Genomic DNA, 123,791 nt, shown 5'->3' with positions numbered 1-123,791 from the left:
TGTTTCTGATGTCCAAAAAAAGGCCCACAGCACTGGGAGAAAGGACTGAAGAAAGCCAGAGGGTATTGTGGTCTCAGTGAAAGTCAGTGCTGCTTTCAAAGTTAATGAGAAGGTTGCATATATGACACATTGGGGTCTCTCCTTTATTACCCACTTTATTTTTAAGGCCTTTCTTTGCACACATTTCATTTTTCTTCTTTAAATATAAAGGTGGCATTGATGCCAAAATGGCAAATTGTGTAAGTGACATATTTGATTTTCTATTTTCTGGATGCAGCCGAGAGGTTCCAGTTTCTGTTCTCCTTGTACTGTGCTTCGCACTTATTCTTCAGGAGGGAGGTGATGAATCTGGATGTGTTCTTGCCAAAGTATTCTTACGGGCATCCTGTATTGAGTCAATATCCAAACACTATTGCAGGCAAAGCTAAATGTAACTTATTTTCTCTGCCAGTTTTATCTTTTATACTGAAATTTTAATGTTCACACTTCATAAATCGTTTAACTAAAGGATCAGGTCAGCCTCCCAAGTTACAAAACCTCCACTAAATGCAAGAAACAAGACCAGGTTTCAGGTGATTGTGTGGCTATGGAATTTGTTTTATTATTTTGTATTTGATGTGTTCTCATATAAAATCTTTAAATGCAGCAAGTTTATAGGCCCATGACTTGCTGATTTCTGTAGCTCATTAGTGAACAAGGAAAGAGATGCAACCAGTGTTGTTCCAGAAGAAAAATCAAGAAGAAAGTGTACACTTTTCAATAATTAGAACTGCTGAAAAATGAAATGGAGTGCCCTGCAAAGGACTGAGTATCCATCCATAAAGGAATCCTTGCCAATATTCCTCCTACTCAACTTGAAGGCATTTCTGATTATATTTCGCAGAGAACTTAATTTTCCATATTCATAGACATCTAAGCACTTGGAAATTTAAAGAAATCACTTCAAGTAGTAAGAAATTGACAGAGATAATTTGATGAAGCATGTAAACTTCTTTTTCTGAAAACTCTGCAGAGGTTTGCATCATCTCTCTTTAGGGCTGGGGCTCAGAATCAGGGCTGGGCAAGTCAATGAGGGCTGTGGCCCCTGGAGGCCAGTGGACTAGACACAAGTGGAGAGGAAAGAATGAAAAGAAGGAAACGAGGAAGAATAAGGTGAGTGGAGGTGATAGTGATACTAACATAATCATCACAATGGTTGCATCAATCAACTGCAGTTGTTCTCATTTTTCACACAAAGGAATTGAACCTTAGGGTTGTGAGTCCCAGGATCACACAGTAAGTGACAGAGGCAGGACATGGTAGATTTCAGGGTTGGAATTCCTGATTCCACGTTTTCCCATAATAGCAGGACAATGGCTTGTTCATCTTAGCCTAGATTCTATTTTTTTATTTTATTTATTTATTTATTTTTTGAGATAGGATTTCACTCTGTCATCCAGGCTGGAGTGCGGTGACACAGTCATGGCTCACTGTATCCTCAACCTCCTAGTCAAGTGATCCTCCCACTTAGGCTTCCTGAGTTCCTGGAACTACAGGTGTGCACCACCATGACCAGCTAACTTATTGTAATTTTAGTAGAGAAGGGGTTCTGCCATGTTGCCCAGGCTGGTCTTGAATTCCTTGGCTCAAACCATCTGCCCACCTGGGACTCCAAAAGTGCTAGGATTACAGACGTGAGCCACACTGCTCAGCCTGGACAGTTCTATGTTAAAGACAGGTCTAAGAAGGGGAGCTCACTTCTGGATCCTGCTGTAAGCCTCATGAATTTAAAATATCATTACTGTGGATAGTCATAAGGACGTTGCTTAGTCTCCCGAGAGTCATCTTCCTTTATATGAAATGGAAGTAATATCAATGAATCTTGGATGTCTATTAATATTATAAACTCCGAATTCCAATTTTGAAAGACTAGGAGAAAATGGAAATGATTGATTTTGTATTTTTTTTAAAAAAAGTGCAGGTCTCTGATTTTGGCTTTGCATTTTGACCTGAGCTTCATTTAACTTATGTTTGTCTATGTTTGAAACAACTTATATTTTCTTCATGTTTATATTTTTTATTCCAGGAAGCATGAAAGAAACTCCCCACCCCCGCCACAAACTTTTCTCTCGTTATTCACCATATTCAAGAGAGCTACAGACCTACTGTCTATGGGTCTATCAGCTATGAGCCTAACACTTTCATTTACCTCCTAAAAAGAGAGTAGGAAACAGCTGAGGCCAGTATAAGGGGTGTTACTCTAGGGCAGTGATGGTTAAGAATAGCAGGGGATGAGTTTGGGCTATCACCCTCTACCCCCAACCACCAGGGACATTTGGCACTTTCTGAAGACATTGTTAATGGTTACAACTGGGGGTGCTACTGGGTCCTAAGGGGCAAAAGAAGCCAGAAATGTTGCTAAACAGCTTACAATACACAGTACAGTTCCACACAAAGACTCGTGGAGCTCCAAGGGTCTATATTGCTAATATGGGTACACCCAGATCTTTATAAAACCAGGTAAAATGCATGGCGTTTGACAAACCTGGGTACTTCCTTTGGCAAAATATTCTAAGCTCCCAAACCTAGAGAATGACAACATGACAGAGCTGTCCACAGCTTTTAACAATGGATAAAGAAGCCTTTCCTGGACTCTCTATTAATCTTCAAAAGTTCCTAGAGTGTGCTATGTGAAATAGGCAATGTTTCTTAGATCATTATTTCCACCGTTTTTATTTTTCTCTAGGAAAAAGCAAACTGCTTTTTGGGAATTTCTGGTTGCCTGACGTTTTACATCATTTTTCAGGATTTGCTTTTAATATCAGGATTTTTCTTTTTATTTGTCTTTTACAAGAAGAACAAGAAAATGTGGAAGGAGATTTCGAAAAAACTTTTAAAACCTGTGTAGTGTCTCTAAGAATAAGAAAAATCATCAGAGCTGTACGTTCCAGGTTTTCCAAACCAACTGAAAGAGGTTTCTGAATAATAACAACCTCAATAACCATTCTTCATGTTTGCCATTTTCAAAAGTCTGCTATTTTAAAAATCAACCCAGTTGATTAGATAATTGGACTGAACCTGAGAACTATGCCTAAAGCAAGAGCTCAGAAACACAGACTAGTTTTAAGACTTAGAAAATAAATGTTGAAAAAGAATACAGAAAAGTCACAGGTAACACTGCACACACAAAAACAGAATATAAAAGGTAATATGACTTGACTAACAAGGTGAAAGTAATGAGTACGGAGTCCAGGTATGACTTTTACAATTGCTAAGGCATTCTGCCTATATCGCTGAAGCTTTGGCAAAATCCCCAGACCCACAGAAAAGTCTGAGTCACCCATCTCTCATCTCTTTATTCTCTGGAAAAGGTGACCTAGGTGTCAGCTGTACTCTGTGGCTGATTGTAATGAACATGCTGAGAAATCTGAGAATGGAAAGCCAGTGACATCAATCTTGGAGTTAGAACAAAATTATTATTTCTGGGTTCAGCATCTGGCCTTACCGTGCAAACTAGATTTTTCTAGTCTCCTATTCTTTGAATTGCCTTCATTTAAAGTATGTTGAAAAGTACTCACCTGTGTGTGTGACTTTTGGGGTTATTTGCTTTGTGGGTTTTGTATGAACTGAAGAGAATCTGAAAGTTCTTTCTCAAGCCAAGAGACAAATTGAGAAAATGACAATGTTGTCCTGAGCTTTAGGTTCAGAAGGATCATGATCATTTTGCTGAGCTAAGACGCAGAGGAGAATCTAAGGTAAAGTGAGTTCTAAGCAAAGAAAACCGCTGACCACAGTAACAGAACAGCATATAAAATGGCTATGGAAAGCGAAAACTGCTTCAACCCAAATACCAAATTCAATGCTCACTTCTGCATTGAGGGACAATCTTTCAATATGTATGTTACATTTCTTCTAATAATTTTTACAGACACTTAGAAAAATGTTTAAATGATTTTAAAAATTTCATCCATTTACATTTGTTCCTTAGAAATAAACTATAAATATTGAGATTTAGTGATGTAGTTATGTTTGCTGTAGAGCTTATTTTAAGTATATTCATAGATTTTGAAGTTAATGTGTATTGCTGTCCTTTATATTCCAAACATTAAGAGCATCAAATCAGACTAATATTTTCTTCCTAATGTAAGATAAAAATAATAAAGCAATAATTTAAAAAATAGGGCTCTTAATTGAGAATCTATCCCTATTTATACTAACTAAACAGAGATTTTCTTGCAATTTACTTTTGTTTTACATGCTCACATATAAATATATAATACAACATGTATAGAATGAGTTGATAACACAAGACATAAATATAATTTCATGGGAGAATGTTAGCTCATCTACATGATGAAGCTTTTACAGATTGTAGGTTTTTTTAAACTGCTAACTGACCTGTTTATCATTAATAACACAGAACTTCTAACTGACCAGGAATTCCACCACAATAACTCTATTGTAATATTGGGTAAAATGTTTTGAGCACTCCTTACGTACTCAGCACTCTGAATACATTATTTTCCTTAATCCTCACAGTAACCCTAAGAAGCTGGAACTGGCATGATCTCCATTGAACAGACAGGAAAATAAGGCAAAGAAATTAAGAAACTTGCCCACGGTCAAAATCAAGTGGCAGGTAGTGGAATCTGGTTTTTTTTTTTTTTTTTTATTATACTTTAAGTTCTAGGGTACATGTGCATAACGTTTATATCATGTATAACTCCCCAATGCAATCACTCCCTCCTCCCCCCTCCCCATGATAGGCCCCAGTGTGTGATGTTCCCCTTCCCGAGTCCAAGTGATCTGGTTTTAAAGCTGAGGCTGCCTGAGTTGGAGCCAAAACCCTGAAACACAGCAGCATAAACTTTTCATTAGTCTAGGTATTACTTTATGGACTACAATGATAAAACCACATTGTTTTAAAATAGTGTATAGTAAAGAATGAAGCACAAATTCAAACTGACTTTTCTTATTAGTTCCAATTACTACGCTTTTAACATATATTAGCTAGTATTCTTTTCCCTTGAACCTCAAAGTGTTTTCACAGTAAAATTTAATTCACTTTCAGTGAAAAATCTTATAAGATTTACTGTATTCTTCCGTTGAACAAAAAAGACACTAATAATTTAAGCGAAATTTAGCAATACATAAATCAAGAGCCTTAAAATACTTATACTCTCTAACTTAGAAATTCCATTTCTGGAGAGTTTATCCTCTAGAAATAGTTAAAATGCATATAAATGTTTTATTACAAACACATTTATTTATATATTTATAAAATCAAAATTTGGAAGTAATATATTTATACTGGGGAACGGTTAAATAAGTGATGGCAGTGCTATTTCAAATGATGTTTATATGGGGTTTATTATACTATGGAAAAACACTTGTGTTTTATGTTTATTTTACTTAGAATGTAAAGCAGAGAGGAAGGGAACAGAACTACAGCCTGCACACTTAGTCAGAACTAGGTAAGATAAACTTCCCAGAATCACAAAACTGGAAGACGGCACCAAAATATGTTTAACATGCTTTTATATTTTACTTATGTTTTTCTGTATTTTCCAGTTTATAACAATTTGTGCATGCTAATTTAAAATGGAAAAATATATCTGAACTTTCTTTTAAAAAGTTATAAACAGAACGGCTGAAACATAGCAGATTGGACCCTCTATGAGTCAGGTTCAACTTGCCATGGATCCTACAGTTCCAACTGAGGAAGTAAGTGTAGTTAAGAGATGCCTAGTTAGAAAACATAAGGAACGGCAAGGTGTCGTGGCTCGTGTCTATAATCCCAGCACTTTGGGAGGCCAAGGCGGGAGGATGACTTGAGCCCAGGAGTTTGAAACCAGCCTGGGCAACAGAGTGAGACCCTGTCGCTTTAAAAAAAAAAAAAAAAAAAGGCTGGATGCGGTGCCTCATGCCTGTAATCCTTTGGGAGGATTAGGCACGGCGAAGGAGCGCTTTGGGAGGCCAAGGCAGGCGGATCACTTGAAGTCAGGAGTTCATGACCAGCCTGGCCAATATGGTGAAACCCTGTGTCTACTAAAAATACAAAAATTAGTAGGGTGTCATGGAGCATGCCTGTAATCCCAGCTTCTCCGGCGACTGAGGCAGGAGAATCGCTTGAACCCAGCAGGCGGAGGTTGCAGTGAGCTGAGACTGTAGCCTGAGCAACAGAGCGAGACTCTGGCTCCAAAAATAAAAATAAAAAATAATAATAACAATAAAATAAATAAAACACGAGGAACCTAGTTCCTTCAAGTGCAACCCATAGGACTATTAATGTGAGAACTGCAGTAGATTTCCACTGGGAGAGTTCCTTGAAAGGAACCATGAGCCCAGTATGCCCATACCTTTGTATGACTTTTAATACCACATCCCAGCTCTGCTTCTTGGTTCACTGGGATATTCCACTTGTTGGCAATGTCTAAAAACAAACAATTAGCTTTGCAAGCTACCACATGGTCACTGAAAGAGACAAAAGGGAATTGCCACAATGAGATGACTTTCATCTCTCTTGCTGTTCAGAAGGCTGATTTTGTTAACACATGAGGGAGAGAAAAATGGCAAAAATGGTAATGGGGGTGGGGGATGGAGGTGGAGGTAGGGAGGTGGAAATAAGTTCCTCATCTTCTAGGAGAATACCAAGTTGCACACCAACCTAAAGGATAACCCAAATTGCAAATCCAGGATATTTCACAAGATGAGAAAGACCTTAGCCATTTTCATTTCAATTGCTGTTATATATTTTTACAAAGAAAAAATATCTATGCACAGTTTGAAAACAGTATTATATATAAAATATTTAGTCCTTTTAGTGTATCTTTAAGAATATATAAAACCTCTTACGTGGAGATAACATTAAAAGCATAAATGTAAGCATTTCATAATACTACAATATTTTTAAAACCTTTATAAAACACCTTCCAGAAAGGTTTGCATAGACAGAAAAAAAAAAAAGAAAAGCTTGGGAAACATTGCATTTTGCAACAGTTTTCTTGAATATTGGTAGTGCATATTGGCCTATTAAATACTCCTAGAAGACCTACAACATAGACGTTGGCTTAAGTTTGCTGATTTCATTGTTTCTCAAACCTAATGAATGAAAATGCCATCTTCATCAAACATAAAGTGGATCAAACACACAATTAGGGAAGTGTTGCTCTACGTAGATCAGTGTTCAATTTCTTTTACTTTCTCCATCTCTCCCACTCTCAAGCCACATCTCTCAACCTCTTTCCCAAGCTCCTCTCACCTTAACTCTAAGACACAACCCATAACCTGGCAATAACTGGATCATGTCTTGGGATATTGCCAGTAGTTGTTATACATCAGCTCTGATCTGAAGAGAATCCATGTACAGCTAAGAGAATAAACAGCTCCATTCCCATTCTAGTTGGTCGTCTCCCCAGGACACCAGCCAAAGTTGCTGCTGACTAAGGAGGCCCCCTTGATTTTTTGTTTTTGTTTTTGTTTTTGAAGTGAACATCTTTCCCTTAGAAATTCAGCATGGGCTGAGGCACCAATTAATTTTGCATAAGCTGCCATGCACCAACAGATGCTAATCCGTTCGTTCATAACCACAGAATATTGTTTTAGGGTCATGTACGTAACTTCTGCCTCCAGCCCTGTGGATTTATTTACTGCTTAGTCCCTAGTTCCTGCAGCTGTGTCCTTTCAGTGACTGCTTTATGGTGGCCAAGAGAGTTGAGGTCGACCGCCAGGACTCTGAGATCTGGAGGAACACATGGACACATTATTCTTTTGCTCTGAAGCTATCCAATTCCTGTTCCGGTCCGATGGGGAGATAGTGGGAGGATATCTCTGAAATTGCCCAGCACTTACTGCTGATATTCCTCATGTCTGACATTATTGCAGGAGAACAGACTTAGATCTACCCTCTGTGTGTTCTTCAGTGGAAGGTGAATTACTAACGAAAGTGTGATAATACAAAACACAATTGAGTGTAGCCTTGGCTTTATTTGTAAGACCTACTCTGGAGACATTATTTTTTTTACTCCAAGACTACACATTGGATCCAGTCTGCTTCAAACAAGAGACCGGGAAAGACGGGTTACTATGCTAATTGAATACTAATGAGGCCTTTGCTTAAGTTGGGTTTTGTTGCAAATATTTGCCACTACATTTCTTTTGTATTTATGTAGAGGGAAAAATAAAGTACTTCAAAGGTAGTAAGAGTCTTACTTAGCCTGAGCACTTGCAGAAAAAATGTCTTGCTACTCTTTCTTTTGTGCTTGTAACATTTGTAAAGAGTTTTGTTCAGCACTATGGAAAAGCAAAATATCATCATCATTATTACTGGCCTTTGTCCACAGTGGATTTCATCCAGATTCTAACCAGTGACTCTGTGACTAACAATCTGAGTCACTAAGTTTCAGATGTTTATGGATTTCAACACAATTCCCAGACTGAAAGTTTTTTTAAAATTTATTTTCATGTTTCAAGACTCAGAAAGGATTAAATGCCTTTCTGTATTTCCAGTCTAGTGCAGAAAGAAATAAATGCCTTTCCGTATTTCCAATCTAGTGTCACTGAGTGACAGGGTTGGAACAATTCAGTGAATAGATTGAACTGTTCCTTCAATTACAGATTTGTATTGACAAAAGTTAATTACCAAAATGTCAAAAAAAATTAGTATATACTTCCAGGACAAAAGTCTCCAGGCTGGCAGAGAATTCAGTGAATTATAAATATTTGTGTTTTCACCATGGTAGTAGCACAGGATAATTACAGAATTTAAAATGCAGAGAATCACGGTGCTGGGAAAACTGAATATCTACACGTGGAAGACTGAAACTAGACCCCTCTTTCTCACCATATACAAAAAGCAACTCAAGGCTGGATGCATTGGCTCATGCCTGTAATCCCAGAACTTTGGCAGGACGAGGCAGGCAGATCACTTGAGGTCAGGAGTTCAAGACCAGCCTGTCCGATGTGGTGAAACCCGGTCTCTACTAAAAGCACAAAAATTAGCTGGGTGTGGTCATAGGCGCCTGTCATCCCACCTACTCGGGAGGCTGAGGCAGGAGAATCACCTGAATCTGAGATTCAGAGGTTGCAACAAGCCGAGATCAAACCACTACACTCCAGCTTGGGCAACAGAGCAAGACTCCGTCTCAAAAAAAAAAAAAAAAATCAACTCAAAATAAAGACTGAAATGTAAAGCCTGAGGTGATGAAACTACTAGAAAGAAAACAAAGCAGAAACACTTCATGACATTGGTCCAGGCAAGGATTTTTTGGATAAGACCTCAATAAAAAGAATGAAATCCTGTCATTTGCAGCAACATGGATGAACCTGGAGGACATTATGTTAAGCAAGAAAAGCCAGACACAAAAGGCAAATACTACATGATCTCATTTATATGCGGACTTTTAAAAAGTTGATCACATAGAAGTAGAGAGTAGAATACTGGTTAGCAAAGTCAGGTGAAAGGTAGGGAGGAGTGGTGGGAGTAGGAGAGGTTGGTTAGTAGGTACTAGGTTATAGTTAGATGAGAGGAGTAAGTTCTGGTAGAATACCGGTTATCAGAGTCAGGTGATAAGTGGGGAGGAGTGGCGAGAGTAGGAGAGGTTGGCTAGTAGGCACTAGGTTACAGTCAGATGAGAAGAATAAGTTCTGGTACCCTACTGCAGAGGTCTCAACCTTTTTGGCACCAAGGACCGGTTTTGTGCAAGAAAATTTTTCCACAGATTTTTGAGGGGGATGATTTCAGGATGACACTGTTCCATCTCAGATCGTCCAGCATTAGTTAGGCTCTCAGAAGGAGCACGCATCCTAGAGCCCTCTCGTGTGCAGTTCACCATAGGGTTTGTGCTCCTATGAGAATCTAATGCAGCTGCTGATCTGACAGGAGGCAGAGCTCATGTGGGAATGCTTTGCCCAACACTCACCTCCTACTGTGCAACCCAATTCCTAACAGGCCACAGGCTGGTGCCAGTTTGCAGCCCGGTAGTTGGGGACGCCTGCTCTATGGCACAGTAGAGTGATATATTTAACAATAATGTGTTGCATATTTCAAATCAGCTTGAAGAGACGATTTTGAATATTCTCACCACAAAGAAATGAAAAATGCTTGAGATAATGGGTGTGCTAATTAGCCTGAGTTGATCATTATGCAATGTACACATGTAGTGGAATATCACACTGTATCCCATAGATAATATGTACAACTCTGATGTGCCAGTTAAAACTAAAACTAAAAAAAAAAAAAAAAAGAAATGTAAGTAAACATAATATAAACACTAAAAAATAAAATAAAATAAAATGCAGGGGACCTACTGCTAAAAGGTAATAAAGAGAATGATAGAAAAATGCAAGTATATTGGCTGGTTATTAACTTTGCAAAGATGTGCATCTTTATTCTTAGAGCTCCTTCAAAGGCATATTAGAAAATGGACAGTCTGACTAGGGCCTACTTGAGGGTGGAGGGTGGGAGAAGGGTGAGGATTAAAAAACTGTGTATCGGGCACTATGCTTATTACCTGGGTGACAAAATAATCTGTACATCTAACCCCTGCGACATGCAATTTTCCCAAACAAACCTGCGTGTGTAACCCCGAACCTAAAATAAAAGTTGGAAAGCAAAAAAAAAGAAAAGGAAATGGATAGTCTGAGCTAAAATATCCCTTTTTATGGAAAACCTCATTGTTTTAATAATGTTATCATTTTTCTGTGTTTATTCTCATACCTGCTCTAGATTATTCCTAGACTATAACTATCCCTGATTGTTCACCTTACATCAATCTTTTATTTTTATTATTATTATGACTTATTTGTAGGGACAGGGTCTTGCTCTGTCACCCAGGCTGGAGTGCAGTGGTGCAATTATGACTCAATGTAGCCTCAAACTTCTGGCCTCAAGCAATCTTTCCAGCTCAGCCTCCCCAGTAGCTAGGAATAATTTCACAAACATTTGGTCATACATTTTTTACAGCATCTCGGGTTAATAATATATTACAGTTTCATAGCATTTTGCAAAGAATTCTCTTGCATGTTATCTCACATTCATCTCATCATCATATGCAGTAGAGAATAAATGTGTTGCTCCATTTTACAGATGAGAAAATTGCTGTATATTACACTGATATAATTGGCTTAGACTCATTGGCTAAAGTAACATGGATTGTTACAGAAAAATAGAGGTCCTAGTCCAAAGCTATTCTACTAGACCTGTTATATGGTTTGGCTCTGTGTCCCCACCCAAATCTCATGTTGAATTGTAATTACCAATGTTGGCGGAGGGACCTGGTGGGAGGCGACTGGCTCATGGGGGTGGATTTCTCCCATACTGTTCTCATTATAGTGAGTGAGTTCTCACGAGATCTGATGGTTTAAAAGTGTGTGGCACTACATCGTTGCTCTCTCTCTCTCTCCCCTGCTCTGCCATGGTAAGACATGCTTGCTTCCCCTTTGCCTTCTGCCGTGATTGTAAATTTCCTGAGGCTCCCAGCCTTGCTTTCTGTACAGCCTGCAGAACTGTGAGTCAATTAAACCTCTTTCTTCATAAATTATCCAGGTCTCAGGTAGTTCTTTAGAGCAATATGAGAACAGACTAATACAACACATAACAGAAATTTGAGGTTTAAAAAGAATTTTTGCCTCTAAATCCTCATAATGCAAGATTAAGAATAAAGCCTGGACAGATGAGCTGTTATTTCTGGATACCGGTCTTTGCAAATACTGTTTGGGTTATCAAGTATTAGCTTGTATTATGTTAATGCTCTCCAAAGGATCCAAGTGTAATCAGACCGCACAAAATACTATCAAAATATACAAAGATAATAAAGAAAATGAATTAGATTTTAAAAAACTATTTACTCATCATTCTGTGCCCTTTACAGGATGACCTGTATAAGTCTATGTAGAATGTTCTTGAGCACACATTAATAATTGTTGCCTTTCAAGCAAGTTTCATTTTTCACTGTGAACTTGTTGGATTTTACGTTTAAACTAATAGCCTTTCTAAGGGAAGAAGATTTATCTACGATTTCCCTTACATCTTCCACAGTGTCTAGGCTGGAACCAAAGTTGTTGCTTTTTGACTTCTGTATGGCAACTACTCCTGTGACATATTTTGAAGTTCCTTGTACCCCCTAATCTGGCCCTGCGCCCACACTGAGCCTCACGGCTAAGTTTGATATCCAAGCAGTAAGATGGTCTAGTAGAATCCCCTAAAGCACAGGTCATGAGCCATCCACATCACACCCATCTGGTGTCTCTCAGCAGGTGCAGGATTCTAGGTGCTTCCACAGATTTTCCCTACCCAGTGAAGCTGCATTAAACAGCTCCCCAAGAGAGTCTTGTGAACTCTCAAGTTTGATCACCACCCTAATGATAGCACTTTTCAGCTCCCGGAAATTTTAAAGAAGTTGCTTGTGAATATGGTTCCTGGGCCTGGTCTTTGAAAATGAAAACGGAAGATGGTGCTTGACTTTGGGGAAAAGAAGTGAGAGGCAGACTACAAAAATGGCTCAAAACAACACCCTCTGACAATTACTAAGAGAAAATGTTTACCTGTGCGCTGGGAAACAACACCCCCCATTTCTGTAAGGCAGTTCCCAAGCAGACACCTGATTTCAGGGATCTCTGGAGCTGCACCCTCCATGGCACTGGCGCAGGACCAGGGCGCCAAGTCTGAATGACTAATATTTTTCCAATCTAGAACGTCAATAACCGATTGATAACTATTTCCCCTTTAAACTAGGCAAAATCAGCATTCCTCTCCCCTGTGTGCCAGAATCCCAAGATGAACAAAAGAGGCCTGCATCAGGAAAACTGTGTTCAGTTCTCTTGGATTCAGGGCTTCAACCCGAATTGGGCTGAGCGAATGAAGACGCTGGTGAGATGTCAGGGACTTGGGGAATGAAGACACACCCAGAAAAAGCAGGACCCTGCAGGAGTGGACAAAGAACTGGAGCACAGGGATATGAGAGGGCTTGAAATGAACAACAGACTCATACCAGAAGGATTTCTAATCAGAAGAGAATGATTGCTTTAATAAAGCTGCAACCTGGAACAATTACAATCTGACCAGATGTTATTGCAAAACTGGTAAAGCAGAGAATGTGTAAAAATCTCTCCCCCTCCTCCCCTGAATGCAGCTGACCAAAGGCCGAAAGGCCGAAAGGCCGGATCCTCAAAGCCCAGATCTGATCACTGCAGATCTGGGCCACCCTAAAAGCAATCCCGTGTAATCTTTCCAGCTCCAGGCCCCGGGATGAGGGAGGTGGGGGGAAGGTGGAGAAAGGTGGAGGAAGGTGGAGGGAGGTGAGGGGAGATGGAGGGAAGTGAGGGGAGGTGGAGAGAGGTGAGGGGAGGTGGAGGGAGGTGAGGGGAGGTGGAGGGAGGGGAGGGGAGGTGGAGAGAGAGGTGGGTGGCGGCTCCAAGGTTTGAAAACACATCCAGGACACTTGCCCATCCTCCAAGAGCACGCCAGCTCGAAGGCTCTTTCACGCTTCTGCTTGGGACAATCGCGTGCATGAAATCTGGCAGGGAGGAGTCAAGGAGATTGTTAGCCGGAGGGCTAGGACGGTGGATCTGGGAAGCGGGGGCCTGGGGGACACGTTCTCTTCCTGCCGCGGGCTGCCTCGTGCTCCCGAGTCCCCGCGGGGCCTGGCGGCGAGGCCGGGGGCTGCAGGCGACCATCCGGCAGGCGGCGGCGGCGGCGGCGACAGTGGTGGCCGCGAGGGACGCGCTCGGGGCCCGGGCTCAGGGGGAGCGGTCGCGGCTTGGCAGCTGCTCCCCGCGCCCCCGCGGCCTCACCAGGGGAGGGGGCGCTGCGCCGGGGCCCTGGATCCGCGCCAGGCCGCTGCTTCCAGCCGGTGGGGCCGGGGCGGGGCGGGGCGGCCCGGTCCCCATCCCCAAGTCCCTTCCCCCACGCAGCCTTCGCCCTCCCAGCTCCTTCCCGCGCCGTCTTCCCTTCCCGCGTTCCCCGGGAGAAACATGGCCGGGAGCAGCGAGGAGGCGCCAGACTACGGGCGAGGCGTCGTGGTAAATGCAAACTCCCGATTTTGGGGCTCGCCCCGCTCCCCTCCCTCCCTGGCACCCTGCTTGTAGATTAAATGCCTGCCGTGCGCAGGCTACCGCTTTGTTCTCCCTCCGGGCGGGGATCGCTTCCATCCTCAGACCCTGGCCTCCTCTCCCCGCCCCCAATCTGACGAAACGCCGAGTCCCGTTCCTTCACCCCGAGTTCCCAGCGTCCCCCCGCGTCCTCCGGCCGGTAGCCCGCTCCTGCAGCGTCCCGCCGGCGCCCAGCCGTCCCCATCCCCGCGAGCCACGGGGAGCCGCTTCTGCGAGCTGGGCGGGGCCCCAGAGACACCCGCGTGCTGCTCTGTAGGCCTCCTTCTTCCTGGGCCTCCTCTTCCAGAGCAGGCTTCAAGTTTTGTTTTTAAAAAGGACACTGAGGGGTTTTGAAGGCATCTAGGAAATAAAGTAGCTCAAGTTGACAGAGCTTGAGCTCTGAAGCCTTTGGTACCCAGGGTGGGGGGCTCTCTGGCAGTGGAGGCCTCTGCAGGAGCTCTGGGACACGCTGACGGCTCCTACGGGACCTATGGTTTGTCTGTAAAAGGGAGCAACAGCAGGCTGGGCTCTGGAGCAAATTGGGAGGATGCATGTAAAATATCTAGCAGTGTGTCCGGATGGGAGAGTGTGGGATGCTGGTTTCCCAGAACTGAGCCTCCTGGCGGTGTCAGCCAGAGGGTACCCATCTCTCGGTGTGCTAGGATCTAATCCGTTCTTGACCTTGTGGCCACGTCCTCCCTGCTCCCTGAGAAGTGGTTTTCCTAGAAGGTGGTGGTTATAACTTGTGTCAAGTGCGGTGTGAAACTCAATGGTGGTGAGGATGGTGGGTGGAGCTAACTTGCCATCTCTTTCCAGGGATCAGCTTGTCATTCACAGATAATCTGTTTATGAATATGAATGGCCTGAACTAAAGTAAGTGGGCTGGGGAGGGAAACGTGACACACTCAGACAGAACTGGTCAGGTTGAAATGTGGGACTCAGTGCTTAATTTAACAGCAGGCCCTTTCCTTCTTAAAGGATGAGGAGTTGATTTATTTATTCCTTCCATAAGTTTATTGTCCTGCTGGGTTGCAGAAAGTGTTGTAGGCTCTGGGGTGCAAAAGACAAAGGCCTCGTCTTCATGAGCTTGCGTTCTAGAGAAGACACAGGCAAGCAGTGTGTAAACAAATAGAGAAAATTTCCAATAGAGATGTGCAATAGGAGGAGGGTAACAGGATAGAGGGTAATTGGAGGAGAGGCGGGGAGTGATGCTTTTGCTGAGGTGGTCAGGGCAGCCTCTCTGCAGTGACCTTTGAGCTAAGATCTGAAGGGTACACAGGAGTAGCCATGTGGACTGCAGGCAGAGACCTGCATATCAAATGCAAAAGAATCATTGTATCCGATTTATGCTTTTACAAAAAGCATTCCAGTTGCCCCAAGAGGAGGGGCAAGCCTAGCGGTGTGATGAATGGGAGGGAGACTAAAACGCAAAAAGGGCAATCATTAAGTTCATTCTGGACAAATTGAGTCTGCAGTGCCTGTAAGGCCCACAGATCAGGCTACACTGTAGGCAATTTGAAATTCACATTTGGAATTCAGGAGAGCGATTGGAGAGATCTGGAAATCAGCAGAAAGAATAATATTTAATGTTCAGGAATGCTCAGTGAATGTGGAAAAAACAATTAAAGCAACTGTTAAGGGTGGAAGCCTGGAAAGTCCCAAATGTAAGAGGCTGCCTGTGGGGGAGAAGCCGGTTGAAGGAACCGAGAAAGAACGCTGAAGGGTGGGAGGGCAGGCAGGGTGGTGGGTGCCTTGGGAACAGAGCATTGTTGAGCGGGAGGGGTGGTGTCAAGAGGTCATCAGAAGTGTCAGATGCTACAGGGACAGCAAGTTGGATACCAAGATGGAAAACAGCCACTGTATTTAACAATTACAAAGTCATTAGTAGGGAGAATCTTTTAAACAACCACTCCATTGGTAGAACAGGTAAAATATAGTACAAGTTGAGCATCCCTAATCCAAAAATCCAACATCCAAAATGCCCCCAAATCTGAAACTTTCTGTGCGCCAACATAATGCTGAAAGGAAATACTCGCTGGAGCATTTTGGATTTCGGATTTTCAGATGAGGGATGCTCAACCAGGAAGTATAATGCAAATATTCCAAAATCCAAAGGAAAAAAAAAAAAACATCAGAAATTGGAAACACATCTGGTCCCAAGCATTTTGGATGAGGGGTACTCAACTTGTACTACCATAACATACTAGATACATTTAGAAAAGAATAAGGTGAATCTAGATGCACAGATAGAGTAGGTAAATTGTTGAAGTCTAAGAAACAAGTGAGAGAACATTGCAAATAGCCCAGTCTATTGGTGTCAACAGAGGTCCTCCTGGAAGCAAGGTAATTTTTTGAAAGATGCAAAGAGGTAGTAAGAGGGGTATAAAGAGAATGGGGGCCAGATGAGGTGGCTCATACCAGTAATCCCAGCACTTTGGAAGGCCAAGGTGGGTGGATCACCTGAGGTCAGGAGTTCAATAAAATCCTGACCAAGATTGTGAAACCTTGCTGCTACTAAAAATACAGAATTAGCTGGACATGGTAGTGCATGCCTGTAATCACAGCTACTTAGGAGGCTGAAGCAGGAGAATTGCTTGAACTCGGGAGGTGGAAGTTGCAGCAAGCCGAGATTGTACCATTGCACTTCAGCCTGGGCAGCAAGAGTGAAACTCCTTCTCAAAAAAATAAAAATAAATAAAATAAAAATAAAAACAAAAAAATGACTATAAACTGGAGCAGCTGCCGTGGGGCTTGGTGCTTGTATGAGAGCCTACCAAGGTGGGAAATAGTCCATGTATAATAGAGATAGTCCTTGCATTTACATCCTTTTCTCCAGTAGAACTTGGAACAATTAGATTAACCTCAAGTTGGATATAAGCAGGCAATTTCAGAGTCAATCGAAGCTGCTGGTAGAAGGCAACTCATGGCGGGTAAGGCAGGAGGGAAGGGAAAGCTGGAGAGGGTGAGTTTACTGGGAGAATAGAAAGCTCTCAAGGATGGGATACAAAATATCAAATTAGTACCAGTTTTCAAAAGGGGCAGGTGGCTGGGAGTGGTGGCTCACACATGTAATCCCAGCACTTTGGGAGACCGAGGTGGGTGAATCACTTTAGCCCAGAAGTCTGAGACCAGCCTGGGCAGCCAACCCTCTCTCTACAAAAAATACAAACATTAGCTGGGCGTGGTGGTGCATGCCTGTAGTCCCAGCTACTGGGGAGGCTGAGGTGGGAGAAGCACCTGAGCCCAGGAAGTCAAGGCTGCAATAAGCCATGATCGTGCCACTGCATTCCAGCCTGGGCATCAGAGTGAGACCCTGTCTCAAAAAGGGGGCAGAGGGCAGGTAATAATAGCAAGCATTTCTTGAGCACAAATCTGTAAGGGAGGTCTAGTGTACTCCCCATTTTACAGAGGAGGAAACTGAGGCACTGAGAGATTAAGTAAATCACCCAGGTCATATAAGTAGCAAATGGCAGTAGCAGGATTTGAACCAGCTTTCAATCACTATGCTACATAGGAATCTGTGATTCTAGGATGGAATTTCAGGGTTGGGGCCGTCTGTAGGACTGGTGTGGCTATGTGAATATATTGCTAAATGAGGAATAAAGATGTGGTTTGAGCTAGGTATGTAGTTTCAGCTGGTGAAGGAGCTGCAAGATGAAGTTGTTGGAAGGATTGTCCAGGTAGGTATTGAAGTAAATTACCCAAGGAATTGTCCAGGAATGAGGTAGAGAAGAAAATTCTGAGTTGGTAGAAATTTGTTGATAAAGATGGCAAGGGATGTAGAGTCAGATGTTATAAGCATAAAACGAGAAGTAAACTTTGTGCAAGAGAAGGGAATATTAAGAGATTTAAGATGGCTCTTGCCTATAAATGGCTTTCAGTTGAACTGAGGAGGTGGGACATTTATACCATTAACAATAAATGGTAGCAAATGCTAATTGCCACATAAGAGAGGTAGATCCTAAGGTGAGAAATTTTGCTCGGAGTTGGCTTGCCATTTGATCTGGAGCTAATAAAGTCACCAGATTCCTGGTTGATACCTCTTTGTTACTTCTCAGGGAGAGAGAAAGATCTTCTCTATCCACCTGGCTTTTGGGGATTGGGTTATTAGACATGTTTTTGTTTGTTTGTTTGTTTTTGTCTGGTTTGGTTTTTGCCGAAGGATTATCAAGGGAGCCACCATTAGTACTTACCTAAGTGAGTTTGGTAGGAATCAGGAGAAGAGAAAAATCTGAAATGATTGTTGTGTTTCTGTTATGGCTGGCTTCCCATGACCCCCAGTGAAAATATGGCAGTATCAGAGATAAGTAATCAGGTATAGCTCCATCAAAAGCACAGCTCTACTACGTGGTAATGAGTTTTCCTTCTGAGGGGCAAACCCACCACAGAAGAGGAAGGCATGTGGATACGAGGTGGTTGGCCTGTCGAACCTCCTTTGTTCCTCTGTGAACAGAACCTGGGAATCTGTTAGCAAATCACTTGTCCCCACTTTTCAAGATGTGTGGTTTTGGGGTGGGGCCCTTCCCAGGGTACCTCCCTCCCTGGCTCTGGGGTTGGGACAGGAATCCCAGAACTCCTGTCTGGGATTCTTTGAATTAGAATGAAGGGATAAGACCCCCTTTCTCTTGCTGGTGGAGGACAGATGAGAGCTATGGCCTGAAGGAGAGAGCGGGGCCAATCTGTGGAGCTCAGCAGGGGAGAGGAGTAGAGATTAGCTTCTTATATGCAGAAAATAGTCTAAGCACAAAAAAAATTCTTAATGACTTACAAAGTTTTCAGTGCATCTTCAGTGTGAAAAAGAGAATCAGAATTAGTTCTGGGATTTGGATGTTGCATAAAATGACTCAGTTAATGGGTTTGTCACTTCCCCCAGCTTGGCTATGTTTTGCTGTTTTGAACAGAGAAAGCATTGTGCTGAATACACTTAGAGCATATTATCTGTGATACTGAAACTGTCTACAGACTCTGGTTTTGATTTTTTAAAAAGCAAGTGAATAACAATTATCTACAGTTCATAGCAACCTCCATTCCTGCAGGTTTCAATTTATTTACAACAGGATTTGCATGCACCATTGAAATTAACAAAGCACAAACCAGTATTTCCATCATCTTGAATTGACTTTCATCTCAACAATGAAAACTCACTATTTCAGATTATTTGAAAATAATGGCCAATTTGGATTATATAACAATTTTAGAGAAATATATTTTTTACTTTTATACTTTTTGTTTTGTTTTCTTGAGACAGTCTCACTTTGCTGCCCAGGCTGGAGTGCAGTGACGCGATCATGGTTCACTACAGCGTTGACCTCCTAGGCTCAAGCAATCCTCCCGCCTCAGCTTCCCAAGTAACTGAAACTACAGGCACATGCCATCACGCCAGACCAATTTCTTTTTCTTTTTTGTAAAGATGGGGTATATTGCCCAGGCTGGTCTCGCACTCCTGGGCTCAAGTGATCCTCCCACTTCAGCCTCCCAAAGTGTTGGGATTACAGGCATGAGCCAGTGTGCCAGGCCTCAAATGTATCGTTTTAACTAAGATAATAAGACCGGTATATAGGTTTGAGGCATTTCTTTAGATGAATTAACACATATAATTTGTTGTTAAATGTTTGATGTTTCAGTTCATCTAAATGATCAGCATTTATTGCATAAGTACTGTAGACCAGATGCTGATATGAGTCTTACATTCATCATCTTATTTAATGCTCACCGTAGCCAGATGAGGCAGGCACTAACTCCATTTCATAATGAATACACTAAGACTTAGAGAATTTAATACGCCCAAGGCCTCATAGCTGGCAGACTTGTCCCAGGTGTATGAGACTTCCACGTCCATGCTCTTAACACAGTACTCTGTGCTGCCTCTGGACTATGGATCCATGTTACAGTTTTAATCTATAGGTTTGTTTCATTTGTCATTTTCTTATCATCTTTTCCGATTTTTGGCATTCATTTTTGGCACTTTTAGCCTCTTTCCTTTTTTTGGCATCACATGTCAAACATCATGTGTTATACATCATGCAGTGCTCCAGGTATTCTAAGTATATTATCCTTACAATAACCCTATCCATAGGTTTTATTGTGTCTTATTTAAAGCAAGAGGAAACTGGATTGCAGAGAGGGTAAGTCATCTCCCTAACATCACAGTAATAAGTGTCAGAACCAAACTCTTGAAAGTGGAGTGGAGAGTATTCTCCGAGATTCAACCAGAACAGGGGGCAGTAAAGGATTGATGTGGTTGGAGTAATGGATTCAGAAGACCACCTGTTAATAGTGCCACTGTTGGAGGAGCTCCAGAAAGTGGGGTAGATAGTATATGTGGTCTGGAAGGGGATCCAGAAAGTGCTGTACACCTGGGTGATCCCCCTGGGATCGGGGGCCAGTCAGGGTTCTCCTGGTCTGGTCTTTACTGTGGCCTGCCAGAGGCTCTCCTGGAGTCTCCTCATGTACAACTGGTAGTCTAGACTCTGGCCAGCTGCTGTGGTGTTAGAGGTTATAGCAGGTACAACGAGTTCTCACGGTGGCAGTCAGAGGAGCTTGGTGCAAATCCAGCAGTCTCACCAGCCAGTTTGATGGTAGAGGAAGAGCAAATGAGACACTTCTCAAATATGCAGATTGACCGGGCATGGTGGCTCACACTTATAATCCTAGTGTTTTGGGATGCCAAGGTGGGAGTTTGAGACCAGCCTGAGCAACATAGCAAGACCTCATCTCTGCAAAAAAATCAAAGAAAATAAGCTGAGTGTCATTGTGCACTCCTTATCTCCAGCTACTTAGGAGGCTGAGGTGGGAGGATCGCTTGAGCCTAAAAGTTCGAGGCTGCAGTGAGCTATGATTGTGGCCCTCCACTCCAGTGTAGGCAACAGAGGAAGATTCTGTCTCTTAAAAAACAACACAGGTGATATACATCATTTGGCCACCAGTCAGCCAATGGATATGATACACTGGAATCTCTAGAACCTTGAACAGTGGTGCTCTTTATCACAAGGAGACAAACTGAGAGCTCAGGCTGGAGTTCAGGTTTTCAGGTAGCCGAAGGATGGAGACTGTGTCATCCATTCATTCATTCAACATTTTTGAGCACTTACCGTATTCCAGATCAGCATTCTGGGCGCTGAGGGATTGAACAATGAATCAGAAAAAGTCTCTGCCAGAAGGAGCTCATATTCCGACAGAACACATCCATGCACACACACGTCATCCAGTGGTAAAACAGGCTATGAAGGTCAGGGAAGGCCTCTCTGCAGAGGTGACGTTGAATGGAGACTTGAAAGAAGTAAAGGACAGCCATGTGGAAATCTGGAGGAAGAGTGTTGCAGGCAAGAGGAGGTGCCAGTGCAAAACTCCGGAGGCAGGGGCGTGATTGGCAGATCAGAGGACTTGCAAGAGAACAGCGTCTGAAGCAGAGGGAAGAGGAAGAGTGCCAGGAATGAGTCAGACAGGTAATCCCTGGTGAGCCACAGTGAGGACTCTGGTCTTTACTCAGAGTAAAATGATAAGCCCTTGAAAAAAATCTAAGCAGAAGGCTGCCATGATAGGATGTCCTTTGTTTGTCTATTTTTATTTTTTGAGAGACAAGGTCCTGCTCTGTCACCCAGGCTGGAGTGCAGTGGCACTCATAGCTCACTGCAGCCTCTAATTCCTGGGCTCAAGTGATCTTCCTACCTTCGCCTCCTGAGTAGCTCGGACTACAGGCACACGCCACCTTGCCAGGGTAATTTTTTAACTGTTTGCAGAGACAGGATCTTGCTGTGTTGCCCATGCTGATTTCTAACTCCTGGCCTCAAGGGGTCTTCCCGCCTCGGCCTCTCAAGTGCTGGGATTATGGTCATGAGTCACTGTACCTGGCTATGATGTGCATTTTTAAAGGAGCATGTCTGCTTCCATGTGGAGGGGCTGCAAAGTGGAAGCAGGGAGACAATTGTAGTGGCTCCTAGGACAGTCCTGGGAGAAATGATGGTGGCAATTGACTGGCCTGGGGGAGGGGGAACAGCAGTGGAGGTGCTGAGAGGTGGTCCTGGATAAATTTCGAGGGAATTGAAATACAGTTTTCTACTGTGTTGCCTGAGGGGATGAAAGAAAGGAGTCAGTGACAGTTCCAATGGACAGGAGCCTTCTCAAGGATCCTGCATGGGAGCCTTGGGTAGGACAGAGAGCTACAAGGGGCACCAGGAATTTGGGAAAGCAGATCAGAGGCTGGGGGCAGTCAGCAAGACCTCCATGAAGAAGTGGGGTGTGACCTGGGCTTCTGAGTTCGGAATACAGAGGTAGAGGAGGAAAGGGGGAGAGAGAATGAAGGAGTGCATGGTAAATGAATGAATGAAACCCAGAGCTGGGAAGGATCCTGACTTGACTGCAAACAATTCTGAAGGCAGGAAGCAAAGATGTAGGGAGTTGGGCTGGGAAATTAGGGTGGGTCTGCATTGTGAAAGGCCTCAGAAGCTCAAAGCTGGACAGAGGAGTCAAAGTGTATAGGAGTGAGTAAAGAATGGGAAACTGAGGCCAGGTGCGCTGGACAACACCTGTAATCCCAGCACTTTGGGAGGCTAAGGCAGGCAGATGGCTTGAGTCCAGGAGCTCAAGACCAGCCTGGGCAACTTGGCAAAACCCCATCTCTACAAAAAACATGTAAAAATTAGCTGGGCATGGTGGCACACACCAGTTACTCAGGGGACTGAGGCTGGAGGATCAGTTGAACCTGGGAGGCAGGGTTGCAGTGAGCAGAAATCACACCACTGCACTCCAGCCTGGGTGACAGTGCAGGACCCTGTCTCAGAAAGAAAAAAAAAAAAAAAAGAATGGGAAACTGGTACACAGCTAGAGTATGATTTAAGTGGGTAACACTTCATTGTTACATCTTTTCTTGATGTTCCAAGAGTAAAAGTAACTCCACCTTCCCCTTCCCTTTCTCCCACACCTCTTTACTATTCTGACCGTAAAACTAGTACATCAAGTCCTAAGCGAGAGGGAGACTTACAATCAGTCCATCCACTATGTGAATAGGCCAATTTTCTGGACCATCAGTTTCTAATAGGACAGTTTAAGTGTCCAACATAGTACATTGTTTTAAAGTCTTTACTATAATGACTAGACACTCAAAAATTTGGGTCTACTCTGATCCCAGGAGATACATACTTTTAATAAGAAATCTTTTCCAGGCAGATGAGGCGCTTACAATAAATAGAAATGTAGTAGTATGTATAATAATATAATAATGATACTGTATTTTAGAATTATAAATATGTTATTATATTTATGATAATTATATAATTTGGAGACAAATTATGTATTACACATATGCACTCATAAATAATACATCGGGTTAGCTATAAAACACTGACTTCATGTTTTTATTGTATGATAGGCCAGGTGTGGTGGCTCATGCCTGTAAACTAGCACTTTAGGAAGCCAAGACAGGCAGATCACTTGAGTTCAGGAGTTCAAGACCATTGGTCTTTTGCCAATATGGCAAAGCCCCATCTCCACTGAAAATACAAAAATTAGCTGGGCATAATGGCACATGTCTGTAGTCCGAGCTCCTCAGGAGGCTGAGGCAGGAGAATTGCTTGAACCTGGGAGACAGGTTGCAGTGAGCTGAGATCACCCCACTGCACTCCAGTCTGGGTGACAGAGAAAGACTCTTGTTTCAAAGTCTCAAACAAAACAAAACAAAACGAATATTTTATGATGCCAATAGTTGGGGATGGAGTGCTCCATTCTCTTAAGTACTAAGCCTCGTATCAAGTTGTGGAAACAACCTTGTTCCACTCAACTTTTCGTAAGTTGAGGGAATTCTGCTTTCAAATGATATTCTTTTGTTACGTTTTAAACAGAAATTTCTGATGAAAAAATACCATAACCAAAATAATTTGATTTGCAGATTATGGACGATTGGCCAGGGTATGACTTGAATTTATTCACGTACCCACAGCACTATTATGGAGACTTGGAATATGTCCTCATCCCTCATGGCATCATTGTGGACAGGTGAGTGTGATTTCCTGTGTCAGTCTTGGTCCTGCATTGGGCTGGCCCACACTTGTGTGAATCCCACAATATACTTTAGGACCCTACTCCTGAGCTCCTTTTTATAATGGTAGAGAAAACTTTTATATAGGGCTGTGAATTTGAAATAAAATGAATGTATGCTTAAATTGAACAGTTTTCCTGGACATTTGTTCAGGCAGTATGGTAATATGGTAAGAAGGATATACATACATGAGCTCTTATAAGTAACAGCCTCAAAATAACAATGTCCTAAGATGGCTTTTCCATGGCATAGAAGTCCCACCCTCACAAAGTGGGGACAGTTCCGTGATCAAATAAACTTTGGAAATTTTGTATCTCCCATATTTTTGTCTCTCAGTTGACAAATCAAAACAAACATTAGCATATTAAAAATATGGACATTCCAGCCAAAAGTAAAGAAGAAGAAAGAAAAGAAACCCGCTTGACTTTAACAATTAAACCAACCATTTTTGTGCAAAGGGAGACTGTACTCAGTTTACCTATTTATAACGCTCAGAAGAGATTTCCCTTAACACCAGTTTGGGAAGCTCCTAATATAAACAAATTCTTGCATTTCTTACCTGAATTTTCTAATTTTAAATTAATTTAAAATCAGTTAGAACATGATTGGGTAGGGTTACCCCAAGTTTTTTCTTTGTGTAAGGGAATCCTCCAGTGAACTTGTGAAAATGCATATTCTTTTTTTTTTTTTTTTTTTTTTTTTTTTGAGACGGTGTCTCGCTCTGTCGCCCGGACTGGAGTGCAGTGGCCAGATCTCAGCTCACTGCAAGCTCTGCCTCCTGGGTTTACACCATTCTCCTGCCTCAGCCTCCCGAGTAGCTGGGACTACAGGCGCCAGCCACCTCGCCCGGCTAGTTTTTGTATTTTTTTTAGTAGAGACGGGGTTTCAGCGTATTAGCCAGGATGGTCTCGATCTCCTGACCTCGTGATCCGCCCGTCTCGGCCTCCCAAAGTGCTGGGATTACAGGCTTGAGCCACCGCGCCCGGCCAAAAATGCATATTCTTAAGCTTTATGTCTAGAAATTTCAAATCGATATTCTAGAGTGGGGCCCAAGAATGTCCGTCTTCACCTTTAAAATAAATTTATTAAAAAAAATAAATAAAATAAAATAAATTTATAAGCCAGGGGCTATGGCATGCACCTGTAATCCAGGCTACTCCGGAGGCTGAAATGGGGGGATCACTTGAGCCCAAAAATTTGAGACTAACCTGGGGTAGTCTCAAATAGTGAGATCTTGTCTCAAAAAAAAAATTAAGATGTAATTTATAGGGCTGGGTGCAGTGGCTTGTTCCTGTAATCCCAGCACTTTGGGAGGCTGAGGCAAGAGGATGGTTTGAGCCAGGAGTTTGAGACCAGTCTGGGCAACATAGTGAGAACCCATCTCTACAAAAAAATAAAAAACATTAGTGAGGCATAGTAGCACAGGCCTGTAGTTGCAGCTACTTGGGAGGCTGAGGCAGGAGAATGGCGTGAACCTGGGAGGCGGAGCTTCCATTGAACCGTGATGGCACCACTGCTCTCCAGCCTGGGTGACAGAGCCAGACTCCATCTCAAAAAAAAAAAAAAAAAAATTCACATATAAGTTTTGTGTGGACATATCTTTTCATTTCTCTTGGATGGACTTCTCAACATGGAATTCTGGGTTTTCTGGTAAGTGTAAGAAACTGCCAGTTATTTTCCAAAGTGGCTGCATTGCATTGTTACTTTGCCACCAGCAGCGTATGAAGGTTTCAGTTTTTCCACATACTTGCCAACATTTAATATTGTCTGTCTTTTTGATTACAGCCATTCTTGTGGCTGTCTAATGGTATTTCACCACGGTTTTAATTTGTGTTTTCTTAATCATTAGTATACTTGTTAGCTATTCATATGTCTTCTTTGGAGAGAGGTCTTTTCGAGTCTTTTGCCAATTTTTAAATGTAACTGTCTTCTTATTGAACTGTAAGAGTTCTTTATATATTTTGGATAATAGTCCTTTATCAGATATATGATTTGCAAATATTTACTCCCAGCCTATGGCTTGTCTTATTATTTTCTTACTGGTATCTTTTAAGAAGGATGTATATCCCGCTGTTGTGGGGTGAAGTATTGTATATGTGTTAGATTAATTAGATCCAGTCAGTTGATGGCGCTTCTCAGTTCAGCTATATGCTTACTGATTCTCTGACTATTGGATCTGTCAATTACTGATAGAAGGGATGTTAAAGTCTCCAAATAGTGGATTTGCCTGTTTCTCCTTGCAGTTCTATTAGGTTTTTGACACTTTGGTGTTAGGAGCATACATATTGAGAATTATGATGTCTCTTTTCAGAATTGACCTCCTTATTATTGTGTAATGATGCTCTTTATCCCTGCATATTCCTTACTCAGAAGTCTGCTCTGTCTGAAATTAAAATAGCTATTCCAACTTTCTTTCTTTTGATTAATGTTAGCATAACATGTCTTTCTCCATCCTCCATCCCTTTACTTTTAATCCATCTGTGTTTTTATATTTATATTTAAAGTGAGTTTCTTCTTTTTTTTTTTTTTTTTTTTTTTTTTTTTTGAGATAGAGTCTCACTCTGTCACCTAGGCTGGAGTGCAGTGGCGCAATCTTGGCTCACTGCAACCTCCAACTCCTGGGTTCAAGTGATCCTCCTGCCTCAGTCTCCCAAGTAGCTGGAATTACAAGCATGCTCCACCACACCTGGTTAATGTTTTGTATTTTTAGTAGAGATGCGGTTTCATGATGTTGGTCAAGATGGTCTTGATCTCCTGACCTGAAGGGATCTGCCTGCCCCGGCCTCCCAAAGTGCTGATATTACAAGTGTAAGCCATAAAGTGAGTTTTTTAAAGGCAATATAGAGTTAGATCTTTTTTTGAATCCACCCTGACAGTCTGTCTTTTAATTGCTATATTTAGACCATTCATATTTAAAATGAGTATTGATATAATCAGTTTAGTACCCTATTTTCTATTCATTGCTATTATTGTTTCCTTTTTTTGTCTTCCACTCTGTGAAATTCTACTTTTTTTTTCTTTTTTTTTTTTTTTTTTGAGACAGAGTTTCACTCTTGTCACCCAGACTGGAGTGCAATAGCACAGTCTTGCTCACTGCAACCTCCGCCTCCTGGTTTCAAGTGATTCTCCTGCCTCAGCCTCCCGAGTAGCTGGGATGACAGGTGCACACCACCACACCCAGCTAATTTTTGTATTTTTAGTAGAGATGGGGTTTCACCATGTTGGCCAGGCTGATCTCGAACTCCTGACCTCAAGAGATCCGCCCACCTCACTGTGTGACTTCTGATGTCTGTGAGGTTTATTTTTCTCCTGTTTTTAAGCCTCACTTACTAGGGATCGCCCTGTGTCTGAATAGTAGTGTTTGGCCTTCAATTGCTTAGAAGTTGTGCTCAAATACGTCAAGCCAGTAAGTCTGCCACTCTCTGCTGATGGGGGTGCATGGGGGCTTGAAAGTAGATTCAAATTTCCAACCATTTTCAAATCTTTCTGACTTTTACTTTCCCCAGAGCTTTCTTGTGCCTTCTCTGCACATGTACACAGCCTCTATTGTCCAGGGATGTGTGGGTGGCTTGAACTCGCTCTGCTGTGCTTATGTACAGCCTCTGGTCAATCGAGATGCATGAAGAACTTATTGTGTGCCCCTGTTCTATAACTGTCTAACCTCCTCCCTGGAACTTCCTATCAAATCCCCAGTTAGCCTGCCAGTGCACTGCTCAGTGGGGACTGCACCTCACGATAATGCAGCCCTGCCACCAAGGTGACCATTTTAGCTTACAGTGTTCCCAATCAGGTGAGCTCCCTCTGGCCGTGCAACACCTGGATGGAACTACCTGTTTGAACAACAGAGCTGGGATGGGGGCGGGGCGGGTGATAAAAGCATCCCCACACAAGAATGCTCCAGACTCATGCTGTTTCCACCCAGTGTTCAGTGTTTTCAAAATCAAATGCTTCTCAGTTTGTTGTATGCCTTTGGTTGATTTGCAACATGATGAGACGGTTGTTTTTGGCAGTTTTGCCCAGTTTTCTAGTTGCTTTTCTGGAGAGGATGTGTTCACCTCCTTACTTCATCATGTTGGAAACAAATGTTCCTTTTTTTTCTTTTTTTTTGAGATGGAGCCTTGCTCCATCGTGCAGGCTGGAGTGCAGTGGTGCAATTTCAGCTCACTGCAACCTCTGCCTCCTCGGTTCAAGTGATTCCCCTGCCTCAGCTTCCTGAGTAGCTGGGATTACAGGTACTCGCCACCATGTCCAGCTAATTTTTGTATTTTTAGTAGAGATGGGATTTCACCATGCTGGCCAGGCTGGTCTCAAACTCCTGTGCTTAAGTGATCCACCCTTCTTGGCTTCCCAAAGTGCTAGGATTACAGGTGTGAGCCACCACTCTTGGCCCAAATATTCCTTTTTAAGGAGCATGCCAGATATTCTGATGTACATTTTTTATGATCATATGTCTTCTTTAGAATTCAGTAAATACTGCCAGGTGCAGTGGCTCATGCTTGTAATCCCAGCACTTTGGGAAGCCGAGGTGGCCAGGTCACCTGAGGTCAGGAGTTAGAGACCAGCCTGGCCAACATGGCAAAACCCCGTCTCTACTAAAAATACAAAAATTAGCTGGGTATGGTGGTGGGCACCTGTAATCCCAGCCACTTGGGAGGGTGAGGCAGGAGAATCGCTTGAACCCAGTAGGTGGAGGTTGCAGTGAGTCAAGATCGTGCCACTGCACTACAGCCTGGGCAACACAGTGAGACTCCGTCTTAAAAAAAAAAAAAAAAGAAGTATGTTTTGAACACCTTATATTTAACCTTAACAAAGCTTTTCTATCTGCTGGTTTCTGTGTCCCAAGCTTTTCTCCACATCCCCCTGAGTAATCGAATATGTACAATAATACATCATACATTTTTATTAATGCAACATAAATACTCAGAAGTAGTTGTACCTTAATATCTGTTTTATTCTTCTTTCAGAATTGAGCGGCTGGCCAAGGATATTATGAAAGACATAGGATATAGTGACATCATGGTCCTGTGTGTGCTTAAAGGAGGTTACAAATTCTGTGCTGATCTCGTAGAACACCTTAAGAACATCAGCCGAAATTCAGATCGATTTGTCTCTATGAAGGTTGATTTCATCAGACTAAAAAGTTACAGGGTAAGTTATTGCAAGTTCCGTTTTATGATATTCCGATTTAACAATGCTTTAGGATAAAAGAATCAATAATTTTATAAAAATGAAGAGTGCAGTTTTAAAAAATGGAGATAAAAATGAAGGGTAGTTTTTTTTTTGTTTTTTTTTTTTTTGAGACAGAGTCTCGCTCTGTCACCCAGGCTGGAGTACAGTGGCACGATCTCAACTCACTGCAAGCTCCGCCTCCTGGGTTCACGCCATTCTCCTGCCTCAGCCTCCTGAGTAGCTGGGACTACAGGCATCCGCCACTGTGCCCGGCTAATTTTTTGTATTTTTAGTAGAGACAGGGGTTTCACCATGTTAGCCAGGATGGTCTGAATCTCCTGACCTCGTGATCCACCAGCCTCAGCCTCCCAAAGTTCTGGGATTACAGGTGTGAGCCACTGCGCCCAGCCAGGGTAATTTTTTTTAATTTGCAAGAATACTGCAACCTAACATAAGAATTCGAATGATATTATTCAGGGTGTGGGGTGGGGACCTTCTCTGTATTTTCACATATATGGGAGGACTCTGCAGTAATGATTTGTGCTTTCTTTCTGTTTTGTTTTGTTTTGTTTTGTTTTTATTATACTTTAAGTTCTAGGGTACATGTGCATAACGTGCAGGTTTGTTACATATGTATACTTGTGCCATGTTGGTGTGCTGCACCCATCAACTCGTCAGCACCCATCAATTCATCATTTATATCAGGTATAACTCCCAATGCAATCCCTCCCCCCTCCCCCCTCCCCATGATAGGCCCGGATGTGTGATGTTTTTATGGTGATAAAGTGAGTGGTTATATCCTGGTGCCCAGCCTCACAACTGAGTGTGGTCAGAGTGTGAACACTGATTTGTTGTTTCTACTCTGGATGTCACTGTGGGTCCTGGGGACCTGTGGGAGGGTGTCCAACCCAGAGAGGAGTCTTAGTACCTGGGTGGCTGCAGTTGTGGCCTGGAACTAAAGAAGAAAAGGCTGTAGGGATAGCACATTGCCAAGTATGAGGAAACAAGGCCAGGGAACTCCAGCAGAAGGCCTCTCCACCAGTTTACTCCATTAATCCTGGCTTTCTGTGGCCACCACTGGGCAGAATTAATGAAATTATTCTCCAAAGATGTTTCCTAACCAGATGCAGTGGCTCATGTGTATAATCCCAACACTTTGGGAGGCCAAGGGCAGAAGGGTCCCCTGAGGCCAGGAGTTCGAGACCAGCCTGGGCAACATAGTGAGACCCTGTCTATATAAAAAGAAAATTTTTAAAATTAGCTGAGTGTGGTGGCATGTGCCTATGGTCCCAAGTACTCAAGAGGCTGAAGTGGGAGGATCACTTGAGCCTAGGAGACAGAGGCTGCCGTGAGCTATGATGGCACCATTGCACTCCAGCCTGGATGACAATGAAACCCTTGCCAAAAAAAAAAAAAAAAAAGCTGTTGTTTCCTTAGTCTCCCTCCTCCTCCCTCTATGATGTTAACTTCTTTGGTGCTTTTTGATTTAATGCATAGTAAAACATTAAAGATAACTTACTATTGGGTGAGGAGCCCTTGGAGTCAAACCATGAAAATATTTTCATTGACTAAACTAACTTGACACATTTTAATTCATGAATCACTCTTTGAATTGGCCTTCTATTGCTGTGTGGCAAACTCACCACAAACGCAGTGGCTTAAACCAACACACACATGCATTATCTTAAAATTTCTGTAGGTCAGAAATCTGGGCATGGTGTAGCTAGGTTTTCAGCTCAGAACCTTACAGGGATGAAATCAATGTGTTAGTTGGGATTTTGACATCATCTGAGGCTTTCAAGATCAGTGACTGTTGGCAAGCTCAGTTCCCATTTCCTTGTTGACTGTAGGCTGGAGTTGGTAGACTCTCCACTCCTAGGGGTTGTCCCCAGGTGTTTGCTTCAGTTACCACACAGATCGTTCACAACACCGTTAGCTGTTTGCTTCTTCAAGTCTGATGGAATAATCTTAGCCCTTCTTTTAAAGCTCACCTGATTAGATCATGTTCGCCCAGGCAACCTGCCTTTTGATGAACTCAAAATCTCCTGACTAGTCACCTAATCTTTGATGCGAATTCCCGCCACCTTTACAAGTCTTACCCACACCCAAGTGGAGAGGATTATGCAGGGTGTGTACACCAGGGGACCGCAGTCTTCAGGGCCACCAATCTGTCTTCCACATTCCTCATGTGACTCTCAGTTGGCTCAGTTCTAGAGCAGCTGGAAATTCGTTCTGATTTCTTAAGATACTCTGTGTTTTCCTGATGACCTCTCAGGCCAGAGTGAAGCTGGTTTTTGAAGACATCTTAGCTCTAATTTCTTGGTTTTATCTTCTGAGAATTTTTTCTCTCTTTAGATTCTCTTCATTCTGGGTTAAATCCCTGTGCTTCCTTCTTACCAGATTTTTCTCATTCACTTGGCCCTGACCCTTATTATATTTGTCCCTGGTTAACAGCATTTTAAAAACCTGTTAACATTTTCTTAAAAATTAAAGTTAGGTTTATTGAGCCATCATTTACATGCAGTAACATCCATCCTTTTTAGAGTTCAGTGAAGTTCAACAAATGTATATAATCATGTAAATCACCACAGTCAAGATATAGAACAGTTTCCTTAACAACACAAAGAATGCCCTTGTCTCCTTCATAGTCAACCTCCTGAACTCCCAAGCCCTGGAAACCACAGATACATTTTCTTTACCTAAAGTTTTGCCCTTTCCAGAATGTCTTACAAATGTAATCATATATCATGTAGCTTTAGTAAATCCATAAATCATAACATAGTGCATTCATCCATATTGTGTGTAATTGTCAATGAAAAGAGTCAAACTCTGTAAAATATTTCAACAGGTTTATTCTGAGCCAAATATGAGTGACAAGTAGCCTGTGACACAGCCCTCAGGAGATCCTGAGAACATGCGTCCAAGGTGATCAGTGCACAACTTGGTTTTACACATTTTAGGGAGACAGAAGTTACCAATGAATACATGTACGGTGTACATTGGTTTGGTCTGGATATCTGGGACAACTGGAAGTGGCGGCTTCCAGATCATGGGTAGATTAAAAGATTTTCTGATTGGCAATTCGTTGCAAGGGTCATCATCAATAGAAAGGAATGTCTGGATTATGATAAGGGGTTGTGGAGGAGGCCAAGGTTTAATCATGCAGATGAAGCCTTCAGGTAGCAGGCTTCAGAGGAATAGATTGTAAATGTTTTTTATCAGACCTAAGGGGTCTATTCTATCAGCAATTCCTAAAGGGACGAGGGCATCATGAGGCATGTCTGGCTGCTTCTTCCCATCATGGCCTGAATGAGTTTTTCAGGTTAACTTTGGAATGCCCTTGCTGAGAGGAGGGGTTCATTCCTCATGGTTGGGGGACTTAGAATTTTATTTTTGGTTTACAGTATCAGTAGTTCTCCTCCTCCTCCTCCTCCTTCTCCTCCTCCTCCTCCCTCTCCTCCTCCTCCTCCTTCTTCTTCTTTTCTTCTTCTTTTTTCTTTTGTGTGTGTGTGTGTCCAGTAGAATTTGATTATATAGATAGAGTGCAGTTTGTTAGTCCATTCATCAACTGAAAGATATTTGGGTTGTTTCTACTTTGGAGCAATTAGAAGTAAAGCTGCTATAGATATTCACGTGCAGGTATTTGTGTACTTATGACTTCACTTCCCTTAAGTAAATATTTAGAGGCAAGATGGGAGGTCATATGATGAATGTATATAAGAAATTACCTGGCCAGGTGCAGTGCCTTATGCCTGTGATCCTAGCCCTTTGGCAGGCCGAGGTGGGTGGATCACCGGAGGTCAGGAGTTCAAGACTAGCTTGGTCAACATGGTGAAACCCCATCTCTACTGAAAATACAAAAATTAGCCAGGCGTGGTGGCGCACACCTGTAATCCCAGCTACTCAAGAGGCTGAGGCAGGAGAATCACCTGAACCTGGGAGGCAGAGGTTGCAGTGAGCTGAGATCGTGCCACTGCACTCCAATCTGGGCAACAGAATGAGACTCCACTTCAAAAAAAAAAAAAATTGCGAAACTTTTCCCAAAGGATTGAATCATTTTGAATTCCTGCCAGCAATATGTGACAGTTCCTGTTACTCCATATTTTCAATAGCACTTAGTATTATCAGTTTTTCCTTATTTTTTTCTTGATTTTACCTGTTCTAATAAGTGATGATATCACATTGTGGTTTTAATTTGCATTTCCCTAATAAATAATGATTTGAACATAGTTACATTTGCTGGTTTGCTATTCATATAGCTTTTTTGATGAAGTGTTTGTTCAACTATCTTACCCATTTAAAACATTGCATTGATTTCTTATTATTGTGTTTGAGAGTTTTATATTGGCCATGAATTTTTTATTAGATATGTGTTTTGATATATTTTCCAGTCAGTGAGATTTTTTCATTTTGTTTTTCAAAAAGCATAATTAAATTTTTTTTTAAGTCCAGTTAATCTAGTGTTTCCTTTTGTGGATCATGCTTTTGGTGTACCTAAGAAAACTGCCTAACTCAAGATCACAAAGATTTTCTCCTTTTTTTAAAAAAAAGTTTCACAGTTTTAGATTTAAATTTAGGTGTATGAGACATGTCATGTTAATTTTTTACTGTGATATAAGGTATGGATTGCAATTCCTTTTCTTTTCATTTTTGCATGAAGTGTTTGATTATTCCAGGATTATTTGCCAAAAAGACGATCCTTTTCCATGGAATTACTTTTGATCTTTTCATGAAAATCAGCCTGCTTTATATGTGTATGTGGGTCTATTTCTGGACACTATCAGGTCTGTTCATCTATGTTGTCACTGCTTTGATTACTGTAACTCTATAATAACTCTGTAAATTAAGTAGTATGTGTCCTCCAACTTTGTTCTTGGCTATTCTTGTTCTTTGTCTTTCCTTATAAATTTTAAGATCATGTAGCTGATTTCTACAAAATAACACGTTTGAATTTCATCAAGATTGCTTTGAATCTATAGATCAGTTTGGGGGAATTGATATTGTAAGACTATTTAGTCTTCCATTCCATGAACACAGTATATCTCCTAATTTATTTAGATCTTATTTCAGTATTTTCTAGTTTTCAAGTGTCAGATCTTAGACATATTTGGTTAGATATATGCTTACATATTTAATGATTTTGATCCTATTATATTCAGTAAGTTTTTCTTTGAATTTCAAGTTCCAATTATTTATGGATAGTATTTAGAAATACTATTAATTTTGCATATTGAATCCTGTGACTTATGAAACTCACTTATGAGTTCTAATAGCTTTTTCATAGATTCTTTTGGGTTTTCTATGAAGATAATTTCTTCTTTAAATAGAGATGATTTTGCTTATTCCTTTATACTTACAGACCTTTTATTTCTTTTTATTGCGTGATCATGCCAGTTGGGACCTCCTATACACTCCTGAATAGGAATGGTGGAAGAAAACATCCTTGCCTTGTTTTCAATCAGTATAACACTGACTGTTGGTTTTTAGAAGATGTTCTGCATCAGGTTAAGGAAGTTCCTTCTATTCCTAGTTTTCCAAGTGGTTTTTTGGTATTTTCTTAAAAAATTATGAATGAATATCATCAGTGTTTTTTCTAGATATGTTGATATGGTAAAATACATTGATTGGTTTTCTTATGTTGGACTATCTTTCCATTAATATAGTATAATGACATATTATCCTTTTCGTATATTGCTGGATTCAACTTGCTAATTTATTTGAGGAATTTTGCATTTAAGTGCTTGGAGGATATTAAACCATGGCTTTTTGTTTTTGTTTGTTTTTTTCTTGTAATGCCTTTTTCTGGTTCTGGTATCAGGCTTATATTTGTCTCATAAAATAAATTGGGAAGTATTTTCTCCTCATCTTTTTTTCAGAAGAGTTTGTGTAGAATTAGTACTAATTCATCTGTGGTATTTGGTAGAATTCACCAGTAAAACCATCTTGACATGAAGTTTTCTTTGTCAGAAGATTTTTTTAATTGGAATTAAATTGATTTAGTAGATTCAGGAGTATTCAGGCTAATAGTTTTCTTGAGTGAACTTCAATAGTTTGTGTCTTTCAAGGCATTTGCCATTTTATCTAAGTTTTTACATTTCTGGATGTAAAGTTGTTTATAATATTCCCTTATTACCTTTAATGCCTCTCTTTTATTCCTGATATTATTAAATTGTATCTTCTGTCTCTTTCCTTTTCTTCACCAGTATGACTAAAGGTTTTTCAATTTTTTTATTCTTTCAAAGAACCAATTTGTTGCTCCCTTGATTGTCTCTTTTGTGTTTATGTTTTTAGTTTCATTGATTTATGCTTTTATGTCATTTCCTTCCTTCTGTTTGTTTTGGGGTTAATTTTCTTTTATTTTCCTAGTTTCATAAAACGAAAGTTGAGTCATAGGTTTGAGATTTTCTTATTTTCTAATACAAACATATAATGCTGTTAAGTTTTCCTTTAAGTACTTCTTTAGCTACCTCTATACATTTTGATATATTGTGTTCATTTTCATTCAATTCAAACTATTTTCTAATTTTCTCTTTCACTCATTGGTTGTCTCATGTGGTTTGATTTTCAAGTATTTGGGGGATTTTCCATAGATAATTCCTGTATTGTTTCCAGTTGAATTCTGTTGCACAAACTATATTTTGTGTGATTCCAATTCTTTTAAATTTTTTGAGGCTTGTTCTATGGCCCAGAATATATTTGATATTGCTGCAACTATCACCATTGTAATCCATGTCAAATTAAATACCACTATTTCTTTCTAATTTCTCATGCCTTTTCCTTGTGTATTTCTCTGAACAGCACCTCTTAAGGGTGACCACTGAAAAAATAGGAATGTTATTTATAACTTTTCAGCCAGTAAAGAGGACGAAAAGGAATAAAGGAAACTCCAAACTTGATTAATTCAATAGTAGACACAAAATAAGAAACAGGTAGCCTTATTATATTTGTATGACAGATAATGAAACGGAGACCTGAGATGTTCAGTAACATGCCCAAGGTCAAGCAGCATGTAAGTGGTAGATCTAGTATTTAAATCTCAGTTCGACTCCAGAGCCCAAGATTGTGACCACTGGAGCATACAGTCTCCCTAGAGATGTGTTGAGATAAATTAGGCTAAAAGGAAGAACATTTGACCAAATGAATCAGCATTATTTTTTCTTGAGCTTTATTTTGACATTACCTAACCCGGCTAAGCCAGCTTTTATAATTGCTGGAAGAATGACAATATCCATAAATAGACAATTGCCTGCTTTTTTTTCTGAAATGTTTTATATGTTGAATTAGTAAGCTATGAAGAAGTACCTTCTAAGAAAATGAATATTAACACTGGGTTTTTCTGTAAATTATGGAAAACTGTGCTTTTCTTTTCCTCTTTCTGCCCTGCACCATGGAGATATTCCACAAGACATGAATTTTCACTCTACCTGCTTGTTCTCTGGATTCACTTAAAGCTTGCTTGCTGCTTTTGGGAGGCCAAATCCAGAAAAATTCAGAAAGAACCTTGAGCTTCAGGCTCCATACTAACTCCTGAGCTTATAGAGACTCGAATTGAAGAGAAACAGGCATAATTCAGCAGCCTCTTGAGATACCCGATTGTGTGTGTGTGTGTGTGTGTGTGTGTGTGTTTAGACGCAGGGTCTCGCTCCATCACTCAGGCTGTGTGATCATAGCTCACTACAACTTCAGCCTCCCTGGGATCAAATGATCCTCCTGCCTCAACTTCCCAAATAGCCAGGACTGCAATCAGATTTAGTGTGTTTTGAGAAAGCTCTATCAGGGTAGAAGTGGGAGGCCTTTTGGGATATCTATTCTAAGGGACTTTGAGTGAAGAAACAGGAGGATTTGAGGGAAGTATTGTTAGGTGCCAGCAAGTGACTTTTTAGACAGCTTTTTTGTATGTGGATGCATTATTTGCCAAGTTTCTCCCCTTTATTCCCTCTCAAATGTTGCCCTGGTTTAAAAGCTCATTAATTTATATGCAATCCAATGTGAGGATAAAGTGTAATTCAGAGGTGCAACATTCTGATTTCATTGTTTTCCACCAATTTGGTTAGCTAACCTCTACACAAAGTACAGTCTTCAAACTACAACTTCAAGGCTTTAAAAGTTGAGGATGAATTTTATTTTAGGCAGGCCACAGTTGCCCTGGATTCTGCCCCATGTTGTTTGAATGTGCCCTGCTTTGTATGAATAATCCCTGCATGTTGGCAACGCCGAGAGATTTTTTGGAGCTCAAATACAACTCACAGTGTAACCACAGTAGGGCTGAGAGATTTGCCACGCAGGGGATGTGGGCCCCTGGGGAAGCTGGCGTTCGTATTAAAGAAGCTCATTAGAGCTAAGGGTTAGCCACAAACCTGCTCCCTTGAGGGAAGAGAAACGCTAAATACATTTTTTCTCTCTCATTCCCACAGTTCAGAACAAAGGGTTTAAATCAGTCAGCTCTTGTTATCTGTGCTAGTGAGGAATGGGAACAGAATGGATAAGCCAGGTCCAGTGTCTTCAGTTTTAGTGAGTAGTCTTCACCCTATATCAAGGTGAACTTTTGCTGAACTGTTTCCAAGTAGCAAGGGTGCCTGGAATTGAAAGCCTCCTTTTCTTCTTCTTCTTCTTCTTTTTTTTTTTTTTTTTTTTTGAAACAGAGTCTCGCTGTGTCACCCAGGCTGGAGTGCAGGGGCGCGATCTCGGCTCACTGCAAGCTCCACCTCCTGGGTTCACACCATTCTCCTGCCTCAGCCTCCTGAGTAGCTGGAACTACAGACGCCCGCCACCACGCCTGGCTAATTTTTTGTATTTTTAGTAGAGACAGCGTTTCACCGTGTTAGCCAGGATAGTCTCGATCTCCTGACCTCGTGATCTGCCTGTCTTGGCCTCCCAAAGTGCTGGGATTACAGGTGTGAGGCACCACGCTCAGCCGAAAGCCTCCTTTTCTTGGCTGGGTACAGTGACTCACACCTGTAATCCCAGCACTTTGGGAGGCCGAGGTGGGCTGATTATCTGAGGTCAGGAGTTCAAGGCCAGCCTGGCCAACATGGTGAAACCCCATCTCTACTAAAAATACAAAAATTAGCTGGGTGTGGTAGCGGGCACGTGTAATCCCAGCTATTCGGGAGGCTGAGGCAATAAAATCACTTGAACCCGGGAGGTGGAGGTTGCAGTGAGCTGAGTTCACGCCACTGCACTCCAGCCTGGGTGACAGAGCAAGACACTATCTTAAGAGAAAAGAGAAAAAGAAAGCCTGCTTTTCTTTTTGAGACAGGAAATCTGTTTTTAGCAGAGTCTCACCTTGGGCTTTGAGTGAGGAAAAAAGACTCCACTTCTTTGAAGATAGGAGAAGAGCTCCTCAGTTTTTGGGGGTGCCAGATGGGTCCAAAGCAGGTTTATAGGTAAACACATGTACACACACATATATTTTTTTAAGTGAAAATGGAGAAGAAAAATAAAGAAATAGGAAAGTAGAAGAAAATAAAGGAATAGAAGAGGGAAGATGAGAGACCAAAAAAATTCTAAAACTTACCATATTTCTTTAAATCTAAAGACACCATAGATTGTTACTTTATGTACCACTATGAAATAAAAAATGCTCTAAATTAAGCCATGACTTGACATGGATTGTATGTAAGATGCATCTTGATTTGGGAGATATTATAATATAACAAAAAATGTGTAACTTGGAGTTAGTGAAAATTGGTAGCTCCTCCTCTTTTCAGTAATCTTATTTGCAAGTGTTCGAATAGCTGAAATATAACAGAAAACATTGTCTTTACTCTTTGGTCATTTAAAAATCTTGAGTCCTGTGCCTGGCGCAGTGGCTCATGCCTGTAATCCCAGCACTTTGGGAGGCCAAAGCAGGCAGATCACAGAGTCAAGAGATCGAGACCATCCTGGACAACATGGTGAAACCTCACCTCTACTAAAAATACAAAAATTAGCCGGGCGTGGTGGCGTGCGCCTGTAGTCCCAGCTACTTGGGAGGCTGAGGCAGGAGAATCCCTTGAACCCAGGAGGTGGAGGTTGCAGTGAGCCAAGATGGCGCCCACTATAGTCTGGTGACAGAGCGAGACTCTGTCTCAAAAAAAAAAAAAAACAATCTTGGGTCCTGCAATGTCACTTCAATACTCTTTTGCAAACAGTTGGGTATTTCCTTTGAAGCTACAGATTTTTTCCATGTTAGTGTCTAAAATATTTTTTAACATTCTCAAAATACTTTTGCAAACTTCAAAGGGGGAGTTATTAACTAAAGAGTAAGTCAGGAATAGGCCTGGGTAGTTTGAATCAGTTCACATAAATCATTAAAAATTAATCAGAAGTATTTATGAAAACCAGAATATAATTTCTATGTGCCCTCTGGATAGAAACGCTGAAACATCTGTCTTGTTCCTGTGTGTACTGAAGCAAAGAGTGTTGATGGATCTGTTTTCTCTTTGACTTTTGGGTTTTAAGAGATATTTACTATGGGCTTTCAGCAGGGCATGGATGAAGAAACTTAGCATGAAACAAATATCTAGTTTGGCCTAAAAAAGAGATCATCTAGCATTGCTCTAAGCAAGTTTACTCTGAGATAGTTAATTCTATGAAGTGAAATTTTTTTTTAAAGTGAAACCAAAGCCCATTTGTGTAATAAGGTTAATCTCAATATTTTTTGTTATCACTCCTTACAGCCTTTTTATTTTATAAATAGCCATGCATATTCTTAATATACATTCTTGATATTCAAATTTAGTTCTCTATAGAGATTCTTGTTAGAGTTTTTTTCCCTATGAAAAGCAAACACTGATAGGGAAAATAAGAGAATGATTCAGAAATAATTATTAGATTATAGCGTCAATCTAGTGTTGAGAGATCACTCTGGGGACAGAGCTGTGCCTAACTCAGCTGACTGCGACAGGCTGGGGTTGAATCCAGGACCAGGAACATGACCCAGCCCTGGAGCGGACATCTCAGGGAATGGACTCACTCTGCTACAGATGAGCGTTGAAGTCCAGTGCAGCAGGGGTCATAAGTAGTTGAAAGATGGATGAAATGGCCAGGCGCAGTGGCTCATGCCTGTAATCCCAGCACTTTAGGAGGCGGAGACAGGCAGATCACTTCAGCTCCAGACTTCAAGACTAGCCTGGGCAACATGGTGAAATGCCAGCTCTACTAAAAATACAAAAATTAGCCAGTTGTGGTGGCAGGCGCCTGTAGTCCCAGCTACTCAGGAGACTGGGAAGGTTGCAGTGAGCTGAAATTATGCCACTGCACTCCAACCTGGTTGACAGAACGAGACTCCATCTCAAAAAAAGATGGATGAAAGATCACAGCCTTCAGAACTCCAAGCCAGTATCAGGTATTAGGTAGCCAGTATCAGCCCACCTATGTATGTTGGTACCACTCCTAATAAAAAATAATATTCACTGACTACTTAGGGCCAACTATTGTTTTAAGTGCTTTATATCTATTAGCTCACTAAGCCCTTGCAAGATCCTTATAAAGTTTCACAGGTGAGGACATAGAGGCCAGAGGGGTTAGCTAAGTTCCCAAGGACACACGGCTAGGAAGTGGCAGTCTGTATGACGTCCAAACCAGATCCTTTAACACGACGTCTGTCTCCTGGATCTATGGAAGAGGAAAAGGACTCCAGTCCCTAGGAGACTGGCAAGAGAAGAAAGCCCCCCACTTCTGCAGGAATGCTAGGCAAGCTCCCAAGAAGGGACGTGGGCACAGGACAAGGGACAAATCCAGAGCATACAGTGGATACTGCAACTTGGGAACAGAGCAGAAAGACTAAAACCATGGTGAGAGGCATAACATTCAGTGGCTGGGCCTCAGACTCCTGTTGGCTGCCTAGCAGTTCCAGAGAGTTCCAGCCCCAGCTAAGGTCGAATTTCTTCCTAGTGATTTGATGAGGTCGAGCCAGTAGGTGAGGTGGGGATAGGATAGTGAGAAGTGACTTAACAGTTAGGAGGGAAGAAGCTGGAAACTAGGAAGGGTCAGACCCACAAGAAAGTGTACGTGTTATTAGCATTAATCACAACAGATGCCTGAAGATTTCAGTTGTATTTCATGTTCTCTGCATTTCCTCCGTTTATCATTTGAGAGCTTGCTGGTCCCATGAAACTTAAGCATGCTATGTATATATACAAAAAGTATGCTTGTATTAATCTGTTCTCATGCTGCTAATAAGTACATAACCGAAACTGAGTAATTTACAAAAGAAATAAGTTTATTTATTTATTTTTATTATACTTTAAGTTCTAGGGTTCCTGTGCACAATGTATAGGTTTGTTACATAGGTATACATGTGCCATGTTGGTTTGCTGCACCCATCAACTCGACATTTATATTAGTTATTTCTCCTGATGCTATCCTTCCCACAGTCCCCGACTCCCCCATAGGCCTCGGTGTGTGATGTTCCCCGCCCTGTGTCCATGTGTTCTCATTGTTCAGCTCCCACCTATGAGTGAGAACATGCAATGTTTGGTTTTCTGTCCTTGTGATAGTTTGCTGAGAATGATGATTTCCAGCTTCATCCATGTCCCTGCAAAGGACATGAACTCATCTGTTTTTATGCTGCAATAGTATTCCATAGTGTATATGTGCCACATTTTCTTAATCTAGTCTATCATTGATGGACATTTGGATTGGTTCCAACTCTTTGCTATTGTGAATAGTGCCACAATAAACATACGTGTGCATGTGTCTTTATAGCAGCATGACTTATAATCCTTTGGGTATATACCCGGTAATGGGATGGCTGGGTCAAATGGTATTTCTAGTTCTAGATCCTTAAGGAATCGCCACACTGTCTTCCACAATAGTTGAACTAATTTACACTCCCACCAACAGTGTAAAAGTGTTCCTATTTCTCCATATCCTCTCCAGCATCTATTGTTTCCTGACTTTTTAATGATAGCCATTCTAACTGGAGTGAAATGGTATCTCATTGTGGTTTTGATTTGCATTTCTTTGATGACCAGTGATGATGAACATTTTTTCATGTGTCTCTTGGCTGCATAAATGTCTTCTTTTGAGAAGTGTCTGTTCATGTCTTTTGCCCACTTTTTGATGGGGCTGTTTGTTTTTTCCTGTAAATTTGTTTAACTTCTTTGTAGATTCTGGATATTAGCCTTTTGTCAGATGGGTAAATTGCAAAAATTTTCTCCCACTCTTTAGGTTGCCTGTTCACTCTGATGATAGTTTCTTTTGCTGCACAGAAGCTCTTTAGTTTAATTAGATCCCATTTGTCTATTTTGGCTTTTGTTGCCATTGCTTTGGTGTTTTAGTCACAAAATCTTTGCCCATGCCTATGTCCTGAATGGTATTGCCTAGGTTTTCTTCTAGGGTTTTTGCAGTTTTAGATCTTACATTTAAGTCTTTAATCCATCTTGAGTTAATTTTTGTATAAGGTGTAAGGAAGGGACCCAGTTTCAGCTTTCTACATATGGCTAGCTAATTTTCCCAGCACCATTTATTAAAAAGGGAATCCTTTCCCCATTGCTTGTTTTTGTCAGGTTTGTCAAAGATCAGATGGTTGTAGATGTGTGGTCTTATTTCTGAGGCTTCTGTTCTGTTCCATTGGTCTATATATCTGTTTGGTACCAGTACCATGCTGTTTTGGTTACTGTAGCCTTATAGTATAGTTTGAAGTCAGGTAGCATGATTCCTCCAGCTTTGATCTTTTTGCTTGGGATTGTCTTGGCTATGCAGGCTCTTTTTTGGTTCCATATGAACTTTAAAGTAGTTTTTTCCAATTGTGTGAAGAAAGTCATTGGTAGCTTGATGGGGATGGCATTGAATCTATAAATTACCTTGGGCAGTATGGCCATTTTTACGATATTGAGTCTTCCTATCCGTGAGCATGGAATGTTCTTCCATTTGTTTGTGTCCTCTTTTATTTCATTGAACAGTGGTTTGTAGTTCTCCTTGAAGAGGGCCTTCACATCCCTTGTAAGTTGGATTCCTAGGTATTTTATTCTCTTTGTAGCAATTGTGAATGGGATTTCACTCATGATTTGGCTCTCTGTTTGTCTGTTATTGGCGTATAGGAATGCTTGTGATTTTTGCACATTGATTTTGTATCCTGAGACTTTGCTGAGATTGCTTATCAGCTTAAGGAGATTTGGGGCTGAGACAATGGGGTTTTCTAAATATACAATCATGTCATCTGCAAACAGGGACAATTGACTTCCTCTTTTCCTAATTGAATACCCTTTATTTCTTTCTCTTGCCTGATTGCCCTAGCCAGAACTTCCAACACTATGTTGAATAGGAGTGGTGAGAGAGGGCATCCTTGTCTTGTGCCAGTTTTCAAAGGGAATGCTTCCAGTTTTTGCCCATTCAGTATGATAATGGCTGTGGGTTTGTCATAAATAGCTCATATTATTTTGAGATACATTCCACCAATACCGAATTTATTGAGAGTTTTTAGCATGAAGGCTGTTGAATTTTGTTGAAGGCCTTTTCTGCATCTATTGAGATAATCATGTGGTTTTTGTCGTTGGTTCTATTTATGTGATGGATTACGGTTATTGATTTATGTATGTTGAACCAGCCTTGTATCCCAGGGATAAACCCAACTTAATCGTGGTGGATAAGCTTTTTGATGTGCTGCTGGATTCAGTTTGCCAGTATTTTTTTAAGGATTTTCACATTGATGTTCATCAGGGATATTGGTCTAAAATTTTCTTTTTTTGTTGAGTCTTTGCCAGACTTTGGTATCAGGATGATGCTGGCCTCATAAAATGATTTAGGAAGGATTCCCTGTTTTCCTATTAATTGGAATAGTTTCAGAAGGAATGGTACCAGCTCCTCCTTGTACCTCTGGTGGAATTTGGCTGTGAATCCGTCTGGTTCTAGACTTTTTTTGGTTGGTAGGCTATTAATTATTGCCTCAATTTCAGAACCTGTTATTGGTCTATTCAGAGATTCAACTTCTAACTGGTTTAGTCTTGGAGGGTGTATGTGTCCAGAATTTATCCATTTCTTCTAGATTTTCTAGTTTACTTGCATAGAGGTGTTTATAGTATTCTCTGATGGTAGTTTGTATTTCTGTGGTATCACTGGTGATATCCGCTTTATCTTTTTTTATTGCATCTATTTGATTCTTCTCTCTTTTCTTCTTTATTAGTCTTGCTAGTGGTCTCTCTATGTTGTTGATCTTTTCAAAAAACCAGCTCCTGGATTCATTGATTTTTTGAAGGCTTTTTTATGTTTCTGTCTCCTTCAGTTTTGCTCTGATGTTAAGTTCAAAAGCTTGCTTTCTGCTAGCTTTTGAATGTGTTTATTCTTGCTTCTCTAGCTCTTTTAATTGTGCTGTTAGGGTGTTGATTTTTTATCTTTTCTGCTTTCTCTTGTGGGCATTTAGTGCTATAAATTTCCCTCTACACACTACTTTAAATGTGTCCCAGAGATTCTGGTATGTTGTGTCTTTGTTCTCATTGGTTTCAAAGAACATCTTTATTTCTGTCTTCATTTCGTTATGTACCCAGTAGTCATTCAGGAGCAGGTTGTTCAGTTTGCATGTAGTTGTGCAGTTTTGAGGGAGTTTCTTAATCCTGAGTTCTAATTTGATTGCACTGTGGTCTGAGATACAGTTTGTTGTGATTTCTATTCTTTTACATTTGCTGAGGAGTGTTTTACTTTCAATTATGTGGTCAGTTTTAGAATAACTGTGATGTGGTGCTGAGAAGAATGTATATTCTGTTGATTTGGGGTGGAGAGTTCTGTAGATGTCTATTAGGTCTGCTTGGTGCAAAGCTGAGCTCAAGTCCTGGATATTCTTGTTAACCTTCTGTCTCGTCGGTCTGTCTAATTTTGACAGTAGGTTGTTAAAGTCTCCCATTATTATTGTGTGGGAGTCTAAGTCTCTTTGTAGGTCTCTAAGGACTTGCTTTATGAATTTGGGTGCTCCTGTATTGGGTGCGTATATATTTAGGATAGTTAGCTCTGCTTGTTGAATTTATCCCTTTACCATTCGTAATGGCCTTCTTTGTCTCTTTTGGTCTTTGTTGGTTAAAAGTCTGTTTTATCAGAGACCAGGATTGCAACCCCTGCTTTTTTTGTTTTCCCTTTGCTTGGTAGATCTTCCTCCATCCCTTTATTTTGAGTCTAGTGTGTCTCTGCATGTGAGATGGGTCTCCTGAATACAGCACACCGATGGGTCTTGACTCTTTACCCAATTCACCAGTCTGTGTCTTTTAACTGGGGCATTTAGCCCATTTATGTTTAAGGTTAATATTGTTATGTGTTAATTTGATCCTGTCATTATGATGTTAGCTGGTTATTTTGCCTGTTTATTGATGCAGTTTCTTCCTAGCATTGATGGTCTTTACAATTTGGCATGTTTTTGCAGTTATTGGTACTGGTTGTTCTTTTCCATGTTTAGTGGTTACTTCATGAGCTCTTGTAAGGCAGGCCTGGTGGTGACAAAATCTCTCAGCATTTGCTTGTCTGTAAAGCATTTTATTTCTCCTTCACTTATGAAGCTTAATTTGGCTGGATGTGAAATTCTGGATTGAAAATTCTTTACTTTAAGAATGTTGAATATTGGCCCCCACTCTCTTCTGAATTGTAGGGTTTCTGCTGAGAGATCTGCTGTTAGTCTGATGGGCTTCCCTTTGTGGGTAACCCAACCTTTCTCTCTGGCTGCCCTTAACATTTTTTCCTTCATTTCAAACTTGGTGAATCTGACAATTATGTGTCTTGGGGTTGCTCTTCTCAGGGAATATCTTTGTGGTTTTCTCTGTATTTCCTGAATTTGAATGTTGGCCTGCCTTGCTACATTGGGGAAGTTCTCCTGGGTAATATCCCGAAGAGTGTTTTCTAACTTGGTTCGATTCTCCCCATCACTTTTAGACACCAGTCAAATGTAGATTTGGTCTTTTCACATAGTCCTATATTTCTTGGAGATATTGTTCATTTCTTTTTACTTTTTTTTCTCTAATCTTGTCTTCTCACTTTATTTCATTAATTTGATCTTCAATCACTGATATCCTTTCTTCTACTTGATTGAATCAGCTATTGAAGCTTGTGCATGCATCACGAAGTTCTCATACTGTGGTTTTCAGCTCCATCAGGTCATTTAAGTTCTTCTCTACACTGTTGATTCTAGTTAGCCATCTGTCTAACCTTTTTTCAAGGTTTTTAGCTTCCTTGTGATGAGTTAGAACATGCTTCTTTAGCTTGGAGAAGTTTGTTTTTACTGACCTTCTGAGGCCTACTTCTGTCAACTCCTCAAACTCATTCTCTGTCCAGTCTCGTTCCAATGCTGGTAAGGAGTTGCAATCCTTTGGAGGAGAAGAAGCGCTCTGGTTTTTGGAATTTTCAGCTTTTCTGCTCTGGTTTCTCCCCATCTTTGTGGTTTTATCTACCTTTGGTCTTTGATGTTGGTGACCTACAGATGGGGTTTTGGTGTGGGTATCCTTTTTGTTGATGTTGATGCTATTCCTTTCTGTTTGTTAGTTTTGCTTCTAACAGGCTCCTCAGCTGCAGGTCTGTTGGAGTTTGCTGAAGGTCCACTCCAGACCCTGTTTGCCTGGGAGCGGAGGCTGCAGAATGGCAGAGATTGCAGAACAGTAAATATTGCTGCCTGATCCTTCCTCTGGAAGTTTCATCCCAGAAGGGCACCCACCTGTATGAGGTGTCTGTCAACCCCTACTGGGAGGTGTCTCCCAGTCAGTCTGTCCATTCTCAGAGTTCAAACGCTGTGCTGGGAGAACCACTGCTCTCTTCAACACTGTCATATGGGGATGTTTAAGTCTGCAGAAGTTGACTGCTGCCTTTTGTTCAGCTATACCCTGCCCACAGAGGTGGAGTCTAGAGAGGCAGTAGGCCTTGCTGAGCTGTGGTGGGCTCTGCCCAGTTTGAGCTTCCCAGCCACTTTGTTTACCTACTGAAGCCTCAGCAATGGTGGATGCCCCTCCCACTGCCCAGCTGCAGTGTCACAGGTCGATCTCAGACTGCTGTGCTAGCAGTGAGCAAGGTTCCGTGGGTGTGGGACTGCTAAGTCAGGCATGGGAGGGAATCTTCTTTTCTGCCAGTTGCTAAAACTGTGAGAACAGTGCAGTATTTGGACGAAAGTATACAGTTCCTCCAGGTACAGTCCGTCACAGCTTCCCTTGGCTAGGAAAGGGAAATCCCCTGACTCCTTGTGCTTCTGGGTGAGGCAATGTCCCTCCCTGCTTTGACTTGCCCCCATGGGCTGCACCCACTGTCCAACCAGTCCCAATGAGATGAACCTGGTACCTCAGTTGGAAATACATAAATCACCCGTCTTCTGCGTCAGTCACACTGGGAGCTGCAGACTGGAGCTGTTCCTATTCAGCCATCTTGGAAGCGACCCAGGAAAGAGGTTTAATGGACTCACAGTTCTATATGGCTGGGGAGGCCTCACAATCATGGCGGAAGGCAAATTAGGGGCAAAATCCTGTCTTACATGGCGGCAGGCAAGAGGGCATGTGTAGGGGAACTCTCCTTTATAAAACCATCAGATCTCATGAGACTTATTCAGTATCATGAGAACAACATGGGAAAACCCCACCCCTGTGATTCCATTACTTCCCACAGAGTCCCTCCCATGACACCTGGAGATTATTATAATTCAAGGTGAGATTTGGGTGAGCACAGAGAGCCAAACCGTATCAATGCTGTAATCAGTTTAACTGATATATACCTGATCTTTTCCAAAAAGAATCTAATGATGTATTTTATTAATTATGCCCAGATAATTTCTCATTTTCTGCAGGAAAATAATTGCAGGCAGCAAAATATTAATAAGTATCCTTATTTTATGTTAGGTTATTTTAATCAACATTTTGTAACTGATGTAGAATGTAAAATTTAGCATCAAGACCATGAAAATCTTTTCGATATTACATGTTCTGTATGTATTTTATAAAACACATGCACTTTAAAGGCTAGAAAAGTTACCAGGAAATAATTTGGATTTGGAGGGGAAAAGAAACACAGTTGGATATATAATAAAATGGATTGGGGAAAATATTTATGGAAAAATAATACCTTTGACAATTGTTTATGATGCTCATTGTACTATAATAAAGTTTGAGTTTAACGGTTTTATTGTCGTTTTAGCTCATAGTGTATATTCCTTTCTTGCATGAGTTTGCCATTATTAAACACAGTATTATTGTTAACCACTTAGGTAATTCAACATGCTTACAATCTGTAGCTTTCAAGGACAAGAATTATTTAATTTTCTACTTATTAATTTGGGATTCATTTGAAGGAGGATAGCTTCTAAATTTTTTTTTGTTTTGTTTGCCTAGCCTTTTTTTTTTTTCCTAGAGAACAGAAATGAATTCAAACAGACGTTGACAAATAGGAGAATAGTGTCATTAAAAACAGGATGACTCTTGGTGAGGAAAAGGGCACAACAGTACGTCAAGAGCCCCCGCAGCCCACGCCACAGAGAGGAATGACTAGGCAGGAGTGGAAAGGAAAAGGCCAGCAGTTGGTGATGAGTCAGCAGTACTTTTGCTAAAAATGCTAATCTAATACAGCAGTGGGAAGTGTTGGTGAGCATGTGATCATTGAGGCCGGGAATGACTCCTTCCTCTCTGCAGCTCTCAGGATTACGTGCTGAAGGACCAGGATGGGTTTGGTGCCCTATAGACCTCTGTGTGTTGTTTTGGGGTGTGGATCCTCCTCTAATTAGGAAAGATAGCTGGAAGGCAGGCTCAGAAGGCTGCCCCAACTCGCACTTCCAAAATTCACATTGGTCTATGTCTAAGAGATCTAAGAAATGAAAATGTGTAATATTCTCCCTCATCTTCATATTAAGATAATTTCTTAGGACAAAAATAGTTTTTTAAACACATCTCTTATTCCATCAATATCTGAGCTCTGATCACTCAGGAAGTGATAATCACACTTTTGGTTTTTTTTTTTTGTTTTTTTGTTTTTTTTTAAATCACTTGTAACTGCTGTGTTGAAGGCAGGGAAATACTTAACTGTGAAAGTGACATATTCTTGTTTTATTCCTATACTTAAAGCAAAAACTACTTACTTTCAGTGTAGGTCAATTTAGATCTGCAAATAGAATACCGTTTTAGATACTTTGAGGTAGTGTTCCTGTAACAGTTAGAATGGTTAGTAATTTTAGAAGATTAGCGAAATATTTTATTTTGAAAACCATTATGGAATTCCATGTTTGTTTCTTTTAATGGATAAATTTAAACATGTATCAAATGGATAGATTATTGTAGACTTTTTCAGGGATAGTTATTTTTCCATCAGCAATTTTGTTAACTACTCTATGCAGAATACATCTACTAGAATGACTTATTTCCTTTTTTGAAAAAAAAAAATTGAATTTTATTTTACTTTAAGTTCCAGGATACATAGGCAGGACGTGCAAGTTTGTTACATAGGTAAACATGTCCCATGGTGGTTTGTAGCATCTATCAACCCATCACCTAGGTATTAAGCCCCACATGTGTTAGCTATTTATCCTTTTGCTGTCCCTCCCTGCAACCTCCATCCCAACAGGCCGTAGTGTGTGTTGTTCCCCTCCTTGTGTCCATGTGTTCTCATTGTTCACCTCCTACTTGTAAGTGAGAACATGTGGTGTTTGGTTTTCTGTTCCTGCATTAGTTTGCTGACAAGAATGGCTTCAAGCTCCACCTATGTTCCTGAAAAAGACATGATCTCCTTCTTTTTTATGGCTGTATAGTATTCTATGGTGTATATATATTTTATTTATCCAGTCTATCATTGATAGGCATTTGGATTGATTCCATGTCTTTGCTATTGTGGATAGTGCTGCAATGAACATAAGTATGCATGTATCTTTATAATAGAATGATTTATTATATTCCTTTGAGTATATACCCAGCAATGGGATTACTGGGTCAAATGGTATTTCTGGTTCTAAGTCTCTGAGGAATTGCTGTGCTGTCTTCCATAATGGTTGAACTAATTTACATTCCCACCAACAGTGTAAAAGCGTTCCTATTTCTCCATAGCCTTACCAGCATCTGTTGTTTCTTGACTTTTTGATAATCACCATTCTGTCTGGCATGAGATGGTATCTCATTGTGGTCTTGATTTGCATTTCTCTAATGATTTGTGATGTTGAGCTTTTTTTCATGTTTGTTGGCCACTTAAATGTCTTCTTTTGAGAAGTGTCTGTTCATGTCCTTTGCCCACTTTTTAATGGGGTTTTTTTTTACGTAAATTTGTTTAAGGTCCTTGTAGATTCTGGATATTAGCCATTCGTCAGATGGATAGATTGCAAAAATTTTCTCCCATCTGTAAGTTGTCTCTTCACTCTGATGATAGTTTCTTTTGCTGTGTGGAAGCTCTTTAGTTTAATTAGATCCCATTTGTCAGTTTGAGCTTTTGTTGCAATTGCTTCTGACATTTTTGTCATGAAATCTTAGCCCATGCCTATGTCGTGACTGGTATTGCCTAGATTTTCTCCTAGGTTTTTATAGTTTTGGGTTTTCCATTAAATCTTTAATACATCTTGAGTTAATTTTTGTATAAGATATAAGGAAGGGGTGCAGTTTGAATTTTCTGCATGTGGCTAGCCAATTCTCCCAGCACTATTTATTAAACAGGGAGTCCTTTCCCCATTTCTTGCTTTTCTCTGGTTTGTCAAAGATCAGATGGTTGTAGATGTGTGGTCTTATTTCTGAGATCTCTGTTCTGTTCCATTGGTCTATGTGTCTGTTTTTGTACTTGTACCATGCTATTTTGGCTACTATAGCCTTATAGTATATTTTTAGGAGAATGACTTATTTCTCATACATCATAAGATATCTTTCTAGTTTAATAGTACAAGGTATAGGATTTTAAAAGTTGAATTTGATTTACTTAAACTAATAATAATATATTGATTAATTACTATTGAAAGTACTATTTGAAGTGCCTTATAAATATTATTTCATTAGTGCCCACCACAACCTGATAAGTTAAGTAACTTATTATCCCCCTTTTACATGTAAGGAAAGTGATTCACAGACAGTTTAAGACAGAGCTGGCTGAGAATGGGGCTCAGATGCAAAACTAGACAGGCTGATTCAAGAGCATGGAGGTCACAGTCTTTCCACACTGCTTCCCAAAAGGAGGGCCCCATCACCACCATTCACTTTGGCAAGGAACGCATTTTTCTGGGTTTTCCTTTGTTCATTTGTAAAATGATGAGGTTGGATTTCAAGATCTGTAAGATCACTGACAGATTTGAAGTTATTTAATCTTTAATGTCTTGGAATGTCTATTTTAAAAGGACAGATTGGACCAGGCATAGTAGCTCACACCTGTAATCCTAGAGCTTTGGGAGGCTGAATGGGGAGGATTGCTTGGGCCCAGGAGTTCAAGACCAGCCTGGGCAACATAGTGAGACCCTGTCTCTACAAAAATCTAAAAATTAGCCAGGCATGGTGGTATGCATCTACAGTCACAGCCCTTGGGAGGCTGAGGCAGGAGGATCCCATGAGCCCAGGAGTTCAAGACTGCAGTGAGCTATAATCCCTACTACACTGTAGCCTGGGGCAACAATGTGAAACCCCATTTCTTAAAATAAAAATTTAAAAAATATATTGACCACACATGTTTGATTTGCATTCTCTACTAAAATAACATGGATATATGATATGATATGATATGATATGTATGATATGATATGATATGGTATGGTATATGATATAATTAAAAGTGACCTCAAATGACAAACTGGACAAGAGAGAAGAAAACAGATCCAGAGATAATGAACCTAATGGCATGGAGGTAAGTTGGACCCAAGTGCCTGCAGTGAATGACACCAAAGAAGAACCCAGTTAAATGAAGCCTTGAGAGACTCAGTGCTCCAGCAATGTCAGGGATAGCAGGCAATGAGATGATGTCATTGTAAAGATCACTGGGACTCCCTGGTCCTCCACCCCACTTCCATCGTTGGAAGTCAGGTGACAGCTCTCCTCCCTTCCCACCCAGCCTCATCCCTTTCTACCACTATTGCAGGAAACTGAAGATTAATTTTTCAGAAAAAGATGTGCCAAAAAAGTACCAAAAACATGGACACCAGGTAAAACAGAGGCCTGGGGAGATCCAGTTAAACTTTTTATATGAGATTCTGAGATCATCAGCTCTCTTCCTTAGCAGCCAGGCATGTGACCACTCATAGCCCCCACCAATGAGGCACTGAGGTTTGACAGTGAATGTTCTTTGAGGAAACTGAATGGTTGTAAAGAAAAGACCTCCATCTATTGCATTTGGGACTCCCCCACTGAAAAGGACATCTGTCTCCATGGGAATCCACTAGTAAATCCATCTGTCATCAATCTCTGCCCCCTGATGGACACAACTCTTTCCCATCAGCTCTTTTGGTGCCTCACTTAGAAACAAGGAGGACACTGTCTAGCATGAAACACCAGACGAAACAGAACAAAATAAAACTAAAAAACCCTAAAAAAGGATCCCCAAGAAAATAGAGCAAAACCAGAGAACAGAAGAAAACATCAAAATATTTGTTTAACATTCCCATGGAGACAGAATAAAATCTTGGTATCTCTAAAGTAAGAACAAGAGTCTGTAACACAATAAGAGAAGACAAATAGGAGGAGAAGAAAAATTTCTCGGGAGTTAAAAATATGTGTATTGCAACAGACACACTTGCTTTTTCTATCCAACAACCATCCCTACCCCCACCACACTTTCTGCATCCCACTGCAGAGGCTGCTCACACCAGCAGCTTGCTTTCCCAGCCTCCCTTGCACTTAAAAAATGGGGCATTTGACACAGTAAAGGGAAGCCTGCTGAGAGTCCTCCCAGAGGGAATGGTTTACTTCCCTGATGAAAAGTAGATTATTGGAGGAAATATTGCTCTTTTTAGCAAAATGTTATTTTGTCTTTAAGTGACTCCTGGAACTATGGCAATCTCCTTGGGTCAATGAGAAGACAAGTATATGAATGCAGCTAATTACTAAGGATGGCAAAGGGGAAAGGGACAGAGCCTGGGTCCTCGAGTACACCATTAAGCTGAGGATCTACATACAGGGCAATGAGAAGATATACATATATGGTAATTGGACTGTAAGGGAAAATCTAAAGTTTAGGTGGAAAAGACAGCCTTGTCGGGAAAGAGATGATGCTATTGAGGGTTCCAACAAGCCCTAAATTGCATAGTCCATTCACTCACTAAATAGTTAGTTATACTCATATGTCAGGAGTTTACATTCTAGGTAAAACAGACAGGAAATTGAAAATAAAACAAAACATGAAAACATGAAATATACCAAAAAGTGGAAAATGCTATGGAGAAAAAGAGACAGAGTGGGCTGGAAGGGTTGTGGGGAGTGGTCAGAGAAGGTCTAAGTAGCGCCACTGAAGCAGAGACTTGAAAGAAACAAAGGCTCCCCATATAGATGGGGGAAGTCAGTTCCAGGAAGAGGAAGCAGCAAGTGCAATGCCCTTAGGTGGAAATGTGCTTGACACATTTGAAGAAAAGCAAAGGAAGCCAGAGAAGAGTGAGAAGAAATTAGTCAGAGGTGACTTAGAGAAATAATGAGAGGTGAAATCTTGTATATTCTGTCAGGCCATTGTATGGAGTTAGCCTTTTGCTCTAAGTGGGAAGATTTCACTGGGTTTTGAGCAGAATGTCGTGATCTGACTTATATTTTAAAGAGTAAGTCTATGTGTGGTGCTGAGAATAGAATGAAAGGGGTAAAGGTGGACCAGGGAGATGGCTGAAAATATATTGCAGTAATTGCAGTGACAGATAATGATTGCTTGAACCTGGATGGTCACAGAGGAGCTGGTGAGCAGTAGTTGGATTCTGTATATGTCTTATAGGTAAAGACAAAGCCATCATCCATATATGCTGATGAATTTTACATTGGTGGACATTGACATGGCTGTAAGGTTTCTGGACTGAGCAAGAGTATAAACTGAGTTGCCATTTACTAAAATGGGGAAGATTGTGAAAACAAGAGCTTTGGAAAGGAAACTAAGGATATAGTTTTGGAATATTTTTCCTCCTAAACATCCAAGATAAGCAGGCAGTTGGATATACCAGTCTGGAGTTCAAGGAAGAGAGGCAGAGGATGAAGATATTTGTTTAAAGGTGGTCAATGTGTAGAAGGGATTTAAAGCCGTGCTAAAGAATGGGTCATCCAGGGAGTGAAGGTGGATAGAGAAGAGCTCTAAGGACTGATACCTGGAGCTTCCCACTATTTAGAAGCTGGGAGGACAAGAAGAAACTAGTAAAGGAGTCTGGGAAGGAGTAACCAGGGAATCATGTCCTGGAAGCCGAGTGAAGCAAGGGCTGATCAGCCATCGAATGCAGTTAATAGAACAAGTAAGAAGACTGAATATTGACCACCATAGTTAGCAAGATGGATACTGTTGGTAACTTTGATAAGGCACAAGTGTCTTTAAGAACAAAGAACCAATGAGGTTCAGCCAAGGATGATGTGTCAGCAGTAGCAGCCTATCTGTACACCAGTTATGGGAAGTCTAGTGAAACGGTGAAATGACCCCTTGCCTAGGGAGTGGGCACAATACAACATTGCCTCTAGGGATATGGAAGCCAAATGTGAGAAATGGTCATGAAAAGGAGAATAAGAAGCTCTGATTGTACCATTTAAGTCGAGCAGTTACGCCTTTTGAAGCTGTTATTTATTTGGAAGCACGTTCAAGGAAGCTAGAGGACCCATTTCCCTGTCCAAAAGTCAGGAATCTTTGAAAAGGCAAGTATAATGAAGAGAATATGGAAACCATAAGCACAAACTTTAGAATAAAGACACATCTGGTGCAAATTCCAATATCACATGCTAATTTCTGAAACCAAGTTACTGGACTTTTCTGAGTCTTAGTGTTCTCTTCTATAAAATAAGGCTAGCCATGTGTATCTCATGAGATTTTTTTTTCAGCTTTCATATTAAATGCAAGGGGTACATGTGTAGGTTTGTTACATGGATATATTGTATGATGCTGAGGTTTAGGGTTCAATTGCACCCATCACCCAGGTAGTGAGCATAGTATCCAGTAGGTAGTTTTTCAACCCTTGACCCCTATGAGAAGATTTTTTTATGAGTAATAATTGGATGGCATATGGAAGGCCCCTAGTACTGTATCAAACAAACAGGTGATCAGCAAGTAACAGCTTTGATTATTCTTACATCTTAGCTAGGCCTGAGGTAGAAGCTACTTGTTTTAATGTGAGAAAGATGAAGCATTTGTTGACATGAACCTAGTCAGAGAAGGAGTTGGCTAGAGCTGTAGTTTTAATAAAGTTCTTTAAAAGGCATTTATTGTGGCCTAGACCTTGGAAGAAACAGAGCAGAGGTCTCAAGGCCGTATTTTCTTGATATATTCCAAAATAAATCTCACTGACTTCTCTTAAACTCTGCTCTTCAAACCAGATCATAGCATGTATAAGGTTAAGATAATATCACACCCATGGGATGCTGAGGGCAAAAAAGTTCACCTTGCTGCATGAGAGTGTTGCCAGATGCCAAGAAGTACATCTTTGTGAGGCACAAAATGGCCTAAAGCTCACCTTTCTTCTGTGTTTTTCTTCTCACCCTTATGTATTTTTACTTTAGAGCTCTCAGTACACATGGGTGTTGGCTGTATTCTCCCTAGTTCACAAAATAGAAAGCAGATAGCAAATGCCTAAGAAATAATTTTTTGAGAGTACACTATGACTCTCTTTTTGTTTTCATAGTAACTCAGACCAAATTGGAATACTTCTAGTAGAAATAGTTACATTCCTCACTCTTCAATAAAATATTTAGAAATTTAGCAAATGAATTCTGTGTCCTAAAACAATGTTTACTTGTGGCTATGATTAACTACATTTTCTTATTTAAATATATGATTTTGAGTCTTGGTTCTATGATTTATTATTATTTTTCTATCTGATTTGACTATGAAACTTGATGGCGTGAAAGCACTTTGGCCAAGAAATTCACAGGGCAGTGTTAGTTTTGGATTTCAGCTTTCCTATTAGAGTTCATGGTCATTCAGTTTATCAACGTACAAAAATTTAGACAAAGTGGATATTTCCCAGAAGTCAAGCAATTTCCCCAGAGGGAAAATAAAATTTCATCAGTCCTTGAATTTAAAAATCTCCTAACTCCATCTAAAAATAACCATAGAAATCCTGTTTCTTCACATCAGACTCAAAGATTCCTTCGTGCATCTTGAATCTACAACTGCTTTGTGTGTTTCTTGACCTTTACTTATGTAAGTTCTAGTCCCCATTAGAGGTAAATAGATTCTAAAATTTGCTTTAAAATCATTGCCAAAGTGGCCTTATCTTTATCAGTTTCTGACTATATAATCTGGGTGAGAATACATTCTAATAGGGGCATTGAAAATCATTGAGATTAACTTGAAAGGATTATTTCTGGCAGAGATGACAATTTCTAAATACTCAGATAAGAGATATTAAGCTTAACTTGATTCTCACCTCTTTGTTGTCGTGATCATGGTGGAAATTTACTTAACCAATTCTCTGGGACAAAGAATTGTCACTTTGGGCCTGAAATAGGTTACAATGTTAGGAATTACAGTAAGAAGCATGTCACTAATACCCAATAGAGAACTTTATTACAATTTAAAACTGCGCAATGAATCATCTTATAAAGCTAATAAACACACATGCAGTTATCCAAAGGGTCAGCTAAAAGAACAGTAAGAACCTCAAGACTTCCTGACATTATTCCTGGACAATATTATACCTTCCAAAATGATAGCTAACCTAAGTGAACCACCATGGGGAAGCTAATTACAAGGTTATCTCAGCTTCGACATTGAATTATTCTACTCAGTGACTTTGCTGTGAAAGCTGAGCAGCCCTAGGGAAGTTCACGCTTTCTCCATAAAGTGGCTGACATTTCAATGGCCAACGGGCTTAAAACTTTTAGTTGCCATACTTGACATCCATTGTATTTTATTTAGTGAAAAGATTTTATTAAACTGGATTGTCAAATGTGATTTCAAAAAATTCTAAGTGGAATTTTCTCTATTTCTATAAGTGTCTGTAGTTTTTGACTTAGTAAAGGGACGGCTTTGGAAGTTTTTGAGTGGAAAAGTGACATGATCTGATTTACAGGTTAAAAGGCTCACTTAGGATGCCACGTTTAGGATAGGAGGGAGAAGCAAGGCCAGTTCAGAGGTGACCACAGTAATCCAGGTGAGAACCGATGGATCAGGGTGGGTGAGTGGAGATGGTGAGAAATGTCAGATTCTGGATACATTTTAAGCTACAGTCAGGAGGATTGGATATGAGGTAAAAGAGAATGAGAGGTGTTAAGGGCGACTTCAAAGTTTGGGAGACTGGGAGAAAATATTTGTAAAACTTAAGTCTGATAAAGATCTTATATCCAGATATATAGAGTTCTTACAGTACACCTATAAGAACACAACCCAATATTTTTAAAACAGGCAAAGGATTTGAATGACACTCTACCAAAAATGACATATGAATGGCCTATGAGAACATGGAAGATTTTCAGTATCATTCATCATCAGAGAAATACAAATCAAACCACAAAGAGATACCGCCTCACACCCAGAGGATGCCTATAACCAGGAAGTCAGATAGGAACAGTTGTTGGTTGAGGAAGTAAAGTTGGAACTCTCCTACACTGCTGATGGGAATGGAAGACGCTGCAGCCACTCTGAAAAACTCTTCAGCAATTTCTTCTTTTTTCTTTTTTTTTTTTTTTTTTTTTTTTGAGATGAAGTCTTGCTCTGTTGCCCAGGCTGGAGTACAGTGCTCTGATCTCTGCTCACTACAACCTCCACCTCCTGGGTTCAAATGATTCTCCTGCCTCAGCCTCCTCAGTAGCTGGGATTACAAGCATGCACCACCATATCTGGCCAATTTTTGTATTTTTAGTAGAGACAGGGTTTCGCTTTGTTGGCCAAGCCAGTCTTGAACTCCTGACCTCAAGTGATCCACCTGCCTCGGCCTCCCAAAGTGCTGGGATTACAAGCATGAGCCACAGCACCTAGCAGGCAATTTATTATAAAGTAAACCCACACTTATCAATGTGATCTACAATCATACTCTCCTACATATTTATCCAAATGAAATGAAAAAAAATTTTTTTTTTTTTTGAGACAGAGTCTTGCTCTGTCTCCCAGGCTGGAGTGCAGTGACGTGATCTTGGCTAACTGCAACTTCCGCCTCCTGGGTTAAAGTGATTCTCCTGCCTCAGCCTCCCGAATAGCTGGGACTACAGGCATGTGCCACCACATCCAGCTAATTTTTTGTATTTTTAGTAGAGATGGGGTTTCACCGTATTAGCCAGGATGGTCTTGATCTCCTGACCTCGTGATCCACTCACCTGGGCCTCCCAAAGTGCTGGGATTACAGATGTGAGCCACCACGCCTGGCCCATGAAAACACTTTTTACACAAAGGCCAATATGCAAATATTCATAGCAACTTTATTTGTAATAACTCAAACTAAAAACAGTTCAAATGTCCACAAACTGATGACAGAATGAAAAACTGTGGTACATCCATGAATGGTGTACTACTCAGCAAGACAAAACAATGCACTGCATGCAAGGAATGCCAGCAGCAACACAGGAGAATCTCAAGTGCACTGTGCTCAGTAAAAGAGCCAGACTTGAAAGGCTACATGCTGTATGATTCCTTTTTTTTTCCTTTTTTTCTTTTCTTTTTTTTTTTTTTTTTTTGAGATGGAGTCTTGCTCTGTCGCCAGGCTGGAGTGCAGTGACACCATCTCGGCTCACTGCAATCTCTGCCTCCCTGGTTCACGCCAGTCTCCTGCCTCAACCTCCCGAGTAGCTGGGATTACAGGTGTGCGCCACCACCCTCAGCTAATTTTTTGGTTTTTTGGTTTTTTGAGATGGAGTCTCACTCTGTCACCAAGGCTGGAGTGCAATGGCGCAATCTCGGCTCACTGCAACCTCTACCTCCCAGGTTCAAGCGATTCTTCTGCCTCAGCCTCCCGAATAGCTGGGATTACAGGCACCCACCACCACACCTGGCTAATTTTTTGTATTTTTAGTAGAGATGGGGTTTCACTGTGTTGGTGAGTCTCGAACTCCTGACCTCATTATCCACCCCCACTCGGCCTCCCAAAGTGCTGGGATTATAGGCGTGAGCCACAGCGCCCGGCTGTGATTCCATTTAAATGAACTTCATAACAGTTCAAAAACTTTCATAACAGAAAGCAGAACAGTGTTTGCCAGAGGCTACAAATGGAGAGGAAGGAAGCAATTAAAAAGGGGGCTCAGGGGAGCTTTTAGGGGTGATGGAATTATTCTACATCATGATTTGTAATGATAGATAGGTGACTGTGCATTCATCATAACTCATTGAATTATATACTCAAAAGTGGCATATATAAATTATACCTCAAAAGAGCTGATTTTTTTAAACAAGTAACTCTAAATATCACTATGTTTTTATTTTTGAGGTCAGCACATTTTAATTGGGATTCGATAAAGAAATAGATGTACAGTGCTTAAGTGGTCTTGAAAAAAATTACTTAGCTGCTGGGGATGCTAAGGTAGGAAGATCACTTGAGCCTGGGAAGTGGAGGTTGCCAAAAAAAAAAAAAAATTACCTAACTCTCTAGGCATCTGTCTCCTTAGCAGGAAGATAAAGATCAGGGTGCCTGATTCCGTGATTTTTTTTAAATTTCCTTTTTGATTTGTTTTAATCTGAAAAGCCATGTGTAGTAACTATTTTTGTAAATTGTATTGAATTTTAATTGCCTCAAGTTCAGCTTTTAATGAAATCCAATGGTGGTTCATTTTATTAAGTATCTTTTATAGTGTAATAAGTGGACTTGCATTATTTTGTAGGCTTGTATTATTGTATACTTGGTTTTATTAAAGCTAGATGGATCTATAATTACATATTCCTGAAGGGAGACGAATGCTTGCTCTTATACTGACAGCCTAAAATTCTAGGTTTTTAGTGATTCACTCACACTCAACATTGATTGTGATTTTTACTAAGATCATACGCTGTATTTTCATGTTCATTATCTTAATTGACCAGCAGCAATTTGAAGTAAGTCTCCTTACCTCCATTATACATGAAATGAGACAAAAATCTATCAGTTGTTAGATGACTTACTTGTGGTCAGCCAGCTTTTAAAACGAGAATTCAATCTTAGGTTTTCTGGTTTTCAATGCAATGTTCTTTCCTCAACCAAAACTGCCTTCTTCCCCCTAGTTCTTAAAACATGTGTGAGCTGTCAAGATTCTGATTGTCCTTCATTTGCTGAATCTTCAGCTTCCACCATTGTTCAGATTATTGGAAAAATTTATTTATTTTTATTTATTTTTTATTTTTGAGACGAAGTCTCACTCTGTCGCCCAGACTGGAGTGCAGTGGCACGATCACGACTCACTGCAACTTCTGCCTCCTGGGTTCAAGCAGTTCTCCTGCCTCAGCCTCCTGAGAAGCTGGGATTACAGGCATGCACCACCACGGCTGGCTATTTTTGTGTGTGTGTATTTTTAATAGAGACAAGATTTCCTCATGTTGGCCAGGCTTGTCTAGAACTCCCAACCTCAAGCGATCCACCCGCCTTGGCCTCCAAAAGTGCTGGGATTACAGGCATGAGCCAACGTGCCTGGCCCAAAATTTATGTATTTTGTTGGAATGTGTCAGTAAGGTCAGGTTATGGGCATTGAGAAAGACCCTATGCTGCTAGATTAGACCCCCACCTAATTATTGAGATGCTAAGGGCATCATGAAATTTCAGTCAGAGGTGGGATAAAGCTAAATGGCATTTCTCAATGTGGAGGATAAAATCTGGAATGAGAACATTTGAAATCTAAACTTATTGCCAGGTATAGCATATTCGCCTTAACCTATTGGAACAAGGGGATTTATTTTTCTATACAAAGCTATACAAATTAAAAATAGATATGCAATATTTTAAAATTCATCCATTCAGCTAGCATTTGCTGATATTCTCTGCATCAGTGATTCTGCTAGATCCTGTGAATTAGGGGGACAAAAAAGCTATATACAATTCTCATCCTTAAAAGGATCCGTAGCCTAGTAAAGGAAGCTGACTTGCAAACAACTAAATGAAAGCTGGACCATGAGATAAGGGGTAATGGATATTTTAAAAATAGAAAGATAGCTTATAGCCACATATGTATTAAAAGTTCTGCTATATCTCTTTCTTATCTTTGAGATAGATAGTCCCCTTTTTTTTGAGATGAAAGTCTGACTGTGTCACTCAGGCTGGAGTGCAACGACACAATCATGACTCACTGCATCCTCGAATTGCTGTACTCAGGCAATACTCCTACCTCAGCCTCCCAAGTAACTGGGACTATATGCACACACCACCATGCCTGGGTGTTTTTTGGCTTTTTGTTGAGATGGGAGCCTTACTGTGTTGCCCAGCAAGGTTTTGAGCTCCTGGCCTCCATCAATCTCCCAAAGGGCTAGGATTGCTGGCGTGAGCCACTGCACCTGGCCTGAGGTAGTTATTCTTATCTCTACCTAACATAGAAGGTAACAGAGGCTCAGAAAGGTTGGATGCCATGTTTAGAGCTGATCTTCCTAAGGATGAGACTTTACATTTAGAACGACTGACCTCCATCCTGCATTCTCACCCCAGCCAGAGGTCTTCTGGTTTTCTTGAGGTGGCTGGAATCAAAGGGGCTATTTGGAAAAGGGGGATGTGAGGGCAATCTGGCTGTGACATCAGTCACCTCACTGATCGCTAGGGTTGATCTGGTTGATCTGGCTGGATAGGTGGGTATCTCCTTCCTCCCTCACTGCTCCATGTGTGTCCCTCCCAAAGCTGTGTGCTCAGTTGAAGAGGACAACCATCCATGATAAATGACAACTGGCCTTCGGTCAAGGGTATACAAGTAGCTATGCTGCCCTGCAAGAATCTCCAAATACGCTCTCAAGCAAAAGGGGTTACCTTCAAGTGCTCATTCCCTGTTTCCACACCCAGTTTCAGTTACCAGGATCAGAGCAAAATTGGGTCTGAGATCCAGTGAGATGTATAGTAGCACCTGGACCATTCTAGGGCTGTCTTCAGGCCCTGGCTGTGCCCACAGTCTTCAGGAAGAAACTGGACACTTTGTCTGCTGGATGATATATTTCTTCTTGCTAGAGGTTGTGAAAAATGTCAAAATATATAAAGAAACATTGCTGGATAAAAATATTGCCTTGAAATACAATATGGTAGTCTTCCAGTTCTTTATTCCATTAAAGACAGAGGGTACATCATGCTGAATTCAACACAACACAACAAAAATGTATCCGCTGCAATGGTGGGGATATGAGAGTATGATGTAGCCCCAGGCCCTGGGGGACTTTGGTGTGGATCTCGCAGTACTCAGTAAAACTTACTATAAAAGGCCCTATTCAACATTCATTTTAAATGTCTTGGACCATATCCTAGAAAGCAGTGTTGCCCTCAAGTAAAATTTTCCCACATTTTAATGTTCCAAACACTTGGTTGCTAGAAAACTCTATAAAGAAATTTTACTGAAAATCAAACTCTTAGAACAAAGGTCATGCCATTTTGTTGCCTAGCCCTAGAATGAAATAGTCTTTTATTCTGTGTTCTCTATTTATATGAGTTAGAATACTTCACTTTGAAATGAACTTGATTGTAGTTTTAAAATAAAAAGGGACAGAAAGTAAAAGAAAGAAAACAATTATTCCAGTTTTTTTATTCTAACAATAAATGTCTAACACATTACATTTGAAAGAATATAACTTCAATAGTGTTAGTGAAGCTACCCAGGGTATTCAGAACTCAAATGAAGTGTAAAAACGCCAAAAACGATTATTTATTTTTTTGAGACAGAATCTCGCTCTGTCGCCCAGGTTGGAATGCAGTGATATGATCTCAGCTTACTGCAACCTCCATCTCCCGGGTTCAAGCGATTCTCCCACCTCAGCCTCCCAAGTAACGGGTACTAGAGGCGTGCACCACCACACCCAGCTAATTTTTATATTTTTTAGTAGAGACAGGGTTTCACCATGTTTACCATACTGGTCTCAAACTCCTGACCTCAAGTAATCCACTCGCCTCAGCCTCCCAAAGTGCTGGGATTACAGGCATGAGCCACCACGCCCAGCCTAAGGTGAATATTTTTATTCTACAGAAATTCTAACTCATGCAAGTCACTATTAGTCCTCATTTCCTGAGTAATTTTCCATTTTTATTTCTTTTTTTTTTTTTTTTGAGAGACAGGGTCTAGCTCTGTTGCCCAGGTTAGAGTGCAGTGATGTGATCGTAGCTCAGTGCAGTGTCTGACTCCTGGGCTCAAGCGAATCTCTAGCCACAGCTTCCTAAAGTGCTACAATTACAGACGTGAGCCACCGCACCTGGCCCCATTTTTATACTTATCTATGCTATTCCATTTTTCTGTAACATGTTCATATGACTTTTATATTCAGGAAAGTAAAACATAAGTTGCTTTATATGCTAAATGTGTATAATGATATGCCTATATTCCAAACATATAAGGAAAGATGAACTAATAGTAAAACCAAGAACAGTGCCAGAGCCTCCTGACAGCTTGTCTATTTCTCTCCTCTTTGGCCCTGTGCCTTTATAGAACCAAAGATTGTGATGCTCAAAGGGGAGCAGGTAGCTCAGAGCCCTCAAGCCAGCTCTCAAGAGCAGCTGAGGAAAACCTACACATGGACTTGGTGGCCACAGTTGTTCCCATGAAATGAGGTCTCATAGCAATCTCCTTTTTATTTCCTTGATAAGTAAAAACGTTCTAGTTAACTGGCCCCTTAGCAGAAATGCCATAGATATCAAACAAAGAGAGTTTTTTCTGTGATCTACATTCTGTCCATTTTTCAAGGGAGAGCTCTTTGTTCCACATGGTAAGACACATCCATTCATTCATTCATACAAATCATTTGTTCATGTACCAGCATACTCCCTCTGTGTCTGGGACTGTGTGTGTGTATGCATGTGTGTGTGATGTAAGCATTCAAGTGACACCATGTTTTTGTAATTCTTACTATTTATTCATATTCAATGTATCAGAGTCCTCATAAGCTGGGTGGTCCAGGTGTGTCTTTACCTCAGGGAGTAGCTGGCACTTGCAGTATGATTAGAACCGTAGTGAAGCACAAGCACAAAGCATGGGGGAACGTGGAGTGGGGCTTTCTACGCAGCCAAGAGGAGATGGGGAGTCAGAGAAAGCAATGAGAAAGCATTGAGAAAGCAATGTCTATAGTTGCCTGAGATTACAGGAAGAAGCCTGATCTGGGATGGATGGAGCACGCCATGCATGGGAGGCGACAGGAGCAGATCTACAAAGATGAGCCTGGACATCCTATCATTTACAACATGGATGGCACTGGAGGACACTCTGTGAAGTGAAACAGGCCAGGCACAGAAAGACAAACTGTGCATGTTCTCACTTATTGGTGGGAGCTAAAAACTAAAACAATTGAACTAGTGGAGATAGAGAGTAGAAGGATGGATACCAAAGGCTGGAAAAGGGAGGAGTGAGAGGAGGGAGTGGGGATTGCAAATGGGTACAAAAAATAATTAGAAAGAATGAATGAGGCCTCAGAATATTATTAAATAAGTAATCAATAACTACTAATTCCTCTAGGTGATTAAATAGATAACTGATGGAATACAGTTGATAAAAGGAAGAAGAGACTTGTGGTTTCCAGCTTGGGCATATGATGGATAATGTGCCATCACGGAGATAAGGAACAGAAGACAAAGAAACCATCCAGCAGGAAAGATAAAGATGACAGACAAGACACTTTTAAAAATATTTCTTGACCGGGCACGTTGGCTCACCCCTGTAATCCCAACACTTTGGGAGGCCGAGGCAGGTGGATCACAGGATCAGGAGATTGAGACCATCCTGGCCAACATGGCAAAAGCCTGTCTCTCCTAAAAATACAAAAATTAGCTGGGTGTGGTGGCACATGCCTATAATCCCAGCTACTTGGGAGGCTGAGGCAGGAGAATTGCTTGAACCAGGGAGTCAGAGATTGCAGTGAGCCAAGATCACATCACTGCACTCCAGCCTGGCAACAGAGTAAGACTCTGTCTAAAAAAAAAAAAAAATTCTTGAGAAAGGGTTTCACTATGTTGCCCAGGCTGGAGGGCAGTGGCATGGTCAATCCTCCCACCTCTGACTCCTGAGTAGCTGGGACTACAGGTACACGCCACTGTGCCTGGCTAATTTTTTTTTTGCTTGTAGACACAAAGGGTCTTCACGTTGTCCAGGCTGGTTTAAAACTCCTGCACTCAAGTGATCCGCCCGCCTCAGCCTCCCAAAGTGCTGGGATTACAGGCATGTGACACCACACCTGGCTAGCATAGACTTTTGTACATAACGACTTCGAAGGACCCATGGCACACCCGTGTGAGACTTCCAGTAGGCCATTAGGAAGATGAACCTTGGTACTGTAGAGATGTCTTGATAAGAGATAAAAGTAAAACAAGGAGTCATTGGCATAAGGTGGAAATTGACACTATGGAAGGGATTGACTAGGGAATATGAAATGGGGTTGAAGGTGGAGGATAGGATTTGGGATGAAATCCACAGAAGGTAGCAGGCTGATGAAGAGGGGCACATGGACAGGATCAGTAGCATAGGTAAAAGAACACATAAGAGTGGTCTTTCTAAACCGTGGCTTAGTCTTTTCTCCAGGATTGTTAGAGATCCCTAGAAGTTCAGATGTATTCTTAAGGTATTTCTAGAAGAGAAGGCTCTGGAACCTTAAGTCAGGGAATGGGGGGATCCAAGAGGTGGCATAGAAGGTGACAAGTTCACAGGGCTGTGTCCCCAGCCTTCCATGTAGCTGACTTGCCTGCCTCCCTGACATACTGTCCCAAAGACCAGCACACCTACCTCGAAGACTTGCAGGAGCCCTTTGGAACTTTGTTCCTGATGGAAATGCATGATTGCCCAGAATGTCTTTGAGGGGAGACAGCTCAATAAAGATATATGTTAATGTGACCTGTTCCTCACAAGTGGGTCATTCCCACAGACTAGCTTTTGATAGCTTCATAATGATAAGAATATTTGCAAGTCTGAGATTCTGTGTGTGTGTGTATAACATTTTAGATGAAAGAGAATCTTAGTGGTATAAATGTGCAGCCCACTCAGGGTAGGTGCTGAAACAAGTCCTTTTGTTCCCATCAGATAAACTTCATCCACACGTGCTACCTCTGTTAAATTTTAGTGCTTTACCATTTAGTTAGGCCAAAGAAAGACTAAAATTTTCAGTTTAAAATGTAGAAAGAATAGAATAAGACCAAGAAGGAATAAAGTGATACTTTTTTTCCTCAGTGACCCTCTTCAAATATAGTTCTTAGAATTCCAGCTAGATGCAGTGGCTCACAGCTGTAATCACAGCCCTTTGCGAGGCTGAGGCAGAAGAATCACTTGAGCCCAGGAGTTTGAGACCAGCCTGGAGAGGTCAGCAAGACCCAGCCCTATAAGTAATAATAACAATAATAATAATAAACATAATAAATTAGCTAGGTGTATGGTTGTGTTCACTTGTAGTCCCAGCTACTTGAGAGGCTGAAGAGAAGTTCGCTGGAGCCCAGGAGGTCAAGGCAGCAGTGAGCTGAGATCGCACCACTGCACGCCAGCCTAGATGACAGAGCAAGACCCTGTCTCAAAAAACAACAACAACAAAAAATACAACTTCATCCTGAGAAGGAGTGGAAGCACAGAATGAAGAGACTAGCAAACCAGGAAGACCAGCTCCTACTCCTGGCTCTGCCCAAGGCAGCTGTGAGACCTCTCTAGACTTCAGTACTCTCCTAGGACTTCTTTTTCCATAAATAGTGTAGGATGATTATATTAAAATAGAAGCTTCTTAGGAACTAGGGCTGTGCCTACTAATTTCTTCCTATACTTGGCACCTTTTAGAAACTTTGAATTGAAGTGCAACACACATTCAGAAAAATGCCCACATCATGAGTATTCAGCTTAATGAATTTTCCACCAAGTGAACCACCTTGTGTATAATCATTACCAGTTAACAACAAATAGAACATTACCAATCGTTGGCTTTATTTGTCTTCACTTTATAGGAGATGCCCAATAAATAATTTACTTAATAAATGCACCTTAGTAAAAGGTGCAAACATGTTTTCTCACAACAATCCCTATATTTTTTTCTTTACTTTTTTTTTTTTTTTTTGAGATGCAGTTTCACTCTTGTCACTCAGGCTGGAGTGCAATGCCACAATCTCAGCTCACTGCAACCTCCGCCTCCCAGGTTCAAGTGATTCTCCTGAGTAGCCTCTTGAGTAGCTGGAATTACAGGTACCTGCCACCACATCCAGCTCCTTTTTTGTATCTTTAGTAGAGATGGGGTTTCACTAGGTTGGCCAAGCTAGTCTCGAACTCCTGACCTCAGGTGATCCACCTGCCTTGGCTTCCCAAAGTGCTGGGATTACAGGCATGAGCCACCGCACCTGGCCCCTATATTTTCTTATTAAATTCACAGGAGAAAACGTGAGCCAAATAATCTAACTCAGTCTTTCATGACCTTCTTAAAATCAGCAGATGTTTCACAAAAGAATAAATGAATAAATATCCAAACCAATAATTATGTCAGAGTACCAAGGCAATGAGGAAGAAGGAAATCTAACTGTAATCTTGTTAGACTCCATTTTGTTTACTTTCCTTCTTGTTACCTTGTCACTGGGTGGCAAGAAAAGACAGTTCTCTGAATTTGTCATTCTCTTTGCTCTAAGTTTGAAGAAAAATAGAAAAGTCAATTTTCTCTGGAGCACCTAGAAAATTCGCCTTTCCTAAGATAGTTTGCACTGCAATGGAATTTATGAGGAGGAGAGTCAAGTCTTGGGTCTGATGTGACCCACCAAACCACCAGGTCTTGGACAGAAGTTGACTGGGTCTTTCCTTTGTAAAAGGCCTGAACTAGACATTTCCTAGAATTCATTTCTGCTCAAGGTTCCAATGACATGCACTTTTTCAAGATGACCGGCTGTACTAAAGGGTGCAGTCTGTGACCCTGGAGCAGATAAAAATAAACTAGGGCCCTGTAATAGTGAGTCATTGGCATCCGTCCACAGCTCTATGAGTTGGCCAGTCAAACTAAGCAGGCAGAGATTAATGCCTAACTAGAATGTGGATTGCTGCTTTGCAAAAGAACAGTTTAAAGATTAAGGAGGAGAAAAAAAAAAATTCCTGGGCAATCACGTCCTTCCTCCATCCAGCTATGATGGCAGCTTTGATGAGTAATCCATTGATTGCTATGAGCCATCAGCTTCCCTCTTTCCCTCCCTTTGCTGCCGCAGTTTTCACTGCCAGTAACCACTACAGCTGTGCAGGGATTGCCACCAGGACACACCCCTCCACTCTGCTCCCCGCCACCTCGTAACAACCAACCACACCTTAGATAAAGGGTGCAGGAATTGCGGCAAGGGGCTTTGGTCCTTGTGGGTGGATACCTGCGTCAGTCACCGTGCCTTTAGACCATCTGTGTTTTTGGAGTCGGCTGTATTGTGCATGTTCTGGAAGAAAAATTCACCACAAATGCAGAGTGAGCCAATGCAACGATAAGAGATTCTCTGTGTGACTAATATAAAAACATGTGAAAGATAAGAAATGAAGTTGCCTTGTTTCAGCCTCTATTTATTTCTTTACTTACCTACTTATTTGAGACTGGGTCTCTTTGTCACCCAGGATGGAGTGCAGTAACGAAATCACAGCTCACTGCAGCCTCCTTCTCCCAAGCTCAAGAGATCCTCTCACCTCAGCCTCCTGAGTAGCTGGGACTACAGGCATGTACCACTATGCCTGGCCAGTTTTCTTTTTTTTTCACTTTCTGTAGTGACAGAGTCTGGCTATGTTGCCCAGGCTGGTCTCACACTGCTGGACTCGCAGTTCTCTCGCCTTGGCCTCCCAAAGTGCTGGGATTAGAGTCCTGTTTCAGCCTTTAAAATAAAAAAATATTTTAGGGTGTGTTAGTAAGTGAGGCAGTGGTGGTCATTTCTCTTTAAATGAGACTTTCCATCTATAACTTCTATTTTTATTATACTCTCTCAGGCCTGCTGGGTTCCTTCACCCTTAATTGCTGACATTGCCAACAAAGAAACATCCACTTAGTTTCTTTCTTACATAGTTGCAGGTTCCTTTTTTCTTACTGACTTGATGTTACCCTGCTCAGCCATTCAAAAAACGAGAAATAAGAGCATGATCTGGCCACGTGAGAAACAGAGGAATTATAATTGTGACCTTGTGATACACATACATATAGGAACCAAGACACAATTTTCTGTTAGATTTGTAATGATGTCTGAAGCATATGATTCTGGAAAATTCGAGAACACTAGGCGCATTTCCAGTGCTAGAATATGACTTCTGGGTTGTACTTACTTTGTACTTTGATAGTTTCAGGTTCCATATTCAGACCACAAATTTCAAAATCTAACTGCAAACACCTGTTCGTGACAAGTTACCACAAAACAATCTCCTTTCTTAGGGACACGCCTGGGAAACAGAACTCTTCCTTTTTAAGTACAAGCTTTATGCATAGATTTTTATTTATATAAAATGTTTGGCCCGAGTCTTTGTAAACAGTACTTACTCGGGTTATTTATTTTTTAATTCTAAATATAAACATGTACAAAATTTAGGAACTAAAATTTCCAAACCAACTGGCTTGCAAACAATATTATATAGATTTATTGATTTGGTTTGTAGAATGTTTTTTATTCAATGAATTTTTTCATTCAGTGAATCACTTTGATGAGAATATTTAAAAGAATAAAGAATTGTGTATCAAAAAAATCACATTTTTCAGCAAGTTTTCTTTCACAAAATTATTCCACATATTTCTTCTCCCTCTGTTTCCACTCAAGATTCTAGAAGGATCTGAGGTGTTATCTTCCTGTTAATAAGTCAGAGTAAGAGGATAACTCTATGAAGCTGCAAAAGTTGACGGGAAAAATTCAGATGCAAAAGTTCTAAGTTACATAAGGCTAAAATATCAGCCACAGAGCTTCCGAGTTGCTGGCTTCTTAGTTTCTCTGCCTCTTTGAGCCTAGACATGGAACAGTGTGTAAACTACACACCCAGAGCTAAGCCACTGGGAATCAAGACCAGGGCAATGCTCTGTTTCTCACATCTGCTCAGTATTGGCTTAGCTTTTCTCAAGAATTTATATTCGGGAAGACATTCTGTAGGGGCGAAGTTACTTAAGTTCTTCTAATCCAACAGTGTGGGAAATGGTATCAAATAAATAAGTAGGCCACTTTTCAAAAGGGAGAGGTTACATCAATAAATTAGGAGAACTGTGGAATTCTGCCCATTGATGCAATCACTTTTTTTTAATTGATTTTTAAACTGTCACCAGCTAGCAGTCTCCATATATCTACCACTTTCTTCATAAATAAAATTTGTGAGTTCTATAAAATTTGTGAGTTCTTTTCCAATCCATTTTCCACCCATACCCTAAATCCCCCAATACCAGTAGATGAGAGTCCACAGATACCCATGTCTGTGAAATAAAGAAATCCACAAAAGCAGCATTATTGTTCAACTCGGAATACTTCCCGTAACATTGTTGGCTGTTCTCTAACTGAATTAGAGCATTTCATTGTTGTGGGAACATGTTTAAAATGACCATCATTCATTATCGTCATCTGTCTCTATTATCCTGAAAACTTGGATTTTTAAAGAAATGTTGTATTTTTTCTTTGTCTCTAAAGTATATGGTTCAGATGTCAGATGTGGCATTTCTGATGATAGCATGGTAGAGTCCATTTTCTGGTTAGTTAAAAATCAGTACATTCTAGAAATGCTCTGCTTGATTTCCATATAATGGGTAAATTGTTGTTTCCCCAAATCAGTTCCTACCCCCTAAGTTTTGTGGAGGATGCGGTTGTTGGTCAGTGGTGGCAGATCGTTCTGCTTGGTCCCACTCAAACAGTATAGCCGAGAATAGTCATACACAGCTCCAAGCATATAACCCCAAGCCAGTTGATCTCAGAGCATTTCCCAACCACACAATCACAAAGGAATGCCTTCACATGCAATAAAATAAGACAAAGTTGTGCTTTAACTTCACAAGAAGAAGAGGTCCAACTATTGTGGAAAGAAAGCATTAACCAATAATATTATCAACTAAAGTTGTGGGAGACACAAACTGGGGGGTGGCTCCCTGGTTCCAGCAATTTCCTCAGTCGCCCCAACTGCGGTATTCCATTCACTCCACTGCTCTCACAGGGGATCCACATGGTCCCTTGGTCACAGCACTTGATGGAAGGGTAGGTATTTTAGTCTGTTTGGGCTGCTGTAACAAAGTGCCATAGACTGGTTGACTTATAAACAATAAAAATTTATTTCTCACAGTTCTGGAGGCTGGAAGTCCAGGGTTAAGGTGCTGGCGTGGCTGGGTTCTGGTGAGGGCTTCCGGTTTGCATGTGGCCGGCATCTTGTATCCAGAAAGATGAACATTCTGGGGACTCTTTTATAAGGAAATGAATCCCATGATTTAATTACCTCCCCGAGGCCCCCCCTCCTTATAGCATCACATTGGGGGTTAGGATTTTAACATGTGAATTTGGGGGAGACATAAACATTCAGTTCTTAGCAATATCTCATACACAGTAGGCTGATCCTTATGGTTCACGTATATATACTTCACCACAATGACTGGTCCAGGGGTAGATGTGTCATCCAAGCCAGACCAGTCAAGTCTTTCTTGGAATTTTTCACACTGGAGTTTGGAGGGGAATATCCTTTCCTCTTGGGTGATGAGGCAAGAATGTGAGCCTAAAGATGGAGGAGAAGCAGAGACAAGAAGGAGAAAAAGAGAGGGAGACCCAAAGCCATCTGTGTTCATGGTACTATTATAGATTGCCACTGTCACTTGAACTGCCTTCCTAAGCCTGCTGGTCCAACTCTTCATTCCTTTCTTTTTTCTTTTCTTTTCTTTTTTTTTTTTTTTTTTTTTTTGAGACAGAGTCTCATTCTGTAACCCAGGCTGGAGTGCTGTGGCACAATCATGGCTCACTGCAGCCTCAACCGCCCAGGCTCAATTGATTCTCCCATCTCAGCCTCCCGAGTAGCTGACACTCCAGGTGCATGCCACCAGACCCAGCTAATTTTTGTTTTCGTAGAGACGGGATTTCCCCATGTTGCCCAGGCTGGTCTCAAACTCTGGTTTTAAAAGAACTGCCTACCTCAGCCTCCCAGAGTGCTGAGATTACAGGTGTGAACCACTGCGCACAGCCTCAGCTCTTCTTTTCAATCACCTTTCTGTTTAAATTAGTTCAAATGGAGTTCCTGTCACTTGTAGTTGAGAAAATCCTGAATTGGACATTTATCAAAAAAAAGTACTTTACAAGGTCCCTGTCAATGGCTGGTAAGCATCCTGTGATATGCATATCTCTACATACTTTTAAAGTATTCCTCTATTATAGGACACTTAGATTGTTTAAAGACTCCCTGCACCATAATCAATGCTGTGATAAACATCCTTATTCAAAAAATATTGTGCACATCTCTGATTGTTCCATTAGACTTGCTCCTAAGACCACATGCACTTTGAAAGCTTTTGAGACCTGATGACCAAATTTCCCTGCCAGACAGTTGCATTTAATGTATATATCCCACAGTCACTCATGAAAGAAAGTGTCTATTTCTTCACGTTGTTACCACATATTAGATATTATCACTACGTTTCTTTAACATGTTTCTTGATGTTATAGGCCAAAAGTGCTACCTCATTGTATTTTTAGTTTGCGCTTCTTGGGAAAAACGGTCATTCTTATAAAGAAGCCCTGGATTTCCATCAAGTTGTGGAGTGTCACCCTGAGGATACTCTTATCACCCCCCTGAAGGCCTCAATGGCTGACTCACTCTATCAAAACGCTAACAGGGCTTCCTGCCCTCAAAGGGTTTTGCCAAAACATCACATTGCCTCATTTTTTATCCTAAACACCAACAACCTTCATTCTGTGAGGAGGGGAAGAGAGGCCATCAGTGAACATCTTAAAAGAGGACAGCAGGTAGTAGGAGTACCTTTTTAGTTTGTTTGGTTTTTGTTAAGTTTAGACTTGGTAACTAGAAAAGGGATAGGAATGCCTTTTAACTGACTCCGAGGAGGGGACTTCTATTGGTTCAGAATGCTCTCCATTTGGGGGTTGTTTATTTATTTATTTATTTATTTTTGAAACAGAGTCTTGCTCTGTCAGGCTGGAGTGTAGTGGCTTCATCATAGCTCACTGCAGCCTCAAACTCCTGGGCTCAAGCGATCCTCCCACCTCAGCCTCCTGAGTGGCAGGGACTACAGGTGCACACCACCATGCCCAGCAAATTTTTGTATTATTTGTGGAGGTGGTTTTTTGCCATGTTTCCCAGGCTAGTCTTGAACTCCTGGACTTCAGCAATTCTCCCACCTCAGTCTTCTGAGTAGCTGGGACCACAGATTTGAACCACCACACTTGATTAACTTTTAAATTGTTTGTAGAAACAGGGTCTTGCTATGTTGTCCAGGCTGGTCTTAAACTCCTGGCCTTAAGGGATCCTCCCTCCTTGGCCTCCCAAAGTTCTAGGATTACAGGTGTGAGGTACATTCCGGCCTTTTCAATGTTTCAGAAGAACGCGCTGAGTGGTATGCCCTTTTGTTTGGTATTGGAAAGACCTTGAATTTCAGAGGACATTTCAGGATTTTTCCAGAGTGTTTAGTGCTTGACCACCCAGTGTGCCTCACAACAGACTGAATGACATACTTTCTGTCTTTCCTCTGAAGTGCCTCCAAATAAGATGCATTTGCATTCATCTTTTTCTCCCTTTCCATTAAGAAAAGACTAAATCTAGCATCGCACTGTCAGCAGTTGAGCTAGTGAACTCTGGGATTCTCATGAGGAGGCCCAGTGAAGAAATGGCCCTTCTTCCTAATTAAAGACTTGGGGAAGCATCCTCTAGAAGAGCAGTCCCCAACCGTTTTGTCACCAGCGACCAGTTGTGTGGAAGACAGCTTTTCCATGGACTGGGAAAGAGTGGGGGGATGGTTTCGAGATGAAACTGTTCCACCTCAGATCATCAGGCATTAGTTAGATTCGCGTAAGGAGCGCGCAACCTAGATCCCTCGCATGCGCAGTTCGCCATAGGTTTGTGATGCTATGAGACTCTCATGCCGCCACTGATCTGACAGGAGGCGGAGCTCAAGCAGTAATGCTCCCTCTCCTGCCACTCAGCTCCTGCTGTGTGGCCCTGTTCCCAACGACCACAGACCAGTACCAATCCACAGCCTGGGGTTTGGGGACCCCTGCTCTAGAACACCTGCTGCTGACTTCTGTGCCCCAGTTTCCCGGGACCAGAAGCCCCTCTCTGTACATGTGTGGTGGGAGCACCATGTGGCTACAGAGCTAGCTAAGGCCAGAGATGTTTCACTGTGTCATTGCAGTGAAAGAAAGAAGGAGGAGGAACTAGTTTTATTTTTAGATTAAATATGCGTTGACATAACTTCCAGGTGTCTGAAAATTATTATGTGAAAACATTTTTATACAGAAAGGTCTGTACTCATATCATTATTATTGTTGTAATGGCTTAAAAATTGCATCAAGGGATATCCTTTTTTTTTTTTTTTTTTTTTTTTGAGACAGAGTCTCGCTCTGTTGCCCAGGCAGTGGTGCAGTGGTGCAATCTCGACTCACTGCAAGCTCCACCTCCCAGGCTCACGCCATTCTCCTGCCTCAGCCTCCCGAGTAGCTGGGACTACAGGCGCCCACCACCATGCCTGGTTAATTTTTTGTATTTTTAGTAGAGACAGGGTTTCATCGTGTTAGTCAGGATGGTCTCAATCTCCTGACCTTGTGATACACCCGCCTCGGCCTCCCAGAGTGCTGGGATTACAGGCGTGAGCCAACACACCCAGCCCTGATTTCTGATTTCAGACAGAAAGCCCTGAGATATATATATATATCTCCCCCAGCTCTTGCCCTCCTAGCTTTTTAGGTTTTCTTTCACTTCTATTCCAGTGCTGTTCCTTTTCCCTAAGCTCACGCCAGGCCCTTCATGCACCACCCCCGACATTCTCTGACTAAGGGGTAAAAAACTACTAATAAGAAAGTGGAGGCCGGGCGTGGTGGCTTACGCCTGTAATCCCAGCACTTTGGGAGGCCAAGGTGGGTGGATCACCTGAGGTCAGGAGTTCAAGACCAGCCTGACCAACATGGAGAAACCCAGTCTCTACTAAAAATACAAAATTATCCAGGTGTAGTGGTGCATGCCTGTAATCTCAGCTACTTAGGAGGCTGAGGCAGGAGAATCTCTTGAACAGGAGGCAGAGGTTGTGGAGAGCCAAGATCATGCCATTGCACTCCAGCCTGGGCAACAAGAGTGAGTCCATCTCAAAACAACAAAAAAAGAAAGTGGAGATTTCCAAAAGGAGGAAAAATCCTACTCAGATATAGAAATAGGATGTTTTGCAGGATATAGCTTTCTAATTTAAACCTGGTAAAAAGCACAACTTCCCCAGACCTCAGTTTTCAGTTTATAACAAGACAAGGATTGCCTTTTCTCTAAGGTGGCATCCAGTTTTGTGATCTTAGGAGACATTGACTGGTACGACATAGGCAAACCCTCCTCTGCTTCAAACCTGTCTGGGAAGCCAAGCCCAGGGCTTTCTTTCATGAACCACTAGGCATCTCTGTCTCTGTTTCTGAGTTTAACCTGGTTTCCCTCTATCTCACCACCCACGGATGGGGCCAGACAGTGGTGTGTGTCACCACCACTTCCTGATGCCCACTCTGAGCCAGGCTGCATTTGGGGCTCAAAAGGGTTAATTTGCCCAAGGCATACACAATCCACAGGCGCAGAGCCTGGATTTGAACCCATATTGTCAAACTCCAAAGCCACGATCTTAACCACTATCCTGTGCTGTCTCCCAGGAGGAGGGTGGTTTTCAAACTTGTTCTCAGCACTGAAACATTTTAAGTGATGTCTTCCATAAAACCTCAAAAATGGAGCTGCCCTGGGGATCACAGAGCAGGAACCTGGTTGTGGGCAACTTTGCCTCATCCACAAACCTAGATTGGCTCCCAGGTGCCTTCACAGAACTCTGAGCTGCATGAAGTGGAAAAAAAACCACTCTCCTCCCCTGACTACACATGACTGTGACAGACAAAACCCACCTTGCCTGTCCAGAGCCTCCTGGTGATGGTCAGCAGTCAGCATCCACAGAGGCCAAAGCCCAAGAGCATGACTCACAGCTCATGCAGCACTTCCCACGGCCAAAGGGCCAGCAGCACGGTCTTCTTTTCTTTTCTTTTCTTTCTTTTTTTTTTTTTTTGAGATGGAGTCTAGCTCTGTCGCCAGTCTAGAGTTCAGCAGCGCAATCTCGGCTCACTGCAACCTTCGGCTCCCAGGTTCAAATGATTCTCCTGCCTTAGCCTCCCAAGTAGCTGGGATTATAGGCACACGCCACCACGCCCAGCTAATTTTTGTATTTTTTAGTAGAGATGGGGTTTCACCTCGTTGGCCAGGCTGCTCTCCATCTCCTGACCTTGTGATCCCCCCACCTCGGCCTCCCAAGGTGCTGGGATTACAAGCGTGAGCCACCACGCCCAGCCAATGCGGTCCTATTTTCATACTTCCTTTGAGGACCACAGTAATGTTATCAGGAGATAAGCAGTTTCTGCACCTCCTCTGCCTTGACCCAAGCACATTCCAATAGACGTGATAAGGTGACAACCTGTGGTTACCCATGTTGAGCACTGCTACCGCCAGCATTGCCAAGTTGATTTGTATCGATTTGTGTCATTTCCCTGAAGTTCAACATAATGGTCAAACAGGAGGGCTCTGCTATGGGGCAGGCCTAGGTTCACATTCAGGCTCTACCAATTACTGAGTGAGCTTGGACCAACTAATTAAGATTCCATTTTCTCACCTAGAAAATGAGATCAAGTAAGTACAACCCTGCACAGTATCCATCACTATAAAGGTTAGACTAGCTATTATTATTACTATTATAAGCTAATGAAACATATTCTTCTAGTTACAAGAAAATGAAGAAGCTGGACACCGTGGCCCACGCCTGCAGTTCTAGCACTTTGGGAGGCTGAGGCAGGAGGATCGCTTGAGGCCAGGAGTTTGAGACCAGCCTGGTTAACCTATTGAGACACTGTCTCTACAAAAAAAAAAAAAAAGAAAGAAAAAAACTAACTGGTTGTGGTGGCACTCGCCAGTAGTCCCAGCTACTTGGGAGCCCTAAATGGAAGGATTGCTTGACAGGAGCTGAAGGCTGCAGTGAGCTATGATTGCATCAGCACACTCCTGCCCAGGCAACAGAGCAAGACCCAGAAAGAAAGAAAAGAAAAGAAAAGAAAAGGAGAAAGAGAAAGAGAAAGAAAAGGAGAAAGAGAAAGAGAGAAAGAAGAGAAAGAGAAAGAAAGAAAGAAAGAGAGAGAGAGAGAGAGAGAGAGAGAGAGAGAAAGAAAGAAAGAAAGAAAGAAAGAAAGAAAGAAAGAAAGAAAGAAAGAAAGAAAGAAAGAGGCGGCTGAGGCAGGAGAATGGCATGAACCCGGGAGGCGGAGCTTGCAGTGAGCTGAGATCTGGCCAGTGCACTCCAGCTTGGGTGACAGAGCGAGACTCCATCTCAAAAAAAAAAAAAAAGAAAGAAAGAAAGAGAAAGAAAGAAAGGAAGGAGGGAAAGAAAGGAAAGGAAAGAAAAAGAAGGAAAGGTAGGGAAGGAAGGAAAGGAAGGAAGGAAAGAAAAAGATAAAAGAATGTTTTCAAAAACTTTATGACTATACATGCCTATCTAATTATTAAGAGATGGACTCATGAAAACTTTTTAAGTTTAGATACCTTCCTTTTAAACTCTGTTTGAATTTCGAGTGAGTTTTCATTCTCAAATATATAACATTATGTAACATAGGATGTGCTACTTCTATTTTTCTTTCGGTCAGGTGTGCTATTACAAAGACGGATACTGTATGATCAGAATTTGGGTGGATTGTCTTATCTATGGATAGATAGATCCCAGGGTTTTAAGAGAACTTAGAAACTCCTCCCCATACTCCTCAGCCAAATACAAACTGGAGTGATAAAAATCAAACATTTTATGTGGCAGGTTTGAAAATCATTCATGCATCCTTAATATGTACCTATGCTTGCCAGTGGTACCAAAATTGGCTTTTAGGTCTTTAATGCCCCAGAAATAAGAATCTAAAATGCCAGTTTTCTACTGAAGAATACTGACTTCATTGCCACTTGCCTTGTGAAATACCCCAGTCTCTTTCTGCTTGTGGACCAGTAGATTTATGATACGCACAATTTGTTACTAAATTTGAATTGTTGAATTAGGAGTGCTTGAGAAATATGTGACCACAGACCAGGACTCTGTCACCTACTTGGCCTCGGTGTCATTTTTCCATAAGAATAATGAAAAGGGCCGGGTGTGGTGGCTCAAGCCTGTAATCCCAGCACTTTGGGAGGCCGAGGTGGGTGGATCACGAGGTCAGGAGATCAAGACCATCCTGGCTAACACGGTGAAACCCCATCTCTACTAAAAATACAAAAACAAAAATTAGCCGGGCGTAGTGGCGGGCGCCTGTAGTCCCAGCTACTCGGGAGGCTGAGGCAGGAGAATGGCGTGAACCTGGGAGGCGAAGCTTGCGGTGAGCCGAGATCATGCCACTGCACTCCAGCCTGGGGCACAGAGCACGATTCCATCTCAAAAAAAAAAAATGAAAAGATTATTTTTTGTTTCTGTGAAGAATTTCACTCATATACGAATGGTCAATAGGTACATGAAAAGATGCCCAGTGTCACCAGTCTTCGGGGAAACGCAAGTCAAAACCAGATGGGATACCACTTCATACCCACTAGAAGGACTACTATGAAAAAGACAAAAAAAAAAATCACCAATGCTGATGAGGATGGAGAGAAGGGAAACCTTTATACACTGTTTTTGGGAATGTAGCATAGCTGCTATGGCAAACGGTATGGGGGTTCCTCAAAACATTAAAAATAGAACTACTAGGTCAGTTGCAATGACTCATGCCTGTAATCCCAGCACTTTGGGAGGCCAAAGTGGGTGGATTGCTTGAGCCCAGGAGTTCAAGACCAGCCTGGGCAACATAATGACATCCTGTTCCTTAAAAAAAAAAGAAAGAAAGAAATAGAACTACCTACCGTATGATCCAGCAATCCCACTACTGGGCCTTTATCCAAAGGAAACAAAATCAGTATGTCAAAGGGATACCTGCTCTCCCATGTTTACTGCAGCATGACTCAGTATAATAGCCAACCTAAGTGTGCGTCAACAGATGAATGAAGGTGATGTGGTAGATATACACTCAGCCATTAAAAAGAATGAAATCTTGTCATTTGTGACAACACAGACAAACCTGGAGGAGGTTATGTTAAGTGGCCTGAGAACTCTAGCAGGACAGTAAGCTGAGGCAATTGTAGAGCCCAACTTATTTATCTCTGTCTTGCAAGGATTTCTGTCCTTTATTGCTTGATGTCTAGTATCCTTAAAATGTTGTTTCATATGTTTTTTCCTTTTTTGTTGTTGTTGTTAATGAGACAAGTTCTCACTCTGTTGCCCACGCTGGAGTGCAGTGGCACAATTACAGTTCACTGCAGTCTCCTGGGCTCAAGCAATCCTCACACCTCAGCCTCCCGAGTAGCTGGGACTACAGCTAATATATACCTATTTGAAGAGACTGGGTTTCATGTTGCCTAGGCTGGTCTTGAAGTCCTGAGCTCAAGCCATCATTCCACCTCAGCCCCGCAAAGTGTTGGGATTACGGCCATGAGCCACTGCACCCAGCCTGTCTTTTTTGTTTTTAAGGAAAGAGGATAAATCTGCTCTTTGTTACTCCATCTAGGCAAGCAACAGAAGTCACAGGGGCTTATCCAAAGTATAATGACATTTTTAAACCACAGCAATAAAAGGCATTCCCTTCAAATCATTTAAAATTAAAAAACAAAGTTTTGTTACATTAGAAAACAGTTTTGCAAACTGCATTATGTTAAGGGTATATATATGCTATATATGTAAGGATATATACCCATACTCAGTGGAGTTTCATGATATATCATGAGTTTTACAGCAAATGAAATTTACATGATCACAAGAAGAGTAAATAGACTCTGAATAAATTACTGAAATTTCTAACACCCAACGTCATTTTCTTTTTTCTTTTCTTTTCTTTTCTTTTTTTTTTGAGATAGAGTCTCGCTCTGTTGCCCAGGCTGGAGTGCAGTGGCTGATCTCGGCTTTCTGCAAGCTCTGCCTCCCGGGTTCATACCATTCTCCTGCCTCAGCCTCCTGAGTAGCTGGGACTGCAGGTGCCCGCCACCACGCCCAGCTAATTTTTTGTATTTTTAGTAGAGACAGGGTTTCACCTTGTTAGCCAGGATGGTCTAGATCTCCTGACCTCATGATCCGCCCTCCTCGGCCTCCCAAAGTGCTGGCATTAGGGGCGTGAGGCACCGCGCCGCAGCCTCCAATGTCATTTTCTATGTAGCTTTAACCCTTGGCATAATTGATCAGTAAATACAAAATTGGGTCCTTTTATGACTGTGCCTGAAGTACACTGGATATGGGTTGAACTCTTCCCACCTTCCTGAGAATTTATTCTCTAGTTATTTCTCAGCGTTCCCAAATGAGTCCGCCCTTGCGTCCACAAATCAGCCTGTCAGCTGCAGTTACCACGGAGCATCTGCCACCTCCTCCGCCAGCCCCTGCTGCATTTCCTGGTTCTCCCTGAGAAGCCTCTTCTAGGATCCTTAATGAAGCCTTTGCTGATGGTGCCTGTTGAAGGAGTGCCCGTATCAGTTCCAAGGGCTGCCTAAAGCTGCCAGGCAGGGCTAGGTTTCTCACAGAGGCAGGGGACCCTGAACAGTTCTGAACATAACCTGCTTCTGGCCTTTAACTCCTCCCAAGATCTTACAGTCTCTGATGAAAGCAGTTCAATTAGTTTATGGCCAAAGGAGTCAGACAGGGAACAGAGTTCATATCGCCCTCTTGTTCCCTCTTCCCTGCCACCCTGACTCAGTCAAACTTCTTTTCCTCCCTCCCTTACAAAAGCCCTCGTGCTCATCAGCCAATGACCACAAATATTTGATGGGGGCAGAGGGAGAGAAGAGTAGATGTTTTATGTGCTAGCAATATCTGAATGCAAAAACTGGACAACCCATGTGCCTTGTTCCATAGCCACTGGCCCTTGCTAGGCCACGTAGTGTGGATGTGCCTGAAATTCGGAGCTCAGTGGTTGCCCAGTATGCAGCCTCAGTGGAATGTCTCATTGAGGGGCTGTTCTTAGATCCTCCTGCAAAACCTAAGAGCAGAGGCCACCTTACCCAGGTGGTTTTGCGTTGCTCATCGGCAGCCTAGACTATGGTACTCAAATAGTAGCTTCTGATATCGAACCTCACATTTCTCATGCTCAAAGGAGGCACAACCTAAGTCAGACACAGCTGTGGTCGGCTTCCTTCTCCCACTCCTCTTCCAGGCTTCCGCCAACAAATTGGTACAGCAGAGTCTCATTTCCTTAGGGGTCCTGGAACTTCCTTTCCACTGTGATTACAAAAACATTTATTAGAGGATACATTTATTCCTCAGGCACATTAATGGAGTCCAGATTCTGCTTGGATAATATGGACAGACAGATGTGCAGTGTTTTGTGCTACTTTTAGATGAGCAACACTGTTTACACAGAATTCACCCGAGACCACCCAACTCATTTCACATGTAGCCTCCAGCTTTCCAAGCCCTTAGCCTCCAGAGGAAAAGAAAAAATTTAATAACTCAGCGCCCCACCCAGTTTTGAAGACATGACTTAATACTGAAGGAATTTGCAAGCCTGCACTGCCAATCAACATGCCTACATCAAATAAACCATCTTTTCTTATTCTGAAAAATGGAAGGTGGTTCTAGAAACATTCTGCTCTCTGACTTTCTTCCATAGTGTCCATGTCTCATTTGAGACCTGGAGAAGTCTGAACAAAGACCGTAAGCCTAAAAAGTAATAATGATGCATGAAACACTTGGCATTTGCTCTCCCTCAAGTCTTCCACTTTCTATTTCACATCAATTGCCTTCTCCCCTTAGCTCTATATTATGCCTGATGATATTGTTAATAATTTTTGGCAAATAGTTTGTTACATTTTTCCTAGTATTTGCATATATCAGAAATTTGTTGGCTCCTTATGTAACTTCGAGAAGCAGGTAAGGTGGTATCTTAGTCCGTACAGGCTGCTGTAACAAAATGCCATAGATTGGGTGGCTTGTAAACAACGGAGATTTCTTTCTCACAGTTCTGAAGTCTGGGAATTCCCAGATTAAGGCGCTGGCAGATTCAGTGTGTGGTGAGGGCCCACTTTCAGACGAGATCGGGTGCATTCTAGGTGGTATGGCCATAGATGAGGTCCCACTTTCATGTCCGTAGGTGGTGCCTTTTCACTGTGTCCTCACTTGGCGGAAGGGGCAAGCAAGCTCTTTGGGGTCTCTTTTCTAAAGACACTAATCCCATTCACGAGAGCTCCGCTTTCATGACTTAATCACCCCTCAAAGTCCCCACCTCCTAGTATCATGGTGATTCGATTTCAACATCTGAATTTTGGGCAGGGTTGGGGAGTTGGGGGTCCACAAACATTCAGACCGTAACAGGCAGGTGGTAGCAGCATCTCCATTTTCCAGATGAATTAAATGAGAAATCAAGTGAGTTTGCCAAAGTGTCCCAGAAAGTAACTAGTTAAGTCCATTATTCCAGCTGATCATAATAATTTATTTTTCCACATTGCATCTGGAAATCATTGCCTGCTTTTAAGTTTTGTTGTGTTGAGTTATGTAGAGATAGCACCACATTATTGATGTATATTATATGTTATGGTTTACATAACATGGTTTACCAAGACCTAAGGGTACATTTATGCCTTTTCTTTCTAAGCCCTATCTGAATTTGGTCAGTGATTTGTATAGAAAATGTGAACCCAGTAAATACTATTCTAGTGTTTTTCTGTAAACACCCACAAATTTTAGCTACATGGGGGCTATTCATAGAACTAAAAGGCAGCAGAGCTTGGGAGAGTAGAAAAAGCATTGGAATAAAAGCTAAGACACTCGGTTCTAGGTCTGGCTTTGTCCTTAATTCACTCTCATGTCTGCTCCCTTCCCTTTTACAGATAATACAAGAAGCAAATTCAATCCAATAAACATTTATCAAGGGCCTATTGGGTAAAGCACGTTACATATGACATTTAAGTTAAACCTCACAACAACCCAAACGGATAGGTGTCACTGTACTCATTTTCTAGAAGAGAAGACTAGCATCAGGGAGCTTAAGACAGGGGCAGGGCAGGGTCTGGACCACTCTTCGAGTCCCACACCATGTTCCTTTCTATGTCCAAGGCCCTGTTCAGTGTTGAGGAACCTTCAAGGAGATAGATGTAAAGTCCCCATCCTCAAGCTGCTTTCAAAATAGCAGAAGTGGGTCTGGTGCAGAGACTCACGCCTGTACTCCCAGCATTTTGGGAGGCCAAGGCGTGAGGACCACTTGAGCCCAGGAGTTTGTGACCAACCTGGATGACACAGCAAGGCCCTGTCTCCACAGAGATACAAAAATTAGTCAGTTCCAGCAACTCAGGAGGCTGAAGCAGGAGGATTGCTTGAGCCCAGGAGTTTGAGACCAGTCTAGGCAATATAGTGAGACCCTATCTCTACAAAAACTACAAAAATTTAAAATTTAAAAAACAACAGCAGAAGTGAACAGATGCATATGCAGTGAACAAGGGGTAGCTAGTATAACAAGGAAGTAACCAGTGCTGCCTGAATGGGTGCTACATGCAAAGGAAGCAGGTTGGCTGGAGAAATCACTTCTGGCCAACAGCTGTGGTGGGGTGAGGTTCAGGTGATATTTTATAATGAAAGTGGAATTTAATTTGGATATCTGAGTATGATTATGATTTTGACAGGCAGAGATGTGGCAGAGAGATATTCTGAATAGAGGGTATTTTAGTCCGTTCTCATTCTGCTATAAGGACATACTGAGACTGAGTAATTTATAAAGGAAAGAGGTTTAATTGACTCACAGTTCTGCAGGGCTGGGAAGGCCTCAGGAAACTTACGGTCATGGCAGAAGGGGAAGCAAATACGTCCTTCTTCACATGGTGGCAGCAAGGAGAAGTGCAGAGCGAAGGGAAGGGGGAACCCCTTATAAAACCATCAGATCTCGTGAGAACTCACTGTGATGAGAACAACATGGAGATTGTTCGCCACGATAATTGAATCACCGTGATTCTCCACCAGGTCCCTCCCATGACATGTGGGGATTACGGGAACTACAGTTTAAGATGAGATTTGGGTGGGGACACAGCCAAACCCTATCAGAGGGAGTATTAACAAGATACAAAGATGTAAAATACAAAGATGGTAAAATGCAGGGTACGCACTAGGTTTAGCCCACAAGTTGGTGTGGGTGGAACATAGACCCCGGCTACTCAAAGGGTGGCCTGGGGACCTGCAGCACCCCCATCAACTGGGAGCTGGTTAGAAATGTGTAAAAAGCTAGCTGGGCATGGTGGCATGCACCTGCAATCCCAGCTACTCTGGAGAGTGAGGCAGGAGGATCTCTTGAGCCCAGGAGTTCGAGGCTGCAGTGAGCTATGATGGCATCATTGCACTCTAGCTTGGGCAACATAATGAGATCCCGAGTGTAAGGAGGGGGAAAAAAAAGAAGGAAACACAGACTCTAGGCCCCACCCCAGACATACAGAATCACAATCCGCACAAGTGATCCATGCACAGTGGAACACACTGGAGTGGAGTGCAGGTCACACTGAAAGGCAGATTGCGATCAGGCCAATAGAGAAGCTGCCAAACCTGTTGGTCAGGTGGAGGCTTTGCAGCAAGATGGGGTCTTGTGTTAAATCTCCACCCTGGCTCCAGCAACATGACTTCCCAGCTGTGGGACCTTGGGCAAAGTTACTTAACAAGGTTACTTAAATTGGGGTGATAACAGTACCTACTACCTGCCTCATAAGATTTGTTTTTAAAATCGACTTTATTTTTCAGAGTAATTTTAGCTTTACAGCAAAGCTGTCTGGGAGGTACAGGATTTCTCATATAGCCCCACATAGCCTCCCCGCTTATCAACATCCCCTGCCAGAGTTGAACATTTGTTACAAGAAAACCTACATCAACACATCATTATCACCCAAAGTTCTTAGTGTGCATTAGGGTTCACTCTTGATGATGTACATTCTATGAGTTTAGATCTGTATGATGATATCAATCCAGTGGAGCAATATCATACAAGACAGTTTTACTGCCCTGAAAATGCTGTGTTTTGCCTCTTTCTCCCTGCCTCCCACCTAACCCCTGCCGACCACTGATTTTTTACTGTCTCCATAGTGTTGCCTTTTCTAGAATGTCATTTAGTTGGAACCTTACAGTGTGTGGCCTTTCAGATTGACTTCTTTCACTTAGTAATATGCATTTAAGTTTTCTTCATGTCTTTTTATGGCTTGATAGCTCTTATTTGCACTGAATAATAATTCATTGCATGGATGCATCACAGTTCATTCATCCATTCACCTACTGAAGGACCTCTGGGTTGCCTCCATAGTTTAGCAATTACAAATAAAGCTGCTGGCCAGGTGCAGTGGCTCGTGCCTGTAATTCCAGCACTTGGGAAGCCAAGGCAGGCAGATCACTTGAGGTCAGGAGTTTAGACCAGTCTGGCCAATGTGGTGAAACTTCATCTCTACTAATAAAAAAATTAGCCTGGTGTGATTGCACACACCTGTAATCCCACCTACTCAGGAGGCTGAGGCAGGAGAATCAGTTGAACCTGGGAGGCGGAGGTTGCTGTGAGCCAGGATCATGCCACTGCACTCCAGCCTGGGCAACAGAGTGAGACTCCGCCTCAAAATAAATAAATAAATAAAGCTGCTATAAACATCTAGGTAATTTTTTTGCAGACAAGTTTTCAATTCATTTGGATAAATATTAAGGAGTGTGATTGCTCCATCCTACCACATAGGACTGTGTTAGGATTCATGTAAGTAATGTGCTTACTAACATGCCAGGCACTTGGTAAATTTAAATGCTCAGTAAATGATTCTGAGAGTCAGGCTTGCCCCTAACATTTATGGGTCCCAGAACAAGAATACAAAGGCCAATCCACATACCCTTTGCCCAAATAGTTAAGGTTTTGAAACTTGATAGTTTCGTTCATGGCCAAGCTCAGGTTTTCACTCGACCTGGAGATTGACTAAAGGAGCCAGGCTCATCCCTACAGGCTGCAAGCCTGAGCAGACCATGGTATCTGCTGGGCAAGGCTGGGCATGAGCTGAGGACAGGGGCCCCAGGTAGGGACAGGACCCTCCTGAAACCTGGATGGACCTGACTCGGGAAGCTCTTCAGAGCACTGGGGTACCTAGGTCCTTCTCCTCCATGTCCCTCTTTTCCAACTCAGATGCCTCCAAGACTATACCTTCTGAGTCAAGGGGTTGAAGGGAGCGTCATCATCTGGGGAAGCCGTCCTGCTGAGACACCTACCCTGGGTGATTTAGGGTGGCCAATATCCCCTTCTCTTTGCGTGTTTCCCCAGGTAGGCTGTTCTTTTCTCCACCACTGCCCCTAACTCTACCCTGCAAAGAGGAGGGGAGGCCTACTTCAGCCTGCATGTCCTCTTGAGTAATTCCATTACCTCAATCTGTTACAGAGCTTTCTAAAAATCTTCTTTATAAGACCAAAAAGAAAAACAGCAACAATAAATGTCTTTGTGTTTTGGTATTTGTGATATGCAGGGCTCCTCTTGCCTGGCTCTGCGGGTGGCTCTGCCCATTGTTATGACAAAACCAGACTTTTGCAGGCATGGGAATCTTCAGAAATATTTTGAGCTGAGAAGTGACATACAGAGCTCAACTTTTTGGGCCCAAATATGGTAGCTTGGAAATGAAGATAGATTCAGTCAAATGTCAGAAGGTGGGTGAGTGTTCTAGAAGTTTCCATGGCTCCATGGCACAGAATCTGCTGCCACTTCTCTCCCTGGGCCCTTCCTCAACACCATGTCATCCTCCTGGCAATCTTAAAACAGTTTCATGAGAGCTGGTTTAAGATGTTGTTACTTTTGAACAATCGTTTTCATTGAATTATTTAAGTGATAATTCTAAATCTTCCCTTTTTTTTTTTTTTTTTAATAATTGTGTGGAGGAAATGGTCTCTTGGCTGAGCACTATGGCTCAGACCTATAATCCCAGCACTTTGGAAGGCCGAGGCAGGTGGATCACTTGAGGTCAGGAGTTCTAAACCAGCCTGGCCAATATGGCAAAACCCCATCTCTACTAAAATATAAAAATACACAAAAGTTGGCCAGACATGGTGGTGCATGCCTGCAGTCCCAGCTACTCAGGAGGCTGAGGCAGGAGAATCGCTTGAACCCGGATGATGGAGGTTGCAGTGAGCCAAGATTGCACCACTGCACTCCAGCCTGGGCAACAGAGTGAGATTCTGTCTAAACAAATAAAAAAGAAAAAGAAAGAAAAACGAAAAAGAAAATGGTCTCTTAAGAAATGATCACCGCTAGGGTATCATCAACTACATTTTAAAACATAAACTTTGCTGGAGTCTTTGGGGTCATTCAGATGTGTCAAGAGGCTCCGTGTGTTTGTCCTTCTGCCTCATGATTTAAAAACATAATTTAAATCAAAACAAGAAGTCCATACCAAGGTTCAAAACAGAAGGATATCCTGCTTCAAGGTTTCAAACAAAGTTCATGTAAAGCAATGCGGCTGAATCTGTTTTTAAATTGAGTTTCCTCTTTCCTGGGGTCGTCTCTAACTAAATTGAAATAAAGATCCATTCCCTTCTCCCCTCCCCTTTTTCCTTTTGCGTGGTGGCCTTTCTTTCTTCCCATTAGCCTGTGGATTCTTCCCATCGTTGTGTCCCTCCTTCTGACCCATCCTCCCTTTCTTTCTCATAATGGAAAGCGCCTTTCTCTGTGTGGTGGGGATTACGCTTAGCTAACCAGGACCCCTCTTGGAAACTGGGTGGAGTGGAATACCAATCACAATGCAGTGATTAATCATTGTCATTAAACAGAAAGCCATTTTGTCTTAGAAGAAAGTCACATCACGTTTGGCGAGTCAGGCACACCAAAGTCAGGAAATGCAAGATGGATGTGTACTTTCAAATGAACTAAATTGTACAGGTGAACATAGATATACAATATTTATATTATATTAGTTATAATTATAATAGATATATTTATATTCTATATGTTTATATATAAATATTTGTATATATAAATTATGTATATATGTTTATATATAAACATATTTGTATATATGTAATTACATATATATAGATATAAATTTTTTCCTGGCTAAAATTGCTAGTTTCACTTGAAAAATGTATCCTTTACTCATTATCCAATGAACTACTGGTATTAAAATATCAAGAATTCGTATTCTTGTATTTTCAATGTTCAGAATTCGCATGGCCTTTTGCATTTAGGGTTTTTTATTTTTTTAACATTTTGAGGTTGTAGGGCATGGTGGCACATGCTTGTAGTCCCAGTTACTTGGGAGGCTGAGGTGGGAGGATCGCTTGAGCCCAGGAGTCCGAGACCAGCCTGGGCAACATAGTGAGAGCCCCATCTCTAAAAAAATATAAATAAATAAAAATAAAAAGTATATATTAAGGAGGCTTTTCAGGAACTGAGATAATAAAATAATAGTAATGAGAATAAAGAAATGCAGTTTGGGTGGGAATCACTCAGACATAACAGGAAGTGTTGCTTGCCAACATTTCGTGGCTAAAGTGGGTGGGGAAGAAGTATTAAAAATACAGCTAACATGCGTGCTTATAATTTTCAGTCTGGCTCAACGAACGCTGAATGCTACAACGTCCCAGCCACTGGGGGTACAAGTAGGATGAAAGTCGGCTTCTGCGCTGAAAAGGTTTTCATTCCATCGGCAATTGCTACATTCACAGAAACTTTCAGTCAAATGTGCTTTGTTGACATCCAGATATGCATAGTGTTATTGGGGCACCCATGCAGAGGAAGCCAGGGGGAGTCCAGGAAAAAAACTTCCTAGAAGAGATGATGCCTGAGTCCTCTCCTCTCCTTTCTCCTTTCTCCTTTCTCCTTTCCTTAGGCAGATTCTCGCTCTGTCACCCAGGCTGGAGTACAATGCTGAGATCTCAACTCACTGCAACCTCTGCCTCCCGGGTTCAAGCAATTCTCCTGCCTCACCCTCCCTAATAGCTAGGATTACAGGCAGCTGCCACCACACCTGACTAATTTTTGTATTTTTAGTAGAGACAGGGTTTTACCGTGTTGGCCAGGCTGGTCTTGAACTCCTGACCTCAGGTGATCCGCCTGCCTCAGCCTCCCCAAGTGCTGGGATTACAGACATGAGCCACTGTGTCCCGCAAACTGAGCCTTGAAGAAAGAATAAGAATTACCCACTTGAAGAGAGATAGAGAAGTGTGGTGTGAACCATGCCTAGCCAAGACCGAGAACCAAACTGCATGTCCTGTACCCAGAACTCCAGGGCTGTCAGTGCAAAACGGCAGTCGGTGTTCATTGGCCATCATGAGAGGGGTCACAAGGAATTGGTAATTAACAATGTTTATCAAAATTTGTGGAATATTGACTTTTCCTGTGAACTAGAGTGATCATTGAGGTTGTTTTGTTTACAAGTAGTGAATTCTTTTTTAAATTCCCACAAGCTAAAATTGTGGATTTATAGAAAGGAGTTGACCTGATTCCCAAGATAAAAATGCAACCAGACCTGGAAAAATATCAGGAACTCCATGCTCATGTTCTACCACAGATCTTCTACCTCCATCCTGCAAAGCAGTTTCGGGATCACTCCATGCCCTGCTGACTGTAAATAGCTCTCTAGAAAAACCAACATGGGTCCAGGGAGAGCCAATAAGTACAAACATGGGTCAGAGCATGATCTCCAGGTGGCTGCTGTCCATCGAGAAAAAGGCTGAAAACAGCAAAGTGAGGCCAGGTGCTTTGGGAGGCCAAGGCAGGAGGATCACTTGAGGCCAGGAAATCGAGACCAGCCTGGTCAACATAGTAAGACCCCGTCTCTAAAAAGAAAAATAAAAAAAGTATCTGGGTGTGGTGGTGCACATCTGTAGTCCCAGCTACTTGCGGGGCTGAAGTGGGAGATCGCTTGAGCCCAGGAGTTCGAGGCTGCAGTAAGCTATGATTGCACCACTGGTTTCCGACATGGATGACAGAGTGAGGCTCTGTCTCAAAAGAAAGAAAAGAAAAGAAAAGAAGGAGGGAGGGAGGGAGGGAGGGAAGGGAAAGAAGAAAGAAGGAAGGAAGAAGGAAGGAAGAGAAAGAAAAGAAAAGAGAGCGAGAGAAAGAAAAAAGAGGAAAGAAAGCAGGAGGGAGGGAGGGAGGAAGGACAGAAAGAGGAAGGAAGGAGGAAAGAAGGAAGAGAAAGAAGGAAGAAGGAAGGAAGGGAAAGAAGGAAGGAAGGAAGGAGGGAGGGAGGGAGAGAGGGAGGAAGGAAGAAAGGAAAAGAAGAAAGATAGAAAGAGAGAGAGAAAGAAAAAAAGAGGAAAGAAAGCAGGAGGAGGGAGGGAGAAAGGACGGAAGGAGGAAAGAAGGAAGAGAAAGAAGGAAGGAAGAAGGAAGGAAGGAAAGAAGGAAGGAAGGGAGGAGAGAAGGAAGGAAGGAGGGAGGGAGGAAGGAAGGAAAAGAAGAAAGAAAAAAAGGAAAGAAGGGAGAAGAAAGGAAGGAAGGAGGGAGGAAGGAAGGAAGGAAGAAGGAAGGAAGGAAGGAAGGAAGGAAGGAAGGAGGCAGTAAAGTGGAATGATGGAAATTTTGCCCATGCAATGGCTCATTGTAAACATCAGACACTGCAGCACGGGAGCTGGGAGTTCACTGAGAAACCCCGAAGGAACACACAGATGAGTGTGTTTCCAAGATGGTAGCCAATCAATAGATTGGCACCAGAGGGACAGCAGTCCTTCTTAACCATGTGCCTCATGGCGTCAGTCCACCTCAGTAAACCCTAACCACAGAGCACATGGCTTACATGTATGTATTATCTGCTGTGTGAATGAACAAAGAATAAATCACAAAACCAGTGTCAGGAGACTCAAACAGATGTGCATGTTTCTTAAGATTAAAGGCAAGACTAAAGACATGGCGAAACCGCATCTCCACTAAAAATACAACAACAACAAAAAATTTAGGCGGGCCTGGTAGCCTGTAATCCCAGCCACTTGGGAGGCTGAGGCAGGAGAATCACTTGAGCCCAGGAGGCGGAGGTTGCAGTGAGCTGAGTTCACGCCACTGCACTCCAACCTAGGCAACAGTGCAAGACTCTGTCTCAAAAAAAAAGAAAAAAAATACTAAAGGCAGATGTCAAGAAGACAGAGCATACTTTATGTACAATTTATTATAAAATGCCAGGCACTTTTCTAAGTGCTTAATGCGTACTGATTCATTTAATCCTCCCTATGCTCCTCTGAAGTAGGAACTCTGAATATACTCTTTTTATTCATAGGGAAACTGACACGCTGAAAGGTTAGGTAACTTCCTTAAGGTTGCTGCACAAAAAGTGGAGCTGTGGCCGGAACCCAGGCAGCCTGGTGCCTGAATTCATGAGACGCCAGCTGCCTGTTCGCTTGGTCTCCACATTCTCCTTTCTCCCCACTCACCCCACAGAGATTGAAAGCATGAGTTTCTCCACAAAAACAATCTAAGCACCAAATAGGTATTTAAATCAACAGGAGACTGAAAAGAAGGTAAGTTGATTACAAGAGATAAAAACATTAACATCATATTAGGTTGGTGCAAAAGTAATTGCAGTCCTTGCCATTTGAAAAAAGGCAAAAACTACAGTTACTTTTGCACCAACCTAATAGTTTTCAAACTTTTGGGTATTTTGATAGCAGAACATTTCTTCCCCAGTGTCTTCTTTAGAATTCAGTGAATACAGCCGGGCGCGGTGGCTCATTCCTGTAATCCCAACACTTTGGGAGGCCGAGGCGGGCGGATTCTCTGAGGTCAGGAGTTCCAGACCAACCTAGCTGACACAGTGAAACCCTGTCTCTACTAAAAATACAAAAATCAGCCGGGTATGATGGCATGTGCCTGTAATCCCAGTTACTTGGGAGGCTGACGCAGGAGAATCGCTTGATCCCGGGAGGCGGTTGCGGTGAGCCAAGGTTGCAACACTGCACTGCAGCCCGCGTAACAAGAACGAAACCCCATCTCAAAAAAAAAAAAAAAATCGATAAATACAACAGAGACAGAACAGCTCTGGTGGAAGCAAGGGACAGGTGTGAGAGCTTCACTGACCCTAGCTCTGCATCAGCTTCCGCTTTGGCTGCATGTAGCTTAAAAGACTGAGGGACTCAATTGCAAGTCACATCTCACATCAACCACTGATTGGAAAACTAGGAATACTAGAATCAATTCACCTGTCCTTATTATCTGAGCTGGTATCAAATGCTCAGAGTTTTGAAAAAAATCAATTCGAGCCATTTGCAACATTTTAATTAGGAGCTCTCCAGCTTGATCATTAAATCTTCTTACAATGAAATGTTTCTGACTCTGTTTTGCATCTCTGTCCATTTGATAGAGTATCAGCGACTTCTCTGAGCACAGGAGAATAGCTGAGAGGAAGGATTAGGATGAAAGAAGGGGAAAAGCAAAGTTAAGGCCTCTGTGGGGGCGGAAAATATTGAGACAGCCTTTGTGTAGAGATTTTGAAGCAAGTTGCGCTCTGACTCTTGAAATGAATGGCTTAGAGAGTGGTTCTCTTGTTTATTTATTTTCTTTACTTTTCCTCTTCTGGTTCCTCAGAAGGACAGGATATTTAGGATATTTATTCTTCCTCAGTTTGTTTTTTTCCTGAACGTTCTCAAAGCAGTCCAAATTGTCTGTTTGGTGAGGAATCGTCTCCCCTGCTGCGCTATCTGACATGCTGTGTGGAGTACCTAGAGACCAGGTCACCTAACATTTCCAAAATAGTTTTTCCAAAGATGCGTAACTATAGGTCAGAGGTTTCCTTTTGTATTTGAGTAAATCCACACATCCTCTGCCACCAGCGTTCCTACACAGATGTTGATTTCTCCTGTCCATTTCAGCTTATGCCTCTGACTTCACTGATGCAGCCAGACCCTGCACCCCTTGGTGTTTCTCTCCAGGGAGCACCCACGATGTGCTTCTTTCCCCCAGGAATACTGGGGAGGGCCAGGGGCTACACCAGAATGTTGTGGAGTCAGGTGAATCTAGGATTGAACTGGACTCATTCACTTACTAGCAGCACCTCTTTGGGAAAGTTTTTTTTTTTTTTTTTTTTTGGACCGTCTCGCTCTGTCACCCAGGCTGAAGTGCAGTGGTGCAATCTTGGCTCACTACAACCTCCACCTCCCAGGTTCAAGCGATTCTCCCACCTCAGCTTCCCAAGTAGCTGGAATTGCAGGCACGTGCCACCATACCCGGCTACTTTTTGTATTTTTAGTAGAGATGGGGTTTCACCATGTTGGCCATGCTGGTCTTGAACTCCTGACCTCAAGTGATCCACCCACCTTGGCCTCCCAAAGGCCGGGATTACAGGCGTGGGATTACAGGCGTGAGCCACCATGCCCAGCCCTCTTTGGGAAAGTTTCTTAAACTCTTATTGTCCCTGTTTCTTCATTTGCAAATTGGAGATTAAATAATACCTATTCTGGCCAGGCACAGTGGCTCACACATATAATCCCAGCACTTTGGGAGGCTGAGGCAGGCAGATTGCTTGAGGCCAGGAGTTCGAGACCAGCCTGACCAACATGGCAAAACCCCGTCTCTACTAAAAATACAAAAATTAGCCCATCATGGTGGCGCACACCTGTAATCCCAGCTACTCGGGAGGGTGAAGTGGGAGAATTGCTTCAACTGGGGAGGCGGAGGTTGCAGTGAGCCGAGATTATACCACTGCACTCCAGCCTGTGCAACAGAGCAAGACTCTGTCTCTAAAATAAAATAAAATAAAACTTATTCTGAGCTCTACTGAATATTAGCAAAACAGCTAAATCCATTTATATACAGAATCTTCTAGGTCATAGAAAAACCAACTTATTATATGAAGCTGGCATAACTTTGCCTTAAAAATACACAAAGGTAGCGAAAGAAAATAAAACAATAGACTAGTCTTACTTGTAATATTTTATTTGGGATTGTTCATCTTTCTTCAAACCAGTGACGTTCATTAAAAACACACAAACATCAATCCAAGGGATATAGGATGATTTTGAATCATTAGAAAAATATCATGGTTAGGTCTGGTGGGGAGAGCTCACGGCTCTAATCCCAGTGATTGGGAGGCTGAGGCAGGAGGATCACTGTAGCCCAGTCGCTCGAGACCAGCTTGAGCAAAATAGTGAGACCCAATCTCTACTGAAAAAAAAAAATTAGCCGGTCATGGTGGTACGTGCCTGATCAAGGAAGAGCACTGACTCAGCCAAATAGGGAAAATGAACATCAAAATGCCTGTGGAGGAGACCAACAGTGAGAAGTAGGGGGGTCGTGCCACAAATTTCTGAAGGGCTCAGGAGTAGGTTTTTAGAAGGTGGAGTGAGGAAGGAATGGAATGAAAAGAACAAGGTTGTTGAAAGCCTTTGAGTGGAGAACCTGAACTTCTAAGTTTCCTTCATCATCCCAGTGGGAAATAAAAGGCTTATTTTTCTGGAGTGTATAAACCAGGGGAGCTCTAGACTCCAGTGTACCAGTGGAGGACTGAGGAATAGCCATTTCTTCGGGGGCTGAGTCAGGGTCGGGGGTTGGGGGAAAGAAGAAAAAGAAATTGGGAGACTGAAGTGGGAGGATTGCTTGGGGCCAGGAGTTGGAGAACAGCCTGGGCAATACAGTGAGACTTCATCTCTATAAAAAATAAAATAAAATAAATAATAATACAATTTTTTTTTTTTTTGAGATGGAGTCTCATTCGTTCACCCAGGCTGGAGTGCAGTGGCGTGACCTTGGCTCACTGCAACCTCCACCTTCCAAGTTCAAGTGATTCTCCTGCCTCAGCCTCCCGAGTAGCTGGGACTACAGGTATGCACCACCATACCTGGCTCATTTTTGTATTTTTAGTAGAGATGGGGTTTCACCATATTGGTCACACTGATCTTGAACTCCTGACCTTGTGATCCGCCTGCTTCAGCCTCCCAAAGTGCTGGGATTACAGGTGTGAGCCACAGCCCCTGGCCATACAATTTTTAAAAAAGAAATTAATCCTGTCTAGCATTTACGGAATGCTAACCATGTGCCGGGTTCTGTTCTAAATGTTCCACGTGCATTAATTCAGTTGATCTTTGTAGAACCCACCAGACAGGAAAAAAGAAAATGTACAAAAGTTACCAAGACAGTTTTGGGTTTGTGGGGTTTTTTGTTTTGTTTTGGTAGAAATGTTGATCTCACTATGTTGCCCAGACTGGTCTCAAACTCCTGGGCTCAAGCAATCCTCCTGCCTCAGCCTCCCAAAGTGCCTGCCTCTGCAGGCATGAGCCACCACCCTGAGCCTCAAGGCAATTTTTAAAAAGAACTAAAAAGTGGACTTGTCCTACCAAATATTAAAACATACTTAAAAGCTATGATAAGGCCAGGCGTGGTGGCTCACACCTATAATCCTAGCACTTTGGGAGGCCAAGGCAGGAGGATCGCTGGCAGCCAGGAGTTCGAGGGTGCACTCCAGCCTGGGTGACAGAACAGGACACTGTATCTGAAAAAAAATAAAAGCAAAAAGAAAAAGGAAACAACTATGAGAATTATAACAATATGATTTGGGTGTTGGAAATAGATAAGTTAGATTAATGAACTGGACATGTTAGATTAATTAATGTTTATATAGACGTGTTAGATTAGAAAAATACAGAAACTGACCCTTACATATGAGAATGATAGATATGATCAAAATGATGTTTCAAACCAGTAGGGAAAAATAATAATTCAATAAATTATATTGGAACAATTGACAATATACCCACTTGGAAGATATAAATTCCAGATGAATTAAGGACAAATCTAATATTAAAAACATGTATATACATGAATGGACTGAGAACATTATGCTGAGTGAAATAAGCCAGGCACCGAGTGATAAATACCATATAATTACATTTATATGTGTAATATAAAAAAGTTGAACTCACAGAAGTAGAGAATAGAATGGTGCTTACCAGAGGCTGGAGGCAGCAGGGGAGAATGGGGAAAAGGGAGAGGTTGGTCAGTGGATGCAAAGTTACAGGTAGATAGGAGAAATAAGTCCTGGTGTGCTGTTGCACAGCACAGAGACTATAATTAATATATATTTCAAAATAGCTAAAGGAGGATTTTAAATGTTCTCAACACAAGAAATGATCAATATTTGAAGTGATGGATATGGTAATTAGCCTTATCTGATCATTCCACAATGCAGAAATGTATCGTAACATCACATTGTACCTCATAAATATTGTATTAGTCCATTCTCATGCTGCTAATAACAACACATACCCGAGACTCGTTAATTTATAGAGGAAAGAGGCTTAATTGATTCACAGTTCCACAGGGCTAGGAAAGCCTCAGGAAACCTACAATCATGGTGGAAGGAGAAGCAAACATGCCCTTCTTCACGTGATGGCAGGAAGGAGAAGTGCAGAACGAAGCAGGGGAAATGCCCCCTAATAGAACCATCAGATCTCGTGAGAACTCACTCATTGTCATGAGAACAGCATGAAGGTAACTGCCGCCATGACTCATTTACCTCCCACTGGGTCCCTCCCCATGACACGTAGGGATTATGAGAACTACAGTTCAAGATGAGATCTGGGTGGAGACACAGCCTAATCATATCAAATATATACAGTAATTGTTGGTCAATTAAAAATTTTTTTTAAAAAACATGTTTATACACTTGGAAGAAGTAAGAATTTTTTAAGTAACACTTGCTTGGCAACATACTCTATGACTTTTAGCACATTATTTAGTTATCTGATTTTTTTGGTTTTTGGTTTCAATCAATAGAATGAAGATGAAAATGTAGAATTATTGTGAAATTTACTCTGATCTGACAGACTATAAATCTCACTGGTTACATTAAACTTTGTGGTTTAGTAATTGTATTCAATTCTGTATAACCCACTCCCCTGGAAGTACCAAAATTTTATTCTCCCTGCTGCTATTAACATATTTAAGTCTAACATGCAGAAATTCTTCCTATGTTAATTCCTCTATTTCGGCACCTCTAGCAGTGACAAGAAAATTTTCTCCTTTGACATTTTTGACAAGTCAAAAAAACCACTATCATGACTACTTGTGAATATCTGATGATAAATGTACAAAAACAACGAAACATCTGTAAATTCTGAATATCCTTTCATATTTCTCCTTTTGATATCAGTTCCCATAAGAATAAAATAACTGGGTTTATCTAACTTAGTGGGCCACTTTTAGGATGAGCTAGTGTGTGAAGCCTCTCTCCTTGTCTGCCTGTGCTCCCTCCAACCATCCATGGTAAGGAGTGAATGCTTTACCACGCAGAAGTAAAAATATATTGGGCCAGGCGTGGTGGTGCACACCTGTAGTCCCAGCTACTTGAGAGGCTAAAGCAGTAGGATCACTTGAGCCCAGGAGTTTCAGGCAGCAGTGAACTATGATTGCAACACTGCTCTCCAGCCTAAGTGACAGAGTGAGACCCTGTCTCTTAAAAAAAATTAAAAAAGTAAAAAATTTTAAGGTCTTTTTTTTTCATTTGAGCAGCAAGGTAAAAAGACAAAAGGTGTTTTTCATTGGCAAATCTGTCCTACTGGTTGGTGGTTTGGCTGCTTTTCCCCTTCCCAGATGACCAACTCCGTAACAAAGTAACTGTACCTCTAGGGGAGAGAATCCGATTCAAACCAGCCCCCAAGAAAATTCCTAAGGGAATTGGCTTGAGTAGCCGGAAAGTCTGAGGTGGGATATAGCTTCAGGCCCAGTTGGTTGGCCTGCACTGTGAAGGCCTGGCCCTACCTGAACCATGCAGAATGGACTCCCCCCAGGAAGAGAGAGGGCCTCTTTGCTAGGATAAAGGAGGAAGGTGCTGAGCTAGCAAAAGTGACAGCTGTCCACAGCAGTAACTAAAGACGTTTCCTGGTTCCGCATGTAGCACATATGGTGCCTAGATTGTCTTTTTCTCCCCAAGGTTATTGTTAGAATCAAGGGATTGCGACATCACAGCATCCTTGCTTGGTCATGAAACAGACTGCCTGAATATACTGGCTTTGCTCCCTTTAATGTGGGTCTGTAATGAGGCTGGGAGACAAGTGCCTGGTTCTGTTTCTTGTTTTGCCTCTGTGTCAATCTATTATGATGGTCACTATGTAACAATCCATCTTGTTTGTTTGTTTTGTGAGGTTTCATTAGGCAGGATAATATACCATACATAAACATGATGAAAGTAAAGGATCATAAACTCTAACATGATTTCAATAAAAAGTCTTCTAAATATGGTTCTAAGGCCAGCCATGGTGGCTCCTCTCTATAATCCCAGCACTTTGGGAGGCCAAGACAGGAGAATCACTTGGGCTCAAGAGTTCAAGAACAGCCTGGACAACATACCAAGACCTTTTCTCTACTAAAAATAAAAATAAATTAAGAAAAAAAATTAGCCAGGCACTGTGGTATGTGCCTGTCTGTAGTCTCAGCTACTTGGGAAGCCGAGATGGGAGGACTGCTTGAGCCTGGGAGATTGAGGATGCAATGAGCTGTGATCATGCCACTGCACTCCAGCTTGGGCAAAACTGAGACCCTGCCTCAAAAAAAAAAAAAATATATATATACACACACACACACATATATACACACACACACACATATACACACACACACATACACACACACGTGCATATATATTTTGTATATATGTATTTTGTATACATATTTTGTATATTATATATATTTTGTGTATATATATATACACACACATATAGTTCTGAGTGTCACATTCTTAGGACTGCAGAAATTGTCTGAGGCCTCATCATTCATGTCAGAAGGTCTACGTACAGTACTTCTTGATTCATGGCCTGTTAGAATTGCTCTGGATGTCAGATGAGGGGCCGGATCTCCGATGGTGGGGAGTAGAGGAGGCCTCCAGTCTCTCAGGAAACCAGAACCTGACTGTTCTCCACTGCAGATCTTTAATCAGGGCTTGGTGGCAAAGCTGACACATACTCGGTCCACCCCTAGGTAGGTGAAGCACAGGAGTATGACTGTCTTCTCCAGTTCTCTCTGCTCCAGGATAGGCTCAGGCACCTTCCAGAGTGTTTTGCTTCATGTTAGGTTTGTCTGTCCTCTCTCCACTCTCCCATTCCCCCTGCACACCCACCCTCTCCCCACCAGCCATTAGAAAGCTTTGTCTCAAGGGCAGTAGCAGGAGCGTGGCTCTTGGTAACCACAGGCAACCATGAATCCCTATTAGCTATTTGTGCTATATTTGTAAGGCACATTCCGGCCACTAACTGGGTAGACAGGAAAATGTGCTTTAAAGGTTTTCTTGTGTGGTAAAATTGTCTCCCTTTTTTTTTTCTCCTTTTTTGCAGAATGACCAGTCCATGGGTGAGATGCAGATAATTGGAGGCGATGATCTTTCAACACTGGCTGGAAAGGTTTGTTAATGTAACTGTGCTCAGACTGCATTGATGTCTAGGGGCATCGGTGACCTGCACTTCAGGTCAGCACTCACAGGACATTTCAGACACTCTCCCGGGTTTTCCAATTCATACAAATGGCTGTGTGAATCCTTTTAATGATCTCCCCTTTGTAAAACACTCTTTTTAGAATGCTTCCAAGACACCATGCAGACCAAATCTTTCTTCTCCAAGCTTCCTTCCAATCTTATTTCAGACAGCAAAACCCCTTTGCCCACCTTGTTCTAATCCTTTTCTACTCATCTTTCCAGGCACCTTCTGAAAAGGAAGCTTTCCCTTTATTTATTCATCTGCCTTTTTTTTCTCATTCATCCTCCGCACCTAGGCTCTTCAGTAAGACATTTACACAGGTTCATTGACATGTACAAAATCTTGGGAGGGAAGAGAAAAGGACCTCTTCAGAGCGCATTTTCAGCACTTTGCCTTTTTTTCTATTAAAAAGAATGTAAACTATTAGATAATAGGAAGAACACCTCCAGTTTTAACTTGGAGTTCCAAATCTGCCAGTGCTTAATCATGAAGTGAAAAGACTGTTTAGATTCTGACATAAATACATACACTGGAAAGAAAGGTTGTTTCCTAACGAAAAGGATGTTCGTGGAATGTTACTTGAAATGCAGGTTTGCTGTGAATAAAAGCAATCCGGAATTTGTTTTTGTTCAGCCGTACTGACCTAGCTTGTATCCCTTATCCCTGAAGAGCTTGGCTTTCTAAGTAAAATGGATTAGTCTATTACACAAGCGTAATCTCTCATACTTGTGGTTGTTATTGTTATGCAATGCCTGGGTAGGAAAAAAATAGCAGCCACATTTAATAAACATATGTGTAATAATCTTAGGATCGCTATAGAGCCACAAGGACTTTTTTTTTTTAGACAGAGTCTCACTCTGTCCCTAGGTTGGAGTGCAGTGGCATGATCTCAGCTCACTGCAACCTCCACCTCCTGGTTTCAAATGATTCCCCTGCCTCAGCCTCCCAAGTAGCTGGGATTACAGGCACCTGCCACCATGCCCGGGTAATTTTTGTATTTTTAGTAGAGATGGGGTTTCACCACATTGGACAGGCTGGTCTCAAACTCCTGATCTCAAGTGATCCACCTGCTTTGGCCGCCCAAAGTGGAGCCACAAGGACTCGGACTACAAATCAGCATACTTCCCTCTACTCTGAAGACAGCATAGTAGATCTATGTGTTAAATGGCTATCCGGCAGTAAATTGTGTTCCATAAAAATTGGAATTAACCTGTTGATGTTAATGCATCACTAAGCCACCATTTGATGTTACTGTTACATTGGTACCTGAAACAACATCCTAGAAAGCTAAAATACTAAAAGTAATTTCCAGAAATTCATAAGTTTTAACGACCCTGGAGTGGTCTTTAACACGTCATTTTAGGATTTTATTGTAGGACATTGCCTTACAGGTTTATTACACAAAAGAAATTGTTTACCTTGTGCTTTTGCTGTGGAGTCTGTCAAAGTGACAACTCTAAGATTTCTAAATGAATGCCAAGAAGAAATTTGCACATAGACGGCGGGGCATAGTGGCTCATGCCTGTAATCCCAGCACTTTCAGAGGCCGAGGTGGGCAGTTCATTTGAGGTCGGGAGTTCGAGACCTGCCAGGCCGAAATAGCAAAACCCTGTCTCTCCTAAAAATACGAAAATGGAAAATGAGCCAGGTATGGTGGTGCACACCTGTAATCCCAGCTACTCAGGAGGCTGAGGAGGAGGATCACTTAAGCCCAAGAGTTAAGGCTGCAGTGAGCTATGATCGCACCAGTGCACTCCAGCCTGGGCGACAGAACAAGACTCTGTCCCTTAAAAAATAATAATAATAATCTCTATATCCATACCTTGTTTCCACTAGAGTCCTTTCCACAAGTTGCAATGTTTACCTTAGGGCTTTTTATTTGCCTGTCTGCCCCACCAGGAAGTCAGCATGCAGTGGGCAGAGACCATACCTGGTCCATAACAAATTGGAATAAATATTTGGTGACTGAACAAGTGGATGGTCCTCTTATGTGGAAATTAGAAAGAAGTCGTTGATTAATTTGGGGGAAGAGAGGACAGGGCAGAGGGAAATGGTAAATAAACCCACCTGGTCACACCCAAGACACACCCACCAGCTGGTTAAGTTGAGAGGCAGAGAGAAAGGTGCTGAGTGAGGGAAGGGCGCCCTCTTTGTTGAGGCAGGAGGGCTTCCTCACAGGAGACTCAAGGGGGATTGAGGAAGTGAATGCAACACAGCTGAGGTGGAACAGTGAAAAAAATTTCACGTAGCGTTTAAAATTTCCTTTTCCTTAAAAAAGATAAAGGCCTTCCAATATGTCTTGGCATAACACCAAATAACGACCAGAAGTAGCCAGAGCCCAGTTTGAACATCACAGTCGTAAGCATTTCAGAAAGTATTTCTGGCATGAGTCAATGGATCATGTAGGTAGAGGCAACATATTGTTTGTGGAGTTTTTCAGCTATAGGGGAACTATTAAAATCCATTTGTTCCTATTGGATAGGTAATAAAAATCATTAGTTGTCACTGCGCTTGGGAAACTTAAATGCCCATTACAGCCCTGGGGAAGAAGGGTTTTAGGTCTTATGGAGTGAGTTTGTTAGCATTTAAGTTATAGTTGCTGCCTTAGAATAGTAGGCTGCTACAATGACTTCTCTGGGTAGCCATTTTCATAAGAAATAAAATACAACATATGAGTAAGGTTGAAAAAAAAAAAGATAAAGACCTTCATATGACCCACCCTGTTCATTCATTCTTCATTCAGCCTCTCCATGAAAGGTTATCAATTAAGTTAGATAGAACAAATAAGACACACTATTCAATGGCAATGTAGAGTGACCATGGTTAACAGCAATGTGTTGTATATTTCAAAGTAGCTAGAAGACTTGAAATGTTCCCAACACATAGAAATGATAGACGGTCAAGGCAATGGCTCCCCCACATACCCTGACCTGCTCATTACATATTCTGTGCATGTAACTCCATAAATACATAAAACATTGTGTATCAATGAAAAAATAAAATTTAAAAAATAAGAATTGACAAGATTTTACAAATATATTTTAGAGGCTCTCCAAAATCTTTTCATCATGCAGAATATACACTAGCTGGAAAAAAAAGTAAAAGGAAAAGGCACCCAACAATTAGTGGGTACTTGTTTTAATGGGTGTAGAAGAAAGTCTGAAACTGCAATAAATATCTCCACTGGATGAAAGGGTTGTTGAGGCCAGGAGTTTGAGACCAGCCTGGGCAACATAGTGAGACTGCGTCTCTACAAAAGAAATTTAAAATTTAGCCAGGCATGGTGGTGCATGCCTGTAGTCCCAGCTACTCAGGAGGCTAAGGTGAGTGGATCACTTGGGCTCAGGAGGTTGAGGCTGCAGTGACTTCTCCTTTCTCCTGTAGTCATAATAGCATTTGTCAGTCATTCAGTAAACTTACATTTAAAGTACATTTATCATCGTGTTATTACTCTGCCAGGAATTTATTCCCAGGAACACACCTTATCTTATTTAATGCTTGGCACTGTAAGAAGAGTCCCATACATCTTTCCACACAAGACTCTTTCCTTGGGTTTAATGAAATCCAAAGAATGAAGGATTCCTTAGGATTCAGATAGTCTTAGAGAGGGGAGGGTGAGCTTTTGACTGGAATAGAAGGGTTTGTGACTAACACAGAAGAGAGTGGAAGGGCCCCCCGTGGCAACACTTGATCCCCAAGCCTCAGGGTACTCCTCTGTAGCTATCACTGTCATCTACCCAAAACCAACAATCATTCCCTCCAAATAAATTTCAAAAACCATTAAGCCAGGCAGGCACAGTAGCTCACGCCTATAATCCCAGTAGTTTGGGAGACTGAGGCGGGTGGATCACTTGAGGTCAGGAGACCAGCCTGGCCAACATGGCAAGACCCTGATCTGTACTAAAAATACAAAAATTAGCCGGATGTGATGGCACACACCTCTAATCCCAGCTGAGGCAGGAGAATCACTTTAACCTGGGAGGCAGAGGTTGCAGTAAGCCAAGACTATGCCACTACACTCCAGCCTGGGCGACAGAGCAAGATCCTGTCTCAAAAAAAAAAAAAAATTAAACCCACAAAACCCCACCAAAATTTAATACAATACCACAACCTATCCTCCACCAATAATTAGCCCTAATCCTCCATAAATAGGTGACGGCTTTGAAGAAAATTCCACAAAGCCTACAACAAGAATAATACTTACTAAAAATAAAAATACAGAATGGGGTAAGTGGGAAAAGAGTAGGATCACTGGACAGGAGTGGACCACCATGACTGAAGGAAATTAATCGAAAACGGGAAAGTAGTAGGAAAAAAAAACAACAACACGAAAACACGGGGTTTGGTGTGTAGAATACATTGAAAGTCCCAATGAAGAGTTGAACTTGCTCAGCAAAGCGAACAAGAGACACAAAAGTGTATGAGCAGAGATGACATCATGGAGCTGTGTTTCAGGAAAATGAAACTGACAAGAGGGAAGAGGCTGAAAGAGCGGAGAGAGCAGTTTGGAGGCGGGGTGGGCGGAGCCTGCAGGAGCACTTGAACTATAGGAGCCAAGTTAGGGTGGAAGAGAAGGAATCGTGGCATCAAAAGGAGACGTGACAGAGTTAAATGAAGGAGGGAGGGCTAGAAAGGATTTTTTAAAATTAAATTTGTGTATGAAAGAACTCTATAAAACGTGGGGAAATAGCTCACCTCCATAATCTTGTCATGCTGTGAGTTAGAGGCATTATGAACGTAACTGTATGATATTTCTGGAGCCCTTGAAGACATGGGATTAAAATATTTAGAAGAAAAGGAGATGCTACACAACCACCCCTCTCTCTCTCTCTCCCCCCCCCCCCCCTTCTCCCTCCATCTCTGGCTTTCTTTTCTTTCTGTCTTCCATTTCTTTCTCCCTTTCTTTCCTTTTTTAAATAAAAAATGTTTTGCTTTGAACCCCGAGAAACTACCTTTCTTTTTTTCTTTCTTTTCTTTTCTTTTCTTTTCTTTTCTTTTCTTTTTTTTTTTTTTTTTTGCTTTTTATTAAATTCCTTTCTCTCTCTTCCTTTCTCTCTCTTCTTTTCTCTCTCTCTCTCTCTCTCTCTCTCTCTCTTTCTTTCTTTTCTTCCAAGGAAAGGAAGCTCACACGGGAAGCTGTCTGAGTCATGGCTCTAAATAGGTCATTGCTGTTGAATGAAGTGAGCCCTCAATGATCAAGTTAAATGGCCTCTACAGTTCATGACGTTAAAAGCATTGTATTTGGTGTGTTTAAGCTGTCTACACAATGTACTCTCTGATTGATTTTTTTTCCCAAAGTTGATTTAATACTGGAACTTCATAAAATGTGTGTATCTATTAAAGCAAGATTTTATTCATATTCACGAGAAACCTCTGAAAGGGTGGAATAAAACAAAATGCATGGAAATAGGCACAAATCTGGCAACAAGAAAACACAGATGTGCAGGTTAAGCCCAAGATTTTGGGAGACATGCCCCTCAAATCTGCCCTCAAATAAGTTTTTTTCTTTCTTTTCTTTTCTTTTTTTTTTTTTTTTTTTTTTTTGAGGCAGAATCTCGCTCTGTCACCCAGGCTGGAGTGCAGTGGTATGATCTCAGCTCACTGCAACCTCCACCTCCCAGTTTCAAGCGATTCTCCTGCCTGCCTCAGCCTCCTGAGTGGCTGGGATTACAGGAGTGCACCACCACACCCAGCTAATTTTTGTATGTTTTAGAAGAGATGGGGTTTCACCGTGTTGGTCAGGCTGGTCTCGAACTCCTGACCTCAAGTGATCCACCCTCCTCAGCCTCCCAAAGTGCTGGGATTACAGGAGTGAACCACTGTGCCCAGCCTAAGATTCTAATTAAATGCCAGAATGAAGCATCAGAACCTGCCAAAAGTTCTCCCTTGGCTATCTTAACTGTTTAAATCATTCTTTTTTTATTGCATCTGACTAAGCTGAGAACAATAATGGAAAGACTCACTGACTGATGATTCTGGAAATTTTGTGAATTTATCACATAAAATGAAATGCTAAACTACATTCCCTTTTCCATGGGGTTTATATTCACATTCCTGCTCATTCTCCACATCCACAGTACAGCTCATTGTCACTGCTGCCATTGCTCTTGATTAGTGTGACCACAGCCACCAAACTACACCGCTGCAGATGAGACAGTGTGGTGTGCAAATCACTGTGTGTTCTAAAATGCTAGAAGTAGGAATAACCTATTTAAGAACATCATGTCGATTTGTGCGATTCTTTCCTCCCTCCCTTTCTTCTTTCTTCCTTTCTTTTTCTTTTTTGTTAGGAAACCCCTTGTGATTAGTTTTGATCAGAATCATGCAACAGCAAAGAAAGCACACTCCAGAGATTCCTCGTAGAGTTTTTGCCTGCAGCTCCTAGGCTGCAGATTTTACTGGCTTTCTGGGAGGAAATGAGCTAGGTGTGATGAGATGACTAAGACAGTAACTGGCAAACATCTCAGATGCAGTGATCAGAGTTATCAGATTGGAAGTGTGTAGGAGGCACAGTGTGTACTGAAAAGAGAAGTTGCCCACTCAAAAAACGCGAATTTTAGGCAATTGCTTAGTGCAAAATTAAGAGCAATAGACATTGATGATAGCTTGGTTCAGGAAGAATTGCAGATTGTTAAGGAAAAATGGAGGGGATGAATCAGAAATACAATGAACTAGAGAAAGTGAAAGAAATGAAGTCAAAATTGTTGATTCACTACACAAGTATTTCTTAAGTACCTACTAGATGCCAGTCTCCATGTTATTTTTTTTTTTTGTTCGTTTGTTTTGTTTTGTTTTGTTGAGACAGAGTCTCACTCTGTCACCCAGGCTGGAGTGTAGTGGCACGATCTCAGCTCACTGCAACCTCTCCCTCCCCGGTTCAAGCAATTCTTGTGCCTCAGCCTCTCAAGTAGCTGGGACTACAGGCATGCACCACTATGCCTGACTAACTTTTATATTTGTAGTAGAGACAAAGTTTCACCATCTTGGCTAGGATGTTCTTGAACTCCTGGCCTCAAGCAATCTGCCCGCCTTGGCTTCCCAAAGTGCTGGGATTACAGATGTGAGCCATCGCACCCAGCTTCCATGTTATATATTGATTATATAAAGATAAATAATTTTTACTCCTTAGCTCTTTTAGCTAATCTTAGGCACAGCCATATCTCAGAATTATTGTGGATTTGGTTTCAGACCACCACTATAAAGATAGCCACACAAAATTTTTGTTTTTTCAGTGCATATAAAACTTATGTTTATACTGCATGGTAGTCTACTAAGTGTTCAATAACATTATGTCTAAAAAATAAGGCACATAACTTAATGAAAAAATACTTCATTGCTTAAAAAAATGCTAATGATCATCCGAGCCTTCAGTGAGTCATCATCTTTTTGCTGGAGGAGAGTCTTGCCACAATGTTGATGGCTGCTGACTCATCAGACTGGTGGGTGCTTCAGAAGGTTGGGGTGGCTGTTGCAATTTCTTAAAACAAGACAATAATGAAGTTTGCTGCTTAGATTGACTCTTCCTTTCATGAAAGATTTCTCTGCAGATTGTGATGCTGTTTCATAGCATTTTACCCACAGTAGAACTTCTTTCAAAATTGAAGTTAATCCTCTCCAGCCGTGCTACTGCTTTATCAACTAAGTATATTTAATATTTTAAACCCTTTGTTGTCATTTCAACAATGTTAACAGCATCTTCACCAGGAGTAAATTCCATCTCAAGAAACCACTTTCTTTGCTCGTCCATAAGAAGCAACTCCTTATCTGTTCAAGTTTGATCATCAGATTACAGCAATTCACTCACATCTTCAGGCTCCACTTCTAATTAGGTTCTCTTGCTATTGCCACCACATCTGCAGGTACTTCCTCCATGAAAGTCTTTTTTGTTGTTGTTGGTTTTTTGAGACGAGTTGTCGCTCTGTCGCCCAGGCTGGTATACAGTGGCATAGTCATGGCTCACCGCAGCCTCGACCTCCCCAGGCTCAGGTGATCCTCCCACCTCAGTTTTTGTAGAGACAGAGTTTTGCCATGTTGCCCAGGCTGGTCTCAAACTACTGGGCTCAAGCAATCCACCCACCTCGGCCTCCCAAAGTGCTAGGATCACCTGCAGCAGCCACCGCCCTCGGCCTCTCCACTGAAACCTTGAGCCCCTCAAAGTCAGGCATGAGGGTTGGAATCAACTTCTTCCAAACCTCTATTCATGTTGATACTTTGATCTCCACTCATGGATGACGAATGCTCTGAATAGCATCTAGAATGGTGGATCTTCAGGTTTTCAATTTACCCAGATCCATCAGAGGAATCACTATCTATGGGCAGCTATCACCTTACAAAATCTATTTCTTAAATAATAAGACTTGAAAGTCTAACTGACTCTATGGGCTGCAAAATGGATGTTGTGTTAGCAGGCATGAAAACAATCTTCGTGTAAACATCTCCATCAGAGCTCTTGGGTGACTAGGTAGATTGTTAATGAGCATAGTATTTTGAAAGGAATCTTGCTTTCTGCACAGTGGGTCTCAAGAGTGGCCATAAAATATTCATTTCAATAAACTATGCTGTAAGCAGATGTGCCTGTATAAACAGGCTTTGCTACTCCATTTATAGAACACAGGCAAAGTCGATTTCACATCATTCTTAAGCACCCTAGCATTTTTGGAATGGTAATTGAGCATTGGCTTCAACTTAAAGTCACCAACTACATTAGTCCCTAAAAAGAGTCAGTCTAGGTGGGGCACAGTGACTCACGCCTGTAATCACAGCACTTTGGGAGGCCAAGTGGGCAGATCACCTGAGGTCAGGAGTTCAAGACCAGCCTGGCCAACAGAGTGAAACCCCTTCTCTACTAAAAATACAAAAAAATAGCAGGGCATGGAGGCGTGTGCCTGTAATCCCAGCTACTTGGGAGGCTGAGGCAGGAGAATCGCTTGAACCCAGGAGGCAGAGGTTGCTGTGAGCCAAGATCATGCCACTGCACTCCAGCCTGGGCAACAGAGCAAAACTCTGTCTCAAAAGAAATAAAATAAAAATAAAACAAATAGTACATTAAAGATCACTATTCTAGATCACCATAACCACAATGACAATGAAAATGTTTGAAATATTGCAAGAATTTCCAGAATATGACACAGAGACACAAAGCAAGCACACACTGTCAGAAAAACAACGCCAATACACGTGCTCAACACAGGGTTGCTGCAAACCTTCAATTTAAACACACACACACACACACACACACACACACACACAGTCTCTGCAAGGTGCAATAAAGAGAAATTTGGGAGACCAAGAGGGATGGATCACCCGAGGTCAGAAATTCAAGACCAGCCTGGCCAACATGGTGAAACCCCATCTGTACTAAAAACACAAAAATTATTCATGCATGGTGGCACACACCTGTAATCCCAGCTACTCAGGAGGCTGAGGCAGTAGAATCACTTGAACTAGGAGGCAGGGGTCGCAGTGAGCCAAGATCGTGCCATTGCACTCCAGCCTGGGCAATAGAGGGAGACTTTATCACAAAAAAAAAAAAAAGAGAGAGAGAAATGTAAAAAACAAGGTATGCCTATACAGCAAAAGAGACTGTTCTAAATTAAAAGAGAAGGGAAGATCCAATCCATGGTATAGGTTGGACAAACCAGCTACAAAGGCCATTTTAAGGAAAACTGGCGAAATTTGAATATATAGTAGGCTTTATGTGATGTTAAGAAATTATCATCATTTTTGTTGGATGTTATAATATTTTGGCTATACATAATAAAGAATGCCATGATAGCTTTAATCTATTTTAAAGCACAGAAATATTTTTAAATACTTTAAACAGTTAAGCATGTATCAAAAATTTAGGAAGTCTTTAGACTTTTCTGGTTTTCAAGCATTCTATAATGTTTTATATTTATATATTATAGAAAGTACAAACTTTCTTTGACAGGTATATATTTATACATAAGGAAATATATGCACTTTCTATAATAAGAATAGATACACGGCTGGGCACAGTGGCTCACGCCTGTAATCCTAGCACGCTGGGAGGCTGAGGAGGGAGGATCACTTGAGGCTGGGAGTTCAAGGTTACAGGGAGCTGTGATCAAGATCCTGTCTCTACAAAAGAAAAATAAAATTTAAAAATATGCATTTATACTTAAACTCTTTTTAAGAAACAAGCAACCTAGAAGTCAATAAATGATTTAAATATGTTTTTAAGTACAGAAATAGCTATATGAAACATGACAAAATCTATTTTTTAGAAATAAAAAAGTAACAATCAGAAAAATAGCTAAAAGGCTTAAAAGTGACTGTCTCTGGGAAACAAAATTGGAAGCGAACAGAGGTGAAGTGATGGAGGGGTGTTTTTCTTTTAAAAACCTTTCAATCTATTTTATTTTTTATTTTTTTTTGAAATGGAGTCTTACTCTGTTGCCCAGGCTGGAGTGCAGTGGTGCCATCTCACCTCGCCACAACCTCCACCTCCCAGGTTCAGGCAATTCTCCTGCCTCAGCCTCCCAAGTGGCTAGGACTATAGGCATGCACCACCATGCCCAGCTAATTTTTATATTTTTTGGTACAGAAGGGGTTTCAAGATACTGGTCAGGCTGGTCTGGAACTCCTGACCTCAGGTGATTTGCCTGCCTTGGCCTCCCAGGGTGCTGCGATTATAGGCGTGAGCCACAGCGCCTGGCCTCGATCTATTTTAAACATGTGTATGCATCACCTTGATTTGAAAATGTATTTGAATAATTGTGACAGTGTCTCTCAATATCATTATTCATCCAAATCCTACTTCCCACCTACCACTATATCTTAGAATTGAAGCAAATCTTTTCAAAGATGACTCTATTGTTTTGCAAGGTTCTGTACTATCAAAAAAATATTTAATTACATTCAATACATGCACTCTACTTAATTAGGCAGGAATGCAGACTAACACATTTTAGAAAGGTTTTTCTTTATAAAGTTGAAACAAAAAGAGATTGTGAGCCAGAAAATTAAATGAACCACAACATTCTCCAAGTATTCTGGTTGGTTTATAGGTCTGATTGGTAAGCCTCAATCAAACTAAAAACGTACATCTCAAGCAACTACTGCAAATTGGCCATTAAGATTATAGCAACTTGTGTTCAAAATACCAAGGGGACTCCCCTGGCAGCATGACTCTTGTATTTTTTGTTACAGAAGGGGTTTCAATATACTAAAATATATTGAAAGAGTGGTGCCTTGCTTCAAAAATGGACAAAATAATCTTATATATTTCTATGATAAAATTAAGATTTTCAATGGATTTAATGAATAAAAATGTCATACCTGACAGAAAAACACTTCCAAGAAGATATTTTCACATAAGAATGCATTTGACATACGGTGCAAAGTTAACAGAGTTGTTGGTTGGCTGGTTTGGTGGGTGGGTGGTTAACATTTTTATTAATTAAATCTTGCATTAAACATAAGTAAGTTATCTAATGTGTAGTATTTGATCTGATTTTTTTTTTTCTTTTGTGATGGAGTCTTACCTGTCACCCAGGCTGGAGTGCAGTGGTGCAATCTTGGTTCACTGCAACCTCCACCTCCCAGGTTCAAGTGATTCTCCCGCCTCAGCCTCCTGAGTAGCTGGGATTACAGGCACCTACCACCACACCCAGCTAATTTTTGTATATTTTAGTAGAGACAGGGTTTCACCAAGTTGGCCAGGCTGGTCTCGAACTCCTGACCTCAGGTGATCCACCCACCTCGGCCTCCCAAAGTGCTGGGATTACAGGCGTGAGCCACTGTGCCAGGTCATGATTCTTAAAGTATTGTATAAATCATAGAGATAAATGAAAAGTCATCTAAAGAAAAACACCATTACATTGAAAGAATAGTCTCACCATTTAGTAAATTGGGATGGCATATTAACACAGTCATATTTTAATTTGGTGGGGCAGCATTGACATGTCACTACTAATCCAATTAATCGGTCAGTTTTAACTCAGTAATAAGTTTAATCAGTTGTTATTGCTTTATTCAACAAATAATTATTGAGCACTTATATGCAGGCATTATGTTAGTTTCTGGCAATGCAGTAGGAATCGAGACAAACATGATCCCCACCTCATGGAGATTAGAATATAGTGGGGAAGACAGATATCAAAAAGAAATTAAAGTGCAGTACAATCATTGTGTATTAGTCCTTCCTCACACTGATATAAAGAAATACCTGAGACTGGGTAATTTATAAAGAGAAAAGGTGTAGTTGGCCCTCAGTTCCGCAGGCTGTATAGGAAGCATGATGCTGGCATCTGTTCTGCTTCTGGGGAGGCTTCAGGAAACTTAACATTATGGCAGAAGGCGAAGGCAGCCGGGTGTGGCGGCTCGTGCCTGTAATCCCAGCACTTTGGGAGGCCAAGAAGGGCAGATCACTTGAGCTCCTAAGTTTGAGACCAGCCTGGCCAACATGGTAAAACTCCATCTCTACTGAAAATACAAAAATTAGCCAGGCGTGGTGGTGCACAACTGTAATCCCAGCCATGTGGGAAGGTGAGGTGGGAGAATCGCTTGAACCCAGGAAGCGGAGGTTACAGTGAGCGGAGATCGCACCACTGCACTGCAGCCTGGGTGACAGAGTGGGACGCTGTTTCAAAAAAAAAAAAAAATTATAGCAGAGGCAAAGGGAGAGCAGCACTTCACATGTCTGGAGACAGACATGCAGCAAGAGAAAGAGGGGGAGGTGTCATACACCTTTAAACAACCAGATTTCAGGGCAACTATCAGGACAACACCACCAAGGGGCGTGATGCTAAACCATTCATGAGACCCACCCCCGCGATCCAGTCACCTCCCACCAGGCCCCGCCTCTAGCGCTGAGGGTTACATTTCAGCATGACATTTGGGCAGGGACACAAATCCAAACCATATCACGGTGTTCTTAGGGAAGAGGTAGAGTAATGCCTTGAGAGCTTGTTACAAGGAATCTGACCATCTCACTAAAAATACACACCAGGCACCTCCCAGTCCTTTCTCTAGCCTACCCTCTTCATCTAGGTTGGCAATCCAAGAGGAAATCCCGAGTCCCCAGGGATTTTGGTGGTCGTGCAAGAGGAAGGCTGTCACAGCTGAACCCATGATGTATTTACCAAGCACGATCTCTGTTAGTGATGCAGTTCATGTTGCATTGTTTTCCTGGGAAACTCTCAACAGGCTTTACCTCCCAGGTGGGGGTGGGAGGCCCTTGGCAGAATTACTAAGAAGGGATGACTTTATGGAGAGCTCGTCAGACAGGTCTAACATAAGCTTGCTTCTAACCTAAATATAGATACTAATATTGCATCACCAACTAATTCCGGAGGACCTGTTAAAATGGATCTGGAAAACCTAGATCACCTCTAGTCCTTTGAATTGGATGGGGAAGGACTGTCTAAGCAAATTGTGAAATTCTAACTAGAAGCAAAAAAATGTATATGTATCCTGTGAGTCAGATTGGCATCACATTCTAAAATACGGGTTTTGTTTATTTCAGAATGTTCTCATTGTTGAGGTAAGCTGGCATTTCCTTTCCATACTTGGAGGTTGAAAGACTCTAATGGTGAGTTTTAAACTGTAAACCTTGTTATCAAATTGACCAAGGATTTCTTGAGCTCCCACTGGGTGCATGCTCTCCAAATTTATTGAATAGGGGCCAAATAGCATCCCTGATTTCAAAGAATGTAGAATAAGAGCTTTGCAACAATATTTGCGGATGACTTTGTCCTTTTTGTGTATCCAGTTCCACATATCTCTGTGTTGATTCTTATACTTATTTGTGAATCAGACAAGTTTAAAGAAGAGGAAACTAGCTCACCAAACCAAATTCATTTCACAGTGAAACCAAGGTTAGAACTCTGTTTACCCTGAATTCAGTGTTTTTGCTAAGGACCTCTGACGATTTTGAGAATTCTCAAATACTTTCAGCATCAAAATCATAAACACAATCAATTAAAAATGGTGAGCTATGGGGAAAGCTATGGTTTTGTTTTTTTTGTTTTGTTTTGTTTTGTTTTACTTTTGTTTTTCTGTTAAAAAAGAGAACGTGGGATCCCTATGGCAGTAGTGGACTAATACAGCAAATGGCCACGTTTCCTTCAGGAGCACGCTCGTCTCATCAAACAGCAAAAAATTCAGGGGAGCTATTTTCAACCTTTTGTTACACAATTGCCTGTGTGCGCCATGTGTATCTGGAGTTCTTGCTCAGTATAACCCATGGGGTAGACCCTCTAACCAAATGGATTGCCCAACCCTGGTTACATTCAGACCTGTTGTTTTGATAATCAGCTCGTGACAGCTGATTCCTGTCCTTAGGACAATAAATCGCCGCTGCCCATTCTCCTCTAATTGTGCAGCAGCTCATCAGTGGAGATGAGCCCGAGCTCACTGCAGCCGTGGACCCTCAGAATTCACAGGCTGTCACCAGCTGCTGTCCAGACACCTCTCACTTCCCAGCCATAGAATGCCCTATTGAGTGGGAGAGGACGAGGGGGAGGCATTTATCCATTCAGTGTATTCAGATGTACATATCCATGAAAATTCATGTGCCTTGTATTGTGTTGCATAACCGCAGGGCCAAATTTAGTCCTTGAATGTGCATACGCAAGTCCAAATGTACTCAATGAGGAGTCCCACATGCTGTCCAAAGGCTAAATTTGGCCCTTCAACACAGCTAAAGGATTCAAGGAGGAAAGAGTCTCCAGTAGATTCCCCAAAACTCAGCTTCCAGAAAAAAGTGCCTGTCTAAATAAAACATAACCAACTCCTCCTCCTACTTTGGCTCCAAATTGGATGGCATTTTTAATTACGATGCATTATTAATCAGGAGTATCTCCCTGGATGAAAAGTCTGTTGTGCTGCTCAGATGCACTTTGTTGAATTTATCTGTCCTTTCTGCAAAGGATGTCGTCGGAACTGGGAGGACCATGAAAGCACTACTCAGCAATATAGCGAAATACAAGCCCAACATGGTTAAGGTAGCCAGGTGAGTTGGACATTCATAGCACGGTGATTTCTGGTTTTCCAAGCAAGCCCAAAAGGTATGCTAACACAGGATGCTCTTTCCAAACAGTATAATATATTCCAATCTAGTGACCTTTTCCCCTGGGGTGTTACAGTTTGACCACACTGAAAAGCAGCCCTTGACTGCTAGCCTGAGAGAAGAAAGGGAAGAAGATGTGCTTTGCCATGTTTCTGAGTTCCTCTTTACTGCGCCTCCATTAGCTGTTTCCAGGAGCAGCTGGATGAGCCCCCGTGCAATTGCTCCACTCCCTTCATTTTTTTGTTTGTTTGTTTTGAGACACAGCCTTTCTCTGTCGCCCAGGCTGGAGTGCAGTGGCACAATCTCAGCTCACTGCAACCTCTGCCCTCTGAGTTCAAACAATTCTCATGCCTCAGCTTCCCAAGTAGCTGGGACTACAGGTGCCCGCCACCGTGCCTAGCTAAATTTTTGTATTTTTAGCAGAGATGAGCTGGGGTTTCACCATGTTGGCCAGGATGGTCTGAATGAACTCCTGACCTCAAGTGATCTGCCTGCCTCAGTCTCCCAAAGTGCTAGGATTACGGGCATGAGCCACTGCACCCGGACCTTTTTTTTTTCCTTTTAACAAGAGACAGGGTCTTGCTCTATGATCACAGTAGTGTGATCATAACTCACTGCAGCCTCAAACTTCTGGGCTCAAGTGATCCTCCCACCTCAGCCTCCTGAGTAGCTAGGTGCAGCTACCCCCTTTTTTGTTTGTTTGGTTTTTTGTTTGAGATGGAGTCTTGCCAGACTGGAGTGCAGTGGTGCAATCTCAGCTTACTGCAACCTCAGCCTCCTGGGTTCAAGTGATTCTCTTGCCTCAGACTGCCATGTAGCTGAGACTACAGATGCATACCACCATGCCCAGCTAATGTTTTGTATTTTTAGTAAAGATGGGGTTTCACCATGTTGGCCAGGCTGGTCTCAAACTTACGAGCTCAAGTGATCTGCCCTTCTTGGCCTCCTAAACTGCTGGAATTATAAGCATGAGCTACCATGCCTGACCGACAGCTACCTTTTTTAAAAGTTTTTTATATTTTATCTATTTTTTGAGACAGGGTCTCACTCTGTCACCTAGGCTGGAGTGCAGTAGTGCAGTCATGGCTCACTGCAGCCTTCAACTCCTGGGCTAAAACAATCCTCCCACCTCAGCCTCCCAAGTAGCTGCGACTACAGGCAGGTGCCACCACACCCAGCTAAATTTTTTATTTTTTTGTAGAGACAGGGGTCTCGCTATGTTGCCCAGGTTGGTCTTGAACCTCTGGGCTCAAGTGATCCTCCCACCTTGTCCTCCCAAAGCACTGGGATTACAGATGTAGGCACTGTGCCTGACCTGCTCTCTTCTTTTTATCCCGAACCATCTGTATAGTGCCACAGTAACAAAATATGTATTTCAACTACATCTTTTAATTATGCTTGATTCTATTTACAATTCATAGAGATTTGATTGGGTTCACTAAAGCATGTCTTTTTTAATGGTAGTTTGTTGGTGAAGCGAACACCCAGAAGTGACGGCTTTAGACCTGACTGTAAGTGATTTTTAGTTTTTTGTTTGTTTTGTGCTTGTGGTGTTTCATTTTATGTTTAAGAATCTTTGATTTCCTATTTGACAGCACTGCAAGTGGAGCTGAAGCTGTGTAGGGCTGATAGTCCCACAGATTCCTCATGGTCTTCCCCACCTTGACAGGGAAAACAGAACCCTTTAAAATGAGGGTCTTCAATGTTCTAATTTGCATCTTTCACAGGAACTCTATTCCGTGCATTGGGTATTTTTATTTGCATGTTTCACACAGCACCTTAACTACAGAGAAGTCAGCTGAAAAGTTTCAGGGAGTAGAGGAAGACCTGATCCCACTGGACTGACTCAGACACATAGGATCCCTGCCTTGGCCTCTGTTCTCACCAGTCAGACAAGGAGAGGTGCTATGGAGGTTTAAAGGGAGTCTCACGCCATCATCCGGAACTATTACCAGACAATGCACAATGGTGACCTTTAGCAAGCCTGAATTGTAATGCACAGAAGGGGAAATCTAAGACAGCTCCCCATCACCTCCAAACCAAAGCTCCGAAACACAGAGAATTAGCAGAGTAGGTATCTCTAGATAGCATCTTCACACTTGACTTCAGATGTGTGTTCTGTAGGGCTTCCTCATTAGTACACTCCTCCCTTCTCCCAACAATAAGCCTAGTTCTAACACCAGGAAGGATAAACATGCAGCCTGATTATTTAGTATTCTAACACTAGAGGCGAATTTTTTTCACTTGCATAGGCAGACTTCAGCTTGATTTTTATAACTTACATTTGCTCCAAAGTCCCTGGGATAATTTGGCTACAGTTCTCTTCAGCAAGCTGAACAAACATTATCTAAAGAGAAGCACAGTATGGATGGGTGACATGCCAGCGACATTTAGCCAGTGACTCTACATTCTAAAAACAAGTTTTCATTCCTGTGCTGGATGTGTTAACTCTAGACCATGTCAGTTCTGGGCAGAGAGACCCAGTCGCATGTTCCCATCTATTACTAGTATCAAAGGTATAATCTGGATGTAGTGAAGGTTGCTTGAGGTTACTTAGCAGAAATTGTCTAACAAAATAGTACAGGATACTCACTGTATAGATAAGATTTTAACTGAAGTTGAAAAACATTCACTTCAAACATATCCGATTAATGACAGATTCCTTGTATCACTTATAATAACAGCAATAAAATAATAGCAGCTAACACTAGGAAGAGGTTGTGATGTGCCACACACTGTTCTAAGAGCTATACAGAGATTAGCTCCTTTCATCCTCACAATAGCTCTCTAAAGGTAGGAGTTGTTGTTATACCCATTTTACAGATGAGGAAATCGAGCACAGCAAGCTTAAATAGCTTGCCAAAGTCATGTAGCTGTGAGTGTCAGACCAGTATTAAGCCCAGGCAATCTGGTTTCAGTCAGTGCCCTGAGTCTTCCACTACATCTTCAAGTAACATCTGCTATGGCAAATGTAAGTGTAGGAGCTGCCCACATTTACCAGCTAAGGATAGGTCACTCTGATTCATGATTGTCCTGCTGATCCATCATCCTTTTATTCTATGACATCTCAAGGTTTGGCCTTCTAAATAGGCTTTGGGCTCTCATTTTCCCAGTGTGAGCTGCCCTGCCTAATGGAAGGATTGGATTGCTCCCTGTCAAGTCATTATCACAACCCTGGTTACAAATAGGGTTTCTTGGGATTTGCTCATATTATTATTATTATTATTCTTTGAAATGGAATCTGACTCTGTCACCCAGTGCAGTGGCACGATCTCGGCTCACTGCAACCTCTGCCTCCCAGGTTCAAGTGATTCTCCTGCCTCAGCCTCCCAAGTAACTGGGACTACAGGCACAGGCCACCATGCCTGGCTAATTTTTGTATTTTTAGTAGAGATGGGGTTTCGCCATGTTGGCCAGGCCGGTCTTGGACTCCTGATCTCAGGTGATCCACCCACCTCGGCCTCCCAAAGTGCTGGGATTACAGGCGTGAGCCACTGCACCTCACCTTTTTTTTCTTTTTGAGATGGGATCTCACTTTGTTGCCTAGGCTGGTCTCGAACTCCTGGCTTCGAGTGATCTTCCTGCCTCAGCCTCCTGAATAGCTGGGACTGCAGGCGCACGCCCAGCTTCGTATTCTTTTAGCTAGCTCAGAATCTCTGTTCCTTCTTTCTCTCTGGATTTACGAGGCTTTGTACTTTGTGTTCCTTTCTCCTGATTGATTCTTTCTTTTATGCTCAGTGTCACTGCTGACCTCTTCTGCTCTTGCTTCTCCTCTCTGATTCTTTTTTTCAAGAAACTCTGCGGTTTGGAGGAATCAAGCAGGCTTCCTAGCAAGGGACTGCATAATGCACCCCCCTAGTAAATAAGCCCCCCACCTCCAGTACTTATTTTCCTAGCAAGGGACTCCATAATGTAACACCCTAGAAAATAAGTACCTCCAGTCCTTTCTGTGAGCAGGAACCAGTTGTTTTCTTCTTGGGAAAGCATTGTTGGTCATAGTCACTGTGGAGATAACTTTGTCTGAGCTATATACCCACTGGCTATACCCAAGTACAATTCCATTAAAAGTAAGCAAATACATCTCTCACCTATATTACTGTAATAAACAAATTTGTAAGTTTCCAAAACACTGAAAAAAATTTGAAAATCATTGGACTGTGCACCTTTATTCTGTTTCAAGACCTCTGAAGAAGGAGAGCTATTGTCTATTCCTTAAGAATTCTCTCCAATAAGTATCAGCCAGGCGTAGTTGTGCATGCCTGTAGTCCCAGCTACTCAGGAGGCTGAGGTGAGAGGATCACCTGAGCCTGTGGAGGTAGAGGCTGCAGTGAGCCATGATCACACCCCTGCACCTCTGCCTGGACGACAAAGTGAGACCCTTTCTCAAAAAATAGCCAGGTTCAGTGGCCCATGCCTGTAATCCCAGCACTTTAGGAGACTGAGGCGGATGGATCACTTGAGGTCAGGAGTTCGAGACCAGCCTGGCCAACATGGTGAAACCCCATCTCTATTAAAACTACAAAAATTAGCCAGGCATGGTGGCACATGTCTGTCTTCCCAGCTACTCGGGAAAATGAGGCAGGAGAATCGCGTGAACCCTGGAGGTGGAGGTTGCAGTAAGCCAAGATCGTACCACTGCACTCCAGCCTGGGTGACACAGTGAGACTCGATCTCAGAAAAAAAAAAAAAAAGAATCCTTTCTGATAAAAAATCATCATCTTTTCAATGAATTCTTCTTTTGCTTATTATAAGTACCTTGCACTGTGCTTAAATACACTTCCTCTCATTCTGCCCTCAATAGAGAGCTCGTTAATATCCTCTGCATCACAAACCCAAAGACCAGCATTAATGCAACCTCCACATTCTCTTCCTCAAGTTGAACAATCCTGTTGCCTTTCATCTTGTGTCCTGGCTTTTGCTTTCCAGCCCTTTAAACAGCCGAGACACTGAGTACAGCGGGAGAATTGCTTTCCAGTTGCTGTGGCCCACACACCTGTTCACATAATGCAGCATCGTAACGCCTTCTGCTTGAACTTTCCTTTGTGTTGTTGAGAATGTTTCCTTTGGCATCGTATCACTGCATATTGCTTGCTTTAGAACACCAGGGCCACGTGACTCAATTATGCATATTTCTTGTTATGCACCGGGCTTCCTGAGCCATTTCTCAACTCTGCATGCTAGATCAGTCATTCTTCATTGTAGGTTGGCTTGTTTGCCTTGCCTCTTTCCTCCCAAGTAGTCCTTCTGGTCCAGGTCCCTCTTGGGCTTATCCTGTGCATTGCTCACCATTTCTCACTCCCTCCTGCCTCAATGTAAGGTCCTCGAGTTTGAGTGCCGACAGCAGCATACGGTGACTTGCATTTATATAATGTAAATTTTGTTCCCTTTTTTTTTCTCTTTCTCTCTCTGCTAAGATGCTGGATTTGAGATTCCAAACTTATTTGTGGTGGGATATGCCTTAGATTACAATGAATACTTCAGAGATCTGAATGTAAGTCTTGCATGCAAATCCCTAACCTCCCTTTTTATAAGAACTTAACCATTTAGAAAAGTATTGAATGCGTGTTAGTGATGTCTTCTATTGATTCAGTATCTTCTATGTCAGGCGTATGGTGAGCACATTGCATCCATACTCCCAATTAACTCCCACTACTATTCTGCAGGGTAGGTATCAGGATGATGGAGGCAAATTATGATTATCTCTATTTCTTACTAAAGAAATAGGAAGCTAAAAGCAGAACTATGGTTTGACACTGATTCTTCTCCATAGTCATTGACTGTGCTCAACCAACCATAACAATAGCCAATATTCTATACACTGATTTGTGTCAGTGCTTGAACTCTAGCAGGTTTCAATTACAGTGGCATGCAGCTCATAACTCTTCCCTCTTTGGGGGAAATGATCTCACCACACAGACGTGGACCCCCAGGGTGGACCCCAGCTGTGTGACCCTGACCAACACTGCATGATCTAGAGGTAGACAACTTACCCAAAGTGGACCAATCAGTCTCTCTCTCCTGGGAATCAGAAACTTAAACCAAAAGTCACAGAGACTGAGTGTGTTCCGACTTCAGCCACTAGGACAGCAGTGCCCCAGAGAGTATCCATAGCACCATGGGTGAAAGTCTCTGGAGCTGCCCTTGTTCCTGCCTTCTAGTTGCCTCATTGCCCACTTCCTCCTTGGATTCTGAGAGCTACGCCAGTATTCCACTAATAAATTTCCCCTCCCCCTCTTTCAAAGACACGGGGTCTCGCTCCAGGGTCTCACCTAGGCTAGAGTGCAGTGATGCAATTAAAGCTCACTGCAGCCTTGACCTCCCAGGCTCAAGTGATCCTCCCATCTCAGCCTCCTGAGTAGCTGGGACTACAGGCACACACCACTATGCCTGGCTAATATTTTTACTTTTTGTAGAGATGGAGTCTTGCTATGCTGTCCAGGCTGTTCTTGAACTCCTGGCTTCAAATCGTGCTCCCACCTCAGTCTCCCAAAGTGCTGGGATTACAGACAGGGGCCACTGAGCCCAGCCAAATCCTCCTTTTTTGCTTACATTAGCCTGGCCCCATTTCTGTTGCTTTCAATCAAAATATTCCTAACCCTTTGCTTGTTGCCCAAAAAGGGTTGAATAAGAGCCCGTGTTGCGCTTGCCACTGTTATTTCTCCATTCACCCAAGCAGTTGTCATCCTACCAGTAGGAGACTTCTGTTTCTAGCAGGGCTACACATGCTGCTCCCTCAGCGTTTCTGGGTTTTAGGGACCTGGGGAGCCAGATTCAGTATAGGGCTCCAAACTAAAACCACAAAGGACCTTTTGGCAAGTATTTCAATGGATCTCTTTAGATTTTACCCACACATATAAATACACACATTTATATTTAAATGATCAATAGCCAATTACAGGATGGCATTCGGTTATTACTGCATCACACTTTCTGTGTCTCAGATTTTGTTAAGAAACTGATGCATTTAAATCCTTTGTTGTTTCAGCACATATGCGTCATCAATGAGCACGGTAAAGAAAAATATCGAGTCTAAAGACAAGAATTCTCACCACTAAAGTCCCAGATAACATCATACTTACGCCTGTTCTCGGGAAGCCAGCTGTCAAGTTTGTCTCCCCAGGCATCTTCACTCAGCAGGATATAAAAGAAAAAAAATGTTCAAATGAGAGAGCTTTCTTTTCTGAGGTTAATATAAAGAGTATCAAAGGTTCTTAAGGGAAAGAAAGCAGTGCTTTTATTTGACTTGTTCCAAATTAAACACTCCGCCTTATGACTCAGCAATGCTATCTACCTTCACACTCCTGAGCTCCGCCTTCCTTTGTTTTGATACAGTTATTATATTTCATTACTATTCCCAGGAATACCCCTACCTAGTTACTCAAATATTTTTCACTTAACTTTTTATACCCTTATTTTGGTAATAAGCTTACAATATTAAGAAGCTGGGGACCTTTTTTTTAACTGAAGGCTTGTGTCCCCTATACCGGGAATGCAACTATCAATGGATTCCCATATTTTAAAAGGAGGGAAGGGACAATTTAATATAAATTTCTGTTTGTGCATTTCTGACAGGCCGTTATTATCTGCTTTGACAAAGCCTTTCTGAAACGCAGTGTACAATGAATCTTAATGATGTTATGAAACCAGCTTTGCTCAGGGCTCTTGATTGGAGCTTCCGGTATGTGATGACGGTATGTCATGTATGCATGGATGTACTCAACTGTGTTTAATACTCTGAATTTTAATTAGAAAAAAATACAATAGCAGCAAGGCCCTGGTTTCTAAGCTGTATCCTTTTATTCATGTGGGACATGAGCAAATGGCAGAATTAGGGGCGAGTGCTTTCAATGCTCGAAACTAAGCAAGTATAAATTTTTCCTCGTATTTGCATGGAAGGAAAAGACACCGTTATCCCCTGTCCTAAACGTGAAGACAGAGGTTGAATTTTTTAAAAAATATCTTTAAAAGGCTGATCGCAAAATGCAAGGTGCTACAGGAAACAAGCACACTTAAGAAAGTTTTTTTCTGAATAACATTTTTTTCCAATTTCTTCATTTTATGAGACATTTCCTAATTTATGGGGATTTTAATTGAAAATAAACTTGAGTCCCAATAGAGCTGTTTTTTTCTTACTTCCTAGAAAATGCAAATGCAAAATAAATAACTAAGCAGCTTTTGTTTGGTTCTGAACCGTATGTGGCGTATTGTTATTAGGTTCTAGCTTCCTTTAAACTAATAAAGAATAAGAAAACTTGTTATGTTTTATCACTGCTTACTGTTTTTCTTCTGCCTTCATATTTTTTAAATACTTTCAGCCATTAAAATGTATGTGAGTCAGTAGCTTAAATATACGACTTCATGTACCTATCCTGCGGCTTTATTTTTGTTAACTTGGATTAAATCCAATGTATGCACTAGTATAAGCAAATGATTAAGCTGGGCTAGATCTGCTTTTTTTTTTTTTCCTCAAGCTTGTTTGTAAGAACAAGGAATTTTAGTGTAAAAGAAGATTTTCCTGCATATCTTTGTTTCGCTCAGAGAAGAAAACAAGCCACACCCAAATATCCCAAGGGATAAGTCAGCAAAAGGAATCTCTTCCAGCTTTGTTTCACAGAGGCATTGGTACCCAAGCTTAGATTTCTAATTGTGTCTTACTGGCGAATTTCTCGAAATATCAAAGTTAATATTCTGAACATAGTGTTTTTTTCACAATGTCGTGTTTATGTGAGAAGACCTAGAAAAATCCAGGCACACATTTGGTTTTAAGTGTAAAATTATCCGTAAAGTATACAATATGAAAATGTTTTCTTAAAAACGTTGAATTTTAGTAAGCATCAGTATCCT

The 123,791-nt window shown here is 41.8% G+C and overlaps 1 protein-coding gene and 2 long non-coding RNA genes across 5 annotated transcripts; all 3 read left to right on the top strand.

Annotated features, from left to right (window-relative positions):
- The first annotated feature begins 13,554 nt into the window (after positions 1–13,554).
- Positions 13,555–123,202, top strand: PRTFDC1 (phosphoribosyl transferase domain containing 1). Of its 3 annotated transcripts, XM_033208958.1 has the most exons (10): positions 13,912–13,998; positions 14,884–14,940; positions 23,951–24,057; positions 29,065–29,248; positions 99,776–99,841; positions 113,403–113,420; positions 114,808–114,890; positions 116,412–116,458; positions 120,362–120,438; positions 121,933–122,224. In XM_033208958.1, exons 3-10 carry the CDS (start codon positions 23,954–23,956, stop codon positions 121,978–121,980), a joined length of 627 nt encoding a protein of 208 aa, XP_033064849.1. In that variant the 5' UTR covers positions 13,912–13,998; positions 14,884–14,940; positions 23,951–23,953; the 3' UTR covers positions 121,981–122,224. The 3 variants fall into 3 exon arrangements, with proteins under 3 accessions (XP_033064852.1, XP_033064850.1, XP_033064849.1); XM_033208961.1 differs by lacking the exon at positions 14,884–14,940 and having other exon boundaries at positions 13,555–13,998; positions 121,933–123,202; XM_033208959.1 differs by lacking the exons at positions 14,884–14,940; positions 120,362–120,438 and having other exon boundaries at positions 13,693–13,998; positions 121,933–122,126.
- LOC117082321 lies at positions 17,225–20,952 on the top strand. The gene is made up of 2 exons (XR_004436550.1): positions 17,225–17,291; positions 20,857–20,952. It is a non-coding gene; the product is annotated as an uncharacterized LOC117082321 (long non-coding RNA).
- LOC117082320 lies at positions 39,245–64,066 on the top strand. Its single transcript, XR_004436549.1, has 3 exons — positions 39,245–39,276; positions 42,899–42,902; positions 63,569–64,066. It is a non-coding gene; the product is annotated as an uncharacterized LOC117082320 (long non-coding RNA).
- Positions 123,203–123,791: the final 589 nt, after the last annotated feature.

Source organism: Trachypithecus francoisi, unplaced genomic scaffold, assembly GCF_009764315.1.
Source record: "Trachypithecus francoisi isolate TF-2019V2 unplaced genomic scaffold, Tfra_2.0 Lachesis_group9, whole genome shotgun sequence".
NCBI classification, from domain to species: Eukaryota; Metazoa; Chordata; class Mammalia; order Primates; family Cercopithecidae; genus Trachypithecus; species Trachypithecus francoisi.
The sequence above is the reverse complement of the archived record's forward strand: the minus strand, read 5'-3'. Positions and strand labels throughout refer to the sequence as shown.

Excerpts from the sequence above, each read along its gene's own strand:
- PRTFDC1 (XM_033208961.1), top strand. The coding sequence starts at position 13,951 with ATGGCCGGGAGCAGCGAGGAGGCGCCAGACTACGGGCGAGGCGTCGTG. Across the intron at positions 29,249-99,775 it reads TCAGACTAAAAAGTTACAGG|AATGACCAGTCCATGGGTGA; the intron begins GTAAGTTATTGC and ends CCTTTTTTGCAG. Across the intron at positions 120,439-121,932 it reads AATACTTCAGAGATCTGAAT|CACATATGCGTCATCAATGA; the intron begins GTAAGTCTTGCA and ends TTGTTGTTTCAG.